The 142,234-nt window shown below is 48.0% G+C and overlaps 3 protein-coding genes, 2 long non-coding RNA genes and 1 pseudogene across 17 annotated transcripts; 4 read left to right on the forward strand and 2 right to left on the reverse strand.

Annotated features, from left to right (window-relative positions):
- Window positions 1–5,988: 5,988 nt before the first annotated feature.
- LOC309855107 (beta-defensin 103A-like) lies at window positions 5,989–7,197 on the forward strand. The gene is made up of 2 exons (XM_082715036.1): window positions 5,989–6,070; window positions 6,940–7,197. The coding sequence occupies exons 1-2, from the start codon at window positions 6,013–6,015 to the stop codon at window positions 7,083–7,085; spliced, it is 204 nt and encodes a 67-aa protein (XP_082571162.1). The 5' UTR covers window positions 5,989–6,012; the 3' UTR covers window positions 7,086–7,197.
- A 6,568-nt stretch (window positions 7,198–13,765) lies between these two features.
- LOC309855393 (testis-expressed protein 9 pseudogene) lies at window positions 13,766–15,167 on the forward strand (annotated as a pseudogene). Its single transcript has one exon. The product of its transcript is annotated as a testis-expressed protein 9 pseudogene (transcript).
- Window positions 15,168–18,534: 3,367 nt separating this feature from the next.
- LOC309855502 lies at window positions 18,535–21,641 on the forward strand. Its single transcript, XR_014306837.1, has 3 exons — window positions 18,535–18,702; window positions 19,234–19,347; window positions 21,397–21,641. It is a non-coding gene; the product is annotated as an uncharacterized lncRNA (long non-coding RNA).
- Window positions 21,642–28,598: 6,957 nt separating this feature from the next.
- On the forward strand, window positions 28,599–34,339 carry LOC309855193 (beta-defensin 33-like). The gene is made up of 3 exons (XM_082715267.1): window positions 28,599–28,679; window positions 32,168–32,315; window positions 34,123–34,339. Exons 2-3 carry the CDS (start codon window positions 32,258–32,260, stop codon window positions 34,251–34,253), a joined length of 189 nt encoding a protein of 62 aa, XP_082571393.1. The 5' UTR covers window positions 28,599–28,679; window positions 32,168–32,257; the 3' UTR covers window positions 34,254–34,339.
- A 2,902-nt stretch (window positions 34,340–37,241) lies between these two features.
- Window positions 37,242–40,391, reverse strand: LOC309855356. Its single transcript, XR_014306760.1, has 3 exons — window positions 40,170–40,391; window positions 39,608–39,695; window positions 37,242–37,389 (listed from the first exon to the last, which is right to left on the reverse strand). It is a non-coding gene; the product is annotated as an uncharacterized lncRNA (long non-coding RNA).
- A 3,787-nt stretch (window positions 40,392–44,178) lies between these two features.
- Window positions 44,179–105,700, reverse strand: LOC309855355 (uncharacterized protein). Of its 12 annotated transcripts, XR_014306752.1 has the most exons (12): window positions 105,420–105,700; window positions 100,889–101,061; window positions 92,820–92,928; window positions 92,349–92,454; window positions 89,641–91,250; window positions 89,164–89,413; window positions 87,474–88,021; window positions 84,964–85,056; window positions 82,350–82,582; window positions 52,397–52,460; window positions 45,130–45,204; window positions 44,378–44,509 (listed from the first exon to the last, which is right to left on the reverse strand). XR_014306752.1 is itself a non-coding variant. In XM_082715540.1 (3 exons), the coding sequence occupies exons 1-3, from the start codon at window positions 51,300–51,302 to the stop codon at window positions 44,370–44,372; spliced, it is 276 nt and encodes a 91-aa protein (XP_082571666.1). In that variant the 5' UTR covers window positions 51,303–51,367; the 3' UTR covers window positions 44,179–44,369. The 12 variants fall into 12 exon arrangements, 1 of the variants encoding a protein (XP_082571666.1); XR_014306751.1 differs by lacking the exon at window positions 84,964–85,056; XR_014306753.1 differs by lacking the exon at window positions 84,964–85,056 and having other exon boundaries at window positions 89,641–89,741; window positions 92,337–92,454.
- Window positions 105,701–142,234: the final 36,534 nt, after the last annotated feature.

Raw genomic sequence — 142,234 nt, forward strand, 5'->3', positions numbered from 1 at the left:
TATTCTGCATACAAGGAAACGTGCACATACGGCGGTGAAGGGTGATCTCAGTATGTCCCTACGTGAGACCACAGAAACGGTGACAAGCTCAGTTGCCCTCCCCGCTGTCTCGGAGTCAGAGTTTTGGCACAGCTGACAGGGAGATGTTGGGGTTCGGAGCTGACGACCAAGACAGAATTCTTGGTGCAAAAGCATGGGGCTTTATCAAAGCATGGGGACAGAACCCGTGGGCAGAGAGAGCTCCTGCACGTTGCACGGGGGTTGTGAGGGGTGATGGGTGACAGACTTGGGGGTCGGGGGAGGTAAAGACAAGGAAGTTCCCAGCAGAATTTTCATATGTTGAAAGATTCACAGATCCCGGAGGCCTAGCTATTATTAAGCTATGGTTGTTTTTCCCTCTTGCAAGGTTGTTGAGACAGTTGGGAGCTCCTGACGGGCGCCTGGGTGACTCCATCAGTTAAATGTCTGACTTCAGCTCAGGACATGATCTCAGCATCCTGGGATCAAGTCCCGCATCAGGCTCCTTGCTCAGCGGGGAGTCTGCTTCTCCCTCTCCCCCTCCTCCTGCTCGTGCTCTCTCTGTCTCTCTCTCAAATAAATAAATAAATCTTTAAAAAAAAAGAAAAAGACGGTTGGGGGTTCCTGAGGAATGTCATACTCTGCCAACTTCAAGGATATGTCAGTGGGCTTCAGGTTATAAGGAAGTTTAATTTTATCTCCATTCCCTTCTGCCTTGTTCCTCACATCACAGCCCCAGGCAGAGAAAACAGGCCACGCCTCTCCTGAGAACTTCTTCCTCTGGACTGTGTCTGGCTACTCGAGAATCACACTGCTCTTGATGGGTAGAGGAGCCGGGGGCCCGGTGCAGGGCCCTGCCATGAGTACTCGCCTCACAGTGGCTCGGCTCCCAGAGCCGTCGCTGGCACCACCTGCAGGAGGATGACATAAATGTCTTTAAAACACAAGGATCTGGGAAAGAGTTACCCAAGTGTATGCACAGCATTCTCAAATCTTCCCTTCAGTGTTTCTTCTTCTTCTTTTTTTTTTTTTAATTTTATATATTTATTTGTCAGGGAGAGAGAGAAAGGGAGAAAGAGAGCAGCAGACAGAGGGAGAAGCAGGCTCCTTGCTGAGCAGGGAGCCCGACACAGGACTCGATCCCAGGACTCTGGGATCATGACCTGAGCTGAAACAGACTCTTAACTGATTGAGCCACCCAGGCGTCCCCCTCCTCAGCGTTTCTGGAAGGAGCTGTCAGCGGGTGGTTATCCTGTTAGAGAATTTAAATCTTAGATCTAGTTTCTCATGAATCCATGGCCTGCCTACCAAATTAAATGCAAACCTGCCCAACATGCTCGTCCACTTGACTTTGGCCAACTAGACGACTCACTGCTCCCTAACCTGGCTCTATGCCTCACCACCTCTGTGGTGGCTCCTAGGAAGAAGAGTGGTGTCTGACTCTCTGTGGCACCCCGTTAACCCAACGGCGTCCTGTGACTCCTGGTAGGTCCCCCAGACGCAAGCCTTATCCCTTCCTTGCATACCTCCCTTGCCTTTCCATAGATATATCCCTCCTTTTTTGTACAGTGCATAGAGCATGACAGCAAATCAAGTGTTGACAATACAGGGGTATTTGCAGGAAGCTGAAGGGACAACAGCCTTTGTTCATGCTTGCAAGATACAAAACTGCCAAGAAAGCTTGCTAGCTGAGGGTGATACAGGGCATGGTTCCATGAAGACAAACAACTCAGTTGACCTGTGTGCAATGAAACCTCTGCTTCTTGTAGCCCACCTCCTGACCTTGAGAAGTAGCTGGCTGACTTGGGTTTGGAGGGAAGACAGTATCTTTTAGGGCAGGGGAAGGCCTAGCTCAGATGCTCTCAGGGGAAGGCCTAGCTCAGATGCTTTCAGGAGCTCAGCAAACATATCAAGGCACAAAGCAGGGCAGATGGGACAGCCTGCTCAGCTATGGGCCGACCTGCTCAGCTGGGCATTAAAACCTCCCTGGGGGCCTAATTCCCTGGAAAAACAAAGTATCCCCATGAATGGTTCCAGCTAGAAGCCTACAGTTTGTTACCTTTCTGGAAGAAAAGGTAATCTATGGTTACAAAGTTGGAGGAAGGTTTTCTTTTTCCTGTTTCCTTGCTTACATTATTTTGTGGAAAAGTAATTTAAAATTATTTAAATTATTATTGAATTATTAAAATTAATTAAATTATTATTTAAATTATTTAAATTTATCACTGCTAAAATAGCAGTGATTAAATCAGAAGGCTAGAAACCACCTCACATACACCTGCAGTGGAAGCAGGTAACAAGAGGCCATGTGAAGCTGGCATTGACTTTCAACCCCCAACCACTGCCTCCAAGATCCCACTTCCTGCTAAATCTCGAGATGCCGATGGGACATTCAGGAGGGCCGCGTAGAGCAAAGCATTATTCTAGCTGGTGACAATGCAGTGACATCTCAAGGAGAGGAAGGGACAGAACTACGATACTGTGATGGTTTAGAGCATGGACTTTGAAAGTCCAACCAGAGACACTGAAAGAAATTTAAGAACGTCAATGGGGAGAACTTAATCTCGACGGTTATCGAAGAGAGCTGACAAGCCAAATGTAGGGTGAGTCACCTCAGAATTGGCAGCAGCCGAAAGACAATCCTGTCCCTAAGGCCAGAGGGACCGAAGGAGGAAGGAGGTAATATTTCCGAAGCCTAAGATATGGAGCTCCTAACAGGTCATGGTGGACCTGCCTGGTGGAAGCCAGGACCATGAATGAAGTGGGTTTCTGGTAGGAATTGGAGGCCCAGAGGAGGTGCCTTCTGAGGAACAGCAGAAGAATACCTTGGCTTCTCGCCACCTCCTGCCTCCCTCCTTCTGTGAAGGCACCCCTGTGGCCCGTCTATATGACGCATGGAGAGCAGGAGCTCCTGAAAAATGTACACAATCCCCTGTAGTTCACAGTGCGGCCATTGACAGTCTGGGTGACCGAGGAGGGCAAGTCACTCAGCCTACGCCTCAGTGTCCTCCCCTGTAAGACTGGGATCAGGCCTGTGTAACTCATCTAGCAGTGGGCAGGACAAGGCCAAAACAGCCATAAAGGAGAGTGGCTGGGCCACCTTCGGATGGTGATAAGATAAAGAAAGGAACACATATCCCAGATTCCTGTGCTGGGAGCCAAGGCCATCATCTTTAAGCTTCCTGAGGATCACCATCTCCCCCTTGGTTGGGCTTCCTGAGGGCCCTACGGGTGATACTCAGATCATGTGGTAATTTACAGTTGTCAGTGTGTCTCACGGCATTCGCTCTGAAGGCCTCTCCTGTAAGCGTACTGCTGAGGGCTCAGATGCTCAGGGATCTAAGGAACTTCCTGCAGGAAACTCAAATAATAGGTGTCAGGGCTGAGAGTTCAATGGCTAACTTGGGTTCCTAACCCAGTGTCCTAGTGGTTCTGCCCTCCACATAGGGCTGTTCCGGACCCAAAACTTGTATCAATCAAATCTCTGTTCCATATTTGCAAAATGAATTTAAACAAACAAACAAACAAACAACCAAAAAACATGAGCAGAAAGTCTAACAAAAAAGTTAAATAACTGACATCTCTCCCCAACTGTCTTAGCATAGGGAAAGCGCTTTCGAGCTGAAAGAGAAATGGACGCCAGGGCATAGGGGTGTGGGGTCTGTGGCTCCAAGCTCGGTCTGCAGGTCCAGGCTCCAGGACTCAAGAGCCAGGGCTAGGGAGTGGGGCCAGGTCTTCCCAGTACATCCAATACCGTGGTGGCATCTTCATTCTCAGCTGGAGGTTGTGTGACTACTAGGACTGAAGAGGCTTGAAGTATTCCTGATATTAAAAAAAAAAAAAAAAAAAAAAAAGGTATCATAAGCCAAGAAGGCAAGCCCCAGTTACCAGGGCTTCCCCCAGGTAGAGGAAAAATGAAGAATATTATTTGAATTTTTACCACAACATCCCTAATATATATAAACCTTCTCAAAGTGTTCCTCAAAATTCATTTTGGAAGGAGGAGGGTGCCACTGACAGAGCCCAGTCCCCGAGCACCAGCTTCCAAATTAGCTGTTGAGGAAAATAGCTTTCATTCCTTCTTACAAAATAGTGGCATTGCCTTGGAAATGCCTTCCAGGCTTTGAAAGAACGAGTCACACCAAGAGGTCACCGGGGGTCTGTCTTCCATGTGGAAGATAAATCATCCCCCTAAGACCAGCCCCATACCTGGGCTGAGAGCGAGCTGTACGTTCCTGCAACGCCCACCCGCTCCTCTCTCCTAGCCTGCGTAAGACTGAGCAAGGCTGCCTGTGCGGCTAACAGCCGTCCCGGCCCACACGCACTTCCTTCCCCACTTAAAAATACCTGCTTCGGGGCATCTGGGTGGCTCACTGGTTGAGCATCCGGACTCTTGATTTCGGCTCAGGTCATGATCTCAGGGTCGTGATATCGAGCCCCTAAGCAGGATTCTTTCTCTCCCTCTCCCTCTGCCCCTCCTCACGCCTCTAAATAAATAAATAAATAAATAAATAAATAAATAAATAAAATAATACCTGCTTTGTCTTAAATCCTGAACTTCTGAGAAAATTTTGATTTAAAAAAGGGAAGTGCCTACCACTTGAAACCCTTCTTAAATCATCTAAACCTGCCTTCCGCTGTGAGTTACATTTCTTCTCCATTTCTATAGCCTTGTGCTAGAACCCGTACTGTGGCACTTGTCGAAATGCCCCCCTCGGTGGCTTTGACTGCACGCATGTCTGCCTTTACCTACACAGATGCTCTCTGAGAGAAAGAACTTGAACTGGTCACTCTGTGCCCCCCCCCTTCCATCCCTTTGACCCCGAGCATATGGCACTTGTCTCTCTATGGGAGGTGTTCAGAGATGGCTTACAGAATCTGATGGGTGCGCCAGGATCCCAAACACGCACTCCTAGAACTAATATACCTGGACCTTGGTGGATCCGTTGTAACTGCGTTCACGTAACACAACAGCCAGACAGTCATGGTGACTTCAGCTCCCAATTAAATAGCCTATCGACAAATATAAACCACCAATGGATTCCTTAACATTTAAGTCCAATATATTTTTTTAAAGCTGGTTCTTAAAACATTGAATCTATCTCCAGTGGAGATCACCTGATCTCTGGACTTCCTTGAATGCTCCCAAAACATGAGTAACCAAAAGTCTTAAATGCACCTTCCTAAGCCCCTTATTTGTATAGGGAGTGTCATCAAGAAGGAAGAGGTGCTGGCCCACCAAATACATCATCTCAGCATTCTCTTTCTCTGATGAAGGAGGGTGAGACACCTTGACTCATGAATCTGACAGTTTTCAGACAATGATGAACTGTAAACCCTGTTTCACCCAAGTTACAGCCCATATTGCACGCCAAAGAGCATAGAGTAAGGGACTCGGGAAAGTAGCCCATTTATCCTCCCTTTCTTATTATCAAGAAGCTGATCCCATTTTATCTCAATTTCAGGCATACCCGTGCAGGCTCGAGGTGTGACCCAGCCTGAACTTGCACCTAGATTCTGAATATGTCCAAAGTTGGACTGCTACGGTCCCAGGTGAGCTCCAGAATCTTCTAGGACTTTAGGAAGATAGCTTAGAAGTACCCCAGTGGGGGCACAGGCAGCTCCCAACTATATGCCCTGGGAATGCCCCCAAGAGGAGAGGGTCTTTGCCACCTATACCTGTGGCTAGCTCCTGGCCAGACCCTGAGGCGCTCCTGGAGCCTAGAGGGCATCAGAATAGCTGTGTGCTCACATCAGGCTTGCTTCACCCTTTAGGTTTGCAATTAACTCGGGGTGAGTGGGCGTGGTCTGTGGGGTAAGAGACACTGGCATGAAGCATCAGGAAACACGTCATATTGTCATCATTGTACTATTACAGGAATTGCAGCTGCTGCTTACCTGTCCCTATGGCTGCGTGGCGTGTCCTGTAATCCTTATAAAGCAGGCAAGCACACCTTCCCACCCAGTCTCAGCGCGCCGAGAAGCCGGTCGGCCATGAGGATCTATTACCTTCTTCTCCTGTTGCCCTTTCTGTTCTTGATGCCTGCTCCAGGTGAGATGGGTTGGGAGGTGAGAGGGTTGAGGGAACTGCAAGTGTGTCATTCAGAGTCGGTCCGTTCCCGTTCCTCGGGAACTTCAGACCAGGTAGATTTGTGGTATGGGAACAGACATCACCAGTTTCTTTTTTCTGCTGAGACTCATCAAGGATCTTGAAGCCATTTCCCTGACCTTTTCAGAGACTAAATAGCTCACAAAGACCAGCCCGTCATGGACAGGGACGAGCCTTACCTGCTCCAGAGACATAAAGAAAGTGATACAAAAACTTTAACCCCAGCAGGAAAGATGGATTTAAACAGACTCCTACTTACTAGCTTTAGGGGTTGTAAGTGGAGTTTTTGGGGGGGCTGTGAACCTCAGGGGGCCCCTGCAGCCCCAGCCCCCACGAGCCCAGCCGCATCCCTCCCCCACGGCCACCTTGGTCCCCGGCTGAGCTGTGACCCACAGAAGCACAGGTCAGTTGGTTGCTTAATCCTTCCTCTACTTTACTTCTCATTTTCTAAAAAGAGGAAAAGGTGATTTAAAAAGAAAGAAAACACTCTAAAATAAAAGAAAAACAAACAATTCCCTGGGATAGAGATCAGAAAAATATTTTATTTATAAAGGAAATTACAAATTGGTATCTACCAAATTCAAACCAGTATCTTTCCAATGTGTATTTTCTCGTTTCTTGATTTAAAGCAATGTCTGTATGTGTTCAACCCTATGAGGCATTCAACGGGGTCTATAACTGAATTCACTTTCCAATTCAGGAAAGGAGACCGGGAAAAAGAAAAGAAAGGCAACAGATGGGTTATTTGGGGAATTCCAAAAGACTTGTACTTGGACTAAAGCCTTCCCCTGTGTTCTACTTTGTCCTTGCAGGAAACGGAGGAATTGTAAATACCCTGCAGAGGTATTATTGCCGAATAAGGAGCGGGCGGTGTGCTGTGCTTAGCTGTCTGCCAAAGGAGGAGCAGATAGGCCGCTGTTCTTCCTCGGGCCGAAAATGCTGCCGAAGAAAGAAATAAAATCCGGAAACACTGATTGGGAACATTGTAAAGTGTGAAAATGTCTCCTGGAAGTTTACAGAAGAAAAATCAAATTTAATTTTTTTTTTTTTTTTTTCAAAAGAAAGAGAAGCTTGATTGTCCTTTTTAAATTCTGGTTATTGTGGTAGTTGTTACCAAACTGGTAAGTTAGAAAGCCTTCACAGACTCACCTTTGGAGGAATCCTCAAAAAGGAATCCTCAAAAAAGGCTAAACTTATTTTCCAAGCCTTATCAGATTTGACTCCTCTTTTGCAAATTATGCTCCCCAAAGAGATTGGCCTCCCTGTTCCTCCTAAAAAATTCCCTTAGCTTTCCTATCACCCATTTCTCTGTTCCAGCGGACCTCCCACCAGGTATACAATCACCTTCCCAGCTTCATCTCTAAACTTTAGCACATCCTCCAGGGGCCATCACAAATGCGACGACCTCCTTACAGAGAGAGCTGCTTTCCCAAAAGAATATGAGCTTTCCTCTAGCACACTGCAGGGTTCGGACTGAAAACCTCTTCTCTAATTCTGTTTGATTTCTGCATTGTACCATTTGCTTATTTCCAATCTCCATGTCTGGTTGCATCATTTTTAAGGGCAAAGACTTTGTCTTAATCATTTCTGGATGGCCTAGAAGAGTGCCTTGAGCACAAAAGCTGCTGAGAAACTGTTTCATCCCGGTGGTCTGAGGCCCTGCAGGTTAACTAGTCAGTGTCCTCTCAATGTTGATATGGAAGGATTCCAGGAGCTGCGGTGGGAGACCCATTTTCCTCACACCAGCCCTACGGAAAAGCAAGAGAACCAGCTCTCAGAAGATGGAAACAGATTCCCAAAGAGAAGAGCCTTGATCCCACTTTCCATCAAAAAAGCATGAACTGATTCCATACAAATTTTAGGATTATTTGCTCCAGCTCTTTGAAAAATACCAGTGGAATTTTGATCGGAATGGCATTAAAAGTATAGATTGCTCTAGGCAGTATAGACATTTTAACAATGTTTATTCTTCTGATCCAAGAGCATGGAATGGTCTTCCATATTTTGTGTCTTCTTCAATTTCTTTCATGAGTGTTCTGTAGTTCCTAGACTACAGATCCTTTACCTCTTTGGTTAGGTTTATTCCCAGGTATCTTATGGTTCTTGGTGCTATAGTAAATGCAATTCTCTGATTTCCCTTTCTGTATTTTCATTGTTAGTGTATAAGAAAGCCACTGATTTCTGTACATTGACTTTATATCCTGCCACATTACTTAATTGCTGTATGAGTTCTAGTAGTTTGGGGGTGGAGTCTTTTGGGTTTTCCATATAAAGAATCATGTCATCCGTGAAGAGAGAGAGTTTGACTTCTTCATTGCCAATTTGGACCCCTTTTATTTCCCTTTGTTGTCTGATTGCTGTTGCTAGGACTTCTAATACTATGTTGAACAAGAGCGGTGAGAGTGGGCATCCTTGTCGTGTTCCTGATCTCAACGGGAAGGCTGCAAGCTTTTTCCAATTGAGGATGATATTTGCTGTGGGTCTTTCATAGATAGATTTAATGAAGGTCAGGTATGTTCCCTCTATCCCTATACTTTGAAGCGTTTTAATCAGGAACGGATGCTGGATTTTGTCAAATGCTTTTTCTGCATTGATTGAGAGGACCATGTAGTTCTTCTCTCTTTTCATATTAATTTGTTGTATCACATCGATTGATTTGCTAATGTTGAGCCATCCTTGTAGCCCAGGGATGAATCCCACCTGGTCATGGTGGATAATCTTTTTAATGTGCTGTTGGATCCTGTTTGCTAGGATCTTGTTGAGAATCTTAGCATCCATATTCATCAGTGATATTGGTCTGAAATTCTCCTTTCTGGTAGGGTCTTTGCCTGGTTTGGGGATCAGAGTAATGCTGGCTTCATAGAAAGAGTCTGGAAGTTTTCCTTCTGCTTCAATTTTTTGAAACAGCTTCAGGAGAATAGGTGTTATTTCTTCTTTGAAAGTTTGATAGAATTCCCCAGGGAATCCATCAGGTCCTGGGCTCTTGTTTTTTGGGAGGTTTTTGATCATTGCTTCAATCTTGTTACTAGATATTGGTCTATTCAGGTTGTCAATTTCTTCCTGGTTCAATTTTGGGAGTTTATAGTTTTCCAGGAATGCATCCATTTCATCTAGGTTGCTTAGCTTATTGGCATATAACTGTTGATAATAACTTCTGATGATTGTTTCTACTTCCTTGGTGTTAGTTGTGATCTCTCCCTTTTCATTCATAATTTTATTAATTTGGGCTTTCTCTCTTTTGTTTTGGATTAGTATGGCCAATGGTTTATCGATCTTATTGTTTCTTTCGAAAAACCAGCTTCTAGTTTCATTGATACGTTCTACGGTATCTCTGGTTTCTACCTCATTGATCTCTGCTCTAATCTTGATGATTTCTCTTCTTATGTGTGGAGTTTGTTTGATTTGTTGTTGATTCTCCAGTTCTTTAAGGTGTAGAGACTTGCACTACTGGGTATTTACCCCAAAGATACAGATGTAGTGAAAAGAAGGGCCATCTGCACCCCAATGTTTATAGCAGCAATGGCCATGGTCGCCAAACTGTGGAAAGAACTAAGATGCCCTTCAACGGATGAATGGATAAGGAAGATGTGGTCCATATACACTATGGAGTATTATGCCTCCATCAGAAAGGATGAATACCCAACTTCTGTAGAAACATGGACAGGACTGGAAGAGATTATGCTGAGTGAAATAAGTCAAGCAGAGAGAATCAATTATCATATGGTTTCACTTATTTGTGGAGCATAACAAATAGCTTGGAGGACATGGGGAGATAGAGAGGAGAAGGGAGTTGGGGGAAATTGGAAGGGGAGTGAACCATGAGAGACTATGGACTCTGAAAAACAATCTGAGGGTTCTGAAGGGGCGGGGGGTGGGAGGTTGGGGGTACCAGGTGGTGGGTATTGGAGAGGGCACGGATTGCATGGAGCACTGGGTGTGGTGCAAAAACAATGAATGCTGTTACACTGAAAAAATTTTAAAAAATTTAAAAAAATGTTAGAAAAAGAAAACAAAAGAAATTAAATAAAATTTAAATTAAAAAAAAAAAAAAAAGCATGAACTGCTGTGGGACTTGCCCTCAGACGGGATGCGACTAGGGAAGCAGACAGAGATGGGAGACACTGCCAGACACTGCACAGCCAGCATGGGGGGCTGTGGCTGCAGGACGGGTGGGGGCGCGGCATGAGGGAGACCCCCTGTCTTGGGAAGCAGACCCCAGACCAAAGCGCAGGGGAGAACCCAGGCCGACCAGCAATCCTTCTGAGTTCAGGCCCCACAAGACCCCCGTGCTCCGCGCGGAATGCCAGAAGAGGACATCTGGATGGGGGTGGAGCTCCACGGGCAGCAGAGGGCTCCCTGGAATCTTGGTCTGGTGCTGGTCTGAGCACGCCTGGGGTGAAACTTGGCAAGCCCAGAGCAAAACAAAAACACGCCGAAGGGACTAGATGGACAATTCCAGGAACGCATACCAGGCCGGAGCATGTACCTTCCCACAGCAGCGCGGAGAGAGTCCTCAGGAAGGGATAACATGTGTTGCTGGGCTGTGGAGCTCCAGTGAACTGTTCTGGAACTACTCTGGGTGATCATGGTGCATCGTGCAGGTGCATTAGCTGTAACATAGCCGCTGGGAGGCTGTGGACCCTCTGGGAGGCTGTAGAACCTGAGGGAGGCCGTGCCTGTGTAAAGACATGTGGGAAATCTCTGCACCTTCTGCTCAGTGTGGTTGTGTACCCAAAATGGCTCTAAAAAGTCTATTTAAAAAAAGGGGGGAGGAGTTTTTTTAAAGATTTATTATTATTATTTATTTATTTGAGAGAGAGACAGTGAGAGAGAACATGAATGAGGAAAAAGTCAGAGAGAAGCAGACTCCCCGTGGAGCTGGGAGCCTGATGTGGGACTCGATCCTGGTACTCCGGGATCATGACCTGAGCCAAAGGCAGTCGTCCAACCAACTGAGCCACCCAGGCGTCCCAAGAGGGAAAATTTTTTTAAAACCACAACAACAAAAAGCTAAGAAAATTCCTTCATTCCTTCCCAGAAAACCTACACTAATTTAAAAAAAAAAAAAAAAAAAAAAGGTCCTGTCAGAAGAAAAATAATGCCAGATGGAAATCTGGCTCTGCAGGCTGGAGTAAAATGTAAGTGGAGGCCAAGAAAAACAAGGCTGTACCCACCTCGAGTCTAGCCCTGACATATAAGTACAGCCACCTTGACAAAGCAAAAGCTGGCACCTTGAACCCACTCTCCACGGGCTCCCCTCCCCTCGGTAGTATATGTGACATTCCTCAGCCACCCCTGGCTGCCCTAAAAGAAAAACAAACAGTTAACCTGCAGAGATCACAGTCCTGCTAGACAGGAGTCTCCCTCCCTCTACAAATGTCCTAGAGATTTACAACAAAGAAGCTATCTTGTCAATAGCCCAATTTCCAGAGGCGAATAACTCAGTTCCTCAAGCCCTAATGTCGCCCTCCCCTCCATAAAACTGAAGGAGGCTGAAGCGGAAGAAAATGGAAATAAAGTTAAATTTCTTCTAAATCTAAATCTCACTAACAAGGACACTTGATAGGAGAAATGTGAAACTTTATCCCTAAATCTCCAAGATAGTGTCAGCAATCATTCCCAAGCATATGACCCACTGATATACATCTAAAGGGTCTCACGAGAAGATTTTTTATTGCTAGTAATAAATAACCTTTCTCCCAACAACAGCTAGCCCCTCAAGGTCCTGGAGACCTTGCTTCCAAAATTCCTTAGAGACTTAAATCATCTCTAATCCCCTTTGTCCTCACCCACCACCGAGTCCACCCCTACTCTGCCTTTAAAAACTCTGACTGTAATCTGGTTGGGGGTCCAAGTCCCTACTCCGCTGTGTCGGGTATACTTGGGCCTAAGCTTAAGCTTGTTAAATAAACCCTCATGTGATTGCATCGGTGTTGGCTCCTTGGTGGTCCCTCATGAAAACTCGGGTACAAAATGTACAGCTAAGATTATATCTCAAAGGGAGAGATTGTCAGCTTCTTAAAAAATAAGATACACGCGGTCTATACGAAACCCACTTGGGGTATCAAATGGAAAGGCAAAGATAGATTAAAAATAAAAGACTGAAAACAGATGAGCTAAAGAAAATACGAATGGCCATGCTGGCTAATTGCCTATAAATCAGAGTATATTTTAGGAGTATTATGAGAGATAAAAAGGGATATCTTCCCCAGGTATAAAGTGGTTCATTCACCAAGAACATATGTTCATATTAAATTAGAATGCTTTTAATAACAAAGTCCCTAAAGTCTTAAAGGAAAACTGGTAGAAATGAGAAGAGAAACCGATACGTAAGTAATTACAATTAGATATTACCACACTTCACTCATAACAAAAAGCAAAAGCAGACAAGCATCAGGAATAATATGGAAGACGTGAACAATGGTGTCATCGGTGTGTGACCTAATGAAACTTATAGGACACTCTACCCAATAATCACAGAATCCATTAAAATGTTATGCAAGATAGCTCTATCGGGCTATAAAACAAGTCTCAAAAAATGAAGAAAAATTGAAATTATTCACTGTGTATCATACCCAGATATACACTGTGTCTGTCCACAATGGAATTTTCAAAGCTTTGAATTACAGAAAGATATCTGGAAAAATCCCCAAATATGTGGAAATTAATCAACATGCTTCTAATGGGTATGAGAAGAAATCACATGAGAAGTTAGCAAATATTTTAAACTTCTCAAAAATGAAAATAGCATGCCAAAATTTGTGGGAATGCAACTTAAGCAGTGCTTAGAGAGAAATATATAACATCGAATGCTTTTAAGATTGACGGGGTAAAGCTCACAAGTCAACAATGTAAATTTCTACCCTAAGGAACTAGAATAAAGGGAAGTGAACCCAAAGTAGAAAGGATAAAAGTGAATAAAAAGAAAATGGTCTTGTAGTCATCTTTGAGAGGATCATAACATTGCTAGAGCTCTAATTAGGTTCACGAGAGGGGAAAAAGAAAAAAAAAAGAAATCATAAGATACCTCAGATATACCCACACCCTTTTGGCAGTCAGGAAAATGAGAACATTTATACATCTTAGGGTGATTTAGACAAAGAGCCTCCATAAGGTGACTGTAATTCACACACTCGTCATTATCTCCTGCAAGGTCAGGCCATGCCTTCCCACTTTTTTTTCTCTTAAGTTTAAGATGTGCTACCAAAAGCAACTACACATTCAATGCAATCAGTATTAGAATTTCAACCACTCTTCATACACCTTCTTCTTTGGAGACTTTCTATTCAGGTCCTTTGTCCATTTTTAAATCAAGTTGTATATTGTTTTACTATGGAGTTGTATGTTTTCCCCACATATTTTGTATATTAGCCCCTTATCAGATACATAGTTTGTGAACATTTTCTCCCAATCTATAGGTTGCTTTTGCATTTTGTTTTTTCCTTGGCTTGGTGTGGTCAACAGACACATGAAAAGATGCTCAGCATCACTCATCATCAGGAAATGCAAGTCAAAACCTCAATGAGGTACCACCTCACACCTGCTGGGATGATTAGCATAAAAAAAAATAAAACAGATGTTGATAAGATGTTGAGAAAAGGGAACTCTGATACATTATTAAAAGGATTGTAGTACAGCGTCCGTGGTCCCGAAAGATGGCGGGGCGAAGTGTTGGTCCTCGGAGACGGAGCGTTTCAGGCGCTCCGCTCCCGCCGCGCGTTCAGCAACCTGCAGCGTCTGGACGGGACCTCCTAGCCAGGGAGGAAGAATATAAGCGCTTGAATGCAGAATTAGAGGCAAAAACAGCTGATCTGGTTCGACAAGCTGAGGAAGTAATAAGAGATCACCAAGAAGTACAATCAAGGCCGGTTTCAACACAAATTAAATCCTATGAAAAGGAAGAGAATTGCAGTTTAAGAGATCTGTTGTCTGAAGAGATAGTTCATCTGCATTCAGAAACTAAGCCAAAGACCAAAAATGTTGATGCAGTAAACAAGGTTCCAAACAAACTGTGCTCTGCAAATAAAGGAAGAAAAACAAATTCAAGTATAAAGTTGAAATACTCTGATGTACAGACTGCCAATGATGTTGCTATTCCAGAGGATATCTCAGACTTTTCTCTTGCAAAAACAATTAGCAAAATTGAAGGGCAACTCAAGGAAGAAGGTTTGCCTGATTGTATAGATGATGATATTTTTTGTGGTGTTAGTAACGACATTGGAATAGAAGCCCAGAACAGATTTCTAAAGGCCAAACTCCGTGTTATGCAGGAAGAATTGGATAATGTTGTATATGAATGCAATAAAAAGGAAAATGAAATTCAGGATTTAAAGTCTCAAATAAAAAACTTTGAAGAAGATCGTGTGAGACAGCAACGAACAATTAATTTGCAACAGTCTCAAACAGAAAAATATAAAACTCTTTTTGAAGAGCTGAATAAAAAATGTGATGGATTACAGCAACAGCTGTCTTCAGTAGAAAAGGAATTAGAGAGTAAAAGAAGACAACAAAAACAGGCTGCCAGTAACCAAAGTGCTACAGAAGTTCGGTTGAACAGAGCTCTAGAAGAGGCAGAAAAGTATAAATTGGAGTTAAGTAAATCAAGGCAAAATAATAAGATGCATATTGAAGCTGCCAAGATGTTGTCTTTCACCGAAGAGGAATTTATGAAAGCACTTGAATGGGGAAATTCATAAATTATCTACTTTATATAGACTTTGTATGTCTGTCTAACTGTATGACCCATATATATTTTATTTTAAGTTTTAATGCACTATTTTTACTCTAAGTAATGAAGACATTTGGTAATGAAATCAAAGTAATTCCAGTGAATTCCCTGTTCAGATTTAAGGGATACAAAATTGATATGTAAAATAATAGGAATTTAACTTTTGTTTCTTTCTTGTGACCCACTTGCCATTTAATATAAAGTACTTTATATTAAAGTACTGGAGATTCAGCTCTAGTTTATAAATGGTAAGTTTATGTTATAGAAATTCTGTTTTTAAGTTTTCATTGACAATAAAGCACTTTGAAATTCCTCAAAAAAAAAAAAAAAAAAAAAAAGGATTGTAAATAGATATGTCCGCTATGGAAAACAGTACGTGGATTTCTCAAAAAAAAAAAAAAAAGAAAAAGAAAGACGAGGTGATTTGGCAATCCCACTTCTGAGTATATACTCAGGGAAACGAAACCAGAATCCCAAAGAGCTGTCTGCACCCCCATGCTCACTGTAGCATTATTCACAATAGCCAAGATATGGAAACAACCTACGTTCCATCAGTGGACGGACAGATAAAGAAGTATGCTATACGCATGATGAACTATTAGTCAGCTATTAGAAGGAAGGAAATCCTGTCATTTGCAGCAACATGGACAGCACTGAGGGCATTATGCTAAGTAGAATAAGACAGACACAGAGGGAAGAATAAAGGACTACATGCTGTCACTGATATGTGGAATCTACAAGGCTTGAACATGAAAAGCAGAGAGTCGGATGCTGGTTACCAGGGGCAGGTTGCTGAGGGAAATGGGGAGACGCTGGTCAAAGGGTACAAAGTGGTAGTTAGGTGAGATGAGGAAGCCTAGCGATCTCGTGTCCAGCGTATGACTATAGTTAGGAATATGGTATCAAACCTTAGAATTTGCTAGTAGAGTAGATTTCAGATGCTCTCACCACACACACAAGGGATGGTAGTTATGTGGGGAGATATGTTAATTATCTTCACTACAGTAATCATGTCACTATGTGTACACATCAAATAATTTTGTATATCTTAAATATATACAATTTTTTTTAAAAAAATTATACTTATTTAAGAGAGCACATTAGAGAAAGAGTGAGAGTGTGCAAGCACCAGCAGGGGGGATGAGCAGAGGGAGAGGGAGAAGCAGACACCCCACTGAGCAGGGAGCCCAAAGATGCGCTAAATCCAGGAGCTCTGGGATTATGGCAGATGCTTAACCGACTGAACCACTCAGGCACAAAACCATTTCTAAGCCAAGGGGAAGGGAAGAAGCTAAGTAGCTTGCTTTTCCCCTCTGCTCAGGCTGTTGCTTAACAGCAAGCTGCTGCTAGATGACTTTTCTTTTTTAATGGAAGCAAGAAATTTGACTTTATCCAAGGACAGAGGTGCAGAATGCTACTTTCTAAATCTTGATGTGTAAAGGATGAGCCTCTGGGTCATATTTGAAATGGCTGTGTCTTTGCAGGTCCAGGGGCCTGGAGGACACCAACCCCCGACCCCTGCCAACGGCGCTGCTCTGGGTCCCTGCCGGGAGGCAGCCCATCAAAAGCAGTGTTTCTAACTGGATGCCTAACTTCTGTTATATCCTTGATGTTATGAACACAGAATTAAAGGGATGAAGGAAGGAAGGAGAGAAAATAGGAAGTTGAGCCCAGAGCAGACTGGTTACCTACAAGAAATTATTTTTTTTTTAAAGATTTTACTTATTTATTTGACAGACAGAGATCACAAGTAGGCAGAGAGGCAGGCAGAGAGAGAGGAAGGGAAGCAGGCTCCCTGCCGAGCAGAGAGCTAGATGCGGGGCTCGATCCCAGGACGCTGGGATCATGACCTGAGCCAAAGGCAGAGGCTTTAACCCACTGAGCCACCCAAGAACCCCCCTACAGGCAGCGGGGGAGGAAGGCGAGGCAAGAGAGAGCAAAGGAAGGAAAGACTCCATGAAAGACAGGGTAGAGAAAGCGTGAGACCCACACCCCACCTGAGATCACTCGGACACTAGAAACATTATCACAACAGGTTGCTTTTCTTTTTTAATTAATTAATTAATTAATTAATTGTTGATATGTTCAGCTAGCTGACCTATAGTACACCAGCTAGCTGACATATAGTACACTACATGTACACATACAGTACATATAGTACATATGTACACCGTTTAGTACATATAGTACACCATAGTTTTCGGTGTGGTGTTCAGCAATTCCTTAGAACACCCAGGGCTCATCCCACAACAGGTTTGTTAACCAAAGTCGTTTTCCATGATCAGTTACTTACCTATTAGGTTCTTGCTAAACCATTCCTATACTTTTAGCTGCATCTTTTTCTCCCATCTCAGCCTCAAACCTCATCAACTGAATTTTCTGGAAAACAAAATCATACAAATAACCACCTGCTGGCTGTTTCTGATTCTGAAACCACTGGTCCCTGGTGGAGACTGACTTAGCAGAGCTTCGGGGGAATTTTCTCTCTCTCAGAAGAGCTGACCTGCTACGAAGTCCTCACCAAACCCTGTCCCAGCTGTGGATCAGAACCTTGACTGGGTGCTTCTACAACAGGAACGACCCTTCAGCAGCACCAGTCTGAAAATTCTCTCCTAATAATTATAGAGTTAGGACTTACTGACATGAACGCAGCCTTGGAAAAAGAAACTCTTGCAGGTTTACTCAAGGGGGCACTGACACACGTTTTCTTTCTGACACAGTGTTTGAATTTCTGATGTCTTTTGCCTTTTTTAATCTTATTTTTAGGCTTCACTAAAAATACAAGGGATGCTATCATTTGATTTAAGAATAGGAGTTTATGTGTGGCTGTGCTCACGTGCTATTAAAAAAAAAATGAATCAATAGGGATGCCTGGGTGGATCAGCTGGTTAAGTGACTGCCTTCCACTCAGGTCATGATCCTGGAGTTCCGGGATTGAGGCCAGCATCGGGCTCCCAGCTCCATGGGGGGGAGTCTGCGTCTCCCTCTGACCTTCTCCTCTCTCATGCTCTCTCCCTCTCTCTTTCTCTCAAATAAATAAATAGAAGCTTAAAAAATGAAATAATAGTTTAAAATCTGGACTTGAGCATAAAATTAACCACACAAAAGATCCAAAACCGCACTGTTTAGTGGAGAAAAAAAAATGACAAAAACTCAACATTTTTCTTTATGTATCTTTTTTCCTAAAAATATGTATGGTTCATATGTCAAATATCCTTCCCTTGGTAGAGGCCCTGGGCTCACTGTTACAAAAAGGACCTGTTTCAGACTTACAGTGTGGATTTAGTTGGAAAATGTGCTGCCTTGGGCAGAGGGGGAGGGCATGCTGTCTGTGTCCTGTGATTTCACATTTCCAAGAAGATCCCCCCACCGCCAAAAAAAAACACACAACATTCCTCAGTAGAAGTGACAAGGAATAAATCTACACTACTGAAGCTTTATTCTTACAATTGGAGGTTTAATTATTAATTCATCACATACCCCCAAAGGGCTACTCTAAGAAAAACAAACTGCTGTTTCACAAAACACTGTGTTGCCTCCACACCTTCTAACCTGAGATTAGGACATGGGATCTGGGATCAGGACATGACTGATCAGACTCCAGGAATAACCTGAGGTCACAAAGGCACATTCCCAGAATCCTCATTTGCATAGAAAGTGTCATAGACTAGAAGAAGTTCACAATCCAGTTACTTTGGTCCAACAGTCTCTTTTTCTGAAGAAGAGAAATAAGATGTTACCTTAACTCAACGTCTCTATGATAGTTAGTGGTGAATTAAGAGGCTATTCACATGAAATTAACAGCATAAGAAAATTCAGGAGTCGCGGGGTCCTTTACCTGTTGAAGGTAACCTACTTTTCCTCCCTTCTCTCAGCTCTAAATGTTAACCGATTTTGTCCTGCTCAAACTCCCAAGAGTACGCGTAGAGATCCTTGGTCTGACCAAGTCCTGATTCATGGGCAGGGTTGAATATGCCCCATGTATACTGAATTGAAAACCATTCTGTCTCCTGTCCCTTGGGGAAGAGAATGGAAAATTGGGAGCCTAAAAGAACCACAGTGAGAACAGATTAAACCCAGGCTTTGTGTCCTAGGATTGCTACTAAATAGAGATAGACCCAGCCTAGCTCCACACCACCCAGATTCACTGCCAGAAAGAATCCGTTTATGGATATACTTTCTTATGGAAGTGGGACAGCAATTTCTGAGGCATATGGCCCTATGCCTTTTGCATCTGGCTCAGCGGACATGTTCTATGTTCTAAGAGCGAGACACGAGAGCCAGAAGGAAAGATGCTGCCCTTTCATCATTGTGTAATTTTGCTAGAATTGCAAACACCATTTCTGCCAATAACCATGTTCCCTTAATCTTTATAAAGATTGAAAGAAAATCACCTTGCCCTTCATCCTTGGCTGGCCCTTGAGTTTGTCAACCATGAAGATCCATTGTCTTGTCTTCATATTGCCAATTTTATTCTCATCGCCCACACCAGGTAACATAGACCCAAGAATTAAGAGGCTTGGAGAGGTTGTGGAGAAAGGGGAACCCTCTTACACTGTTGGTGGAAATGCAAGTTGGTGCAGCCATTTTGGAAAACAGTGTGGAGATTCCTCAAGAAATTAAAAATAGAGCTTCCCTATGACCCTGCCATTGCACTACTGGGTATTTACCCCAAAGATACAGATGTAGTGAAAAGAAGGGCCATCTGTACCCCAATGTTTATAGCAGCAATGGCCATGGTCACCAAACTGTGGAAAGAACCAAGATGCCCTTCAACAGATGAATGGATAAGAAGATGTGGTCCATATACTCTATGGAGTATTATGCCTCCATCAGAAAGGATGAATACCCAACTTTCGTAGCAACATGGACGGGACTGGAAGAGATTATGCTGAGTGAAATAAGTCAAGCAGAGAGAGTCAACTTCATATGGTTTCTCTTATTTGTGGAGCATAACAAATAGCATGGAGGACAAGGGAGGTGGAGAGGAGAAGGGAGTTGAGGGAAATTGGAAGGGGAAGTGAACCATGAGAGACTATGGACTCTGAAAAACAATCTGAGGGTTTTGAAGGGGGAACCAGATGGTGGGTATTAGAGAGGGCATGGATTGCATGGAGCACTGGGTGCAGTGCAAAAACAATGAATACTGTTACGCTGAAAAGAAATAAAAAATTAAAAAAAAAAAACAGAGGCTTGAAATAATTTGAGGGTAGACTGAAATTTCTTACCAATTTTTCTCCAGGCTAAATAGATTATTTGAACCAACCGTTCAAAATAAACCCTCTCCTTTTACCATGAAACGTGCAGAAGACCTTCTGGGAGTTCTCAGAGATTTATTTGGTCTCAACCCAGCCTAACAGACAAAATCACTGGGTAACGTCCCACTGCTCTTTCATAGCAAGATTGACGAGCCTGTGCTTAAAGCCCAAGGACTGTGCCTTCCTAAATAGAAAGAGAACTCATTTTATTCTAAGGATAGAAATCCAGGCTATCCTTTATATCCTTAGATATAAGAGTGTACATCTTAGGTTGGCTGTCTGGAGAAACTCATAACAGGACTAGGACTCCCGTCATCCACTTAGAAAACCTTCACCGTGTGTGTCCCCAGATACTTTCTCCCATAGGAAATCCTCTGGAATTTATTGTTCTCCATCATATCCTTTTGAGCAAAGGGGAACGTCAGCATCATTCACTTGGTTGCTCCCCTTTCCTTGACTCTGTCCTGACATTTCTAGTCATCAAAGTTTAAAAAAAAAAAAATGGGAGGGAACTGAAAAAGATAAAGAACAGGATGGAGGGAAGGGAGGGAAGAAAAGAAGGGAGAGGAAGGAGGAAGGAAGAGAGGGAGGAAGAAGAGAGAAAGAAGGAATTTGAGAAAAAGCAATAATTACACTTTCATTGCATCTCGCTTCTCAGCTAAGCCCAAAGACTCAATGAACCAGATTATTTAGGAAAAAGAAAGGCAAACAAGTGGCCCCTGGCTTGCTTTCTCTGTGTTTGGTAACTACTGAATTTCAGTGTGTGTAATTCAATGGTGTGTCTCCACCCCAAGAAAAAAATCCCCGACAAACCTCCACCTGAAAACATCCAGTGGCCCAAGTCACTGTCACAAATCAATGTCCAGCAATCTGGTTCTTCAAGAACAAGCATCCATGACCAAGCAGAGCCAGTCCCTTCATCAGGAAATTATCTACAAGAAGTCACACCCATGTCAAAAATCATTGTGGCCATAGAGCCTTGTTCTTGAGAAAGAAGCTCTTCCCCCAAGGATTTTTTTTTTAAAGATTTATTTATCTTAGAGAGAGTGCACAAGCTGGGGAAGGGGTAGAGGGAGAGGGGAAGCAGACACCTGAGTGGGGAGTCCAACAAGGGGCTTGATCTCAGCACCCCAAAATCATGACCTGAGGCAAAACCAAGAGACGCTCAACTGACTGAGCCACCCAGGTGCCCCTTCAAGGATTTATGAAGGGTTGATGACTCATGCTTGAAGTCTTCCTGAAATGGTGTGTGAACAAGTTTTAATCCTCCCCTTTCCTTTCAGGTTTCTCTGGAAGAGTGCTGCTTCCTTTTTCTTGTCTCATGAGTAGGGGCTTCTGTTTTCCACTCAGATGCCTTCATAACTGGGAAGAGATTGGCAGGTGTTTATTCCCTACACAAAAGTGCTGCAGAAGACAGAAGCAGAACTAAAGAAAACCAACTGCTAAGACCATGGTGGAGAGAGATGCTGTTGCCCTAAGATATGTTTATGAAATGTAAACCCCATTAGATCACTGGTCAGAATCAGGAAACCAGTTTCCTCTATTTCTGGTTGTATGGTGTTCCTGAGAGTTTTATGAACTTAGATTAAGATTAGACTCTAATATTTATTCCCCCACATGTATTATGGAAAAATAATTGCTCTATAATGGGTTAAAAGGGGGAAAATGTTGATTTTTAGCAATTTCACTCACTCCTGGGTAACAGGTAAATGATTGGGTTTTACTGGAGAAAATCTGTCTGTTGTTTAAGCAAACACCATAGACATTTTGGTTTCGAAAGCAAAACTTTTGGAGATGTACATAATACGGAGGTGAAGGAAAACAAGTGCGAAGTGGATCAATGTTTTGAAAGTAAGAGTTTAGTTTTTCATGAGGAGACTCAGGGACTCCACCACCAGGGACTCAGACACATGAGGGGTTTAGAGGAAGAAAGACCTTTTTCTCTTACCTTCCTAGGTTCCTGGAAATTAAACTGATAAAAGAGAGACTGACGTGAGAAAAATGGAACTTACTAACATGTTCCGTGCACATACATGCGGGGGAAATCCAGTGATGAGTAACTCTGAGGGGAGGTTAGAACTTGGGGCTTATAGAGCATCATAGCATGGAGGAGTAAATGCAGAGAAGTCACAAGACAAAGGAAAAGGAGTTGGGCCTTTAGGGGCAGCAACCTGTGGGAAGATAACTAGAAGGGGAGACTGATGGAGCAAGCATTATGTTACCAAGGTTTGTTATGGAGATTCCTCTCCTGATGTCTCGGGGCTGGTAAGCGTCTAGAGTCCTCAGTGATGAAGAGTCTAGGTTTGCTTTTGGGAAGATGGTAAGGGAGAGCAGAGAGGTGTTCTGTGTTTTGTTTTGTTTGTTTTTTGTTTTGGCTCCTATTTCTCAATTGTCTTCAGCTCAAAATAATCTGTATGTCTAAGGGGCATATTTGGGGTGGCATATGTGATGCCCTACAGGGCACAACAGGAGAAAGGATGCCAGAGGGAGAGTCTGGAGGAGTTGGTGGCAGTGGACGGCTGTCCTGTCTATTGCTAGTTCATTTTCTTTTCTGTGCAGTGACTCACACACCCTGCCCATCCTTCCATTGTTTCCAATACCCACAAAACCTTGTCTCATATAATAGCTTTTTGGGTGTGGGATCTCAGCCTAGGAGCAAGGGACTGCATCACACAGTGTGAGAAGCAGGAGGAAGCTGTGGCAGGAGCACAGAATTGGAACCCAGGGGTGGCCAGAGACGTGGGCAGCTGTGGTGTGGGTATGATGTCAGCTGAGCACAAGTGCACCTGGAGATGCTAAGAAATATCAGAAAGGGACTTACCTACCTGCACATAGGAGGGACGGAACTACAGGTGTGTGATTTGGATATAGATAGAAAGGTTGATTCCCAGGAGGTTGGTGGGTCTGCTTTTAAGCCAGTTCACAGACTTGCTGGGATGTTGTTTGGGAAAGGCTAAGCACTGTTCTGGGCATTGAGAAAGGGATCAGTGAATTGTAGCTATTGTATTATTATCACGATGACAACTTTGGTCAGATAAAGGAGTAAAACAATGAATGACCGATTTAAAACCTTTAAAGCTCTCTTTCCTCATCTTTTAAGAGGATAAAACTATAAATAGCCCATAACATTGCCATAAGTATAGAGATGAAAGGAAAAACGTACATTGGTTTTAAAGGGAAAACACACATTCGTTATAAATGAAAAACTTCAGTTTTAAAGACGGCAGCCAATTCTTTCTTATTGAGACTGCTTAGCTTCCTCCTAGAGAATTGGCCAGGGATGAAGAAAATCTTCACTGGGCTCCATGGGGAGGAATGACTTAGGCATCACCCGCCTCCCATCTGTAGAACAGAGTGTTGTTTAAGGTGGGGGGGAACAGAAGATGGAGCGTTTTCTATCCTGTTCCTGCAGGAGGCCACAGCCCACAGCCCCGGGAGGCTATGGGGAGTGGAAGGAGGGAGGGGTGAGGCTTCAGGTGTTCCAGAAGCCAGGCAGGCCTCATTCTTCAGTAGTCCTGTCATCTTTATTCCAAGTGAAACCCAGCTCCATCCAGATTCTTTCTGGGGGAGGGAAGCTGGTCTTGAATGATTTGGGAAAGTCAGTTAACCCCTTTGGGTTTCATTTAAAAAACCGAGTGGTTGTCTGGCACACGTGCCTCCAATCAGCTTCTGTGTGTGGAAGATTGTCTTTTCCAAACAAGTTCTTCCAGAGCCATGCGGGTCTCCCACCAAGAGGAGCAGTCTGTGCCCCCCCTCCCCTGGACTCCCAGCAGGCCTTTGTGATCACGACACCTGAAAGAGACATCTGAGTGATGCTGAGGGGCTCCCGAGGTCACAGAGCCACACCTGCTGTCCCTTTCCCAGGACACACACCATGGCAGCCCAGAGGCCATGTGTGAGAATGCAGAGGGCTCTGAAATTGCAGCCTGGGAGATCCCGTGGACAAACAGATGTTGCTCCAGCCTCTGCAAGGAGCCTCCCAGCCCAGGTCCAAGGGTGTGTGTGAGCCCTGGGATGGATCCAGCCCCATATGACGGCCAACCCATGAGCATCTCTGAACCCCAGACACCCAGTGGATCCCAATTTCTCTTTAGAGCCCCATGAGTGATAATAATAAAATAATGGTTTTTGAAAGAGCTAGGTTTGGGGATTTGTCAGCAAGATGGCAGAAGAATAGGAGACTAAAATATCATCAGGTTCCAGGAGTTCAGCTAGAGGAGTTCAGCTATATAGTTATCAAACCTTTTTGAACACCTACAAACTCAACAGGAGATAGAAGAGAAGAGCGGCGATTCTAGGAACAGAAAAGTGATCACTTTCTGGAAGTAGGACGTGCAGAGAAGTGAATCTGAAGATAGACCATTGGGGGAGTGGTTGGCTCCTGGCAAGTGGTGGAGCAGAGGAGCACAAAATCACAACTTTTAGAAGTCTGCTCCACTGAGGGACAAAGCTCCGGAGGCTAAGCAGGGACAGTGTGGACTGAGGACCTGTGGGGTCACAGAAAGACCTGGGGTGTCTGAGGGTGGCAGAGCTCCCAGTTATTGGAGTGGGGAAGCTGGCTGCAGAGATGGAACCAGGAATTAAAACGGTGGCCTCCCAATCTCTGGTCCTGTAGGAGCTTAGAGCTTGGAGCTCCACTCCTCAGTGCACTCTCAGAGAAAAGTAGTTAATCCCTCCCATCTCCCTGGTCTCTGGCTGCACTCTGAGCTCACCTGGCCTGGGATCAAGCATTTCTATCTCCGGCGCACAGCCCCATCTGGAGTCTCCAAACTCAGCAGATTCCTGCCACGTGCTCTAGTACCATTCCTCCCAGAGGAGGAAGGAAGTGGTGTCCCTGGGTCTGCCACTTGTGGGGTCCCTGCTCAAAGAACAGTGGTCTGACTGTGCCTTGAATCACAGTTTAAGATCAGACTGAGAGCCCCTCCAATTCTTAATGACAAAGAGAAAATCCTGAAAGCAGCTCAAGACAAGAGGTCTGTAACATATAATGGTAGAAGTATTAGATTGGCAGCAGACCTATCCACAGAGACCTGGCAGGCCAGAAAGGACTGGTTTGATATATTCAGACCACTAAATGAGAAAAGTATGCAGCCAAGAATACAATATCCAGCTAGGCTGTCACTGAAAATAAAAGGAGAGATAAAAAGCTTCCAGGAAAAACAAAAATTAAAAGAATTTTCAAACACCAAACCAGCCCTACAAAAAATATTGAAAGGGGTCCTCTAAGCAAAGAGAGAGCCTAAAAGTAACAAACCAGAAAGGAACAGAGACAATATATAGTAACTGTCAGCTTACAGGCAATGCAATGGAACTAAATTCATATCTTTCAGTAGTTACCCTGAATGTAAATGGGCTAAATGTGCCAATCAAAAGACACAGGTGGGCGCCTGGGTGGCTCAGTGGTTAAGCCACTGCCTTTGGCTCAGGTCATGATCTCAGGGTCCTGGGATCGAGTCCCGCATCGTGCTCTCTGCTCAGCAGGGAGCCTGCTTCCTCCTCTCTCTCTCTCTGCCTGCCTCTCTGCCTACTTGTGATTTCTCTCTGTCAAATAAATAAATAAAATCTTTAAAAAAAAAAAAGACACAGGTATCAGAATGGATAAAAAAACAAGACCCATCAATATGCTGTTTACAAGAAACTCAAGGATGCAGAGAAAGGGGAAGCCTCCTATACTGTTGGTGGGAATGCAAGCTGGTGTAGCCACTGTGGAAAACAGTATGGAGGTTCTTCAAAAAGTTGAGGAAGGGGCATGTGCACCCGTATGTTTATAGCAGCAATTTCCACAGTAGCCAAACTATGGAAAGAACCTAGATGTCCATCAACAGATGAATGGCTAAAGAAGATGTGGTATATATACACAATGGAATATTAGGCAGCCATCAAAAGAAATGAAATCTTGCCATTTGCAACAACATGGCTGGAACTAGAGGGTACTTTGCTGAGCAAAATAAGTCAATCAGAGAAAGACAATTATCATATGATCTCTCTGATATGAGGAGTTTGAGATACAGGGCAGGGGGTTCTGTGGGGCAGGGAAGGAAAAATATGAAACAAAATGGAATCAGGAGGGAGACAAACCATAAAAGACTCTTAATCTCATGAAACAAACTGAGGGCTGCTTGAGGGTGTGGCGGTAGGGATAGGGTGGCTGGGTTTTGGACATTGGGGATGTGCTATATGTGCTATGGCCAGTGCCATGAAATGTTTAAACCTGATGATTCACAGACCTGTACCCCTGGGACAAAATATACAGTATATTAAAAGGGGGGGGGGCTAGGTTTGAGGCTGATTTGTTCTGCAGAAATAGATAACGGGAACACCTCTTCCTTTCCCTCTGCACACCCAACTCCCAACCATGTATTGTATCAATGGTGACATTCTTCCTTCCTTGATGAGATGCCTTGATGTGGCCTCAGAATCTTTCTCAACACAGCACTCCTGAAAGATCCAGTCATTGTAGCCAAATGACCAATTTCTTTGATTTTTCCTGAACTAAAAGTCCTTTAATGGAACTTCCAGCTGTGACATGCTGAGTCTGTCACCTCTCAAGCAAAGGGAGGAATTCACAAATTAAAGGGAACTTGAACTCAACGGAGTTAATAAACACAAATAGAAAACAGCCATCATAAAGTCATTCCTTCACAAATACAAAGAGGCAACATTGGTCCAGGCATTCCCAACGGGCAGCAAGAATGGAGAAGAGATGGCTGCTTGCTAGGGGAGGTCTAATCTTGATATTAGCACTATATTGTTTTGCATCTAAGCCTGCACTGTTACCATAGATATTAGCAGGAGGCAGCTATTTATTGGATATAAATTTTAGTTATTTCAAAGTTAATAAAATTTAAAATTCACATCCTCAGTCATACGTGCTCAAGTTCTCAATGGCCCCATGTGGCCAATGGCTGCCATGTTGGGCATCAGAGATGGAGATCATTCCCGTCATTACCAAGTCCTGTGGGACAGCTCTGGTCCCACTGGTCCCACTGCGATTCTCTCTCAGTGAGACAAAGCAGTGAAGCAGAGGTACATAATGTAGAGAAAATGGAAACTCAGTGCTGTTTTGGAGAAAGGCTGGCATTGTTGCCTTCAATACTTACGCTTCCTCAGCATTTATAAATGATCATCTTTCTTTCCTTATTTGGAAAGAAGCTTCCTTGAATAAAGGGTTTGGATTATCAGTGGTAAATCTCCACTCTGTTTCTATGGCATTTTGTTATTGTTGTTAAGATATTTGGGTCTTAAACTACGAAGTCTTGTTTTTCTACTTAAAAGTTTTATGTTGTGAGCATACAAGGTCTACCACCAGAGATCCAAAACCTGGATTTATTTAATGAGCCACAGACAAAATAATGGAAGATTGCCTCTATTGTTGAAAAGATTGTACACATTTTTATATTTATTCACACAAAAGCCTGAGGTGCCTCTACCAATGTCCCCTCCCTCTGAGTGTCTGTCACCTGTCCCCCAAGACTCATGTGAAAGAGAGTAAAATCACACCCTCAGAATCCTACTCCTTGTCCCCCAGGGCCTCTTCGTCTGAGGGGCCACGTTAAGCTTTATCAAACTCTTCCTTTTCCGCATGAAAATTCCTTTGTGATAATGTGAAAGGGATCTTACAAATCATACTTCCAAACATTAACCTTTCTAAAACCCTTCAGCAGCTTTCCTTAGCCCAGGGTCTTAAAGCAAAACTTGAATGTTTTCTATGTTTCCTGACATTCAAGCTTTTCCTTGGCTTCCAAAATCTTTATTCTACTTCTTTTAGTTCAAATTTTTCATTTTTGGTCCTGGTTCTGAATTCCTATTCATTAACTAAGATCCCCAAGTTTTTCCTCCTTTTCGTCTCCTTGGTCCTGTCTGTTATCTTGATGTAATACCTCAGACAACTCATGTCTCTTTATTCTTTATTTTTAGCCTGTTTTACAATCGATTATCTTTCATCTGATTTTAAATGTGATTTGGTTCTACTGTTTACTGGACTTTTATCATCTTCTCTACTGGGATTTTAATTTTTAGGTTCTTTCTAAACATTCAAGTTTTACCCTGTAAAATCTATTTATGTTTTATGGGCATAACATTCTCCTGTGTCTTATTATGACTCTCATATGGGAGGAATACCTTTCTGATTTCAGTAGCAAGAAGAGGGTGGAGAATCTAAAACGAAACAAAACAAAACAAAACAAACTTAAAAAACTAAAAAAACCTTAAAAACCACTAAAAACACACACCCATATTCTCTTTGACACTATGTCACCAGCAGCTCTTGCTTTGCCTTTGCTTAGTTTCTCAGCAAAATCCTTTGGAAGGAGTGTCTGGACAGTCCCCACATGCTCTTCTCCTTCTCTGGGGGTTTGATACCACTCAGATCTGGCTCATCCCCCGCTTTTCACCAAAATGACTCCTGTCAGTAAAGGATCATAATGCATCCTGTGTGACGTCCCTCAGCCCTCCCTCCGCCCATTGTTGATGTGACCCCTCACGATGTGGCAATGAGCAGTTTTTCCCAGGTGCTGGAAGGAAAGGCAGCAGACAGCCTCTGAACTGTGGAGGAACCAACTGCGAGGTAGGTTTTCAGGAGAGAGCTTTTGATGGTTAAAGAAGGAATGGGAATATATGATGATATTTAGGGAATTGATACAAAGGATGGCTTTCAGTATACAAGTATAGGAGATTGGGCAAAAACTTTCGGTCTATGCTTTCTTTTTTTCTTCTATTATTATTGCAATTATTAGTATTATTATGAAAGCAATGTTCCTGGGGCCAAGGAAGTAAAACCCTCAGAGTGTCTGTGGAGAATTAAATATGACTTATTTAAACAGATTACTACAGATATTTATTCTATTTTTAGGTCAATATCGCTAAATTCAAATAGATCTCTACTTAGTGAAAAGTTCAAATGCAGATCTCGGGATTCAAAGGCAGAAGCATTTTATCACTAAGTTGTTTCTGGACAAACACAAAATGTCAGAAACAGATTTAGTTGTCTCAGATGGAAGAGAGGTGGGGCAGTGAAAGCTACTTCGATGAGGACAGGAGTTGAGGGACAAGCTCAGCTGAGATGCTCTAGGTTAAGGGAAGCTAGTGGGTCCTCACCAGAGCCCCAGGTGATGCCTGGGCCAAAATATTAAAGAAATCATTCGTTCAGACCCTGACCTTTCTCCAAAAAGAATTGGATGTGATCTTAGTGTGATGAGGGTTAGAGATGGTGAGTCAATTTGTACCACCAAGAATGGGAAGCAAGGGAGCCCTCTAAGATCTCCTCCAAGATTAATAACTGTCTGTGATAATGCTATCTATACTAGCATAGGATTATGAATGGTACCTGGTTAGAAGTGTGTTTCACCTTGGTATAAAATCAGAAGAGCTTACTAATTAAGTTGATGTTGTTAATTCCAAATGTATGGAGCGGGTGCTGTCTTTTCCAAGGCTCATCCTCCCATTGCCTTTGAGCTGAGAGAGGAAAATTGGCAAAGGCTGAGTAGCACAGATAAGCCAAGGTGGTGAACAGTTGCCATGACCTTAGAGTCCCTGTGGCCAGGTGATCAGCTCTTGGTCATTCCAGGCAGTAAGGAAAGAGCCTTGTAGGAAGACCATCAACTTCGAGGCCTTTCCCAACCTTCAGCAAAGAAACGTTTGCTTATTAAAAAAGATGTTTTCTTAGAGAGAGAGCAATACCTCAGGTGGCCAGAGAAATCCCCAGTTTATATGCCTGTTGTTCCAGCATAATTTCGTAATATGTCCCTTGCATTCTCAAAAGTGTCCCAGTTTGGATGATAAACTATTTGGTCAACTTGCTCAGGGAGCACCAGCCTGATCTGTGTCACATTTTCCTTGTTGATAGAAGAGGGTAGTTTAGAAAACTTTTAATCAGAACCCCTCGCTCATAGTCCCCCACCTCCCCTCCCCTCCTTCTCTCTTGCACACACACAAGCACACAGGCTCATGCACACTCACACTTGCGTATCTCACTGTAGCTACATTCTTTCATCTGGCAAATCCCATCATGCTTTCTTCACCAGGAAGGACCATAAAATAATTTCAAAAGGTACAAATCTAGGTTCTATCATTAGCTGCCCAACCTGCATTTGTTTTGTTCGTGTAAAGAAAATATCTATCTCACATGGCAATTTTAAGATATCATTTCTAAGATTTCCTAGCACATTTCTAAGATTCCTAACACATAATATGTATTCCAGAAAAAGTTGTCCCATTCTCTGTTACTGGAATGAAGGTCCAAAGAAGCTTAATGTTATTTTATTAAATTATGAAAACTTATTAAGCAATAGCTGTATTTAATAAGTGAAATCCAAGGGGGAATTGTGTGCATGTACTTAAAATTCCAGGTTCTTTTTTAAGATTGTCTTTCTTCCATGCCAAAAGTAGCCCAAGTTTCACCACAGACTTCTAGTTCCATGGGCTCAACAAAAGCACAATAGCTATATTGGAGTTTTTAAATTACAGCATTTCTCTGAAACATTGCAGATGTTGATGGAAGAAACTAACATCTTGTGTAATTTCTGGAACCCTAAAAAAATTCTCCTCACGCTGTACGTTGGAACCCTGGCAGTGATCCCCATTAAAACATGACTCTCAGCACAGAGAGGTATTGGTTATCCACTGGCTTAAGATCCTTTTTCTACTGTGGGGCTAGGAGAATGGTACTCTATCCAACACCAAGTGTACAGAAGGAGAAACTGAAGCTTGAGAGGTTATTTCAAGATCACTCAGCTAATGAGGGGCAGAACAAAGACTTTGAACTGACATTGTCCAACCCCAAAGCTCTTTAAATATTAGGTGAAATTCCTTTTGTCTCTATTCCCCCAAAATATCACTGCTTACTTCTGAGTTTGGATGATTTCTTTGATATCTGCTCTCAGTAGCCATCTATCTTTTGACTCGCCGATGTCTGTGACCAGTGTCAGACGAGCAGAGAAGTCTAGTTCTCTGTGTGCTCTTCTCGTCTATCTGTCCGTCCATTTTGCCTGCCTCCCTCCTCCCTGTTATTCATGCATCTATGTATTCATTTGTCCACACAAGCGTACATTCATTTAAACAAATGCTTGGCTCCCCTCTCTATGCCAGGGCGCTGATCCAGTTGCTGAGAATTGGAGGTAATACAACAAGACTTTGTTATTTTAGAAGTTCACATTATGGTGAAAAACAGACAAACAAAACAAAGAGAAGCTGGGAGGAGAGAGGGAAGAGATGGAGAGGAATTTCAATGTTTTACCTTGTATACTTCACTGTTACCTAACTCCCTTCCCACAAGGACGCTCTGAGTCAATCTCTGTATTAAGAAATATTTTTGGCCCCTAAAGTCTTACCAGGTTTGGTCTATGGCATTGTAAAAGCTTGCCTAGAATGAATCAACTCTGTCTTTTAAATGGGTAATGGAGAAAACAAATTGTTGGGAGTGAAAAAGCAGAGATGATCATTTCCATTTAAAAAGTTTATCCCTCGGGGCGCCTGGGTGGCTCAGTGGGTTAAGCCGCTGCCTTCGGCTCCGGTCATGATCTCAGGGTCCTGGGATGGAGTCCCACATCGGGCTCTCCGCTCAGCGAGGAGCCTGCTTCCCTCTCTCTCTCTCTGCCTACTTGTGATCTTTCTCTGTCAAATAAATAAATAAAATCGTTTAAAAAAAGAAAATCTTAGAGCCCACGTATTAAAAAAAGAAAAAAAAATTCATCCCTCTCCCCCTTTTTTTCCTTCTCTCTTTCAAACTTCTAAAAAGGGGACTTCTCTTGGTATTCCTAAAGGGGAAGCTGTCAGGTGTAGAGACACATCATAAAAATGAATGGATAGATATATGATTTGCTCAAATAATTCTGTGTAAAAGGCACAAAGCCTCAGAGTCATAAGTAGTAGCGAAAATCAACTAGAAAGTGCTGACTTACTGTAAAGGTCTTCCTTTGTGATGAGAGGAATTGGATCTGTAACCACGCGTCTATAGATGAGACATTCTCCAGTCACACCCAGGCCCTCATGGAATGAGTGTCTTGACTGGGAACAGAAGCTTTTCCTCTCTAGCTGAGTTTTTCCCTCTTTCCCCAGATCACCTGCCCCCATTGATGTGCACCGAGGAAAGAGCCACCATCAGGCTTCAGACGTTCCTCCTCTAAGCCCAAGAACTGACTTCCCACCATGAGGCTGCTATTCCTTCTGTTTCTTCTACTTGTGTGTCTTGTCCAGGTGTCATCAGGTAAGCGGCAGCTCCTCCTAGTAGGATGCTATGACAGATGGCCGTGGGGAGGAATAGAGCCACAGTGACTTATGACCCAGCGATGCCCAGGAGAATACAACTGAGTGATATCACAGCTGAAAGAAAGGACCAGCCTAATGGGCATAGACAGTTGGATATAGATACAGAGAGAGACATTGATATGAATATACATGAATATATGTTCATATTATATGAATGATATCAATTAGAAACATAGATGAATACAACATACATACATTCATTCACATTTATAAGTATATGTATTACATACGTAATTTATAATTACATATATATAATTATTTTTATCTTGTCTTCTTGTGAAAAATTGGGAGATTTTGTGACTTCCACAGGAAAACTATGGACCTGGCAGAAAGCAGAAAATAAGCTTAATTCCCAGCCGAGTATGCTTTCCATCACAACGTGGTGCTTTTAAAAGCCAAATCCTCTGTTGGAAACTTTTCCTTTTTTAAATTTTATTATGTTATGTTAGTCAACATACAGTACATCATTACTTTTTGATTTAGTGTTCACTGATTCATTATTTGCGTATAACACCCAGTGCTCATTACAACACGTGTCCTCCTTAATACCCATTACCGGACTGCTGCATCCCCCATCCCACCCACCCCGAAACCCTCAGATTGTTTCCTGGAGTCCTTAGTCTCTCATGGCTCGTGTCCTCCACTGATTCCACCGCCTTCATTTTCCTCTTCCTTCTACTAATGTCCTCTGTGCTATTCCTTATGTTCCACATATGAATGTTGGTGAGGATGTAGAGAAAGGGGAACCCTCTTACACTGCTGGTGGGAATACAAGGTACAGCCACTTTGGGAAACAGTGTGGAGGTTCCTCAAAAGGTTAAAAATAGAGCTACTCTATGACCTAGCAAGTGCATTCCTGGGTATTTACCCCAAAGATACAGATTCAGTGAAAAGAAGGGCCATATGCACCCCAATGTTCATAGCAGCAATGGCCACAATAGCCAAACTGTGGAAGGAGCTAGAAAGTCTTCTTATTCATAATTTCCTCTGGCTGCTTTTCATTCTTCTTCTAAGATGTTCTCTTAATTTCAGGCATCGTTCATGTTTTCACCACTCTCAAGTCACTTCCTGAAATTTCTCTAGTCAAGTGACTTAATCACATGCCATGTTCTTTCCAGCTTAACTCACAGGAGCCTGAGAAGACCAGAGCTTGCTATGGACCATGGTGGCACTGAAAATGTCACAGTGTATGAAAAAGCTGTGATGGCATGGGAGATAAGAGGGGTGGTATTCAGGAGCGAGATTGCCCACTTAGTGTCCAAAGTTTGTTTTCTAGCTTGGGCTGCATGCTTGTAAGATTTTGCCCTTTTGAAAAAGAGGAAGGTGCTTTGGGAAGCTTTTATGAAGAACATGCAGAGTATGTCCCTAATCTTGTAGCAGAATCAAGTCACTTGCTTTCTCCAATCTAAAGTTCCTTCTTCTGAAAAAGAAAGACACTACAGTGCAGAGGTCAATAAACTTTTTTTTGGTAAAGGATCAGATAATATATTAGGCTTTCTGAGCCACAAGGTCTGTCATGATCCTCATAAGAAGCAACAATAGACAATATATAAATGAATGAGGGTGACTATCTTCTTAGAAAACTATTTATAGACACTAGACTTTGAAAAAACCTTTCTAAACTGATGGGTCACACCACAATGGGTAGAAGGCCCGTTTTGTCCATACAAGATGAATTCTGGTAGCTTCAGTTGAACACGCATTATGGTTTTAATATTGTTTTGTCACCTCTCCTTCCTTTACAGGGCATGAGAAAAGGGGGAAATACCTTGAATGTGAAAAAATGGGTGGTGTCTGCAAGCACCAAAAGACCCACGGATGCTCCATCCTGCCTGCGGAATGCAGAAGTCGGAACAAACATTGCTGTCGCCTCTAGCATCAGCCCCTCCGTGACTCCTCAGGGTAGCATGGCGGCCGCATGCCTGTCGACCTCTGTGGAATAAACCCATCACCAATCACGTGCATCCTGCCTTGGGTCTTTCTGGGGGCACGGTTGAACTCGGGGAGGGGAGGGGTGTATGGGACTGGAGTTCTGAACTAGGTACCCACGGCTAATACCCTGATTGGACAAGGCCTGTCCTTTTCTATCACTGCTTCTGCACCTGTAACTATTCAAATGGTTCTGCAAGCCCCGAGAACCTGTTCATATATGTCTGTCAATGGACATATCGAGGATTAGAGCTTGAGGGGTGTGTGCGTATGTGTATGTGTGTACATGCATGCTCGTGCATGTGGGTGTGTGTTGACAATATGTGGGAAAAGTCACAGATTTTGCTCACATTATCATACTCCCTTAATGACTGTTGGCTACTAAGCAATGGCTCCTTGTTGATTACTAAAGAGCCAGGGAAATAAATTGACCAGAAGGGCCTAAAGGTGCAGAAAGCTCCAAGCTGGTACCCTTGATGCCTGACATCAAGCCATAGAATTGGATCTCAGAGATTACAGAAACAACCCACTGTTTCACAGAGAATCAAGACTTATCGAGTTAGTGATTATTTTCCTCTCTCCATAGATGCCTTTCCAAATAGCAGATTCCTTTAGAAGCATTGCCTCATAACCCAAGGGATGGTTTTCTGCAGAGGTAAGATTTGGATTGTGTGGCAGAAGCCTGCTGATTGGGAGTGGAAATGCCATCTTCAGCAGGAACTTACTCTTTTTGAAACAGTCATCTCTTCTCTTTTGGGACTTTCTTTTGGTAACAAATGAAACTCTTGGACACTGCTGCTGGAGATGAGAAGTTGTAAGGCTACTTTGGAAGCAAATTTGGTGGTTTCTTTAAAAAAAAAAAACTTTATTTATTTTTTAGAGAGAGAGGGCACAAGCAGGGGGAGCGGCAGGGAGAATGGCTAGAGGGAGAAGCAGGTCCCCACTGAGTGGTGATCCAATGTGGAGCTTGATCCCAGGACCCCGAGATCATGACCTGAGCCGAAGGCAGATGCCTGACCAACCGAGTCACCCAGGCCCTCCATTTTGTTGTTTTTTATAAAGTTGAACGTATGCTTGTCATATCAGTCATTAATTCTACTCCTGGGTATTTTCTCAGGGAAATAGAAACTTACATTCCCATTTTTAAAAATTATGCAAATGTTCATAGCAGCTTAATTTATGTTTGCAAAAACAGTTAACACAGATGTCCTGGTGTTTTACTAGTGAATTAACTGTGGCATCACATAATGGAATGTGATGCCACAATAAGAAGGAATGAAGGAGTCTAGTAACATGAATGGATCTCAAAGGTCTTCTGCTGAGTTAAAGACACCAGCTCTAAGGACTACAGGTTACTTGAACCCATCTATGCAGCATTCATGAAAAGCAAAACTATAAGGTTAGAAGCCAGCTCAGTGGTGGCCATGGGTTAGGGGTCATAAGAGGGAATGACAATAAGGAGTGGTACCATTTATTGGTCATATCTTCCCTACTTTCATTACATCACATTTTGGTTCTGGAACTACCCAGTACTGAGAGACGGGCCTGTGTGTGTGATAGTGACCTTGCTCTCTTCACACTGAAACACACACTAAAGACATAACTAACTTTGAGAAACTGTTTTTGACCTGATAACCGGAGAATACTAAAGAGGAAAAGTCCTCATACAAGGACCGGACTCTGGTTGTTAGATCTGTTGCTCACAGGGATTTGGATTAGTAATTCTAAAACTACTTGTATATATCAGAGTTGAACAAAGGAGAAAATGCACTCTAAGAGCCATTTTTTCACTGATGGAGAAGAAAAGATTATAAATAAGGAAAGAGGGAGATGAGAAGGACCACCGTGGTGCTGGATTGAAGTTGAACATGGGTTTTTAAAATACATACAGATATAGAGAGATACAGAAATATGTACAGGTGTGTATATAAATGAATTAATATCCAAACACGTTTCCTAAGTGCAGCCACTGAGAGAAACGAGAATCAGTGGAGCACATTGAGTACTCAGATCTCTGTTTGTTTGGGTTTTTTTTTTTTTTTTTACCATCCTTTTTAAGTAGCCTCCACGCTCAACGTTGCACTTGAACTCATGACCCTGAGATCTAAGGTTGCATGCTCTACCAACTAAGCCTGCCAGGTGCCCCTCAGATCTCTGTTTCCAAATACCATTTTCTGTAGATGGAAGCAAGGATCCTTGAGGAACTAACTCACTTTAAGACTGGGGCTGAGAAAATGCAAAATGAGGCTGGAGTATCTTATAGTGTCAGAAAATAAGAAAGCGCTCAGAAAAATTGAATGTTGAGAGGACCCAAGAGCTCTTGGGTTGAAAGAGCTCTCAATGGCCAACCGGAAACAACTTCATTAAAAAAATAAAGTGCTGAATTACAACCCAAACATAAAGTAAATAACCATGGGGCCATATGGGTATAAATCAATCCCCCTTCTCCACCTCCATTTAAAATTTTTTTTATGTTTCCCTAAATTTCAAAAATAAAGTAAAATTTCTTAAGCATCCTCCATTTATTGGCCATACCTTCCCTACTTTCCTTCCATTACATTCTGCTTCCAGAACTACCCCCTACCAAGAGACGAGTTGTGTGTGTGATAGTGACCTTGCTCTCTTCACACTGAAACCCACACCACCTCTCCTTTAAATACCCCTCAGTAATTCCTACACATTTTTTTTTTATGATTCTGCTCATACATGGCATTCACTGGGAAGACATCTTTGAACACCCAAGGTGGATATGATTTCCACTTCTGTGAGTTTCATTAGCAGAACATACCTTGAACCCATATCCCCAGTTCCCCGTAGAGCATTTCAGTCCCTAGCACCCAGCTGGTGCTTGAGAGATTACCAGCAAAATCAATGAATTTCTGGTATCATGAGGCTTCAGCCTTCCAATTTAATTCAGGGTAGGTACATGAATTATGACTTCTTCAGTTTACTTAATTCAGGGTAGATTCATTGAACATGAATTCTTCCATTCACTTCATCCTTATGCAGCAGAAGCTCCTTCCGGGCCATGTCCCTGGCATGCGAATCACACAGTTCCTTTTCCTCCTCAGGCACACACTTGTCTGTGAGTCACAAAAATGATACATGTCACCATTCCTATAACCTGTAGAAAGAGCAAAAACTATTTATTTTTGGAAGAAAGCCTCAAGCTCCCCATAGAGGGGAAGCAACAATTCAGTCTGGCCAGGACCCCCAACCGTCATTACTCAAGAACGTACACAGTCCTACCTTCCTCCTCCTCCCTGCCTTGTTGTTCCTGATTGCTTGTTAAGCAGGAAGACAATGCCAGTCTTTAAAGCTTGTTAAGAACAGAAATTTATGATGTTATTTGGAGGCTGAAATCAAAGACTTCAAATAATTCTCTTGGGTTGATACACCTCAGAGTGGCAAGTGTGCCTCCCAGAGACTAATTATGGGATTGTCAATGTCCTTTGGAAGTAACACATTAAAACTGGTTTTTATCTTTCTGGGACAGGATTCTGCTGAGAATAAGATGATACTGCAGCCCACAGTCTGGGCAAGGAAGATCTACATACATACTTGGTCAAATATAAAGTGTACTCACACAGTGTGCCCCAAAACAGTTAAGGAATGTCTCCAGTTCCCTGAAGTTCACCCCTAATTCCCAGGCTTAGAATCCCAGGATTCAGAGCATATCAGCTATGTCTTTAAAACAGAAAGATTAAAGATCTAAATTTAAGTCCCTAAAGAAAAGAGTCAGAATAATCATGGGTACTGGCTGAGATAAGAAAGGTTTCCAAAAGAGGGGGCGGGGGGCAATCCTACCTGAGTCAAAGCCAGGCCTTGAAGAAGGCTTCTTTTCCTGCCTCTTAGAAGGTGGGAGAAAGAAAGCCTACACTCAGCCCGGAGAAAGGAGGGCCTCTGTGCTCCCTATCACCCAGCCTGCCCACTGTGGGTCATCAGCCGAAGTCACCAACTCTGGACCAAGATGCAGACATCATGACGCCTCAGACTAGTGAGAGGGTCATACATACCCTTTGTGGAACAACTCGAGGCTGGAAGGTAAGCTCACTCCCTTACTTTACCCCATTCATGGGTCTCAGCTCTGTTTACATTTTCTTCAATCTGCCTCCTTCTACTGGGGCAAGCAGTTAGAATGGGGCTTTTAGCGGGGAGTCTTCATAAACTTCAGCTTATGGTGGGCTCTTATACCCTATCTCATACCACATGGTCAAGGCTATCATGAAAGGCCCCTGCCCATCCTGTTTTCATCATAGCAGCTGTGACCACAGCAGGCAGCTCTGACATTGAGACTGCCCATCCCTGAGAACATCAGTATCTCTGCCCTAGCTCTGTCACAAAGAGTCATGGTGTGAGCAGCCCTGTGATTCTCCCCAAACACATTCTTTCACAGCCCAACATAATCTACTCTTCACTGCTCTTCGATGAGAAATCAACCCAGTGAGGAAACTGAAGTTGGGCCATTACTCAGAGTGATGCAACAGAACAAGTCCTCATGCCCTGTGGATCCACAGTGAACAGACTCTTCTTGACCCAAAGCAGAAAGGAGGAGGATGGTGGCTCCCCGGGGACATGCTGCTCAACTCAGCTCCTGTCCCCTTGGTTTATCATCAGTCAACTCTGTGCAGTGGTATTCTAGAAGACACAGGAGCCAGAAGCAATGAGACCCAGAAATGGACTATTTGATTGGGTGAATTTATTTATATAAAGATAGAATATTAGAGGAGGAGAAAAGTAGAGGTGGAGGTATCGTGGGTGAACACCAAGCACAATATGGGGACAAGGGAGAATGGCTGACTTTCCGGAGGAAGCAAGGGTCAAACTCTCAGTCACCTGCCAGACCCTCACAGTACTCACCCATGCAAGCCAATTTTCTCCTCCCAAATCCAAGTAACTATGGTTCTCTGCAAATCCTCCAAGCTATTCATTTATACTCAGTGTTTTTGTGACATTGGGAATGACCACCAGGCAGGCAATGAGAGCCCTGTGTCCCTCTCTCCCTTTCTTCTTGCCACCCCTTGCTCAAGATGTGGAGTGGAGACACCTTCAAGTTTCTTCTAAAATGCCCTGGTTCTAAATACATGAATTGCCTCCTTCTGGGAGCCCTCTAAGGTTCCCCCTTTCCTGCTCTTACAGCCAGTCACTACACAGGGTATCTGAAGAATGAGGATGGCGAACCTTAGTTCAAACACACCTCAGCAGGTGGAAGCGTCAAGAAAGGAGGCATATTTGTAGAAATGTCACCAGATTGGACAAGGAAATAGGTGCTGGTTTAAGGAGACGCCAAGGAGGGTTTACCTGGCATTACTTGAGAGATGCAGAAGACGAAGATGAGAAGGAGAAAGAGCTTCATGGCGCTGAGTCTGTGGAGAACTCCTCGAAGTCCCTTGACAAGAGAAGACAAACAGCAGTGTAACAGGGTTGAATAAAAAGTCATTTAGAGCCTCCTCTTTTATAAGTTTGAACGAGGTGACTAAACACGGCTGAGAAGGTCCATTGTGATCAGAGCACTGACTGACATGTAGAGTGGACAATGAAGGCCGGAAAATAAACAAGGACAGCGATTAGCAATGTTTGGTACAGGGCTGGGGTCATTTCTTTTGTTAGCGTTGAACAAATCAAGGCCTAGGAAGAACAGTAATGGTAGTGACATGATAATGACTAGGATTCATGGAACATTTACTCTATGAAAAACCTGGCATGGTTGGTAGGACCTTTTTTCTCAGTTATTCTCAGAGAATGAGAATAATCTGCTCCTGCAACTTGGGGACAATTACAGTCACACCAGGACTTGTGTTTTTCCAGTCATCTCTCTAGTGCTTCGTAGAACAGAAACCACCACCTACCTCTTATGACTCACCTCCCAAGTCGCTATTCCCTGTGAAGAGGTGGTCGTTCTGATCTCCAGACGTCTGAAGTCTCTTCTGAGCTCAGCCATTTCATGTGTTCTTAATAAGGTCTGTCCCTGCCTCGTCTGACCAGGGAAATTTTCCTGTTCCAGCAATGACCCTGCTGATTCAGGTCCCTGTCCCGGCCACAGTGATGTCTCATGACTGAGACAACCTCGTGTCCTCGGCTCTTGTCCTGCCGAGCAAACACGGTTTCTGGTGTAGGTGAAAGCGGAGGGGATTTCCTTCTTAGCCAAAGCCCGAGGAAGACCCAGTTGTTCTCTTTGCAAATTAGGCCCTTGTCTTGAGGCAGGGGATTTAGTGCAACCTACCTCTCACATTTTACTTCACCTGCCATTTCACTCTTCACCTGCCAGTAATCAGGGCTTGGCTACCTGACCCTGACCTTGACCCAGAATCTCACGGAGCTCAGGAAATCCTCATCCAGAAAATTTTGCATTCCTCAAAAAACAATGATTCCCCCTGGATGAACCATTGTCTACAACAATTGTCCTCAGGAGTGGCTAACTCAAGGATTTTCATACCTTTCCCTCTTCTCCCTAGGCAATGGTCGATAGCTTGTCTTACACTCATACACGTAAGTAGAAGTAAAAGGGAAGAGTGTATTGAAGGAGATTATTTCTGCCTTCCTGCTGCCAGAAGCAAAGTAGCCTCACTTGATGCAGGTCCTAATATGAGCCTTAAATGTACACACGAGGAAAATAAGACTAGAGATATTTAGTGTAGTGATAGCGTTTGTATGTGGCGAAGTGAAAATCAGAATCAGAAGTCTGGGTCCAGATTCCGAATTCTTTCCTACTGCGATATTGTCCACTAGTCTCTTTACATAAGGATTGGCTCTTAGAATAATCCATTAAAATTTTTACATTTTAAAAGAATAAAAAATTAACTAATCGTCACTTCCCATAGACTAGTGATAATTTAGACATTAGGGCATAAAAATAAAAATTTTTATGATATTACCCCAGCCAGTGTAAAAATCCACCATACATAGCAGCAATGTCCACAGTAGCCAAACTGTGGAAGGAGATGAGACGCCCTTCAACAGAGGGATGGATAAAGAAGATGTGTCCGTATATATAGTGGAATGTCACTCAGCCCTCAGGAAAGATGAATACCCACCATTTGCATCAACATGGATGGAACTGGTGGATATTATGGTAAGTAGTCAAGCAGAGAAAGATAATTGTCATATGGTTTCACTCATATGTGGAACAGGAGGAATCGTGCGGAGGACCACAGGGGAAGGGAAGGAAAACTGAAAGTGAAGAAATCGGAGAGGGAGATGAACCATGAGAGACTCTGGACTCAAGGAAAAAAACTGAAGGTCACAGAAGGGGTGGGGGGAAGAGGGATGGGGAACCGGGTGATGGATATTGAGGAGGGCACGTGTGGTGAGGAGCATTGGGTGGTACACATAACTAATGAATCACTGAATACTTCATCAAGAACTAATGATGTAGTACTGTATGGTGGCTAACTGAACAGAATAATAAAAAATAAAAAGAAGTCCATAGCCTATGAGCAAGAAATGGTCTCTCGCCCATGAAATCTGCCAGCCCCCGGTCTTGGGCTTCCAGCCTCCAGAAAGGTGAGAAATAGGTACGTAAACTGTTATTTATAGCCCCTCCCTGGTCTATGGTACTGTGTTACAGCAGCCCAAACAAACTAAGACCCACACCATATACAAAATATTTAATATCTCTATGATGGATGGCACCGCTGAAAATCTTACCTGTATTAATGAATCTGGAACAATTTACCTCTAGCTCTGCTAGTTTTTGCTTACATATTTTGAAAGCACTTTGTAAGCACTTTTGAAAGTGCTTACAATTTTTAAAATTTTTTTGAGCGAGTGAGCGAGAGGGAGAGAGCGCGCAAGCAGGGGAGAGGGGCAGAGGGAGAGGGAGAATCAAGCTCTGATGCAAGACTTGATCCCAGAACCCCAGGGTCATGACCTGAGTTGAAGCCAGACACTCAACTGACTGAGACACCCAGGTTCCCAAGTGCTTACAAATTTAAAATGATTACATCTTTTTAGTTAATTGAAATATTTATCATTATGCAGTAACCCTCTCTTCACCCAACAGGGTGGGGTGTTTATTTTCCTACCCTTTCGTTACAATACCTCTAGTTCTCTTCCTTTTTTCTTAACCTTTCCAAGTCCTTAAACTTTGTGTCTCTTCTACATAGCATGCAGCCGGAGTGAGTTCTTTTACCCAGACTGATTTATTTCCATCTATTCATGTATTATGTTTACTGTAATTACTAATACATGGAGATTATTGCTACCATTTTGTTCTGACTACGTGTTTCCTTTTTCTATGCTGTTTGCTTCCTTTTGTGCCTTTGTTAATTGAGTTCTTGCTTTTTTTGTTTTATTTCCCCCCCTTTTTTTTTTCCCTCTACTGGCTTGGAAGTTACACACTAGGTTTCTTTTGTGTTGGAGATTGTGCTTGGAATTCTACCATGCACACTTAGAAAGGTCTCAAGTTAACACATTATCCTCATTCCCAACCAATAGAAGAACCTTAAGACGTCAGTTGTGATCACCTCCTTGTAACTCACAGAAACACAGAAAAGAAAGGTGGTCACCAGGTGCTAGGGAACAGAGGAAACAGGGAGATATCGTTTATAAGACACAGTCTCAGTAATGTAGAATGGATAAATCCTGCAGAGTTGGTACAGGGCATCATGACTAGAGCTAACAATATTGTATGTTTATTGTAAATTTGCTGAGACAGCGGTACTTGGGGGACTCAATTGGTTGGGTGATCACACTCAGATCTTCCACTCAGATCACAATCCCAGGGTTCTAGGATCAAGTCCCGCATTGGGCTCCCTGCTCAGCAGGGAGCCCGTTTCTCCCTCTCCTTCTGTCCCTTCCCCTGCTCATTCTCTCTCTCTTTCTCTCCCTCAAATAAATAGTGTTTAAAACTAACGTCACAGACCGGGAATATTCAAGTCCTGTAACCCCCGTAGGCAGACTATTTGGGAAGTCAGTGCCAATGAAGAGCAGCAGAGAGAGTAACATTGGTAACCATATCTGGATAACTTTACAAACACTGATTTACAGCTGGTAATAATGAGTCCACTGTTCATGTACAAACCTGCACTAAATTTTCTTTGGTTGTTCGTTGATGGGGACCTGGTCATAGAGATGGTCCTCTTTATTACTCGTCGTCACAATTCCTCTCACACTCCTTTCTTTTTCCTGTGACTGTTTAGGTTTTGGAAGGATGTTGGTAAAACTTATCTGTCCCCTTCGTCCTTCAGCTTCCGGGTCACCTTGGGCGACCTCCTGCATCCTCTCCCCACCAGGTCCAGATTGGCTTTGTAAATAGCAGAAAGCCACACCCATGCCTCAGTTCGCTCCCTCTGCAGAGGGAGGATAGGGACATTCTAGTGGAGAGGTGACTTCCTCGGGACACGACAGCAGATGTCATGCCCTGAACCAGAGAAGTGAACAAGGAAGACACACACAAAGTAATCACACCTATCAGCGGATGCCTTCTGACCTTCTGCCGTTGAGGTTCCTCTCTGGATGATCTTTTGGTGCACCTGCCTGTGCCCAGCATCTTTTGGTGCACCTGCCTGTGCCCAGCACCACACCCCTAACGCTGGGCTCCCTCAACAGCGCCTCCCACTGGGCACTTTATCTGCTGCACGAGCACATCCCAGGGCCAAGCCCTGTCCTCACGTCGCCTCACCCCACTCTAGGGGACCCTTTCCTATCCAGCCTTCCTGCAGTTGTTAAAGAAAACCATAACCTCCCTTCCACGTGGATAGAGTATTATCGACCAGCCAAAAGAAACGTCTTCGATCACGCTCCTTCACTGACGGTGTCATCTTGTGATTTAACTAAACGGAGTCTGGTTTCTACACCCGCCAAAGGAGGCTGATAAACCAGTCTAAGAATGACAGGTTATATGAATGAAAATGCTTTGCAAAATATAAAGCATAATATAAATTTTATTCTTACATCGTCTCCCTCTCACTGACTACCCCTCCGTGGAAGACAACTGTTCCTTTAATCGATCCTAATGACACAATAATTGAATAGTGAGACCAGCATGTCGTTTGGGTTATTAGGACAAGGGAACCAGCTCAGATCCCGGCATCAGGGCCTCTCGGCTGCTCCACGTGCCCCGTCAGCTCCTCTTTACTTTGCAGCAAACGGTGAACGCCCGGCAGGGGCCTCGGAAGGGCTCACAGTCTGGGGTCCCTTGCTTCAGGCAGATCCCACCACGGAGGTAGCAGGGTCTTTCAAAATTGAACCCCCTGGTGCTGTCTGCAAAATGAAAAGGTGTTTGAATGAAGCTGAAGGTGTGGGGAGGAATGCTGGGGACCTCATGGAGGGAAGCCCTGTACCTCCCAGTCCAACACTGACAGCCAGCAGCTTGGCTCCAAGAGTGGGACGCTCATTCTGCAGCAAGGTATCACTGTCAGTGACAAATTGTCCTTCCTGACAAGTTGTTCCCACCTGGACATTAACTGGAGGGTAAGAGGAGCCACTTCTAGGTGCTCCTCACCAAGCCCCCAGCCCCGATACCCATCACAGAACCGTCTGAAGAAAGCCTTACCCAGCGAGACTCAAGATCACCCCTGGGACATGAGCAGAAGCGCTCCCCAGGCGGGGCCCGTGTTCAGGATCATTGTCTCCAACAGGTGATTCAACTAATTGTCTCTAATCATCCAGTTCATCCACAGGGAAAGGAGGGAGCAGAAGACAACTACCTAACAAGCCTTTTCCACAGGACATTGTAAATCCCCTTCAAGGAATGTTTAACCTCGTCAAGAAGTTACTTTGGGGTGTCGAATGGCCTCTAAGCAGCCCCCGCTGCTTGACTCTTGGGCTATGGTGGGCTTGGGAAAAGGAGGGCATCGTGGCTGGTATTTACCGTGCAGTACCTGGAAGATGATAACGGCAGTGATAAGGACCACGTGGAGAAGTCTCATTGCTGCGGAGCTGAGCTTTCCCAAGGGCTGATGGTGAGAAGCAAGAGGATACAGTCAGAAGCCCAAGGGTCAAGGTCAGAGAAGGTCACAGCAGCCCAGGGACTGGGGTCGTGATGAACTCGCCCTGCCCAAGGCCCCCCTCCTCTGTCGTCAGCAGGTGAAACCACAGCAGCTCCCCGAGCCCCAGCTGCTGGCCCTGTTTTTCTCTCAGCCTGTGGGTTGAAGCACTGCAATGGTTTTCTTAACTAAGTTTTTAAAATTGTAATTCCAGTTTAGGTAACATACAATGGGGTATTAGTGTCAGATGTACAATATAGAGATTCAACACCTGGGACACCTCACAGCAGGTGCACGCCTTCATCCCTGGCACCTGTGTCGCCCATTTCTCCACCCACCTCCCCTCTGGGGACCATCAGTGCGTTCTCTAGAGTGAAGAGTCTGTTTCTTGGTTTGCCTCTCTTTCTTCTCTCTTTTACCATTTGCTTAATTGTTTTGTTTCTTAGATCCCACATATGAGTGAAATCAGATGGTATTTGTCTTTTCTCTGACTGACTTATTTCACTTAGCATAGTACTCTTTAGCTCCATCCATGTCTTTGCAAATGACAGGATTTCATTCTTTTTACGACTGAGTAATAGTCCATTATATATATGATATGTATATCATATATATTCTTTTTCCCATATGTATGCCATATCTTCTTAAAAATCCACTCAATGGATTGGCCTGCCTCCATATCTTGGCTATTGCAAATAATGCTGCTATAAACATAAGGGTGCATGTATCCCTTTGAATTAGTATTGGGCATTTTGGGGTAAATATTCAGCAATGTAATGACTGGATGGTAGGGAAGTTCTGTTTTTAGAGGCACTGCTATCTGACCTCCCCAGGTGAGGTTGGAGTCTATCCAGGCAAAGCTGAAGCTACAGCCCCTGAGGGTGAGAGGGAAGGCTGACAGCCAAGATGCTACAAAAAGGAGAATCAAGGAAGTTCCTCACAGGGAAGGAAGTTCATCAGAAAAGAATTTGAGGCAAGCCGACGGGATGGCCCAGGGCTCCTTACAGAAGATCCAGAATGGCGGTGGCTTGGCTCTAACCCTCCTGGAGGATCCATGTTGAGGGAAGAAAGAGTTCATACTGGTTAAAAATTAGGGGGAAAACAAGCCCCATTATTCCTACGATTTGAGTATTATCATTTAATTTTGTTTCAATTAATTACTTTCCTGGTTATAAAAAATAACACACATGGGAAAACTGCCAATAATAGAGAAATGTAAAAACTGGAAGGTAAAACAACCCATAGCCCTACCTTCCAACTACTTTCAATTTTAACCACTATTTACACCTCAGAGTACTTCTATTCTTTTCCCTTGTGAACTAAATCATGTAAATATTAATTTTTAACTTTAAAATATAGGATTATAATTCATAACAAGATCCACTGCAGTTTTTTCCCCCACTTCAATATTATCTTAGACACTCTTTAATGTCTATTGAAATACATTGGTTTCACATTATTTGTGTGACTAAACATATATCTTTAGAAATTCATAGAACTCTTAACATTTGTATAAATTCCTAGACACAGAACGTCAACCTACCCAAGTGTTTCAAGTTTTATGGGCATTGCCCACTGGTCCACTCAAAAAACTACTCTACCACTTTATCTGCTTACTGACAATGTGTAGAAATACCTTTTAACTGTTGATAATCCTATCAGTACTGGTCATTATCAACTGCTTCAATCTTTGCAGATCACATGAGTGAATAATAACATTGCCTGTTTGCTTTAACATATCTTTTTAACATTATTTCGGAGGTTTAGCGTTTGCTAAAAATATTCATGGGTTATTTTTTCTCTCAGTACCTGTTCATATAGTTCACCTGTTTCTCTATTTTCCCATTCATCTGTTCTTACTGACTTCTGAGAACTCTCTGCTTATTTAAAGTCATTAATCCTTTATCACATGCCTTGCAAAAACTGTTCCTGGCTTCCTGTTTGCTTTGCCCCCCCTCTTCTAGTAGCCAGAATTTGTGGCTACTCTCAATGATTATTTTTTAATTTGTTCACCTTTGGTTTTTCTTAAAGATATATTTTATCCGTGTGTTTACCTAATTATGTCTGTATTCCCAGTCAGTTTCAACCTCAGTTCTTTGGCTCAGAAATGGAAATTGTTCTGAAAAGCTGTGACAGATGTGGGTTCCCAGGAATGACATGAAGACTAGTTCATGCCCCACTTAGAAATATGAATTTTCTAAGCCCACCACGACACCCTCACACTCTAACCCTGTGCTACCTTGGAAGAAAGGCACATGTCTGAGTTTATGTCTTTGTTCTCTTAAAACACAGTCTTGCACAGAAGAGAAACAAAATCACACATGATGGGCAGGGATGGACGATAACCAGGCCTACCCTGATGTGACAATACTGCACGACACCCTGGAGAGAGCAGATGAGCCATGTTGCATATGAGTGAAAGCACCTAATCCTAACTTTGCCAGATATCAAATGCCCAGAAAGGCTCAGGCCGTGGGGTAGATTCTGCTCTTGCCCCGCTTCCATTGTCTCTTCTTGTGCCATGCTTGCATGATGTTAACTTGCATTTAGTACCATGGAATATTACTCAGACATGAAGAGAGTGAAATCTTGCCATTACAATGATGTGGATGGAGCTAAAGGGTACAATGCTAAGTGAAATAAGTCAGTCAGAAAATGACAAATACCATCTGAGTTCACTCATATGTGGAATTTAAGAAACAAAACAAATGAGCAAAGGGGAAAGGGAAAGAGAAGCAAGAAATAGACTCAACTCCAGAGAACATACTGATAATTCCCAGAGGGGAGGTGGATGGGGGACAGGGGAAACAGGTGCTAGGGATGAAGGCTGCACCTGTCATGACCAGCACCAGGTGACGTATGGAAGTGTTAAATCGCTATATTGTACACCTGAAACTAATACTACACTGTATGTTAACTGTTATTTAGATAGAATTTAACAAAAAGAAAAGGAAAATGAGTTATATGCTGATTTTCAGCTGTGCAGGGATCAAGAATCAACTGTATAATTTTCTTAATAAAATGTTTTAATGTGGCATTAAAAAAAAAGTCAAGCCTCCTCTCTAGTTCTTGCAGGGATGCACGGCCAGTCTGAATGAGTCAGTCTTACAAACTTTTCAAATACTTAAGTTAAAAACAAGTTTATTGCCTTGTTCATTGACACTGCATTGAAATGACAGGTTTTGTTTAAGAAAAGCTCATGGTGGGGCACCTGGGTGGCTCAGTGGGTTAAAGCCTCTGCCTTCAGCTCAGGTCATGATCCCAGGGTCTTGGGATCAAGCCCCGCATCGGGCTCTCTGCTCCGTGGATAAGCCTGCTTCCTCCTCTCTCTCTCTGCCTGCCTCTCTGCCTACTTGTGATATCTCTCTCTGTCAAAAAAATAAATAAATAAAATCTTTAAAAAAAAAAAAAAAAAAGAAAAGAAAAGCTGATGGTGGATGATTGAGTCTCTTCAAGAACAAGGTTCCAGCTTCCATGTTTATGCCTTTTTTTGAAGATACCCTTTTTTGTGGTCTTCCAAACATTTCTTCATCTAGATCTAGAACACTTCTTGGGACTTCATTTCTGATAGTTTACACTTTCTCTTTGTATTTGAGTTAAAAACAAAGACTCTTCTGGGTATTTTATAATTACCACTCCTTCTCCCTTGGTATTTTATAATTGGCTCCCATTTGCACAGAATGCGCTACTGATGGCATGCAATGATTTTGTCCCTTGCCTCACTGGTTGGATTTTGATTGGTCTTCTTGTGGTGCCTTCTCAATGGTTTTTCAAGTATAAAATCATAAACCTGCAATAATTATGATTCAGCCCCCTTGATTCTGAGGTATAGACTTGACACTTTTCTCCTCTCATTAACTTACATAGACTCACAATCAGTGGAGCCCTCAGATCACCTTCCCCGACCGGCTTGCTTAACCAAGATATGCTTCCTTATTGCTCAACATGGTCAAGATAATGTCACCGCCAAGCCTGCAAGAGATGCCCCTCATCTGACAGGACTCCTTCCCAGTCACTACAGTGCAAATTTTGCCTTATTTCCCCCATTTTTTTCTTTCTTGTTCTCTGATTCCTCCCTTCTTGGGTCAAAGAGCAACTTCCTTAATCCCCAAAACCAAACAAGATTTTTCAAAAATAGATTTTAAAAGTTTAAAAAAAAAAATAGATGCCCCAGGAGTTTCTTGTCACATGTGATTCCTTCCATGAAACCCTTTGATTTTTCTTCCAGGACTTAACTATTCATTTCAACTCATGCATTAAGCACAAGCTGTGGTTTCAGCCCAGATGTCCCTGGGGAATCAGAAACCAGTGAAGGGAGTGAGAGGGTTTTAGGGACAACACTGTCATTCAAGGCTTCTGCGACCCCCAGACTGAGTCCACCACTGTCTCAAGGCCCAGAGTTGACATGAGTTAGTTTATGTCAAGATTTCCATTTGACAAGTGAGATCCAGAGGAAATTCTACTTTGGGTCTAGGAATTTGGGCTATTACTGTTTATAAGCTCTGAGAGAAGTCTCTGGAGGATGTAGGGAAAGGAAGAAAAAAAATGTCAAAAAGAAGAGGAACTGATATTTTTAAGGAAAGGAAGTAGACATGAAGGGAGGGAGGAGGACAGGAAAAGAGAAGGAGAGAGAGAGACAAAAAGACCATGTGAATCTCATATAAAATTCTCCCCGAGTATTGGCGCAATAAGGCCCTTGAGTCTGCTCCTCTGGGTAGGTGACTTCCAGAAGGGCAGGCCACAGAACAGACGGCCCCGGGTCAGCACTTCTGTTCTCTGCTCTATAAAGAGAAAACAAAATACTGGCTGCTCTGTTCTCAGCCCATTCCCTGGCCTATGGAGGTCTGAGCTGACAAGCACCACCCCAAGCAGACCAGTCTCACTGAATGACCCTTCTCTGACTCTTACTAGAAAAATAGAAACCATCTCCCTAATCATGAACCTGCTGGACGTCCTATTAGCTGCTGACCCATATGTCACCCAGGAGCCCACGAGATCTTGAAAACTCATGATGGGTCTGCTACTCTTTGTTTCCCTGGTGAGGAGCTCTTCCGTACAAACCAGACAGAGAACGACTTCAGCTTTAATAGGAATAAGAAACACTTTTCATGAAGCTACAGAAACCTAGAAGTCACCTCTTTTTCCTGGGCTAACCTATCACCTGTCTGCCAATGTTCACCAGGCTCTCCTGAGCCTTCCCTTCTCTGCTCTGAGGAGCCTCTGACCTTTGCTCCTTGGGCAGGGGAATTACTGTGCATTTTTTCTAATGTCCTGCTTCCAGTGAGAATCCAAGCAGGTGGCCTTCCAAGCTCCTAATATTTTACCTTAGGTCCGTTTAAATAAACTCCATCATCTTATACCGGCAGATGGGTGGCTTTTGGTCTTCTACCACAGAGCCGTAAATCTGAGAATGAGCACCCGATGTGCCCAGTGGTGAGTAACAGGCATCTAGCCGTCACGCAAGCAAAGTGTTATGCCAGATGCTCTACGTGACCCTTGCATTTCCCCCTCGAGGCCACCCTTACAAATAGGTTCTCACAGCAACTCTGTTCTAGAGATGAGGCAACAGGGCCCCACAGTGGCCAAGCAGGAACTGAACTCAGCTTTGAGTCAAACCTATGCTCAGAGCCTTCGTGTGAATTCACTCCATGCAGACTCGACTCCTCTGCAGAAGTAGCTCAGGTGTCCCAAGAACGTCACAGGAATAAGCTGGACATTCAGATTGGGGATGGTAGGCTCTGGTTCTGGCTCTGCCTTTGCCTCTGACTTCTGAGTCCTATTGCCCCAATCCCTCATCTACGAAATCACAGACATCCCGAAACGCCATCCTCATGTCTGAGACTGGCGGTCCCAGGCACTTTTGAGAGGTATGCACAGACCCAGCGGAAGGAAGTGTGAGAGGGAAGCTCTTGCCCTGTGGATGGGACCTTCTGCCTGAGAACAAAGGAACTTGGCCTTGAACACACAGCCCTGTCCCAGGTCCTCCCCAGTCCGCTCCCTGCTGAGCACTCACTCACCTCCTCTCCCTCCTGTGGGTAGCTGGGTGCCTTCCTCAAGCTCTTCTTCATTCTCCAGGGCTTGTTCCTGGAGGTGCCCCTAATGGCCTGACTTTGTTCTGATCACACTGCTCTAGTGAACTGGAGAAACCACTGAGGGGGTCATTTCCAGAAGAGCGGCACGCTCCTGGCGGGGAGCCAAGGGCTAGCGACAGGTGCTCCTATCAGCATTAGTGAATGTGGTTTTCCCAGGGGAGGCCTTGGCTAAGCAGCAGAATTTTTAGGAGACAGAAGCCCATGAAGGTGCCAGAAGACTCAGCATGTCCCCGCTTCTCAGGAAGGCCCTGGGAGAGCTCCACACCCACACCCAGAGCTGAGCAGGTACCCTCATGTAGGAGGCACGAAGGGTTCAGGGGCCGAGTGCTGCCTCAGAGAGCACGTTGCAAGAAGGGAAACAGAGACCGAGAGAACTAGGAGACACGGAACAGATGAGAAGATGGGGAAAAGAAACTTCTGTGATGTCATGGGACTTCATTAGGGCTAAGACTGTCAACAACTGGGAAATGTAAGATCTCTGTGCAGAAGGGAGTAAATTGAAAGCAAATAGTGAAACACACCAGGAGCAAAAAGAAATAAAATCAAGCCTTGGGAGACAGATATTGAAACAAAGCATAACACTATGGCTAGACCAAAGCTACAGCCACGGAGGGAGGGGTGAAGTGGGAGGGCAATAAAGTCAGCACCCTGAGAGCTGTGGAGAGTGTTGGTCTATGTGTCAGTGCACAGTGGGTGCTCCAGAGAAGCACACTTGAAATAAATGGACAAAAGCGGTTTGGGTTGAAAACCACAGAAATCATTTGGGAGTATTATGAAAAAGTGCTCATAAGGGGTCCCTGGGTGGCTCAGTCAATCCAGTGTCTGCCTTCAGCTCAGGTTATAACCTTGGGATCCTGGGATCGAGCCCCGCATCGGGCTCCCTGCTCAGCAGGGAGTCTGCTTCTCCCTCTGCCTCTGCACCTTCTCCCCACTCGTGTTCTTGCTCACTCTTCTCTCTCTTGCTCTCTCAAATAAATAAAATAAAATCTTTTTAAAAATGCTCATTCAAGAAAATAAATCATTATGAGTCAAGTTTTGATTCACCAAGAGAAACAGCAGAGTCAGGATACCGGGGCTGTGCTGCAGGGACACCCCCGGCAGGTAGCTTCTTGGCTGTTGGCCTTAGTGTCTCATCTGGAAAATGAGAAGACAAAGTTAGAATTTCTGGGCCTATCCACAGAAGTAGCCAGCAGTCAAGTGAGAAGAATTATAGAAACAGAAGTCAGTCAGGTGGGTGCGACCAGCCCTCACCTGATTCTCCATTTCCTCGTCTCTCCTCGCCCCATTTCCAAGAACACGGTATGCTCAGCTCAGCACCACTCATCGGGAAAACCAGTCACTCTGCTCCTGCAATTTGCCAGTTACTTATCCAGAACCAGGGCACAAAATGAACAACATATGATCTCAGAATGTGAGGGGCCTTGGGCTTGATTAAATAAATTCATTCTGTAATAGTTCATGGTTATAAAGTACCATAAGCCCAAGGGATCCTACAGGAAGGAACAGTCATTGCTCTTTCTGTGTGGTGGGAGTGGGGGTCAGAGGCGGAAAAACTGGGAAATGTTTGCTGGGGAGTTAACACTTCATCTATGTCCTAAGAGATGAGTTGACATTTATGAGGCAGGCTCTGTGGTGAAGCTAGACCAGGAGAGAGGAAGACCATGGGCAAAGATCAGTGTGATTTTGGGAAATCACAAGTATGTGCTTTGGCTAAGGCACAGGAAAAAGGAAGTATTACAGGATATATAGAATCAGATCTTGGATGGTTGAATTTGTCCTGTAAGCAAAGAGAAGATGTTGAAGGATTTCAAACCAGAAGATGACATTGTCAAATGTGCAATTTAGAAATAACTTGGTGGTAGTATATAAGATGGATTCAGGAAGCCCAGGTATAGGACTGTGACCACCAGAAACTTCTTTTTAAAGTGGGAAAGTGAAATTGCAGGGTCATAGGGAAGTTCTATTTTTAATTTCTTGAGGAATCTCCACACTGTTCTCCAAAGAGGCTGCACCAACCTGCATTCCCACCAACAGTTTAAGAGGGTTCACCTTTCTTCACATCCCCTCCACCACATGTTGTTTCCTGTCTTGTTAATTTTGGCCATTCTAACTGGTGTAAGGTGATATCTCAATGTAGTTTTAATTTGAATCTCCCTCTTGGCTAGTGATGATGAACATTCTTTCATGTGTCTGATAACCATTTGTATGTCTTCATTGGAGAAGTCTCTGTTCATATCTTCTGCCCATTTTTTAATATGATTGCCTGTTTTGTGTGTGTTGAGTTTGAGGAGCTCATTATAGATTCTGGATATCAACCTTTTGTCTGTACTGTCATTTGCAAATATCTTCTACCATTCCGTGGGTTGCCTCTTTGTTTTGCTGACTGTTTCCTTTGCTGTGCAAAAGCTTTTGATTTTGATGAAGTCCCAAAAGTTTATTTTCACTTTTGTTTCCTTTGCCTTTGGAGACATATCTTGAAAGAAGTTGCTGTGGCTGATATTGAAGAGATTACGACCTATGTTCTCCTCTAGGATTCTGATGGATTCCTGTCTCACATTGAGGTCTTCTATCCATTTTGAGTTTATCTTTGTGTACGGTGTAAGAGAATGGTCGAGTTTCATTCTTCTACATATAGCTGTCCAGTTTTCCCAGCACCATTTACTGAAGAGACTGTCTTTTTTCCACTGTATATTTTTTCCTGTTTTGTCGAAGATTAATTGACCATAGAGTTGAGGGTCCATATCTGGGCTCTCTAATCTGTTCCACTGGTCTATGTGTCTGTTTTTATGCCAGTACCATGCTGTCTTGGTATTTACCCCAAAGATACAGATGTAATGAAAAGAAGAGCCATCTGTACCCCAATGTTTATAGCAGCAATGGCCACGGTCGCCAAACTATGGAAAGAACCAAGATGCCCTTCAACGGATGAATGGATAAGGAAAATGTGGTCCATATATACTAGGAGTATTATGCCTCCATCAGAAAGGATGAATACCCAACTTCTGTAGAAACATGGACAGGACTGGAAGAGATTCTGCTGAGTGAAAGAAGTCAAGCAGAGAAAGTCAATTATCATATGGTTTCACTTATTTGTGGAGCATAACAAATAGCATGGAGGACAAGGGGAGATGGAGAGGAGAAGGGAGTTGGGGGAAATTAGAAGGGGAGGTGAACCATGAGAGACTATGGACTCTGTAAAATAATCTGAGGGGTTTGAAGTGGCAGGGGGGTGGGAGGTTGGAGTACCAGGTGGTGGGTATTAGAGAGGGCACGGATTGCATGGAGCACTGGGTGTGGTGAAAAAATAATGACTACTGCTATACTGAAAAGAAATCAATTTAATTTAAAAAATAAATTAAATTTAAAAACAACTATAAAAAAAATAAAGTGGGGAGGAGGAGTCAAGATGGCGGAGAAGTAGCAGGCTGAGACTACTTCAGCTAGCCAGAGATAAGCTAGATAGCTTATCTAAAGATTGCAAACACCTGAAAATCCATCGGCAGATCGAAGAGAAGAACAGCAATTCTGGAAACAGAAAAACAACCACTTTCTGAAAGGTAGGACCTGCGGAGAAATGAATCCAAAGCCACGGGAAGATAGACCGGGGGGGGGGGGGGGGGGGGGCGGATCCTGGCAAGCGGCGGAGCAAGGGCGCACAAAATCGGGACTTTTAAAAGTCAGTTCCGCTGAGGGACATTGCTCCAGAGGCTAAACCGGGGCAAAGCCCACGCGGGGTCAGCGTGGCCTCAGGTCCCGCAGGGTCACAGAAGGATCGGGGGTGTCTGAGTATCGCAGAGCTTGCGGGTATTGGAACAGGAAAGCCGGCTATAGAGACAGAGCCGACAGTGAGCTCGAAGCTCGGGGTGACCTTGAACCGGTCACAGGCTCGGTGAGCTCGGAGCGCGGCCGGAGGTCAGGCAGATGGGAGTGACTGGGCGCTGTTCTCTGAGGGCCCACTGAGGAGTGCGGCCCTGGGCTCTCGGCTCCTCCGGGCCGGAGACCAGGAGGCCGCCATTTGTATTCCCGTCCTCCGGAACTCTACGGAAAGCGCTCAGGGAGCAAAAGCTCCTGAAAGCAAACCCGAGCGGATTACTCACCCGGCCCCTGGTAAGGGCGGTGCAATTCCGCCTGGGGCAAAGACACTTGACAATCACTACAACAGGCCCCTCCCCCAGAAGATCAATAAGAAATCCAGCCGAGACCAAGTTCACCTACCAAGGAGTGCGGTTTCAATACCAAGGAGAGCAGCAGAATTCCAGAGGAGGAGAAAGCAAAGCACGGAACTCATGGCTTTTTCCCTGTGATTTTTTTTTAGTCTTGCAGTTAATTTAATTTTTGTCTTTTTCATTTTTTGGTTTTTTTTCTCACCTTCTGGTAAATTTTTTTTTTAACTTTTACCTTTTTTTTTTTATAATGTTTTTTAACTAGTCTATCCAATATATATTTTTTTTCTTTTTTATATTTTTCTTATTTGTTTTCATTTTTTAAATTCTTTTCTTTTTTTTTTTTTTCTTTCTTCCTTTTTGAACCTCTTTTTATCCCCTTTCTCCCCCCTCACGATTTGGGATCTGTTCTAATTTGGTTAAAGCATATTTTCCTGGGGTTGTTGCCACCCTTTTAGTATTTTACTTGCTCCTTCATATACTCTTATCTGGACAAAATGACAAGACAGAAAAATTCAACACACAAAAAAAAGAACAAGAGGCAGTACCGAAGGCTAGGGACATAATCAATACAGACATTGGTAATATGTCAGATCTAGAGTTCAGAATGACAATTCTCAAGGTTCTAGCTGGGCTCAAAAAAGGCATGGAAGATATTAGAGAAACCCTCTCGAGAGATATAAAAGCCCTTTCTGGAGAAATAAAAGAACTAAAATCTAACCAAGTTGAAATTTAAAAAGCTATTAATGAGGTGCAATAAAAAATGGAGGCTCTCACTGCTAGGATAAATAAGGCCGAATAAAGAATTAGTGATATAGAAGACCAAATGACAGAGAATAAAGAAGCTGAGCAAAAGAGGGACAAACAGCTACTGGACCACGAGGGGAGAATTTGAGAGATAAGTGACACCATAAGACGAAACAACATTAGAATAATTGGGATTCCAGAAGAAGAAGAAAGAGAGAGGGGAGCAGAAGGTATACTGGAGAGAAGTATTGGGGAGATTTCCCCAATATGGCAAAGGGAACGAGCATCAAAACTCAGGAGGTTCAGAGAACGCCCCTCAAAATCAATAAGAATAGGCCCACACCCCGTCACCTAATAGTAAAATTTACAAGTCTCAGTGACAAAGAGAAAATCCTGAAAGCAGCCCGGGAAAAGAAGTCTGTAACATACAATGGTAAAAATATTAGATTGGCAGCTGACTTATCCACAGAGACCTGGCAGGCCAGAAAGAGCTGGCATGATATTTTCAGAGCACTAAACGAGAAAAACATGCAGCCAAGAATACTATATCCAGCTAGGCTATCATTGAAAATAGAAGGAGAGATTAAAAGCTTCCAGGACAAACAACAACTGAAAGAATTTGCAAACACCAAACCAGCTCTACAGGAAATATTGAAAGGGGTCCTCTAAGCAAAGAGAGAGCCTACAAGTGGTAGATCAGAAAGGAACGGAGACCATATACAGTAACAGTCACCTTACAGGCACTAAATTCATATCTCTCAATAGTTACCCTGAATGTTAATGGGCTAAATGCCCCTGTCAAAAGACACAGGCTATCAGAATGGATAAAAAAACAAAACCCATCTATATGTTGCCTCCAAGAAACTCATTTTAAGCCTGAAGACACCTCCAGATTTAAAGTGAGGGGGTGGAAAAGAATTTACCATGCTAATGGACATCAGAAGAAAGCAGGAGTGGCAATCCTTATATCAGATCAATTAGATTTTAAGCCAAAGACTATAATAAGAGATGAGGAAGGACACTATATCATACTCAAAGGGTCTGTCCAACAAGAAGATTTAACAATTTTAAATATCTATGCCCCCAACGTGGGAGCAGCCAACTATATAAACCAATTAATAACAAAATCAAAGAAACACATCAACAATAAGACAATAATAGTAGGGGACTTTAACACTCCCCTCACTGAAATGGACAGATCATCCAAGCAAAATATCAGCAAGGAAATAAAGGCCTTAAATGACACACTGGACCAGATGGACATCACAGATATATTCAGAACATTTCATCCCAAAGCAACAGAATACACATTCTTCTCTAGTGCACATGGAACATTCTCCAGAATAGATCACATCCTCAGTCCTAAATCAGGACTCGACCGGTATCAAAAGATTGGGATCATTCCCTGCATATTTTCAGACCACAATGCTCTAAAGCTAGAACTCAACCACAAAAGGAAGTTTGAAAAGAACCCAAATACATGGAGACTAAACAGCATCCTTCTAAAGAATGAATGGGTCAACCGGAAAATTAAAGAAGAATTGAAAAAAATCATGGAAACAAATGATAATGAAAATACAATGGTTCAAAATCTGTGGGACACAGCAAAGGCAGTCCTGAGAGGAAAATATATAGCGGTACAAGCCTTTCTCAGAAAACAAGAAAGGTCTCAGGTACACAACCTAACCCTACACCTAAAGGAGCTGGAGAAAGAACAAGAAAGAAACCCTAAGCCCAGCAGGAGAAGAGAAATCATAAAGATCAGAGCAGAAATCAATGAAATAGAAACCAAAAAAACAATAGAACAAATCAACGAAAGTAGGAGCTGGTTCTTTGAAAGAATTAATAAAATTGATAAACCCCTGGCCCGACTTATCAAAAAGAAAAGAGAAAGGACCCAAATAAATAAAATCATGAATGAAAGAGGAGAGATCACAACTAACACCAAAGAAATACAAACTATTATAAGAACATACTATGAGCAACTCTACGCCAATAAATTTGACAATCTGGAAGAAATGGATGCATTCCTAGAAACATATAAACTACCACAACTGAACCAGGAAGAAATAGAAAGCCTGAACAGACCCATAACCAGTAAGGAGATTAAAACAGTCATTAAAAATCTCCAAACAAACAAAAGCCCAGGGCCAGACGGCTTCCCGGGGGAATTCTACCAAACATTTAAAGAAGAACTAATTCCTATTCTCCTGAAACTGTTCCAAAAAATAGAAATGGAAGGAAAACTTCCAAACTCATTTTATGAGGCCAGCATCACCTTGATCCCAAAACCAGACAAGGATCCCATCAAAAAAGAGAGCTATAGACCAATATCCTTGATGAACACAGATGCGAAAATACTCAACAAAATACTAGCCAATAGGATTCAACAGTACATTAAAAAGATTATTCACCACGACCAAGTGGGATTTATTCCAGGGCTGCAAGGTTGGTTCAACATCTGCAAATCAGTCAATGTGATACAACACATCAATAAAAGAAAGAACAAGAACCATATGATACTCTCAATAGATGCTGAAAAAGCATTTGACAAAGTACAGCATCCCTTCCTGATCAAAACTCTTCAGAGTGTAGGGATAGAGGGCACATACCTCAATATCATCAAAGCCATCTATGAAAAACCCACCGCAAATATCATTCTCAATGGAGAAAAACTGAAAGCTTTTCCGCTAAGGTCAGGAACACGGCAGGGATGTCCATTATCACCACTGCTATTCAACATAGTACTAGAGGTCCTAGCCTCAGCAATCAGACAACAAAAGGAAATTAAAGGCATCCAAATCGGCAAAGAAGAAATCAAATTATCACTCTTCGCAGATGATATGATACTATATGTGGAAAACCCAAAAGACTCCACTCCAAAACTGCTAGAACTTATACAGGAATTCAGTAAAGTGTCAGGACATAAAATCAATGCACAGAAATCAGTTGCATTTCTCTACACCAACAGCAAGACAGAAGAAAGAGAAATTAAGGAGTCAATCCCATTTACAATTGCATCCAAAACCATAAGATACCTAGGAATAAACCTAACCAAAGAGGCACAGAGTCTATACTCAGAAAACTATAAAGTACTCATGAAAGAAATTGAGGAAGACACAAAGAAATGGAAAAATGTTCCATGCTCCTGGATTGGAAGAATAAATATTGTGAAAATGTCTATGCTACCTAAAGCAATCTACACATTTAATGCAATTCCTATCAAAGTACCATCCATCTTTTTCAAAGAAATGGAACAAATAATTCTAAAATTTATATGGAACCAGAAAAGACCTCGAATAGCCAAAGGGATATTGAAAAAGAAAGCCAACATTGGTGGCTTCACAATTCCGGACTTCAAGCTCTATTACAAAGCTGTCATCATCAAGACAGCTTTGGTACTGGCACAAAACAGACACATAGATCAATGGAACAGAATAGAGAGCCCAGAAATAGACCCTCAACTCTACAGTCAACTAATCTTCGACAAAGCAGGAAAGAATGTCCAATGGAAAAAAGACCCTCTTCAATAAAGGGTGCTGGGAAAATTGGACAGCCACATGCAGAAAAATGAAATTGGACCATTTCCTTACGCCACACACAAAAATAGACTCAAAATGGATGAAGGACCACAATGTGTGAAAGGAATCCATCAAAATCCTTGAGGAGAACACAGGCAGCAACCTCTTCGACCTCAGCCGCAGCAATATCTTCCTAGGAACAACACCAAAGGCAAGGGAAGCAAGGGAAAAAATGAACTATTTGGATTTCATCAAGATCAAAAGCTTTTGCACAGCAAAGGAAACAGTTAACAAAATCAAAAGACAACTGACAGAATGGGAGAAGATATTTGCAAACGACCTATCAGATAAAGGACTAGTATCCAGAATCTATAAAGAACTTAGCAAACTCAACACCCAAAGAACAAATAATCCAATCAAGAAATGGGCAGAGGACATGAACAGACATTTCTGCAAAGAAGACATCCAGATGGCCAACAGACACATGAAAAAGTGCTCCATATCACTCGGCATCAGGGAAATACAAATCAAAACCACAATGAGATATCACCTCACACCAGTCAGAATGGCTAAAATCAACAAGTCAGGAAATGACAGATGCTGGCGAGGATGCGGAGAAAGGGGAACCCTCCTACACTGTTGGTGGGAATGCAAGCTGGTGCAGCCACTCTGGAAAACAGCATGGAGGTTCCTCAAAATGTTGAAAATAGAACTGCCCTATGACCCAGCAATTGCACTATTGGGTATTTACCCTAAAGATACAAATGTAGTGATCCAAAGGGGCACGTGCACCCGAATGTTTATAGCAGCAATGTCCACAATAGCCAAACTATGGAAAGAACCTAGATGTCCATCAACAGATGAATGGATCAAGAAGATGTGGTATATATACACAATGGAATACTATGCAGCCATCAAAAGAAATGAAATCTTGCCATTTGCGACAACATGGATGGAACTACAGCGTATCATGCTTAGCGAAATAAGTCAAGCAGAGAAAGACAACTATGATATGATCTCCCTGTTATGAGGAAGTGATGATGCAACATGGGGGCTTAAGTGGGTAGGAGAAGAATCAATGAAACAAGGTGGGATTGGGAAGGAGACAAACCATAAGTGACTCTTAATCTCACAAAACAAACTGAGGGTTGCTGGGGGGAGGGGGTTTGGGAGAAGGGGGTGGGATTATGGACATTGGGGAGGGTATGTGCTTTGGTGAGTTCTGTGAAGTGTGTAAACCTGGTGATTCACAGACCTGTACCCCTGGGGATAAAAATATATGTTTATAAAAAATAAAAAATTAAAAAAAAATAAATAAAATAAAGTGGGAAAGTGAGGATTGGGATTCTCCCTCTCTTCTCTCTGGAACCCCCTAAAAGTGAAGAAAGAAAGAAAGAAAGAAAGAAAGAAAGAAAGAAAGAAAGAAAGAAAGAAAGAAAGAAGAAAGGAAGATGGGAAAGGTGTAAAGTTCATTATCTGTACAAATGGTAGATATCTACTACTCCAAAATAGGATAAATAAGAAGGAAGTGTCATCACAGTCATGACGTGGCCGGGTAGGAGCGAGAGAAGAAGGGCTACCTGTGTGTGAGTGTCCCAGGCAATGCTGCCAGAGCAGAGCTGTGCAAAATCATGCCTTCACCCTAAAGTACAATCAGCAGTGCCTTATCTGAAACAGTGGGATCCGGTGAGTGAGTGGGCAGCGGGAGAGTCTCTGAGCCCAGACGGCACTGCATTTTTAGGAGTTGGACAGACGGACGGAAAAAGCAATCACACAAGAGTCCGCAGGCATAGGAAGCAGTCTGGTCACAAGGCAACAGTACCGAGTCTGGTTATGAGAAGGCACATGGTATGTCACCCTGTTGATTAGCCATTAAAAGACTGTATTGATACTAGAAGCCTGGGCCATTGGGAGGATTCCTAGAAGCCTGAAACCCACTTCTATCTACTTACTCCCTACTAAAACTTCTTAAAAATAGATCGTCCAGGGATATTTCACCTGGACAAAAAGGAGTGATCACCAAACAGAAACCAAACAGAATCTCTCTGAAGGTATTACCCAGAAACATGTTTCTAAATGATGGAAGAACAGGAGAAGCAGTTGGTAGACTAGAAACCCCCCACCGAAAATATTGCCGTGAAATGGACAAAAATTCTGACCCCACGGAGTGCCTAAGTTGATGAAGATGACGAAGCAAGAGCTTGTTTTGAAACAGAGCTCGAACACCAGTCAGAGACACCTCAACTCAGAAAAGATATTTAGAGATAAGAAGAGATAAGATAGCTGAGCTTTCAGAGCCAGGTAGGAAGTGAAAGAAGGAAATACAATCACGACAGAACGGAGACACACAGCAGAGACTGAACGCACGGGTTTGGAGACAGAGCAGAGGACAGAGAGAGGGTGGAAAGAGTGGGTAAAATGTAATGGCAATACATCAGAGTTCCTGTGGGTGAGCAGAAGGAATGACAGTCACGGCAGACAAAGAGAGTCACCATTCACAGAATCGGGTCTCTAAAATGTCATCGAGAAAGCTTTAACAATAAAATTTTAAAAAGGATTTTCAGGTGTTAAGAAGACTCCAGTCTACAAATTAAAGTGGTATCCCAAGAAAATTGGGCACAGAACAATCAAGAACAAATTCTATCTTAATATCTCCATAAAACTTCTGGATCTTTAGTGTAAAGAGTCTTCAGAATGGCCAGGCAAGACAATCAAGTTGCTGACACCATCAGGAAGGTCCCGTCACGTATGAAGTAGCCTTCAACACTAGAAGACAAGGAGCAGTGCCAGCACAGCCTTCAAGAACAAGAAATGCGAGCCCATAAATTCTTCCACACCAACAACTGTCTCTTCATTATAAATGCGACGGCGTTTTTCAACACAAGGCCTGAAGGAGTATCGAAGGAGTATCGCTCCAGTGAGGAGGTCTGCTTGGGGAAGCAAGCAGGGGGACTGACTGCCGAGAATGCTTTGCAGTTGGCCGCAGGTGTTGGGAGGCCGCGTGGAGCTGGGAGCCTGGGTCTAAGGGGAGGATCCGGCGATGACGGGCCCAGAACCCAAGCAAACATCACCGAGACAAAATGTGGGATTCTACTAGCCAATGACGGCAAGAAAGGGGAGAAAATGCCACCTGATGTTCTCCCCCTCTGCTTCCATAGCTGGAAATCAGAAGAAATCATTTAAACATGAGAAATCAATGAACACATACTAAAGAAAAGAAAAGTGATATTCTCAACTAAAAGTGGATAGTAAAAGGGACCGGTTGGGGGTGGTGGGGGGTGGGGAGTGAACTTTGTTAATTAGGTCACTGCATTACAGGGAACCAGCAGAGAGAAAGGTCAACTGATTCCTTCAAAATTATAGTGGAAAAGAACATATTTAGAAGCTTAATAATGGATGTGTAAGAAATAGGTGAATAAAACTTTTAAAATGCAGCGAGGACTAAAAGATGTTAACAAATTCAAAGGGATACCACATTCACAGACTGAGAAACCCCAAATCATCTGAAGTCAAATTTTGTTAAACCTATCATCTGTCTAGCTAGCTTCCTATCTCACAAACCCAACAAAGAAAACCCAGAAGATTTTTATTCATTAGATTAATTCTGAGTAAACCCCAAATCTTCACACGCACAACTCTGACGTGGCTAGGCTCACCCTCTCAACTGCCTCATGGCTGCTCCCACCCCAGGGCCTTGGCACCGCCCTCTGCCTGGAATGCCCCTCCCCCACAGATGGGGCCCGGCTCCAGGCGGCGGACCCTGTCTTACTGTGCTGTATTGCCCTGAACAGCCTACAAACTCTCTGCATTTGTTTTCTAGAGTTGTCATAACAAAATACCACAGACCAGGTGACTTAAACAGTAGGAATTTCTTTCTCGCAGTTTGGGAAGTTAGAAATGCAAAATGACTGTGTCCTGGGACTGGGTTCTCTGGAGGCTGCTCTCTTTGTCTTGCAGATGGCTGCCTTTTCTCTGTGTCCTTCCTTCTGTGCGAGGTATAGCCTCTGCCTCCCACCTTTGCCATTAGTCGGTCAGACTGCGCCAGGCCCAGTCTCATGGCCTCATGTTAGCTGACTCGCCTCCTGAAAGGCCCAACTCCAAATGCAGCCACATTCTGAGGTCCCGGGGGTCAGGACTTTAACACATGCCTTCCGGGGACACCATTCATCCCGTAACATTAGTTTAGAATCCTGTCATCTATGTATTTATTCCTCTCTCTCTCTCTCTCTCCCCCTGCCCTGTGCTGACAGGAATTTTTGTCCTCTTTGTTCTCTGTTCTATCCCCAGCGTTTAGAACTGTGGTTGGACTATAGAAGAAACTAGAAACTCAGTACGCATTTGTGGAAGGCATAGACGATTCCTTTTTTCTTGACTCGCCCACAGAGCTACCTAATGGTTAGATTTAAGGGTAAGTTATTGCCTTCGTGTTTACTTCCCTTATAATAAAAAAAAAAAAAACCACATCCTCTAAATGTTATTTTCAAAAGCCTCAGACCCCAATCTTTGGGGCTCACAGTCACGTCATGCTTGCCACCAAACCAGCGCTCAAGCTCACTCTTGGACCGTTTCCGCTGTGTCTGGAAACCTGAGCCTTTCTCTCCACCCGCCCGCGCATCTCCAGAAATGGCAGGTCTGGCGTCATTCCCAGGGGCCAGGCTCCTGCTGCTGGATGTCCGAGAAACCAGATTCCTGCCTCCCGGGTTTCCAGAATTCCCCAAGGCAGTGAGGAGCTGGGAGGACCCCCTTGGTTTGCACAGTGCTCCTGGCGGTGGTGCCAGATACCAAATTCGGATCGTGACGCAGAGGAGGCAGGGTGCTCGCTCGGACCTCCTGCCTGGGAGCTCCAGGGCCACACGTGACCATTAGCAGCTTCTCTCCGCACCCCTGGGAAGCTGGGAGTCAAGCCCCGGGGGGGGGGGGTGAAGCAGATGTGTTGGAAATGGTTCTGTGAGCATCGTCACGGCTCAGCCAAAGCCCTCAATGCCCCCCAACACACCGCAGGGCTGGTCATGAGCCATTTTCCCCTTCAGGGTGCCACAGGTGTCCGCGTCTGTAAGGTCCTCCCATGTGGGCCATGTCCACGTTTGCATTCCCCTGTGGCCCACAGGCCTCGGGGCTCCCTTGCTGCCTTCTTCAGCCTTCCCTGGAGGGGAGCTCTGCCTCGCACCTTGCAAGCCTGGGCAACCTTTTACCTCTCTTCTGGGTCCTTCCTCTGAGGCCAGGCCTGAGTGGGAAGAGGGGAGGGTGTCCTTCCTTTCGGGACGCCGCAGAGGGCACAGCCAGCTCTCTCCAGAGCCCCCAAACTGGACTGAGTTCAGTGCATACGCCCTGGAGAAGGCCGCACTTTCCCAGAACAGAGACGTATGCTAAACACAAAACCAAACAAACCAGGTGATGCTGGCTGTTATGCCCAAGGCCAGAGTGGGGAGAGGGTGGGCCACAGGAGAAAGGACACTCTCCTGGTCTCATCGGTTACACACGAAGGGGGTTTGACTTTCCGAAGCTGGGGGACCCCTCCTGGAAAACAAGTCTTCCCACCAGATAGACTCCGCACTTTCCGGAGCAATATAATGCACTTAAATATATATATCATGTATATTCATGCATATATTTACATATATTGTATATAATAACCTATATTTTAGGGACCGACAGATAGAAACAATGTGAGCAAAACCGAGCTGGTTTAAATGATAATTTGTCAGAAACAAATACGCCCAGTGCCTGGTTTATCCGGATTTGGTAATCTTGGTGTACTACTGAGTAGTTTTATAGTCTTATCTGGGTTGTAACCATTTTTGTCCATTTTTCAGAGCACTAACATGTTCTCCTCTTTTTCTTGGCCTTTGCTCGTTTATTTCTTCCGTTCTTCATTTCTTCCAGTCTTCCCTGTGCTAGCTGTAATGACAGCAATTTTTTAAAAAAGGACACAAACCAAACATCCACACAGAAAATGCAACAGATAAATCATCACTGCTCCCCCAAACAGAAAAAGTAGCAAGACGTCCTTTTACTGAAATATAATAAATACGTACAGAAGATGGTCCAGAAGAATATTCATGAAATAGTATAAGTAATATAAGTCAATACCGATCCTCTGGGAAGGGAGGGGTACACATGATTCTCAGGATTCTCTTGTAATCTGTATTTTCAGATTTTTTCCCTATGTTAAATGTGAATTGCTTTTGTGATAAGAAAAAAAAAAAAAAAAACAGGAGCCATAAAACAGTAAACAGGAAAAATGAAAAGAAGGATCTGGGCTAGATCCAGGATACGTTTAATATTTCAAACCCAGCTTGGTCCGCTTTGCCTATTCGGGCAGTATTTGCATAGATTTTTCAATTTTAAAAATTGGTAACCAAAAAAAAAAAATTTCAAGTAGCCAATTCCTAAGACTTTTTACAAGTCAACTGGACATATAATTTATCCATCTCTGTAACATGCTTTCCTAAATCTCTTGCTGCTAGACATGAAGGCTGCTCGGGCGACAGGAGCAGCAGGAGAGCGGGCTGTAGGGAAAGTGGGTGTGGGAAGGGGCAGGGAGGAGGAGGGAGGCCTCCCAGTTCTTTGAAAGAAGCTGCACTCAGGCAAGGTTGCTCTGGGTGCCTGCTGCGCTCTTCCCAAATTGGTGACTCCCTCCAGCTCCTGCTGGCGTAAACAATTTACAGCCCCACGCAGTGCAGCCCGTGGTGAGGCTGAATGAGATCAGTCATCTAAAGTTGTCAAGGAAGGCGCGCGATGTGCTGAGCACTGGGTGTTATACGCAACTAACGGATCAGTGAACCCCACATCAAAAACTAATGATGTACTCTCTGTTGGCTAATCAAACTTAATAATAAGTAAATAAATAAAAGGAAATAAATAAATAAATAATAAAGTCGTCAGCACACTTCCTAGAACCCAGGGTTAAACAATGGCTATTGTGAATCAGGGCAAAAACTGCCCTCTAGGACTATCCATTGTGACCCAAGTGCTATTTCAACCCACTTCCTTTCCAGCACTTTGCATTCAGACACGTTAGCATCTCTTTAATTTTTTATTGTTGTTTACAATGATTCAGCTTAATTCTGGGGATGGTGGGGAGGAAGGGAGTTCAAATGATTCATGCTTTTTTAAAAAATAAAAAAGAACAGAGAATAAGGAAAAAGCGTAAGTGACGTGAAATCCCAGTTGTATGTTCAACATCCTTTCAGACACGGAATGTCCTCACACACTTCCTCAGCGGTACCCGGAATGTGTGCTGATCACTACCTGCTTTATTCATTCAAGAGCCAGGCAAGGACAATTCTCTACGACAACAGGTAAACATATGCACATGCATTTGGATACAGTACCATGTCTGTGGCTGCAAGAAATTGCACCCTCAGAATATATCATGATTTATTTAGGAAATCTCCTATAACACACATTTATATTGACTCTGACTTTCAACTGTTATGAGTACTAACATGATGAATATTTGGACATATTTGTTGTGAACTGTCCAGTTGACTCCTCTGGATGAATTTCTAGAATTGGTATTGCTAAGTCAAAAAGTATATATTTTTGAAATCTGTATATAGTCAAATGCTCCATGAGAAAATCTGTACTAACTCATAGTCCCACCAAGAGACCATTAATGTTTCCCTTTCTCCAGGTTCCCCCCCACCAAAACTAGGTCTTGCCAAATTTTTCCAACTTAGCCAATCTGAATCTACAGAGATTGAAAATTTTTCTTAAAATCAAATATTTAAATTTCTCTGTGTGTGTGTGTGTGTGTAGCCTCTTTCCATACATAGCAAAAGATCCCAGTCACAGCAGCAAATAAAACCTCAAAGCAAACTATGGTACCACATGTCACCACAACAACAAAATCCATAGAATACCTAGAAAAATCATGAAATATGTTTGTATAAGTTAGGTGGAGAAAACGATACGACTGTCTTCCGGAGAATACAGAACATCAGGTGTGCAATGGCCTCGAGGCTGAAGAGACATTAGTATAAGCTGCCTATTCTCTGTGTGAACATATACATTTAATACAGTTCAATCAAAATCCTAATGAACTTGATAAAAACAGAGTAAGTATCATTTCTTTTAGTTCACTGGGAACTATATAAACATCTGACCCAAGCTGGGAGCACAACTGAAAAGGAGGGTGATGAGATTTGCCCCGATATATTTCAAAAGAACAGCTACAGTAGAGAAGTTCAACAATGAGGAACAGTGCAGAAAGAGGCACATTAGTTCAACTAAAAGGAATAGAAATCAAACCGTGCAGGTGAAAATTTAGCATTTTAAAGGAAGGGGGTAATTTTAGACACGATAATCACTAGTTTAAGGAAACAGACAAAGAAAAACAAAACATGATCTCCAATGCATTCCTTATATCAAAATATACTCTCTCACGGAGGTTCAAATGTAAAGATGAATTCAATTAAAATACAATTGTGATTTTGATATAAGATAGAATGTTCTAAGAATATCATAAGTATCAGGAACCACAGAAACAGAGAATTTGGACAACGTGCAATTTCAAAAACTCCTTTAGAACACATTTAAGCAAATTTTAAGCCCCTAAAGCAAGTGATTTCTATAAGCATGGTATGAAGAAGGAAACAGAAAAATGTGCAGAATGGACCCAAGCACTCAGAAGGGCAAGTGCTTTCTCGTGAGCCTATTTTTATAGGGACACAGAACCCTCTGCATCAATAGAACAATAATGTATAATCACAATGAACTGCTTAACTGTGCGAGAAAAAGTTGAATTAGCATGGTGGGTGGTCTGTTTAAGAGATTGACGTGAACTGTAACCCACCCAGGAGTTTTCCATACTAAAATGTTTCCAATAACTCTTTGAAACTTAATTCTTAGGGACACTTTCATCTACCCCCAAATCCTTGACATCCTGAATGATTGGGTCCCCTAAGGTTTTTGGAAAGCCCAAACAAACACGAACAGTGAATCAACCAAGAGCAGAGACAGTAGCTCTTTTTTCTGTTCTACCATTCTCAGTGTGACCCAGAGTCTGGTATTTCAGCAAAGATGTGTCCCTGAAGTTAGGTGAATTTTTCTGGACTTCCCAAGCCCCAAGTCAATATCTAGAGCCCACGTTAGACTTCTATTAGCAAGTGTTGCTTATGGTCCTGTCATAAGGTAAAGTGACGAGTGTCATCTCCACAATGTAGGACATCTGCACCAGCCTCGCCACCTGCAGGGTCAGTGGCCAGCATGCCACCATAATACATCTCTGGTGAGCCCTGCCTTTACGTTTAGATCGAAATAAGACTCCCAGAAGTTGTACAGCCCTTCCACCCAGGAGACCGTGAGCAGGATGGTGTTGGCAAGAGGGTCAGAGCTGGAGTCGGACGACCTCAAAAGTCGCTTAAAAATGATGCCTCGCCCTCCATGGCTGCCATCCGGATGCCCCATGGCTGCCATCCGGATGCCCCGGCTGTGGTAAGAACGTCCCCGCCACTATCTCCTTTGATCCTCAAAGATCCTGCGAAGGACCCATCACTATCCCTCTTTTGAGAATTTGGAAACAGAGAAACAGGCTAAGTGGCTTGTCTGGGGTCTCAGAGTTAGTCCATGGCAGAGCCAGACTTCACACGCACAGGGCTAGGATTCTGACCGTGTCACTCACCTGCCTGCTCCCCATAATACACCTGGCAGGTCGGCCCCCTTCTCTGAGCCTCAGTAGGGTTATGGGATAACCCCTGAGGTCTTCTCAAACCCCCATGAGTAGGTTCATGCTCTGCTCCGGCGACTTCTCTCAGAGGTCTTGGGGATGGGGGGGGGCAGGAAGCCAGAAAGGGTCAGGGAGAATTTCCCCCCACTGCCCACCTACACGGAGTTTAGATGCAAATAAGACTGTTCCAATCCAAACAGGGGCAAATCCCTCTAGTTGCTGCTGTATCTTCCCTTGGACACAGAGGAGGCTACGGCGCAAAGAAGCAGGCTGGGAAAAACTGGGAAAAGTGCCTGCCTTCCGCCTTGCGGTCAGTCTGTGGACAATCCGGGCTCGGACTCCGTCTCACCCAGAAGACTAATTTTCGGAGGATTCTTGGAATTAGGGTGCTGCCCTTGGTCTACCTAGACGAGATTTGGCTGGGGCAGGAACGGTGCGGAAAGAGAGTTCCGGCAAGAGGTTAGTATGTGTTTCGCCTGGGCAGGGACAGGGAACCGGGCAGAGATGACAACCGCTGAGGACTTCTAACCGCCTGCCAAAGCTTCCCCAGACTCCACAGTGCCTTTGAGTGTGAAATTCTTAACCCCAAAGTCCACACAAGGCATTCAGGCACTGATTAAATAACATCAAACGTCCGTCTTCTGTAACACGTCTCATTCCCTGAGGAATCTTTCAAATGTTGGTGCTAAAGACTGTCCACTTCGGAATGACCTCCACCTTCCGCTCCAGCCAGCCCCGACTCAAGCACATCTTTTCTGGATGCAATCCCCAGAATCTCACCCCTCATGTCTGAACTAAAGTCGTGACCCTGCGTCCCTGCAGCCTGCCCCTCCTCTAGGGGGCGCATCTCAGAACATGGAGCCACCGCTCCCACAGTTGGGTGCAACCAGAAACATTTTTCTAATTCCTCTCATCCCACGATCACTGTCGGCAAATGCTGTTGCCTCTCGTTTCAAAATAAACTCTGAACTGGACCTCCTGTCGCTACTGTCACTTCTCACCCGGCTGTGTCATAATTACCGGGACTGCTCTCCCAGCTGAGTCTTGGGGTCACTGCTGTCCCGTTTCCCACTCAGCAGGCACAGAGACGTATGTCACTTCCTTCTCAAAACGCTGAAAAGGTTTCCCATTCCACTTAAAATGTCCAGTACTTACCATGATCTGCAGGGATTGTGGACTGGCTCATAATTACCTCTGTCTTCACCTCCCACTGCTTTGCCTCAAGGACTCTGTTCCCGCCACACCCAGGCTGCCCAGCTTTCCCGGAGGAGACTCTCGAGGGCTTCACCGTGTTCCTCCCAAATTCCTATGTTAAACTCCTAGCCCCCAGTACTTCATAATGTGGCTACTGAGCGTCTTTGAAGAGGGAATTAAGTTAAAATGAGGCCACTGGGGTGGGTGCTGATCCAATATGACTAGAGTCCTTCTAGGAGGAGATTAAGACACTGACCCTTTCTGAAGGATGAGCTTTTGAAGATTCAGGGGGAAGACAGCTGTCTACAAGCCAAGGATAGAGGCCAGAATAGATCCTTCCCTCAATGGCCTCAGAAGGAAACAACCCTGCCTATACCAAGATCCCAGACTTCCACCAGAAAATAAAGCTCTGGTTTTTAAGACCCCTCAGTCTCTGGAACTTTGTTATGTGGTTCTGCCAGCTAATCCAAAAGTCATCACTCAGGGACCCAGCACTCAGCTCAGAGCCCTGGCCCTGGCTTTGGACAAGAGCAAATTCCTCAGCAAGAGTCTGTAGTCCGACAGTGTGTGTGACGTGAAGGGGTGGTGCTGTTTAAAGGTGCCTCTTTTCCAGGTCTCATGAAGCATGTCAACACCACCTCCACAGTCTCTCCTGAAAATCCTTGCAGGGAAGGCTACCTTGTCTCCATCCCTCCTACCCCACAAATGCTTTTTGTAAGTTCTATAGTGGGAGACAAACATTATTTAAGCCTTTGATCCAGAGATAGCCCTGAGCTGTACCACAGAGCACCACGGTTCTCACAAGACCAACTTCCAGACCATGTGGAAGAGTCAGTCCCTTACAGATGGGGAGGCTGGGACAGATCCTGGAACTATGGGGAGAGAAGATGACCAGGAAGCAGCCATCGCTTGAACGTGGAGGTGAGAGAACGAACAGCATTGATGGTGACCCTGTCTAGGCAGTGGTCACGCCAGCATCTGCCTGGGGCTTCAGGGAGGCAGGTTTTGGAGGTAAGAGGCTGGTTCGGGTCTGGGCATGCTGTGAGAGCATGGACAAGGTATGGACAAGGTATAACACACTGGTAGTGTTGGAAAGAAGGGCCTGGGACTCTGCTGATGGGACAGGGCTTCGCCAGAGTTCCGGGACCACACTGGGTCCTGAAACGTACGTATGTCATGCTGCGGGATGAAGACTCCTGTCCTTGGCCACCTGTGCCCAGGGGCTTCCCCCTAGACGTTCCCTCTCCCAACCTGCCAGCTAGCTATTCATTTCGCAAGGAGTGTTCTGCGCGCTGACTTAAATTCACGGGACTCTGAGTGCCCTGTGCACACCCAGCACTCCGTGTCCTGTCGCTCTGCTTCTTTCCTCCTGGACCCTCGGCGCGCATCTGAAACAGTCCTGTTGATGCAGCTCCTTGCTTCCGGTCTTTCTTCCACAGGCTCCAAGTTCCCTGAGGGCAGGGGCTGGGGTTCTAGCTGTGCTGCTCTACCCGAGCACAGGGCCATCTGGGTGGCTCAGTCGGTTACACGTCGGCTCAGATCATGATCCCCAGGTCCTAGGATCCAACCCCCACTGCGTCGGGCTCCCTGCTGAGCAGGAAGCCTGCTTCTCCCCCTCCCTCTGACCCTACCCTGGCTCGTGCTCTGTCACCCTCCTCAAATCAGTCAATAAAATCTTAAATAAATAAATAAATAAATAAATTAAATTGCAAGCACAGAGGAGGCATTCTGTGCGAGGAGCCCCAATCCTACAGCACAGCAGGGCAGATAGCCCCTTTCTGGGCCCACAGCCCAGCTCCTCGCACGTCATTCCCCGTGCGAGCTCGAACAGATCACTTCATCTCGGCGCCTCTGTTGCAGTCCTTGTAGCGGGGCATAAAAATAGTACCTCGTTGCTATGAACAGTAGTGCCAAGTTAAGCCACGCCCGCGGGTGCCTGGCGGGGAGAGCGCTGCGTGCGTGTCTGCCACCCTCGTCCCTACCATACCATCATTGCTCCTTCCCCCGGTTGTGTGGGTCGGGCTGGAAAAGTCTCGGAGACAAGCCTCAGCCCTGGAAGGGAGCCCCCGGGGACACTCGCTCTCATACTCGTGCTGCAGAGGGATTTCCTCTGCTGGGATCTCGGCCACGGCCGCAGCCCTCACCCCGCTGCTCCCTGAGCAAGACGTTCCACAAGCCTCAGCCTTACCCTCAGCTCCAACCCTTCCGAAGCCAGAAAATTGTTAGCAAATGAATAGTCGCTTTATATCCGTGTTTTAAAAGGTAGGTTTTCTTATTATGCAGACATGGTAAGACCAACAGATCAGGAGATGACTGGCACTGTAAATACAGATTATTAGTCACAGTTCTCAAAGGGAGGGGGCCACACCGTGCCGTGAGGGGCCCCGTGGGTCAGTCAGGACGCAGAGGGACGGAGGGAAGAGCACGACAAAAGACTTCATGGCACTTTCTACAGGAAGGAACCGGGGAGGCGAGGGAAGCACGTTTCGGATTGGGGCAGCCTGGGGGCTGCTCCTCGTTGCCTGCACCTGCCCTGGGGTGAGTAGGGAAGGGGAAGGTAGCCCAGAGCCTGAGAGCCGCATAGAAGAGGCGGTCCGGGTGCGGGCTGGTGTCGGCTGGCACATGAAAGCACTGGAGTAGTTAACTATCTCCAGGAATCAGGTCCTCCAGGGCCAGCCAGGCCCCAGGTGCCAGAGCCCCAGAACGCAGGAACTGGAAAGCGTGGTTTCCACTGCCCCGAGTGTGATGGGGAAAGCACAGTCCCTCCTCGGCATAAGAGCAGGACATCACCCGCCTTCTTCGGCCGCTCGCCTGCCTCATGGGCCAGCACAGCCCCCCTCCCTTCCCAGACCCCGTCTTTCGGGTGCACAAAAACCCCTGACTTCTGCGTGCCATCCAGGCCTCGCCTCGGACCCCCGCGCCCCTCCAGAGAGGCCACACCTGATCTGAGCCCAGTAAATGATTAAGCCCTTCTTTGTTCGGTGTTGACTCTGAGCCAGTTTCAAGGAAGTTATCAAGGCCCCGCTTTGGGGCAATCACAAGGTCACTCACTTGGCACCTTCCTCCTCACCCTTGGGAGTACAAGGTTCAAGCCTCCCGGAGATCTGATGCCCATGGCGACACTGAAGGTCGTGGGGAAATACTACTTAAAAATGAGCCGTGATAGAAAGCGATGGCAGTTCCTGGCTCAGAATGATTGCTATTACAACACGCCTACAGGGATGCAAAACTTGGGGTCCTTGCCCTGCTAGGAGCTTGTCCTGACCTCATGGCCAGATCATGACCAGAGTTCTTCCACGCCCCAAACGAGCCAAGAGGATCAGAGAGGAAGCAGGGCAACTTAGGGGCTCCGCAGAGACGTCCCGAGTCTTGAGGGCGACCTGGGTTACACAGGTGACCGCATTCGTCAAAACTCATCCAGCTGAACACTCAGGATCTGTGCTTTTCGTGTTACACAAATTCGGCTTCAGTTAGAAGCTGTCAAACGCCAAGTATAAGCCTTGTCCAAATCCCATTATGTCTAGAAATTAAAAATGAGTAAGTGATTCTGGCAGGTCCGGAATCACTTGTATTTGACTCCCGGCCGAATTCTCTGGAGAACTGACTGACTTTCTGACGCGCACCGCGGAGGCCAGGGTTCTGGGTGCTTCAGTTGTGCCCGGGAGGACGGGAGGACGCGCCCTGCCCCTGCCGCAGGACTCTTCACAGCTCTCGGCACCCTTGCCTGGGACGAAGGCTGGCTCCGGCCTGGGGTCAGCGGCCGAGCCCCGGGTCTGGGGAGGCCCCCGGGGCAGCGCCCAGACCGCAGTGCGCGCTGAGAACCAGAGCAGCGGCGTCGGGCCCGCGCTCCCCGCGCAGAGACACAGCCGGCTGCGGGCGACCACCGGGAGACCTCGAGTCGGACCCCGACCCCCACGGCCCGACGGACGCGGCGGGGGGCCGAGGTCACGTGGACGACGCGGGCTGCAGTGGCCCCAGCAGGGACGCGGGTCTTAGGACACCCACGTTTCCCCTGAGCCCGAGGCGAGGCGGCTGCGCGGACGCAGGCGCGTTCTCGCCGTCCCTGCTCCTGCCCAGCGCGGCGCCGCCTCGCCCCCACCCCCGACCCCCAGCCTCCTCCGCGCAGACGGTTGGTGCGGGAGACCCGGTTGGTGCGGGAGACCCGGTTGGTGCGGGAGACCCGCACGGTAAGCAGGCACGGGCCGCCCGCTGCGCGGCGGGACGGGTCCCCGCGATCCGTGCTGTGGACACAGCGCTTCGCCGCCGGAGCCGCGCTCTCCCGTGCGCCCGGCCGCCTCCTTCTCTCCGAACCCCCGGGGGACACACAGCCCCGGCGCGCGTCTGAGGAGCCGGCGGAGCGGGTCAGTCAGGTCTCTGGGAAGGCGGCTGCCCGCGCTCTGGGGTTCCTCTCGCTCCCCGCACACTCCCCTTCTCCGAGCCCCTGCCCGCACCGAGGGCGGGAGCGCGCGGGACGCAGGCTGTGCGCTCACTGGCCCTAACCCGGTTCTCTGCCGCTCCGCGCTCCCTGACCCCTGCGCGCTCACGCGCGGTCCCCGGACCAGACGGGCCCAGCGGGGCAGGGGAGGGAGGCAGGAAGAAGCGAGAGCAACCCGGCTGGCGGCGCGGCCCCGCTGCCCGTGATACCGCCCTGAGCCAGTAAGGGGGCGCCTGGACGCTCCGTCGGTTGAGCGTCACTCTTGGTCTCAGCTCAGGTCTTGATCTCAGGGTTGTGAGTTCAAGCCCCACGCTGGGGACTGCACTGGGTGCGAAGCCTGCTTAGAACAATAAACAGGGGCGCCTGGGTGGCTCAGTCGGTTAAACGTCTGCCTTCCATTCAGGTCAGGATCTCAGGGTCCTGCGATGGAGTCCCACAAGGGGTCCTTGCTCAGCGGGGAGACTTCTCCCTCTGCCTCTGCCGTCCCCCTCCCCCGCTTGTTCTCCTTCTGTCTCAGATAAATAAATAAAATCTTTAAAAAAGCAAATAAATGAAATAAAATCATAAGAAAACCTGAAGGATTCTTCAAGGGATCTTCAGTATGGACTAAAATAGCGATGGTCAACCGGGAAGGTTTGTATGAGAGTGAGGGGAATTGTTTACATAAGCATACTCAAGGTTATAGTGTTATATATATTTGACAGATGGGGGGGGGGGCACCTTTGTTTTTGTATTACAACCTTCAAGAAGTCTGAACCAAAACCAGGCTGATGAAAATATGCAGCAAATTCAGTGATTTTCAAGTCATTGGGTGGAAGAAGGAAGGATATAAGAGTGGGGTTTTCCTGTTTATCAAAAGCTTTTATGGCTGCAAGAGAGAGAGAGGAAGGCCATCCCCTGGCCCAAGGGGTTTGGTGGGGGGAGTGTAGGCGCGTCTTCCACCACCAGAGGGCGACAGCACGCCCCATGGCCAGACTCCTCTGCTGGGATAATTTACCTATGGAAATGGTTCCTTCTGTGCCCCATGCGGGGGGATGCCAGGTGGTTTACCACTGTGCCCACTAAACTGAAAGCAATTTCAGAGAAAACAAAAGAATCCAAAACCCGGAGGGAACTTCTGCTGGAGAAGAAATGCTACCATACCTCCTGGCAACACCCAGACCATCCTGCTTGCCAACAGAACTGGGTCCTGCCTACCACCTCCCCTCTTGGCAACCACATCCTTCAGAGCAATGCTTCCCAGATGTTCCTTAATGAAAAATCCTTCTTTTGAGTGTTTGTGCCAATGCATCAATTAAAAAAAAATACAAATTAGTCTTATTTTTATTACTAGAGTCAACAAACATAAAATTAAGTGTGTCTTTACATGTGCTGTAAGACATGCAATAAATTATTACATGCATTACTATTATTATTACAATAAATATAATTTCAATAATCAGAACGAACATAACAGAAAAAAAAAAAGGAAAAGCATCTCTACACACACACATTGTTTGTTGGAAGTGTGTTTCTAGGCATTGAACATAGACGACCATTGTTCTGTTTGTAATGTTCTGCACTTTCTCAGTTGGAAGTAAACAGAATTTGTGAGTGACACAGTGATTACCCACAGTAAAGGCCTATAAATGCTGGAACACAGTCTTCCTCTGGGGTTAAAGTCTCCTTTTTGTTTGTTAATGTTTGCATTAATCTGACAATAGTTCTCCTGTCAGGAAATACTTCGATCTAAACTATTTCTATGCTTTGTCTCAGTACGCTGATTTTTAAAAAGTCTCACAAAGGTATCTACAGGAATGGAAGCAGAAGTGTCAAAAATGAGCAAACCCTTCAACAAACAATTTTCATTTTTAATGTTTGTGAGAAATGAAGATAGTTACTCTGTATTTTAAGATGTCTTCAACCCTTTCTCAGTTCCAGTAAGTAATGGTTTAATTTGAATTATCTTTCCAAGAAATATATAGATTCTGAACCTGTATTTCCTATGCACATGTCTTATTTAACATTGGAATGTTCCACCTACACCACAGGCTGTTTGGGGAAAACTTCCTATCACTGGGATGTTACTTTATGACAAACATTGTAAGCACCTGTAGAAGCTCATTCTTCCAGGTGTTTAATTTTTGTCCTTTATTCTCATTGCTTGAAAGTATGTTTTTAAGATTTATTTATCTGAAAGAGAGAGAGAGAGCATGAGCAGGGAGAGGGACAGAGGGAGAGGGAGAGGCAGACTCTCTGCTAAGCAGGGGATCCCGGGACCCCAAGATTATGACCTGAGCCTCATTGTCTGGAATTATTAAGATCATTAAAAAACACTGCCTTCACTGTGCAGAAGCTTTTTATTTTGGTGTAGGCCCAATTGTTTATTTTTGCTTTTGCTTTCCTTGCCTCAGGAGGCATATCCAGAAACATACTGCTATGGCTGATGTCAGAAAAATCACTGCCCAGCTCTGGTCTTGGATTTTTATGGCTGCAGGTCTCACATTCAGGTCTTTAATTCATTTTTTAAAAAATATTTTATTTATTTATTTGACAGACAGAGATCACACATAGGCAGAGAGGCAGGCAGAGAGAGAGGAGGGGAAGCAGGCTCCCTGCTGAGCAGAGATTCGGGGAGCTCGATCCCAGGACCCTGAGATCATGACCTGAGCCGAGGGCAGAGGCTTTAACCCTCTGAGCCACCCAGGTGCCCCAGGTCTTTAATTCATTTTGAGCTTATTTTTGTGCGTGGCGAAAGAAAGTGGCCCAGTTTCATTCTTTTGCATGTAGCTCTCCAGTTTTTGCAACACCCTTTGTTGGAGAGACTGTCTTTTTCCCACTGGATGTTCTCTTCTGCTTTTTCAAAGATTAAGGAAATTAGGAAAGGATTAAGGAAACAATCAACAAAACTAAAAGGTAACCTACTGAACAGGAGAAGATATTTGCAAATGACAACAAGGGTTAGTATCCAAATTTATAAAGAGCTTATACAACTCACACCCCAATAACAAATAACCCAATTAAAAAATAGGAAAAAGACACGAACAGACATTTCTTCAAGGAAGACATCCAGACGGCCAACAGACACATGAAAACATGCTCAGCATCACTAATTATCAGGGAGATGCAAATCAAAACCACAGTGAGATATCACCTCACACCTATCAGAATGACTAAAACCAAAACACAGAAACAACAGGTGGTGGCAAGGATGCAGAGAAAGAAGAACCCTCTTGCACTGTTGGGAATGCAAACTGGTGCAGCCACTCTGGAAGATAGTATGCATGGTCTTCAAAAAGTTAAAAATAGAACTACCCTGGTGTGCCTGGGTGGCTCAGTCGGTTAAGAATCTGCCTTCAGCTCAGATCATGATCCAAGGGTCCTGGGATCGATCCCTGAGTCAGGCTCCCTGCTCAGTGGGGAGTCTGCTTCTCCCTCTCCCTTTGCCTACTGCTCTACTTGTGCTCTCTCTTTCCGTCAAATAAATAGATAAAATCTTTAAAAAATGGAACTACCGGGATGCCTGGGTGGCTCAGTTGGTTGAGCAGCTGCCTTCGGCTCAGGTCATGATCCCAGCGTCCTGGGATCGAGTCCCACATCGGGCTCCTTGCTCAGCAGGGAGCCTGCTTCTCCCTCTGCCTCTGCCTGCCATTCTGTCTGCCTGTGCTCGCTCTCTCCCCCTCTCTCTCTCTGATAAATAAAATCTTTAAAAAAAAAAATGGAACTACCCTATAATCCAGTAATTGAATTACTATTTGCCAAAAAAATGCAAAATATAAATTCAAAGGGATATATGCACTCTTATGGTTATAGCAGCATTACTTACAACACCAAAATTATGGAAGGCACCCAAGTGTCCCTCGATAGACGAATACATAAAGAAGATGTGGCATATATGCAGTGGAATATTACTCAGCCCTAAAAAAGGAATGAAATCTTGCTATTTGCTACAAGACGGATGGAGCTAGAGAGTATAATGCCAAGACAAATAAGCCTGTCAGAGAAGGACAAATACTGTATGATTTCACTCATATGTGGAATTTAAGAAACAAATGAGCAAAGGGAAAGAAGAGAGAGAGAGAGAGAGACTAAGAAACAGACTCTTAACTAAACTATGGAGAAGAAACTGATGCTTACCAGAGGGGAGAGGGCTGGGAGGGTGAGGATGAAGAAGGACACATGTCCTGATGAGCACCAGGTGTTGTACGGAATTGCTGAGTCACTACATTGTACACCTGAAACTCACACTACACTGTATGTTAACTATGTTTGAATCAAAACAACAACAACAGTGCCTATATCATGCAAATAAACCATTCTGACTGATCAGTCAGCAGTTTAAAAATAACGTGACTACATTTCTTTATTAACTTACAGAAAATTTAGGTGTTCCCTTGGTTCAATGTTTTTGACAGAGATTTTCCTCCTGAAAACTGCAATTTGTGTGCCGTCATTTGAGATTCTCATATTCTAAAGACAATAATCTCAAATTTACCACACAAGCCTTTACACGACTGCATCTCTAGTGAAATAATGTAAATTATCCTGAAGGGGGTGGGGTATTATATCTCTTGTCAGCTTGGAAGAGCTGGAGATTTCTGCCGCTTCAGAGAGGACATGTTGCATCTCAGAAATCTGAAAGGGAGACTATGGCACTCTACTAATAAGAGGGAAAAAAGATAGTTTGATGGAATTCAGGAAAAATTACATTATTAACTCTGGAAAGTGATGTCAAGTTGACCTTCTTCTCTGATTGGTCTAATATGAGGACCATATACATAAAAATAATATATATGAGTCCAACGCCCAAGGCAGCTTTATTCATTAAATAACATTTCTTAGAAGCTTCCAGGTCCTTTGTTTTGTTTTGCTTTGTTTTTCCCTTCTGTAACAAGAACATTTTGAAGCATGATTATTATTATGCCTTTCCATCACGTGGTATGAAATCCATCAGACACAGTTTAGCTTGTTTTTGTTTTATTACGTCTCTGTTTTTATTAGAGGGCTAATAAGCAAGGAGATTTATTTTTTTGAGGATCCAGAAGAGTCAGAACAAGGTCTGTGTTCTGAAGATGTGCCTGAGATGTGTTTTAATCAGATGTGATGAGACTCGTGGACAGGATATGATTGTCATAAAGGAGTGAGCTCCTTCTCGAAGCTCCCAGGGACAGGAGTCACAGGGTGCCATGTGGAGCCATCTGGGGAGGCACGAGATTGGTAAGGAGGGAAGGGGAAGAGCATGGCCCAGAACCTCTGTTGGTGTTCTTGTGGGAGAAAAGAAGGGGTGCAGGACAGGTAACCTGAGTGAGCCTGAGTTTGGATGGTTGAATGGTTTGGGCATGTTCTAGGCATTAGCGCTGACCCCTGGCTGTCCCAGACCTGGCCTCCACTCCTTGAGAGCAGAGTGAGTACGTGATAAGAGATGGTTAGGTATGTGGGCTCCGGAGGGGTTGGCTTGTATGTGGACGGTATACTCACAGGGCCTTGTTTGCTCCCTCTAAGAATTAGCTAGCCCTGGGAGGCAGTGTCTCCAGAAACAAGGCTTCACATGTTGGACCACTGAGAATACAGAAAGTGGGGGTGCCTGGGTGGCTCAGTGGCTAAGCATCTGCCTTCGGTTGAGGTCATGATGCTGGAGTTCTGGGATCGAGTCCTGCATCGGGTTCCCCGCTCAACATGGAGTCTGCTTCTCCCTCTCTTTTTGTACACTCTTTCTCTCAAATGAATAAAATCTTTCACAACAACAACAAGAGTATACAGAAAGTAAGCAAATGTAGTCAATGGCTTCTCAGTGGTAACACGTCCTCAGTTCAAATGCTTCCCGCGGGCGCTGCTGAGGAAGCTTTATTACCTTTCCATCCTGTGTCATTCTGTTAAATCTGGGGCACAGAAAAGGTGACACCAGGTCTCACTGACGGATTCATATTTCTTCTCCAACAATCCCCAGTGTTTGCTGAGCCCCTGTCATGCACAAGCCCAACTCGGGCTTCTGAGGAAGAGAAGCCAACCCCTGCCTCCTGAGAGCTTTCTAGAGCTTTCTTGGAGTGGCCAACAGGAACCTCTGCAGCTCCCAAATTGCCTGGCGAGGGCTTACAGGGAGGATGGGCTAGTTGACCTACAAGGGACACTGAGGGGAATTCTGAAGGACGTGGAGAGAGGTTGGGGGTGTGCTTTGCTGTTGGTGGGGATGGAAGGCGGGTTCTGTGAATTCAGCTCTCAGGGTTCCCAAAGTCAGGAATACGCTCCCTGCCCGGAGGGAGTAAAAGGGATGTCTCATCAGGGACTGGGGTGCTGAGCTGAAACCCTTACTTTCTTGTTTTCTCTACTGCAATCAAAACCACTCTTTTCTTCTCGTGGACAAAAGAAGAGAAATGTACCAGGGCCTGTCCTGTACCAGGACTGCCTTTGCCAGCAACGCTACACCGATGAGCAGGAAGTCCAAGCTCCCTACCCTGCAGGAGCTCACATTTCAGTGGAAAAGAGAAATAATCAGTGAAGCAAGAAACATCTGCCCCGGGGGACACACATTCAGGGGAGAAGTGACCAGTTCGAAGTTTGACAAGGAAAAGTCTAATAGAAACAAACATAAAACTGAATGTAAGGTACAGACGCAAGTTGCTAAAAACAACAAAGCAGGTCAAAGGAACAGAGAGGAGGATGAGTGATCCTTGGAGTTCAGAGTGTGAGGAGCCCAGACAGGCAGGGCTGTAGGCCCTGGGGCGAAGTACCAGTTCCCGGTGGTCAGGAAAGCTGTGCACCCATCTCAGTGCCTAGGGGCCAATGCCCAGAGAGCTGCAGGCTGGCCAGGACCATGGGTGCCAAGTGTGTGCAGAGGGGGAGAGCCTCAGCCTCCCACAGGAAGAAAGGGCAGGCGAGGAGACAGATCCTAAATGAAGGGCAGGGCCTGAGCATGTCCCATCTTGAAGGCCATAAACTGTTTTTCTAGGCACCAGGAAAAGTCATAGTTGAGTCATAAACAGGGAAATTGCATGATCTGATTTACATCCTGGCAAAATCACTTTGGTTGCTGGTTGGAAATGGGGTTGAGGAGAGAAAGGAGGAAAGGAGGGTGACCAGTTAGAAGACTGCTAAAGACCAGGAGAACAATGACACCCACACTGGACCCTTCCCCAGAGAAAGGAAGCCAGAGTCTACTGTGCAGGGAAATCACAGCCTCGATGCCACACACCAGCAAGCAGCAGGGCCTAGTTCAGAGATTCCTTTCTAGAATGTTCTGTTTACACCATCACTTCCAAAACTTCCTCTCTCTGGCCTTTACCATAGGGTGAGTAGGTGAAAGTCAGCAGTCCATACCTGGTGGTGGCCCATGTTCAGCAGCCCATGTGGGATAGTCCATGTTCAGTGTCGCATGTTCAGGGCCCCACGTTTGGTGGTCTTTGTTCAGCAGTCTATGGCTGGCAATCCACGTCTGGTGATCCACACTCAGTAACGGATGTTCACTGGTCTGCTTCAGTGGTCCACGTTCAGTGGCTCACATGTCACTCTTAGAAGTGAGCTGAGAGTCAGAGGCGTCGCCAGGATGTACTCTGATAGAAGGACAGATGCAAGGTTAGAGTTGGACAGGGCTAACTAGAGTTCATCTTATCAAAAATTTTGAGGTCATTCCGAAGTCAGAGTGTGTAGAGCTCTGGTCAAGCAGTATGACAAGCAAGAATGAAACATCAAGTTCACGGGTTCTGTTTTTAATCAATTAGTTTTATTAAGGGGTTGGTTGAAAAATCAGTTTTTCTAAAGATTTTATTTATTTATTTGAGAGAGAGGGAGAGTGAGAGAGAGAGAAAGCATGGGGTGGGGGGTCAGAGGGAGAAGCAGACTCCCTGCTGAGCAGGGAGCCTGATGTGGGACTCAATCCTGGGATTCCAGGATCATGACCAGAGAAGAAGGCAGTCACTTAACCAACTGAGCCACCCAAGCACCCCGAGAAAGTTTTTAAAACTATGTTCCCAGAAGTCTTTCTGGTGGAGAGAGATAAAATCAAAATTTTTGTTTTGTTTTGTTTTATTTTTAAGATCTTATTTATTTGAGAGAGAGAAAGAGAGAGAGAGAGAGAGAGTACACAAGCAAGGGGAGGGAAAGAGGGAGAAGCAGGCTCCCTGCTGAGCAGAGAACCCAATGCCAGGCTCAATCCCAGGACTCTGGAATCATGACCTGAGGTGAAGGCAGATGTTTAACTGACTGTGCCACCCAGGCGTCCCTAAAGTTAAAGTTTTTAACAGAGGTTATATTTAAACATAGGTTTCTACACAATTCTTCCTCTATTTTTAAAAAGTTAACCCACAGTTCAAAAATAATAGTAAAATGTGTACATATCACAGTATTGTAATACCACCAATAGATTATGGGCATCATAATGATATTTTTCTTCAAGTTGGTTGCTCCTCTGATTACCATTAAGTTTTTAGTAAAATATTTTTTGGTCATTCAGCTGTCAAAGTTTGTAAGCATCTTGAAAAATCTTGATCATTTGCAATGACGTGGATGGACTAGAGGGTGTTACGCTAAGTGAAACAAGTCAGCCGGAGAAAGACAACTGCCATATGATTTCCCTCATATGTGGAATTTAAGAAGCAAAACAGATGAACATGGGGAAGGGAAGGAAAAATACAATGAGGTGAAAATTGAGAAGGCGGCAAACCATAAGCGATACTGAACTCTAGGAAACAAATAGGGTTGCTGGAGGGGAGGTGGCTGGGGATGGGTTAAGTGGGTGACGGATGTTAAGGAGAGCGCATGACCTAATGAGCACTGGGTGTTATATGCAACTGACGAATCACCCAACTCTGTCCCTGAAATTAACTAACTAAACAAATAAATGAAATTTTCTTGACCTAACCAGATATTCCTCCAGAAGCAGAAGCAGGAACTCAAGAGTATAGCTTGTTTTCCTGTTAGCTGCATGTCTGTCCATTCCCCCCGATGATTTTACTGATCTATGAGTCTGCACAGTGCCTTCGGAGGACCGGTACCTAGGAGTTTTTAGTAAACAGTCATGGATCAATTGATCTGACCAAAGTGGTAAGATGTGTTTGCAGCAGAATTACAGCACCAGGACTGGAGACTCTCAGTTCCACACCTCGTGACCTTGACATAGCCTTTCAGGCATTGAGGAAGGGCTGGCAAGCCCTTTCCGCGCTGAAGGTGGAAGAAGCAAGAGCTGTTTCTGAAAAGATCTGCTACTCCTTGGATCACTGGTACTCTGCAAATAACTCTCAGGTATGCCAGGGGAATGTAGAAAATATTATTTCAAATTCTACCAGAATTATTTAAATGATAGCAGTCTTGACAATTTTATTTCTACCTCTCATGAAATGATACGTTTGGAATTGATTTTTACTTGGTGCTGTTCGGACCATGTGTTCTGAAACTAAATGCGAAAATATATTCACAGCAACCAGAACACAAGAGGTCGCTGATACCCTTCTTCTCTTCCCCATGGCTCCCCTTCACAGTAACTTCACTCTCTCCACTACTCCCTTAGGAGAGCCTATCATCGAGCCCAGAACCTTTGAGATTTGGCCATTGGCAAATTCTGGAAAGATGTGCAGGAGGTACGCCAGGTGTAGGTAATGGAGGTCTGCGAAGAAGGGAGTGTTGGGAGGCCCCTGGACCCACAGGGGATGGATGACTGGGGTGAGCATGGGCCATGGAGGGAGTGGGGTCCAGCTCTATAGCTGACTCCGTCCAGCTGTGGATCAGGAACCCTGTTTGTTTGACAACAAAGCCACATACTTAACCTTCAGCCGTGAACATTCAGTCCGACTTTACGGGGCGCCGATCATGTAAAAAACGCCCGAAGGGTACAAACTCTCAGTTACAAAGTGAGTAAGTTCTGGAGATGTAATGCTGCCTGACGACTGAGCTGAGATTTGCTGAGAGGGTAGGTCTTAAATGTTGTCACCACACCTACAAAAGGTAACTCCATGAGGTGAAGGAGATGTGTTAATGAACTTGATCGTGGTGATCACCATGTCTCTGCATCTTAAATCACTACCTTGTATACCTTAAAGATAAAAAAGAGGAAAGGAAATAAGATGTGGTCCCTGCCTTCCAGGTGCCCCCACAAGCATCCCCTAGTGTCTGTCTGGAAAGCTTTCTATCAAGGGGTCTCGCCTACTTTTTCCACCAGAAGAGAGGCTCCCTGGCTGAGTCCATACTCCCTGCAAGAGGGAGACATGAAATGCACACACCCCATTACCATCGCCCTGGGTTCAGGCCAGGGAGCCGATTGCCCCAAATTGGCATTTAGTAAAGCATTTTCCCATCTCTTTTGCCATCTGCTTTCAGGCAGAGCAGGTGCTGTTTTACAGTAAAGGACAACCAGAGGGTGCAGGTAAGTCTCATACACTCCAGCCACACATTCAGTAATGAGTGATTCTGGCACTGGCTCTCATTGTCCCCAGCACCGAAGCCCAGGGTTCTGGCTATGCAGCACCTCAAGCCTGTCCAAAGGGACGGAGATGGCCAGCAATGCCACAACCAACAGTCTGCCCGGACACTCGCTGTCCCTCACACGGGTCGAGCAGAAGCCTGGGGGACAAGCTCCCAGACAGCACCGGTTCCAGCGCCCCCACGCCCTCCATGCGTCCCCGAGAGCTCTACCCTCCTACCAACACTGGGAACACGGAATGGACAGACTTCAAACTCCTTTTCTTCCATTTCTAGGAATGTCGGTCAGTGCGGAGCGAAAGCCAGGAATGCTCAGAGGGCTGACAGCCGGGGAGTTAGCCCTGTGCACACTGCTGCACCTTGGACACCCAACCCATGGGTCCCGGAGCACAGACACAGGCTGGGGGCAGCAGGGGATGAAATGAGGGGGGTCCTAGGTCAGAAGAACACGGGGCTCCATCCAGTCATCCTCCGTCTCTCTCATGACCTCCACTTCCCCCGTGAATCTGCCCAAGCCCGAGTCTCATCTCAGGATGGATTCCCCCCACTAGCCTGTAGCAACTGGCCCAGACCCCGTCTCCTCCTGCCTTCTAGTTCCAAAGCCAGGCTTTGTGCTCGGCCCCCCGTGGGTGGAGGACAGGGGTCCGGGGGTGGGCTGAGCGGAGGGTGGTGCAAAGCTGGGGGAGAGGGAATGCCTGCCAGCTGACCTGCTGCACGCTCCTGCAGACGTGTGAGGGTGCAGGTGTGCATGCCTGTGTGTGTGCACACGCATGCACAGGTGTGTGCCTGGGTCTGATGCTGTTGACTCGTCATGGAGCAAGCCTTCTGCCAGGCCCTCGAAGAGCTCTCTCCAGGTTTCTGCTAAAACGCTTCCTCCTTGGGGACACTGTCCCTGGCCCATCCTCTACACTAACTCCTCCTTCATCTTCTCATGCTGCTTAATTTTTATCACACACTGATATCCTTGCTTGCACATCACACACATATGCACGTAGGCATGTGTGCACACAGACACACCCGTGTGTGTGTGTGTGTGTGTGTGTAGTTTGTGTTTGTTGAACGAGGTTAATCTCATCCACTAAAATAAAACTTCTAAGAGACAAGGGACCCAGGTTGTCCTTGAATCCACCTGCGCTGAATCAGAAAGACAGCAGGGGATTGGCTCGCGATTATACACAGGGAGGAGAGGGCAGACGGGCCTCACAGGCTGCAGCCCGGGACCCCTCAGCGCAGCAGCCTGAGCTGTGGAGGGCACGAAGGCCACATTCACCCTCAGGGGAGCCGAAGAAACCTGCGGTCTCCCTCCGTGTCACAAATGCCCCCCAAAGCTCACAGGAGTTCCCCACAGTGGCAAAGCCAGACTCAGGCCGTTGGGGAAGGGCCCCCGCCCCGAAAGCCCAGCCCCTGCAGCTCATCCCTGATGCCCCAGCCATCTGGGTATCCATGGGCCCCACCCCAGCGGGTGGCCCATGGATACCTTTGAATGAATGAGCTCATGAGGAACCAGTGACATGCGGACTGGTTACAATGCGCCACCGGGGGGCGCCTGGGTGGCTCAGTGGGTTAAGCCTCTGCCTTCAGCTCGGGTCAAGATCTCAGGGTCCTGGGATCAAGCCCTGCATCTGCATCCGGCTCTCTGCTCGGCAGGGAGCCTGCTTCCCTTCCTCTCTTCCTGCTGCTCTGCCTACTTGTGATCTCTCTCTATATATATTAAATAAATAGATTTTTAAAAAATTAAAAAAAAATTAAAATGCACCACCAGGGGTGGGGGGGCACCCGGTTGCTCCACCCATTAAGTGTCAGCCTCAGGTCACAATCTCAGGGTCCCCTGCTCAGCAGGAAGCCTGCTTGTCCTTCTGCCCTGCCCCCCACTTGTGTGTGCGTGCGCGCTCTCTCTCCTCAAATAAATAAAATCTTTTTAAAAATAAAATGCACCGGGGAATTAAAAGAACATGATTTCCAATAACTAAACATTGTGTTTGGCCACTTAGCAGGAAAGCACGGCGTGTTTGGTTAAGGGGAAAAGCTCACCGTTCACAGAGTCCGCACCCTTTTCCAGTAGCACCCGGCATTTCGGGGCAGGTAACTCCTCCTCAGGGTTATTTGTGAAGCCGCGTTGTGTGGCTCCTAAGTCGGGAACGAGAGCAAGGACGTGCCCTTCACCTCCGGGAGCCCTTGCCTCACTGTGTGGTGAGCAGACCTTGTTTCCCGGCCCTGGCCACCTGCAGGTGGGGCTGCTTGGGGGCTGACGGGCACGTCTAGGACACGGGCACATCTAGGACACAGGCACGTCTGAGACACCGCCTGGCACAGCCAGCCCGAGGCAGGGGCTCGGCGACTGCTCAGTGAGTAAAAGGACAGAAATCTGTGTGCGGCCTCCTCCTTTGCTAGTCCTCCTTGATAAGATCAAGCCCACAACATGCCCAGCTGTTTCCACTGATGGCGCAATGCATCCGCGCGCCTGGAACCAGGGCAGGCCTCAGCGCAGACGGCAGGCGAAGTGGTCACGGCACACAGCGGGGTCAGGATGATGACTTCACTCTTCTGGGCAGAAGTTCTCAGCCAGAGTGATCCGGGCCCTGGAAGACATCTGACAATTCTGGGGACATTCTTGACTGCCACAACAGAGAGTGCCCCAGGCACCTAGCAGGGATGTTGCCCAGCATCCTATAAGGCACAGGACAGCCCCTCCCCCTACAACAGAGAATTATCCCGTCGAAATCCCCTTAGCTGGAAGCACCCCCGTAGGCGTGGTCTGGCCATGGAGCCCAGGCCAGGCCCTGTTGGAGGGGAGGAGGCCAGGGGTAGGAGATCCCTGCGGGAAGTGGGGTTCAGCCAGTCTGTCCAGCTTCTTCTGGAACCATAAACTCTGAGGATAACAAGGAAACTTGTCACTGGAGAAAAGTCCCAGCAGACTCTGTCCACCTTCATCTGGAAGAAAGAAGCCTACACTCCTCCCGCAGCCGCCCGTCCCTCCTGCCTGCCCACGGCCCTTCGGCAGCACAGGTACAAAAATGGACTTGAAAGCCCTCTGAACGTGGCCATGGGCTATAGAAGGCACAGCGACCGCCAGACTTTCTGATGGCTCCCAAACCCTCCCAGAGCCAGCCTCTCTCCAGGGACCCCTGCCCCTGCTCTGCCCTTGGGTGCAGGGGCTGAGGTAGTTCAGGGCAGAGACTGGGGAGCTCACAATGCCCTTTCCTCGGAGGTCAGAAGGGGAACTTGAGGGCTCATGCAAAATGTAGATCCGAATCGTTGAATGACCAGAAACTCTCCATGATCCGTGTCCAGTGACAAAGGCAACTCACAGAATAAGGTGTAGCACGAGCACGTTAGCGGGAGGAAAAGAGTGATAAGAAATGTGTGTGTACACACCGCATAGGTAAATACAGAGAAAAAAGTCCAGAGCCTAAAAAGCAAGTCACCCAATGTGAGCAGCATTTACCTCTGGGAAAGAGAAGGGGTCTTAGAGGGGCAGGTCGTGAAATAAAGCTTAACTGTATGCATTACCTGTACTTCCATTCTGTCTGAGTATTCTATAAGCAGAGCATCATTCTAAAGTTTTTAAGGTTTAAAAAAACAGCTTTACAGGTGGGGCTCAGCTCTGTTTAACTACAAACTCCCATATGCAAATACCACAATCCCATGCAAATGAAACGACCCACACATGGTATTTGTATTTGATATAGAAGCATATTTGTTGTCCCCGGAGAATAAATACCTGTTATCTGAAGCCAAGAATGGTGTCAGACAACTTCCTGAAAACCACCCCAGCTCCGGGGCTCCGACCCTCTGAGTCCCCAGTGCCGTTAGCGCCAGAATGGGGGCTCTCGGTGGCCTGGAAGAGAACGAATTCAACCAACCGCAACTCAGGACAGCCCGGTGGGGACCACATCCTGCACAGGTAACAGGAGTCCAAACTCCGTTCGGATGAGGTCACCACCTTCCCGGAAGGTGAGGAGGTCAGATACCTACACAAGGAATAGAACCAGTAAGACCCACCAGCATTGACTGAGGGTAGGCACTGTTCTAATTCTATCACGACATTTATTTCTTACAACGCTCTGAGGCCGTAGGTACCGTCACGATCACCATTTTACAAATGGGGAAACTGAGGCATTGAGCATCCCTCACCCGAGGCCACCCAGTTCCTTTGGGAAGCTGGTAGGAGTTTGACCTCCTGAGTCTGCAGGCTCACCACGCTGGGCTGTGCTGGTCGGTCCGGGAAGATAGGCAGGAGCAAAGGTAACCGTGAGGCATAAAGTCTCCAGGAAGGAGGTGATTGTTCCAGAACACAGACTCAAAACAGAGAGGAGGTAAAAGACCTTAGCAATCAAATAGCCCAAACTCACCGCTCTATAAGCAAGACACCAAGGCCCAGGAGGGGACCCGCTGTCATTCTGGTGGGACCCAGGTTGGGGAATCCAGCTTGGTTTTCTGGAAATTGGCAGTTTCCACCCTCTTCTTCTGCTAAGACAGCAGCTGCTCCGTTACCATTCTGAAACACGTCGCTCTCCGCACGAGTCAAACGTATGACTTGCTTTGGTTCTGACACTTGGCAAGGAGGTTGGATTTTGGAGTCCACAGAGGGAGGTGGAGAGGACGTGCAGAGACAGAGAGTGTAAGACGGCCGGCCTCCCGGCGGCCTGGGTGCCCAGCTCAAGGGCTTGCCCTCCCGCTTGCCCGCCTCCACCGGGTGAGTCCTGAGAACGGGGACCCGACGCTGCCTCCACGCCGCCCACGTGGTGGGAACTCCAGAAGCCACGTATCCTGAACAAAGATCATTCCTTCTTGGGGCGCCTGGGTGACTCAGTGGGTTAGGCCTCTGCCTTCAGCTCAGGTCATGATCTCAGGGTCCTGGGGTCGAGCCCCACATCAGGCTCTGCTCAGCAGGGAACCTGCTTCTCCCTCTCTCTGTCTCTCTCTCTCTGTCAAATAAATAAAATCTTAAGAAATATATAGATCATTCCTTCTCCTCCTCGGATTCCTCTTTCTAGCCTCATTATTTCTGGGCGCCTCTTCACCACTTGCCATGTCCTGGTCTGTATATGTCTTGGTCATTTCTTCTTATCCTTTGGAATCACTGGACCGGAAACCAGAAGACTCAGCAGTCCTCCAACCAAAACTATGATGTCCCAGGTACATCAGCTTAACGTGGTTGAACCTGTTTCCTCATCTGGAAAACGGGGACCTGGGGATAATGGACCTAGCTTTCTCCTCTCACGGGGCTGAGGTGACAAGTGTGGGTCTGGGCTGCACATTAGAAGCTCTCCAAACCGTGCCAACGTAGCGGGCCAGGACAACCGCTGCCTGATAGGGGCCTCCAGAAGAAACAGGTGGCCACGTAACGGGGTGCTGTTCCCAAGCTCGAGTCAGGGAAACACCTTATTCTCTGGGTAGGGTGTAGGTAACCCTACACCCAGCATGAGACTCACGCAGACTCCAAAGATCAGGGACCCGGTGGAGGCCGGTGCGGGCAAACCAAACCCAGGTGAGGACGGAGGGTTTTCCAGCCAACAAGCCCCCCGAGCTTCTGCCATGCGCCAGCTCTGGCCATGCTTAGTTTGCATGAAACTCAAAGGCCAAGTGTTCCAACAGGAAGGGGGTAAACAGACAACTTGAATTCAAGGCCGAGAAAGAGTAGCATCCCGAGAGGCATAGGAGATACAACAAAGATCGTAAGGAGGGAGACTTTACAGCTGTTGGGAGGTCAAGAAAGTTTCAGGAGCCTTGAAGGATCCCCAGGATGTCAGCCTGCGTCGTGAGGAAAGCGTGTCTCTGGCCCAGGAAATAATGCAAAGGTGTGACCTGCAGGAGAAGCAGTGTGTGGAGGGAGTCGCGAGGCACGGCAGAGACACAGGGGGTGAGGGGTGGGGAGCGCGGCGAGAAATGGAAGATAACCCAGGCAAGGTGCTGAGATCCAAAGAATGGGTGTCTCCCATATCCACTAAGGATTTGGGGTTTTCTCGAAATTTCGGATTTCAGATACAGGAGAGCATCTGTGGCTCTTTTCAGGCCTTGACCTGCTCAAAGGACTCCCTTTGCAGGGGGAGCAGGCAGTGACGATTTAAATTTATGATTCCTCACTGCTGCCTGGTACAAACGCACTCCCTCCCACTTGAGGAGGTCATCATCCTCCGAAACCTACGCATTAGCATCTGCTCCATGGGATTAACAGTACCCGGACCATATCATTGTTTGGAGAATAAATGGGACAATAGTCGTGTGGTCCTTGGCTTGCAGATGCGTCTTTTGGTCCTAAGGATCATCACAACCTTTTCTGGTAGGGACTTCCTTGCAAAAACAAACACACCTCCAATGAGGAAATGCATTCCAGAATTATCTCGCTGAGGAAAACTCCCTCTGACAGATTAGGAACTCCAGAGGTGGGAAGCACTGGCTTGCCAAGATCGCACGCCAGTCTCCCACAGACCTGAGACCAGAGCCCCGGCTCCTCCCTCTTGCCACTGGCTCCAGAAACCAAACCCCAGAAGGCGACAGAAGGTACCTGAGCTATTTCTCTGCAGCAGATGCTGACCCTGCATGTTCATCCCCGTCCCCCATCCCCTCAAGTCAAGAGCACAGGTGTTGAGGATGTGCATCAGCTCCCCAAGATTCCCATTGTTGTTGGCTTGCCGGGAGAGCAGGGAGTCAGGATCAAGGTCAAGGAAGTCCCCTTGCTGGCAGGACTTTGCCTCAGATCCAGAGGCACTGTAGTGCTTCACCCTACCATGCCTGACGCGCAGCTAACTGACCAAGGACACCAAGCTGGTAACCCCCCATTATCTCCGTTTTTCCATTCCCCACTTGCCTGGTGTGCGTCCCACACTCCATATCCATTGCCGTCACGTAACTAGTTACTCCCTGTTTGCGGGACACTATTTCACTCTTCACCTTACTAAATACCTTCTTCCTGAAAGCCCTTCTTCCCTTGGCTTTCATGACACCATACTCCTCGGGTCTGTCCCCTCTGAATGTTCTTCCTCGTTATTTCAGGTTGGCTGATCCAACTCTATGAGACCAAAAACATGGAAGTCGCTCAGGGATCTTTTCTTGGACCTCCCTGCTTTCTCACTGCACCCTTGCTCTGGGGCATGACTTACACCCCTTTGGCCTCCATGATCACCGCAGGGCTGATGGCTGTCCCTTCGGAGCCTCCAGCTTACACCCGAGCTCCAGACTGAGAGATCCCTGCTTGGATGGCCCCATACTTCTCAAACCATCAGGGCTCAACTCTTCAGCTGCATCTTGTAATTGCAAATGGCGGCCCATCCACCTGGGGTAACCCTTGCCTGACTCTCTCTCCCCGGTTCCCCATGTCCAGACAAACGTTTTGACTCCTCCTCGCAAGTAGCTCTTGAACCTTCCATTTCTTACCATTCTCACCACCGTCTATTCCTCTTGGGCTGGATTCATGCAACCTTCCCCAAACCCGGAGACCTGCTCCCTGCTTCCAGATCGGCTTCCGGAGAGCAACCGGGTGGACCTTTGCAAAACATATATGGAACCACGTTACTTTCTGTATGAAACCTTTCAGCAGGTGTCCAGCCACAGATGACTAGAGAAATAAAATGTGGAGTATACCTACAATGGAATATAATTTGGCCTTACAAAGGAAAGACATTCTGACACATGCTGCGGTGTGTGTGAACCTTGACAACGTTATACGAAGTGAAGTAAGCCGGTCACATCAGGACAAACAGTGCCTGATGCCTGCCTGTCAGACTCACAGAAAAGGAGGTAGAATGGAGCTTGCCAGGGCCTGGGGGGGGAGGAGGATGGGTGTTACGTTTCATTTCAGTTTGGGTAGATGAAATGTTCTGGAAATGGATAGCAGTTGGATGACAGTTGTACAACAACGTGCCTGTACTTAATGCCACACTGTACACTTGAAAATGGTTAAAAGGGTTAAATTTATATTGTGTATATTTTACCACAATGTATATTTATAAAAATTTTTGGGGGGAGCCTGGGTGGCTCAGGTGGTTAAGCATCCACCTTCGGCTCAGGTCCTGATCCCAGGGCCCCTGTGGGGATTTCTGCTCAGCCGGGGAGTCTGCTTCTCCCTCTCACTCTGACCCTCCCCCGAATGTGCTCCCTCTCTCATGAACAAATAGATAAAATTTAAAAAAAAATTTTTTTTCAACAGTTTCCTATTGTCCCTGGAGGAAGAGCCACAATTCCTACCAGTGCTCCGAGGTGCGAGGCGCGGAGACACAGCCTCCTGCCCTGCCTGCTCACCCCCTCCCCCACCGCCTCTTTGTCTGTCAGCTCCAGCCGTGGTTCTCTCCTGTGGGCTCCTCCGGTGCAGGACCTAGAAGGGATCTGTCTCCTCGGCCTCGAACACCCTTAACCCACCTCTCCCCGCACGCTCCCTTTTGCCTGGACTTCTGCTCATCTTTTAAGTCTCAGCCTCAGATCCCCAGCTAGGAGGGGACTAACTTCACACCGGATGAGGTCAGGGGACCTTGTCTTTATGAGTGCTACTGCCCGTGTTCCTCTTTTAGAAGACTGAACCCTTGTGGAATCATTTAATATTTGTCTGCTGCGCTCCGATCCAGAGCTCCTATCTGTCTGGTCCGTCTTTGTGTGCGGCGAGCACAGCACTAACGACAAAGCTTTCCGTGCGTGTTCGTGGGATAAATGAAGTAGTGCTGTGTGGATGAGATCCAGAGTCGAACCCTTCCCTCTGCAGGCGATGCCTCTGGTAAACAGAGCAATGGGGGAAGGAGGAGGGGGTCCACTGCCAACCTCCAGTCAGAGCTAAGCCCTCTGTTCCTGCAGCTCCAGGAGGGCTTCTGGGACCATGATCATCCAGCCACAGCCATAACCATGTCCGCATGAGCCTGTGAGGACAGGAACCAGGTTCTCACTCATCTTTGCACCCCCAGACTTAGCCTGGCAGCCCTCCTGGGGAAGATGCTATTAATATTGGTTGAATAAATAAATAAATCAAAGAATAAATCAAAGTCTAACCCACTTGAGCCTGCTTTTTCTGTGAAAAGGGAATTATTCATCCCTTCAGGTCTAGTTCGTAAGGTTGCCATAAAAATGAAAATGAAATTAGGTATTTCCTTAGTTTTAAAATACCACTAGATGTAAGACTCATCTTTTTTTTTTTTTTAAGATTTTGAAATCTTTACATTTTATATATTTATTTACGGGAGAGAGAGAGAGAGCACACAAGTAAGGAGAGGGGCAGAAGGAGAAGGAGAAGCAGGCCCGCTACCAAGCAGGAAGCTGACTCAGGACTCGATCCCAGGACCCTGAGATCAGGAGCTGAGCCAAAGGCAGATGCTTAACTGACTGAGCCACCCAGATGCCCCAGATTCACATTTCTTTACCTACTTTTCAGTGGAAAGGAGAGACCACATTAATTACTATCATTACTATTAAGTATACTTTATAATTTTATAGAATTTTTATATTAAAATTATTAATATAAATTAATAATTTATATTATATAATTCATATTATAATAATATGATATAATATATTATTATAGTATTATAACTATTATAATACTATAATATTAATATTAATTATAAGATTCATCCCAATTTCAAAATGCTAAAATGAAAGAGTTTGCACGTGCAAACTGAGGAAATGCAGTTAGGCATGTGAGAGCATATGGCAAATGGCGTTGTGTGATTTGTGTTTATCGGGGGATCATATGAAAAAGATAGATGCTAGAAGGTTACTGTTGGCAACGGCAGTTCAGGGCCTGTTTTGTAAAGATGGTCCAGGTGATTCCAATAGGCTGTCCAGTTTGGAAACTGGTCTCTAAAAAACCCATAAAATGCACCCTGCTCTTCTCTAGGGAGGGAAGGAAGAACAGTAGCGAGCCTGTCATCTGTCAAGGTCCCACACAGCCAGCTGCGCGCAGGCTCCGACTCAGGCCGGGCCTCCCAGCGCTTTCCCCAGAGGCCTGCACCTGACCATGTCGTCTCCTTCTGGCTCCGGCTCAGGCTTTCCCAGATCCTGATGACCCCGACAGTTCCCGACTCCTGACATCATCATCTATTTTCGAGAAGGAAAGTCATTGTGCAAATTACCCACGGGAAGAGCTGGTTACAGCAGGAAGTGGTCTAGGGGATTTCTGTTGGGGAATGATAATCCCACACACAAAACTGGTTTTACTTCCGTTAGGGTCGAACAACCCTTTTGCTCACATACCAAAATGCACTCCCCTTGGGTTTCTGATATGCTTTCAATGGCCTCTGGTTCCAGCGATGTAAACGCTGTCATTCCCAGCGGGTCAGTGCGGTTGGCTTTAGTGTGAAGCAAAGCACAAGTCCCTGAGAGCCCCGGGTGTGCTCGGATTCCGAGCTCCCGGAAAGGAAGGCCACGTGCAAGGATGAAGAGCCTGGCCGGAACGTCTGGGCAGCATTGCCCCCCTAGCCAGGCCGGGGGGTGCCAGAGCCTGGTGTCAGGACTGACACAGACACGCCAGAGGCACTTCGAATGGTTCCCATTTCCCTGAAGTGTCAGGGCTCTGAAGACCGACCTTCAGTCCACGTTTATTTTCTGTGACCGTGAGACATCGATTGTGCCGAGCTGGATTCCTTTGGTCCCTCCGTCGCTAAGTCCCAGAAACCCCTTGCAGACAAAAGCTGCTTCAGCAGGCCTGACACAGAGAGTGGAAGTTTCTGGGCTGTTCTGGCAGAAAGCAGGGCAAGGTCTGGAGCGTGGGTCTCGCTGGGACTCGGTAGGACCCCCGGCCTCCATGGAGCATAGGAACTCTGCGGAGAAAACACTCAAGTGCTCGGACGTCACGGGGCTACGATTCTAACTGGCAGTACTTGGCGGTTCTGGGCATAACTGGAAAGCTGGCGTCCATGCTGGGCTCTGCCCTTGGTCCCACACCTGAGCTGGGACTTGAGCATAAATGTTACCTTTGTCCAGTGTGTTTGCATTCCAGGGAGGGACCCTGCCCAACCTTCAGTTCTGGTGCAGAAACCGGAATATCAGCCTCTCCAGGAGGATGCCTGGCAGCCGGGGTGCAGGCTGAGCCCCCCCTGGAGGTTTGCCCCCTCTAAGGACAGGGAGACAGAGTGCGAGTGGAGAGGAGAGAGGCAGGTCCTGACTCCGAGGCTGTCCTAAACTGTAGACTTACCACTGATCGTGTACTTCTTCCAAGTGTCCCGAAACTCTACTTGGCCTTAAAAAGAAGGGAAATTGGACACTGGCTGGCACATGAATGAAACTCGGGGACTCACAAATACGTATGATGACACTTCTGTGTAGTTCCGACTGGTCCCATTCACAGAGACAGAAAGCAGAGCGGACGTATGCAGGGGTTGGGGCAGGGAGAAGGGGCGGTTGGTGTCTATCGGGCACAGAGCTTTCCTTCAGAGAGACGGCTGGTTCTGGCGATGGATGGCAGTGCTGGTGGCCTAACGGTGTGCACACTCTTAACACCCCCAAACCGTACATTCAAAAATGGCTACCTTGGTCATTATTATGTTTTGTGGGTCTTGCGGCAATTTTCAAAAATAATTATTTTTTCAAAAGTATTCTGCCATAGGGACACCTGGGTGGCTTGGTTGGTAAAGCGTCTGACTCTTGATTTCGACTCAAGTCATGCTCTCAAGGTTAGGAGATCGAGCCCCTCATCAGGCTCCACGCTGAGCCGGGAATCTGCTTGAGATTCTCTGTCCCTCTCCCCTCCCCCTCCACACATGGGCCCTCTCTCTCTCTCTCTCTGCTTCTCTAATACATAAATAAATCTTGAAAAATAAAAAAGTATTCCACCATAGATGGAACCCAGATAAGCTGTAAATGCATTACAAAAATGATCCAATGAGGGGTGCCAGGGTGGCTCAGGGGGTTAGAGCCTCTGCCTTCGGCTCAGGTCATGATCCTGGGGTCCTGGGACCCAGCCCCACATCAGGCTCTCTGCTTGGCAGGGAGCCTGCTTCCCCCTCTCTCTCTGCCTGCCTCTGCCTACTTGTGATCTCTGTCTGTCAAATAAATAAATAAAATCTTAGAAAAAAAAATCGTTTAAAAAAAAAATGATCCGGCGCCTGGGTGGCTCATTGGGTTAAGCCGCTGCCTTTGGCTCAGGTCATGATCTCAGGGTCGTGGGATCAAGTCCCGCATTGGGATCTCTGCTCAGCAGGGAGCCTGCTTCCCTCTCTCTCTGCCTGCCTCTCCGTCTACTTGTGATTTCTGTCTGTCAAGTAAATAAATAAAATCTTTGAAAAAAAAAAAGAGATCCAATGATGTTAGAAAATGGAAAATGGAAATTGGAAAGGGAGCAAGTTTCACTGCAGTGTCACAGCGTGCTGCCTTTAAAACCACACGTATGCATGACCCCAGACGCGTAGATACCCCTACACGGTGCAGAGGAGAACGTCACAGACTGAGAGAAACCGCATCGCCAGCAATCCCCACATCCGAGGGAGGTCGCATTCAAGGCAACTTCATGATCTCGTTGACACTCGTCCGTACGGTCTTAGCTTTTCACAGAATGTGCATAGTTTGTGTAAAGAGGCCGATGGCGGGGGGAGGGGGGCGGCTGAGCCCAGCACCTTCCACACGGTCTGCTGCCCCCGGGTTCAGTACCGGAACCGTCCCACATGGGCTGTTCTTATGTAGGGAACCCTCAGGTAGGGAACCCGCGATCCCAGGGTGCTCCTAACCCGAAGGAGAGAGGCAGGAGCCGTAAGAAATGGCACCGATGGAACCCTCCCGCCCGACTGTCTCATCCTCCGCACAGGAAATCCCCACGAGCCTCTGGGGAAGGGAGGGGTGACTGCTGCCTCTTCCAGCAGAGGAGCAGCTAAACGCCATGTCCAAGGTGACCCTGCCTCTGGGTGGAGGCTCAGAGTTAGCATCCAGTCTAACTCTGGGGTCTAACTCAGCCCAACCCCCTCCGTGGCCTCGCGCGGCTCTGCAGACTAGACCCATGCGCCGGTGTGGACGTCCCCACCTGGACCTGGCCTCGGTCAGGCTTTGCCCTGCGTTTTCCTCCATCCCTGTACCGAGGAGCAGCTCACACACCCCGTGGAGACCAGGCTTCTGAGCAGCGCGGCGTGGGGCCAGCATCTGTTCAACCCCACGCTGAAAGGCTGCATCTCATCTGGTCCTGGAAGGTGGGGGCCCCAAGGCAGGTGCTACCTTCCTTCCCCCCACCTGCCCGCCCTCACCTCTGCACACAAGTCTCATGCGCCCAGAGTGTGACCAGCAGCTGACACAAACAGCTCCTGCCTCAGGGCAGTGGCAAGCAATGTGGCCTCTGAGACGTGTCCTAGAGACCAGATGGCCAAGGACGTGACCCCAGCAGACCACGGTCAAGGTCTGGTGCACATGAAAGCACAAGGGAAACGGCTGGAAACCGTACCTGCTGCTCCTAGGACGCCGAAGCTGCAAAACAGAACGCAGCCTCCCTTAAGTGAATGATCACACAGAATAAATATAAATAAATAAAATAATAATAATAAATAAATAAAATAATATGCCTGCCCCTTCGAGCCCCCTTCCCTGTCACCACGCAGGTGCCAGAAATGAAGGAGCAGCTCCGCCGGAGGTGGAGGAGAAAGGATTCAGCGGGAGGCGGCCAGAAACCAGGGGCGACCTGGAGCCCCCGGACCAGAGGCCAGGATCTCCGTGTCCACTCAGGCGGGGCCGATGTCCTTGCTCTCACGACCTCACCAGCTGGCAAACCCAGCAGACACTGGAATGCTCTGTTCCCCTACAAAGTTCTCCGCATTGGGTCGCCCCCCAATGCTCCCTCCCCGGCTCCCACCCCCATTCTCCTGGTTTTCTTTCGTGCTCCCTTAAATGTCCGTCTTCTCTGGGATTTGTTAAAAACCTTCCTTCCCTACAGATTTCATTCCCTACCAGGACCCCTTTACCATTTCTCTGCAAATCCCCTGCCTTCCGAGAGCCGACACCCTCCTCTCTGCCACCAGGCAGCACAGCCCAGCAACCTTCCCAAACGCCTCCTGCTCGGAGCTGCTCCTGGCGAGGGAGGGTGTGGGGTAGGAACACCCCTGTGTCCACATCCCCTGGCCTGGGGAACTCCGGCCCTTGCCTTCCCAAGGGCCCCCCGCAATTCAGCTCTGCGTGTCCCCTGTGGCCTTAATGTCACATGTCTTATCAGCCGTCCTGCCCCACCCCCCATGACTTCTCTCCTCACTTACTAGTAATCCTTACACCTCCTGGTCGCTCAGTTCACTTACCCTCTAGGGAAACCTAAAGCTCCTTCTGCTCAAACATTCATGTAGCCATCATTCCCCCCATCAGCAGGTGCTGAGGATGTAAGGGTCTTGCTTTCCCAGACTCCCTTGCAGCTGGTCCTGTGACTGAGGCTCTGCTAACCAGGCCCAGGGCCGGTGGGACAGTGGGACAGTGGGACCAGTGGTGGGGCTCAGGGTCGGAGGGGCAGGGAAAGGGGACTCCTGATGCCAACCCCCCCACCCACCTCTCTCTCAATCTCTCAGTCTATGGGTGCCTCTGTCCCTCTGTCCTTCTCTCTGGCAGGCCCGCCGTGGAAGTATCCAGAAGGAGCTGCTTTGGTACAGATGGGGTTCTGCCGGTGGTGGAGAAGGCCAGCGCCTGGCGTCTCCCGCACAGCGGCCACAGCCCACGGGCTGCCTCAGACCAGATCCGCGGCATAGGTCGGACACTCCTCCCGGAAGCTGAGCTCCAAGCAGTTTCTCCAGGCCCCTCATGGATCCTGAGAGCTACCCACTGCCCTCTCGGGAAACTCCTCTCTTGCTTAGTCAGCCAGAGCTGCTTCTGTTGCTCACAAATAAGAACACTGACCAAGACATTAGGAGAGCTGTTTGTAGAACTATAAAAATTAATAATAAAGAGAACATTTAAAACATCTTTAGAATTGATGAGAACTTGAGAGATCCTCAGGTAGCAGCTAACACAACGCCCCAGTCTGACCATGGAGGGCTGGAGACTCCAATCCTCGCAGCCTGAATCCCTGAATCCCTGAGTCAGGAAGACTCAGCCCCGTCTGGAAACCAGGCCTGCGGACTCCCGGAGGCCATGCCAGGGGCTCGCGTCCTGGGAAGCCGCAGTGGACAACTTCCTAGGAACAGGCCTCTAGTTGGAAAAGAGAAAGGCCGGAGACGAAAAGATGCTCCGCATCACAGGTCATCAGGGAAACGCAAATTAGAACAGGAGCTGGTCCTGCCCCCCCGTGAGAGTGGCCCGGATCTGGAAGCACCAACCACAGCAAATGCTGACCAGGGCATGGAGCAACGGGAGCTCAGCACTGGGGAAACACCAAGTGGCGCAGGTTCCTTGGAAGACGGCTCGGCAGGTTCCATATGATCTACCAATAGCACTTCTTGACATTCACACACACACAAGCGGAAAACTGACATCCACACAAAAACCTGACGCAGGTGTTTATGCAACTGCACTCGTCATTACCAAAGCCTGGCAGCAAGCAGGACGTCCTCAGTCAGTGGACGGAGACGTACCCTGTGGTTCACTCAGACACTGGAATGCTGTGAGGCACTAAGGAGAGATGAGCTATCAAGGCGTGAGAAGACATGGAGGGACCTTCCATGCACATCCCCAAGTGAGAGAAGCCCATCTGGAAAGGCTGCATTGGGTCTCATTCCATCCATAGGACGTTCCAGAAGAGGCAAAGCTATGGAGACAGGAGAGAGAGTGGTTGAGGGGGTCAGGGGGAGGGAGGAATGAAGAGGTGGAGCCCCGAGGATTTTTAGGGCACAGATACTACTCTGCGTGACACTGTGATGGTGAATGTGTGTCATCATACCTTTGTCCACACCCCTAGAATGCACAACACCAAGCGTGAACCTTAATGCAAACTGTGGACTCCAGCTGCTACGGATGTGTCGACGTCAGTTCGTCAGTGGTAACAAGTATGCACCCTGTGGAGGAGGTCAGGGAGGGGCGGGGGTCAGGGAGTAGATAGGGAATCTCTGAACCTGCTCCTAAATCTTGCAGTGTACCAGCAACTGCTCTAAAAAAATAAAGTCTGGATGAAAAAAAACATTAAGTGATAGAGGAGGCTGGTAGATTTAAGAAGATTTAGGAGACACACACATTAGAATGAAGGCGGGAGGAAGGGACGGAGGAAAGCTGGCATTGGTTAGTCAAGGAGAGCATGCACCCCAGGAGCAGAGTTTTGAGAAAGAAAATTCCACCCTGAAGGTTAAGTGAAAAGCAAGCAGCTTGACTTTTGTTAGGGACGAGGGTGTCCCCTGGGGCCATGGCACGGAGAACGCAGCTCCGAGACAGAGACTCACACGGCTGGGCTGGGGGCTGGGCAGCCCCTTGCGCAGTGTCCCCCTGAGGCCACCTCCTCCAGCTTTCTAAGCTGCCCCACCACGGGCCTGCTAGCCTGGGCTGCCTCCTTCAGGAAGCCCACTTGCATTGCCCAGCCTCAAAAACCAAACCGAACCGGTCCGAGGAGCCAACTGGGGGTGTTCCGGGCTGAGAGCTGAATCCAGCCACAGCTGGACAGAGAAAAGTGTGTGCACGTGACTCCCGGACTACTCAGGGCAAACGGCGTGAGGGGTGGTTTATTAGAATTTCACTCCGGATTGCGACACCGCCCTTCAGATCACCTCTGCTATTGTGCAAGTGCCGCCCTATAAATACGGAGACACTCCCGGCTTTGGAAGCCTCTGTCAGCTCGGCCTCTGTCAGCTCGGCCTCCAAGGAGCCTCTCTGCCTTCCCGGGCATCCCGGCCCGGCCTGCCAGCCGCCATGAGGGCTCTCTCCTTCCTGCTGCTGATTCTGTGCCTCGCCTCCTCCCACCTGGCCCCAGGTAAGCTGTGAGACCCTGCTCTAGCCCCTCGGCCCCGGGGCCAGGAATTGGGGGGCTGAGTTTAAGGACACCTGCGTCTTGGGGCCTGGGGGTGGGGCAGCAGAAAAGCACCCCCAGGGCTGAGTGGCTGGCTTGGGGACCCTACAACGGGCAGGCCTGCTGAGCCTGGGCCTGGGGCTATACCCCGACCCCCTGGGACAAGCGTGCTGGGAGCACCCCAGGCTGACTCTCCCCGGCCCGCTGGGCAGCCCAGCCGCAGGAGAGGCAGGCCCAGGCCTCCCTCCCTGACTGTCCTGGGGGCTCCGTGCCCTCGGTGCTAGGCCGGCATGAGGGCTGGTCTCAGGAAGCTCCAGCATCCCCCGTCTCCATCTTTGTCTCGGACTTCTAGAAATCATCCTCCGTGGAAGGGGGACCACGGACTCCCCCTGCAGCGTGCCTCCTCGCATCGAAAGGCCGGCTTCCTATCCAGGGGCGAGAGGTGTAGGCTGCCAGCCGGGGCTCACCCTGGTCCCTGGGTGGGGCCTCGCAGGTGGCCTGCTGTAAGCAGGTGCCTCCTGCCCCTCCCACAAAGCCAGCTCACGCTGCACCTTTGACTCACTTCATGTGCGGGCAGTCTGGAGTGCACGGGTGGTCTTCGATCCTCCCTGGGAAATCCTCGCGTGTTCTGTGGAGTGGGAAATCTGCCCAGGGCATAGGAGGGAGCTCTCCGTCGGGCCGGAAGACACCAGCTCCCCGGCTCAGAACAGACGTGTGTTCTGTCATGGCCTCTGGCAAATCCTACATCCGGGGCCTCAGCTGTCTCATCTGCAGAACGAGGGGGCTGTGGTGGGTTGGGGGGGCACTTAGAGCATGAATTCTGCTCCCAAGTTCCCTAAAAGATCCGACGGTGCTTTTCTGCATCATATAGATCTGCTGGATCTTCTCCAAGTACAACTCAGCCCCCCCATCTGGAAGCTGGGTGCGAAAGCATTCTAAGGCAGAGTTTTAAGTTTCTAGCGGGGACCCATTCGAGGGGTGGAAAAATCGGTTTAGAGAGTCACCACCATGTTTTTCTCAAAGAACCGAAAGTAGGAGTGCAAGCGGCACAGTAAGCGTCCGTGTTCTTACCATGCTCTGATTCCAGCCACACGGGCAGGTACGCATTTGGGGCCAGAGGCTCTGTGAAATTTCTGGCTGCAGTTCAGCTCAAGCTCAGAAAAGCCTGAGAGCCACTATTGAACTTGAAGAGTTCGGCTGATCCCCTCAACACGGGACTGTGAGCATCTCATTCAAAGCAGAGAATGTGGAAGTGTTTCTGAGGATACACGGGAGTGACCAAACTTACTGGTCTTTCCATACAGAAATATTAGCTACAACGTGATTGAATCTGAGTATACCCAGGATTCACTCAGAAACTCCCAGGAGAAGCTGTCCTACTCTGTCCTCTGACAACACTCAAGTCCTGTCTGCGCAACGCTGATTCCCAGTCCGGGGGTGGAACCAAGTTTATTGCAAAAAGGGAGCTGAGGGCTACTTCTAGAAGGCGCTGCTCGGGTCCCAGCCTCACACTGTGACTCACCCTGAGCCCTCACAGGGGATCAGTTCACTCCCTTTTCTGGGAAAGCCATTAGGGCTCAGCTGCTTACCCCGGGGGGGGAACCAGGCCCACACGCCCCAAGGTGAATGACGGTTGTGTGGTCCGCAGGAAACCATGACTGGGCACTCTCTTTTAGCAGTTTTTATCTCTATAAAGAAAAGGGGGGCATTGCCCCTTTTATCTTATACAAATCTTATTTCCGTGAACACGGAATGATGTCCAAACGGCAAGGCAGCTCGAGTCCCCCGCATCAGCTGCATGAGAGCCCAGCCGAGGGGTTTTGAAGTCAGGGTCGGTTGGGGCTGCTCACTCACTGACTCCACAGACATTTAGTTGATAGCTAGTGTGTGCAGGCCATGCCCTGGAAAAGGGGACGAGCCAAGAAACCACAGCCCCGGAAAGTATGACCTGACGTTCTAGAAGCAGAGCATGGCAAGAAACCCAATTTTATAATTAATTATCTAATTACCATTGTGTTGTGAAATGCATTAAGTACAGGGTGCTAAGGGATAGTGTGACAAGGGGACTGACCGGGTCTGCAGGGGCCAGGAAGGCTCTCTTAAGGGACGGAGAAGTCAAGGAAAATTGGAAGTCATTTTGGTGTCCACGGTATTTAAAAAAATTTTTTTTTACTTCCTTCTTGACATTAGAAACTCAGGATGTGTCACATAAAATTCAGATTTGCATCTTAAGAACACAAAAAATGAAGCCGTACTCTAGGCCCAGAGGCAGTGAGCTGTCATGGCTGCCCCCCCGTAGGCACTGCAGACCCCACCGCTCCCTATTGCTCCGCTCAGCCTACTTCACGGACTTTTCCTATCTGCCTGCTGCTGTGGGGAGGTATAGCTATGCAGCGTGGAGGCTGATCAGGGGAGAGCAAAGTGGCCCTGGGAACGCGGGGAGAACGTTCCCTGGTGGTTAGCACTTCCCTGTAGCAAAACCAACCAAACCCACCGAGAGAGGCACCGGCCACTCCTCCGTACTGTCCTTCCTTTCCTTCTGGGACACTGTGGGCACTCCTGGGTGCCTGGGCCTGAGTCTCCCCACCTTTAAAATGAAGGTTTGGCCAAAATGACGCCTGCTCACACATCCTGTGACCCTCAGAGTCTGCCCTGCCTTGTCCACACCTGAGTGTCTCACTCTGGGATCCCCACCCCGACCTGCTGGCCTGAATTCCTTCCTCCAGTCTGACCTCTGGCAACAGCCACCAGGAATGTGTCTGCTATGGCCTCTGGGTCCCATCGAGAAAAACATGTTTCCCCTTGCCTCAGACACAAGGGCCCCTCGGCCGCCAAACCAGGCCTCACAGAGGCACGTGGTCAGCCTCACACGGGAAACTGAGCTGTGCCCACAAAATACCGCACGTGGAGCGTGCCAGCCGAGAGAGGCATGTCTATGAAAACCACCTCACGACATGTGGGATTTTGTCCCCAGATAGCTTCAGAAGACTCAGGGAGGGGCGCCCGGGTCGGCTAAGGGCCTGACTCTTGATTTCAGCTCAGGTCATGGCCCAGAGTCGCAAAATCAAGCCCCGCATCGGGCTTGCACTCAGCAGGCAGTCTGCTTCTCTCTCCCCCTCCCTCTAAATTAAATAAATAAAATCTTAAAAAAAGAACAAAGAAGCAGAAGATACCTGGAGATGAGGTCAGAGATGAGGTCGGGTCCTCTCTAGCCTGCACGGATGGCTCAAGCGCCAGCAGCCTTCGAAGTGGACAAGCAGCCTCTGTCTCGACGCCCCACAGCCTCTGGGGCAGCCCTTCCCCGGCATGACACCAACCACAACCCTCTCCCGAGCGGAAAAGAGCCTCGGTTGACTTGCTGAGGCCCAGAGGGCTCTGATGAGCTGTGTCCGCCCGTAAGACCAGGCTCCCCGGCTTCCCAGCACCGGGTCCCTGGACGCCTCTCAGAGGGCGTGCGGCTGGGCGGCCAGCTCTGTGGAAACGCAGACCGCGTTCTCCTCCGGCTCCGTGTGTCTGTGTTTGCGCCTGAGAAATTTATAATTTTAGTCAACAGCTCTCCAGTTTTATCTTCCAACTCCCTCACTAGGAGCTTTGATGGTGTGACACAAAGGGAACCTCGGTGCCCACACTTTGAGCAGAATGGCCGAGAGCGAGGTCCGCTAGCAACCGGCTCACCGCACTTCCAGTCCCCCGTCCCCACTTCTCTGAAAGACTCGCTAAGAAACTCTCTCTCCGTGGCTCCTCTATGCGAAGTCTAAGATCTCCCTCTGTGTTGACCTTTACGCCGTGCCTCCTCCTCTTCCCTGGCCACCAGCATCTGCCCGGGCAGGTCATATTGCAAGGCAGTAACACGGAACGGTGTGGTCCCTGCTTTCTGCAGATTTATTTTCTGATGACCCTAAAAGTTCAGCGCCTCCTGTGCTCACTGCCCAGAACCAGTCCTTCCCCCACCTCCTGTTCGCTTCCGTGACTGAACCCCTGGCACCCATTTCCTACTGAGTTTCCCACTACTGAAGCCAACCGTCTTTCATTCAACCGACACCTGTTACGGTTCTTCCCCACCGACAGCTGGTTTGCAGCTGCACTGAGGTGGGGTTTTGGACAATCCAGCGGTGTATGGCTCAATAAATGTACATTGGAAAGAGTCCCTATTTTCTCCGCAAGCACTGAAACGGGCACAGACCTGCTTTCCCATTAGGGAAAGCAGTTCCTACCTTGAACCGGGTCTCCTCTGCCACGTTCCTCTGGCGTGTGTGTGCTCCAGCGGCCCCACGGGAAGTCCAGGATCGCTGGTCTCAGGCCAGCTTCGTGAGCACCGGCGGGAATAAGCACCAAGTCCAAGGACATGTAGTCGCCCTTGGGAAAGTGGGGGAGAAGAGAGGTGTGGGTTACCCACGGAGCTGTCAGGCAGCGAGCGCACAGAAGCAGACCCAAGAGGGGACAGGACCCATCCAGTGCCGGGTGGTCACAGCTCTGGGAATAGGCAGATGACCTTTTCAGAAGTAACTCTTATTTTCTCGTTCTTTAACTGCAAAGTATTACACGCATCCTGAAAAGTGCATAAACCAGGAATGTGCAGCTTAATGAATTATAAAACAAGTAGCCTGTGACCAGGGTTTAGGTCAAGAAGCAGGACTTGGCCGGCACCTAAGAAATAATCTCTCCAGGCTTCTCAGTCACCCACTCCTGGGCTTGACTCTTGTGGTAAAAACTTCCCATATTTCTTAGACTTTTACCATGTTAATATGCATGCTGAATAATACAGCTTGGTTTGTGTGTGCCTTTCAGTCAGCTAGTTACCAGGAAGAAGGGGATGTTGTGAGCCCTAGCATATGCTCGTGTTTGATTATGATAGGTAGGCAGATAGATAATAGCGCAAGAAATTTGTAATCTTGATAGAAGATGCCACACCATTCCCCAGTGGATGAGAGTCTCACGGCTCTGTACCCACGCCAATACTTGTCATTGTCAATCATTTTAAATTTTAGCTGTCTGGTGAGTGTAGTGGTATCTCGCTAGAATTTTTCCAGCATTTTCCTGAGAAACACTAAGTTGAGCACTTTTGTAGACAGCTGCTAGCCATTTGGATAGCTTTTATGATATGTGAAACTATGTGTCTCTATTTTCTATCAGATTATCTGTTTTTTTCTCAATGATTTGTAGTAGATCTTTGTGTATTCTTCAAGTAAGCCCTTTGTCAACTATAATGTTGCAAATCTCTTCTCCTCCCTTGTGCTATGATTTTTCTCTCCTGATGGAAACTCCTTACACAGAAGTTGGCATGATGATTATAATGTGGCTAAATGTGTCCTCTCTTTCCCTTTATAAGCAATCCCTTTTGTATTTTAAGAAACCTTTTTTACGCCCCAAACATGAAGAAAGTCTACAACTTTGTCTTCTGAGCATTCATTATTTTTCCTTTTTCATTTAGACTTATAATCCATTTTGCAATTGTTTTTAATGTGTGAGTTAAGGGTAAAGTTTTTTTTTGTTTGTTTGTTTGTTTTTTTTTTTTCCCAACATGAATCTCCAATCGTCCCAGAACCAGCATTCCCCTTCCTCCCCCACACTGCTCTCCTAAGGAGCTGGATTCTTCACACAGGCATAGGTCCATTTCTGCACTCTTTATCCTTCCTGTTCCATTTGTACGTTTGTCCTTTTGTCTTTACCAAACAGTCTAATTACAGTGGATCTATAATTAGCCTCGAAATCCAGTAAAGCAAGTCCTTCGACCTTCTTCTCCAAGAGTGTCTTGGCTATTCTTGGTCCTTTGAATTCCCACATAAATTGTAGAATAAGCTTGTCAAGAATCTCTTGATATTTTCATGTTATGGAATTAAATCTGCAGGTTAATTTGGGGGGAAATTAACATTTGAAAAATAATTAATCTTCCAGTGCTTACACATAGCATTTCCATTTATTTTGTTCTTCTAGAACTCATCAAAGAATATTGTATTTCTTATATACAGGAGTGTCGTATTTTCTTAGATTTATAACTAAGCATTTGATATTTCAATATGGTGATATATTTTAATTTCATTTTATCTGTTGGTTGCTAATGCACAGAAGTAAAATTGAGTTTTATATTGATCTTACATACAACAAAATAGTTAATATTTTTTATTAATTCCTTCTGGACTGTCTGCATATAATCATAATGCCTACAAATAGTGACAATATTATTTCCTCCTTTTCAACCTATATGTATATATATATATATATATATATTTTTTTTTTTTTTTCTCTTTCTGTTTTCCTTCTCTTCCTCCCCTGGCTGGTACCCTCAAGTAGAACATTCAGTGCAATTGCTGCCAGTCATTATGCTGGTCTTATTGGCCATCTCAGATGAAAAGTTTTCAGTGTTTGAGTGTTAAGTGTGCTGCTGGTAAGAGGTATCTGTAGATTTTTCTTTATGTAATCAAGGAAGTTCTCTCCAGTTTCTTGTTTGTTAAAAGCTTTTTATCATTAATCAGAGTTGAAGTTTTCCAATGTTTTTCTGCACCTGTTGGGATGATCATATGATTTATCTCCTTGAACTGTTAATAGGCATTGACTGATCTTCAAATGTTGAATGAAAGCTTAACTTTGTGAAATACACTGAACTTGGTTTTATTCTGTTTGCTGATATTTTGTATAGGATCTTAGCCTCTTCAAAGATCAGGGAGGTTGAGCTATAGGTTTCCTTTACTTTCCTTGCATTGCTGATCTTTTTAGATGGTGCAATTAAGACCAAGTCGGCACCTCACCATAAACTAGGGAATGTTCTCTCTCTTGTTATTCTGAAAACCAGTGTGCTCTGTAGACACTATTTCTTATATGTTGCTTGGCAGGATTTGCTAATGAAGTCATCTTGGCCCAGAGTCTCACTTATGGCCCAGTTCTTAGATCATTATAAGACTATTTATATTTTCTGTTTCTTATTTGTATATTTTAGTGAATTGTATTTCTCTAAGAGATTTTTTTTATCTCAACTAAATTTTTACATTTGTTCAAGTAACTGTTCTATTTTTTTCTATATGAATATAAGAATAGAAAAATATTTCCAGTTTTTCTATTTCCACGAACTATTCAACTTTTTAAATTCCTAATAATTTTCATGTTTTAAACTGGTAGAAGGCGTTGTCCGTGCTGTCCTTCCTGTCTGCTCCCAGCCTCGAGAAGGGCATTCCTTAATTCTGACTAAAATTTGAAAACTAGTGGTCCAGCAATTCTCGATTCTTTACTGAACATTAGACACTTCTATGGGGTGTTATTTAAATGCCAGTAGCTCACCGCCACCGCAGAGCAATTCAGTCTATATTTTTAAGAGTATCCTGGGTGGTTAAATGTGTATGCAGCATCGAGAACCACTGATTTACATCACAGTTTCTCAGCCTTGGTGCTATTGACATTTGGGGCCAGATAACTCTCTGTTCTGCGCATCACTGGTCTTCCGCAGCACCTCTGGCCTCCACCCACTAGATGCCGGTAATGTCCACCCCACATACCCCAGAGCTGTGATAACCCACAGTGTCCCCAGACATTGCCAAATATCCAGTCATCAGACACCCACAGTCCTAGGTCAGGTGAGGCAGCTGTGACAGGGATATGGATTAAATAAGAGACAAATCCAGTGGTATGAGAACCATCTCTCCAATAGGCAGAGACACATGGCATCAGAATGGACTGTTTCCCAGACTGGGGATGGCCTGCTGTGTCGGTCAGCTGGAGCAGCCATAGCAAAAGGGCACGGGGTGGTCTCCCCCGACAACAGAAATTAATCCTTTCCCAGTTCTGAAGGCTGGAAGTCCAAGGTCAATATGTCAGCAGGTTAGGGTTCTCCCAAGGCCTCTCTCCTTGGCTCACAGATAGCTGCCTACTCTCCTGTCCTCATATGGCCTTTCTTCTGTGTGTACACATCCCTTTATACGTCCCAATGTCCTCTTCTTATAAGGATCTATGTCCTAGTGGATTAGAGATGACATTTATAACCTCATCTAACCTTAATCACGTATTGAAAGGCCCTACCTCAAAACACAGTCACACTGTGAGGCGCTGGCTGGTGAAGACATCAGCTTACATTCTGGGGAAGGGGACACCATTCGGGCCATAAGACCTATCAATAGAGGCAAGCAAAACAGTAGCTTGATCCCCACTGACTGGGAATATTGTAGGGCAGCTACTGCATAGAGTAGAAGACTAGTCCAGAAACCTTCTGATTATGAGATTCTGGGATATCAGGAAGAAGGCAGAATAAATTCCAAGTGGACAAACCGTGAAAGCATTATAGGGTAGCCATACTTTCAACCTGACCCCAAAGGAAAACAGATTTCAGGGAAGATGGCGGCAAGAGAGATGGGGGAGCAGGGATCCTGGTCCGAGGGGTTGGCATCCCGAGGCAGCACGGGAGTGCAGGGTGTTGAGGAGAGCTCCCAGGGTCAGGAAGGTACTCCAGCCTTGTTCGGCCAACAGTACTATGTGATAAAATACTTATCTGGGGACTAACTTGAAATCCTTGCACACCTTCAAGCTCTCTGGGCAGAGGAAACCACATTCATAAGCCCATCGTCGGCTTCCGTTGGGCCACGGCTGGCACAGACCTCAGACTCTGCCCGGGTCTTGAAAGAGAAAATGCTTCGCAGTGCGTTCAAAGAGTCACTTTACCCAATGTTCTACAATCACCATGTCCACAAGCCACGAGTCTAAAGCGTTTCCTTTCCCGTCTTACAGGTGCTGGCTTTCTCAGCGGTCTCGGCCAGAGGTCTGACCACTACATGTGTGCCAGGAAAGGAGGCACCTGTAACTTCTCCCCCTGCCCGCTCTTCACCAGGTTGGAAGGCACCTGTTACGGTGGGAAGGCCAAGTGCTGCATGCGTTGACTCTGAGCTGGGTGTGACGGAGAGAGGATGGGGAAGTCCAACGAAGCATTTGTAACCACTGTTTTAATAAAAGAAGACTTTTTTTTAAGCATACCTCTTTCAGACCAGAATGAATCTTGTCTCCTTTTGGAAGAGGTTGAGAGGGGATGGGGGTCGGGAGCAGAGATGGGCCAGGCCGCAGGGCCCACCCTGCACAGGGCTGGGGGTGCTGACCAGAGCTGAGCCGTGTCTGGTCATTGCCAGGCCAAGGTGTGGGCAATGTGGAGGGCGCCCGTGAGACCAAGGACACACGAGGAGAGGATGAGGCAGGCAAAGCCTTCCCTCGTCCACGCGGCAGCTCGCCCCACACTGGGCGGTCTTAGCAGCCAGTTCCATGAAAACAGCCCATCTGCAGGGCCCATGTGCAGGGCCTCTCCCTTCCCCTGAAAGCAAGTGTTCACCTCTCCCCAGGAGTGTTCTATTTTGAAAAGAAACCTCAGGCATGCTGTCAGCTTCCCTGTTCAAGATATGGGCAGTCCTCCCTGGGGGCATTCCTCTGGATGTTTGATCAAAGACGGATTCCCAGATAAGCCCTCATACTTCGGACAGCCGAGGTTTGGGTTTCCCAAGATCCAGTTCCTCCGGCAGGGGAAAAAAAAAAGCCCACATTCTGTGTTTATCCCACATTCTGTGGTTTCCAAGATTGTGGTGATCTTCCCTGCCCTGCCAGGAGCTCTTCACCGAACCCAAAGCGACCGCTCATGGATTCCCAGCCACAGAGAAGCCAGGGATGGTCACAGGAAAGGGGGGAGGGGTAGGTCTCTGCCAGCACCAGCACTGGAAACAGCAGCCCCAGAACCAGAAAGATGAGCATGATCTTTGCAGCCCCTCCGCCTCGACATTTGGCCCCGGAGCCCCCAGGTCACGGGGGTGGCACTCTTGACCGCCCCTTATAAGGGAAAGCAGCTGGGCACGTTCTCATTTGCTCTTGCCAACACCCCCCACCCCCTCCAGTGTCATGCCTCTGAGCTCCTCTGAGCTTTTCCATCCATTTCCAAACTCCTCCGAGCCTTTCCACCCCCCACCCTGCCTGCCTAGGGCATCTGCAGTCTTGCCCCTTTTGGACCCGCCGGTACCACCGAAACCCCATCCTCCCACGATGAGGCCCTTGCCGCTGCTCCCTCCTGCACCTGAACAGCACGAGCCAAGCTAGCCCACTTCTCCTTTTCCGCGGGATGCACGTGCGTCACCCTCTCCCACGGTTTCAGCCCTCACTTGGCTCGCATGAGAATGTGGATGATACCACCCGAGCCACCGTGGAGGGACGATGGCCCAAGAGTCAGGGGCGTGCTCCCCACTGTCTGCAATCCACCTGACTTCAGAACGGTTGCGAGAGCCAACATCTGGCTCCTCGGACAGCATCTGCTTAGCTGAAAAGCAAGTGCTGATTTGAGTGAGCGCCACACACTGTCCCGGGTCCAGTTTAATTGCCGTGGCTGTCCCTAAGGAAGGAGGGAGCTGGTCACAAAGCTGAGCGCCCTGACTGAGGCATGTCCCCTGAAGCAGATCGGTTTTGCACGGTTCCCCTTCTGAGGACTAGCTCCCGCCTTCTAATGCCTGGTGCCCGTGAGGGTGCTGTGGCTGATGGGGACTGGCCCGTCTTTGGTGCGTCTGCCTAGAAGCCTCTTATGACAATACCGTGGGCGCTGGGCTCGGGCATGACTTGCACGTCAGCAAGAAATAACTGGCGAGGACCTTCACCATCTCTGCAGCGTGTGGGTGAAGCCGGACACGGCAATCCACATCCCCGGGAGAGGGTACTACGTATCGCCGCTCAGGCTTGCTGTCAGCCCGCCCCGCACGGGAGCTGCCTCATCCACCTGCCCGTGCCCACCCCAGTCACAAACATACCTCGGAGGAAGGGGGGAGGTCATACACTGCACAAAATACACCTGAGGGGCGCCCGGGTGTCTCCTGATTTCAGCTCAGGTCGTGATCTCAGGGTCCTGGGATCGAGTCCCACATCAGACTCTGCACTCGGCACGGAGTCTGCTTGTCCTTCTTCCTCTGCTCTTCTCCTGCTCTCTTTCCTTCTCTCTCCCTCTCAAATAAATAAATAAAATCTTAAAAAAAAAAAATACACTCTAGCATTGCTTCTGCTTTTAATAGTAAAATCACACAGCTTCCTATGGAGACAGTGCGCCGTCCTAACTCTGGGGCTCATGGGCCCCCGGGGCACGTCCCCCATTCTGGTCGACAGATCGGTAATGAAATGGCAGGGAGCCGAAGAAGCATTCTTGTTCTGATGGGTGCTAAGACGTGGTAGCCATTCATGATTTTGTCAAAGGTTTCCCTGACGGGTCCTGTAATACTCTACTCCAGGCTTTCCTCCAAAAAGAAAAAAAAAAAAAAAAAAAGAGGAACGACCAGGAGGGAACTGAAGCTCCTCATGAGTGTGGTAGTCTTCAGAGTTAAGGCTTCTGTATCAGTCAGTGGTCTCCCAACGGGATGTGCATGTGTATACATCAGGCAAGACTTAAGGAATTGGCTCACACAATTACAGAGACTTGGAGGGTCCAAAAGCTAGTGGAGGTGAGCCGACAGGCTGGAGATAGAGGAAAGAGTTGCCGTTCATGTCCAGAGGCTGTCTGCTAGGAGAAGTTATTGTTGGAGAGGTGATTGTGTCCTAAGAAGGCCTTCAATTGGGCACCTGGGTGGCTCAGCGGGTTGGGCCATCGTCTTCAGCTCAGGTCATGATCTCGGGGTCCTGGGATGGAGTCCCAAGTCGGGCTATCTGCTCGGTGGGGAGCCTGCTTCCCCCTCTCTCTCTGTCTGCCTCTCTGCCTACTTGTGATCTGTTAAATAAATAAATAAAATCTTTAAAATTAAAAAAAAAAAGGCCTTCAACTGATTGGATGAGGCCCACCCACATTATGGAAGGCAATCTGCTATACTCAAAGTCCACTGATTTAAATGTCGTATTGTATATATGTTATTTTCTGCTTATTATGTTTTGATATCTTAAAAAAAAGAAAAACAAAACAAGCAAACAAACAGAAAACCTTCCTTGCTGATTCTTAGAGTAAAGCCCCTGCAAGGAGCACGCTTTCCATGTGTAAGATAAGTCATGCAGAGTCGAGTCACACTCTTCCGTCTCGCCCATGCACCCCAGGAGACCACATTTGTCTGCCTTAGTCACCCCAGGGCAAGGTACCAGCCAACGAGCCTCAAGCCTTCCAAAATTATTCGAACAAGCCGGTCCCCAAACTGGGAATTTTGCCCTGCTTTGCCTTTCCTCAGAAACTCTAATAAAAGCAGTGCTCTCCCCGCCCTCCGGCATCGTGCCTCCTGGCCACTGTGTTGTCTCCATGTGCCCCTGCGTGGTGTGCTGGGCCTCCTGTCTCGAGGTACATGTACATGGTACATTCTGTTGCCTTGAGCCTCTCCCCCATCTCCAGGTGGCTGCACCTGACTGACCGTCTCAGGGAAGAAGACAGAACACTTGGCGTCAAGAACAGCATGTCTAGTCACAGCCCAGAGGGGACTTAGGAGATGCCCCTCGCTGGCCTGTGGGCTGATCCGCTGTCCCAGTTGGGCTCTGCCTTCTGGGAAGTTTCGGTGGCTGTTGGCGTTCTGTGCGCTGCTCTGCTTTGAGTTGCCTCTTTCGGGTGCTGCCAAGGCTTCGGACCAGAAATCGGCGATGTCCTCCTCCTAGAACTCGGGTTCCCCTGGCAGCCAGCCCCGGGCTCAGCAGAGCGGGAGAGGCCCTCCAGCCTTCCCCCCACAGGGCTGGCATCGCAGGCTCCCATGTTCACAGAGCCGCCACTGGACGGAGGGTGGAGACCTGCGCCCCCCGCAGCCGGCTCCCCAGAGGTCAGGTGCCCCGCAGGCAGATGAGGGCTGGGTGACCGTGGAAGTGTGCAGGGACATGAGCAGCACGGGGATGCGGGTGTCCTCATCCGCGCCGATCTTCCTCGGGTCCTCCCAAACCAGCAAGGGGTCCTCCTTCAAGAGAGGCCCAGCACGTGCCCCAGAAAGGTCGATGTCCCGGGCGACCCCTTCCCTTCTCCAAGGCTCCTTGCTGTTGCTCTCGGTTCCCTGACCCCACGGGGTGTCATGGGTCCTGGAGACTGTGGCGTAGCATTTAACAAAAAAGGGACACGGGGAGGAATGATTCATTCTGTGCCCCCCAAAATACCCGAGGAGTTTTCCTAGCTGAATAAATGTACCCCCAGGGTTGACAGGAGCATTTGGGGAGATGACTTAAGTCTCGCGCTGACTCAGCGGCCCTCCACCACGTCGTCTGCCTGGCTCACTAACAAGCTGGTTTTTCTGCCTCTGTGGGTTGAAGACTCCATCCGTGACAGGCAGGGTCTGACTCAGCGCTGAAATCAGAATATGTGTGCAGGAAGAGAGATGTCACCTGTCGTCGGAGGCTCAGAAGAGCACAGAGCTAGAACCATCACAGCTGAACGCAAACAAGACCTTGCAAGCCGTTTGCGGTGGGGAATAGAAGGAGAGCCGGTCTCAGCCCCTCTCCTCCACCTCCTGGACCCTGATTTTCCTCCCTTAAAATCATGCCAAGGATGCTAAGTGAGCTGGGAAATATCACTGGTTTGAATCGACTCATCAGGTCACAAACCAAAACCACTCATGGTGTCTCGGTCCAACCACGTAACTTTTTGGAAACTTTGAGTTATTGAAGAACCTCCTTTGGTTATGAAGATGTAGTTTGTCTTTTCTTAAACTTCAGTCTCACGTCCTATGGGACGCTCCTGTCCCCGTGCTTGGGCTGCCCTGACCTGGGGGTGGGGGTGAGGGCTGGGCAGGGGATCCCACCGCAGCCTCTTTCTTCCTCTTACTCAGTCGTTTGGATGGGGGTGCACAATGTTTTCTCTCTTCCAGAAGAACACACTTTGCTAGATTAGCAAGATTTCTGCTCCATTGGGCTGCTGATCGATGCTTCCCTACATTTCGTGGGCTGTATTTGCTGGTTCTCTGGAGGGCCCTGTGGAGCTTTCCTCCACCACCCCTGGCCTGGGACATTGGGTTCAGGCTCAGACTCTCCCCACCAGCTCCCACTGGAGGCAACAGCCCTCAGGCGCTATCTTCTGATATCTTATCACCTAGTAGGTGGCCAGTGGCGACAGACAATGAGGTGACCTAAGTCCAGCCATTCCCAGGGTCCCTGCCGGAACCAACCAGATCCTTGAAGGAAATCAGTAGGTATCTGGAGTACCCGGCCAGCACAGCCGCAAGCTCTCCTGTCTTTCCCCTGTGCCTGCTCTGTGCCCCAGGGGAATGTGTGCCTTCTCTAGTCACAACTCCATGATGGCCGAGCCTGCAAAGGTCACCCGCTGCCTCAGAAGCAGGGAGCAGGACATCCGGGAAGTGTGCACTCCCCACCAGGAGAGGAGAGGGTGACATAGTGCAGGTCTGCTGAGGGTTGACCCCCCGGGGACGCTACAAAGATAGCAAGATGCTGAATTTCCCAAAAACACAGTAGTGTGTGGCAACAAGGGAAAAGGAGAATCTGACGGGAAAGAGTGATTGTGTATGAAACAGTGTAGACTGATAAGATATTAAAACCTAGATGGGCTTCATGAAGGTGCTGTAACACGTGGGCTGTGTCCATAGTTCGGCTGTTGTAGATAAAGCTGCTGTAAACATTGGGGAGCATGTATTCCTTTGAGTTAGTGTTTTCATGTTCTTTGGGTAAATGCCCACTGGTGCAATTGCTAGATCGTGGAGAAGGTCTATTTTTAGTCTTTTACGGGACCTCCAAAACTTTTTCCAAAGGGGATGCCCCAGTTTGCATTCCCACCAATCGTGCACGAGAGCTCCCCTTTCTCCACATTCTCGCCAACACCTGTTGTTTCTTATGTTGTCGATTTTAGCCGTTCTGACAGGTGTGAGGTGATAGTTCATTCCAGTTTTATGATTTGCATTTTCCTGATGGTAAGTGATGTTGAGCATCTTTTCATGTATCTGTTGGTTCTCCAGATGACTTCTTTGGAGCAAAGGCTGTTCCTGTCTTTTGCCCATTTTTTACATGGATTCTTCACCTTTTTGACCGACGAATGGATAAAGAAGATATGGTATATATATACACAATGGAATATTATTCAGACATAAAAAAAGGATGAAACTTTGCCGTTTCTGATAACATGGATGGAGCTGGAGATTATAATACAAAGCAAAATCAGTCTGCCAGAGAAAGACAAACACCATATGATCTCACGCAGATGGGGAATTTAGGGAACAAAACAATGAGCAAAGGAGAAAAAAAGAGAGAAACAAACTGATGGTCCCCAGAGGGGAGGTGGGTGGGGAGTTTGGGGACACAGGTGATGGGGATGATGGCCTGCACCTGTGATGAGCGCCGGCAACGTATAGAAGTGTTGAATCACTACATTATACACCTGACACTAATATTGCACTGTATGTTAACTAACTGGAATTTAAATGAAAACTTATTAAAGAAGAAAAAAATGTTCTAACACATGAGGAAAAGATAATCAAGTCATTTTGAGGGAAAAAAAGAAAAAACAAAAGGACAGAGGAAGGAAGAGAGGACAGACACGAATTTTAGACCAAAATCTTATCATTTCCACAATGATGATGATGATGATTTTTTTAAATAAACAACATCACTGGGCATTTGCCACAACAAAGAAAACAACTGAGAAGACCTTAAAGTCTCTTAATCTACAGGGTCATAAACATCCTTAAAATCCTGACACAGCTCTGAGCCATGAATCCTTCTAGAGCTCCAGAGGGCCCAGGCTTTGCCTCCAGGTCTGGGAGGGGTCACAGCTCATGCGAGCAGGAAGGTCATGTCTACCCCCAGCAGTATTAACTTTTTCTGCTTTCATTCCACATGACAACTTGTAATGTTAAAACACCCTAATTCAAACCTATTGCACAAATTGTTCCTGTGTTGCTTTGATACGAATCTCTTAAAATCTTTTCCTTTTCTCTCTACTCGCCAACGAATAGCCCTCCTGCCAGCTAAGCGCGGGGGTGGGGGTGGGATGTCCCTGCCCTGCCTCCTCACCCTCAGTCTTTGGTAGCTCCCCCACCGCACCCCCATCAGGACCTTCCCGTGTGACTCTCCATAGTAAACTGCATTTACAATTCGTTTTTTACATCACGTTTTGAAAGGAGGAAGCCCTGGGTTTAAAAACTCCGCCTATTAACTCATTGCGCAGTTCTGAGCCAGCACCTGCACCTCCCTCCTTCACCCATAAAAGGGCAGGTTCAGGTCCTTCCACCCAGGATCCTAGAGCCGTGATGAGAACCTTACCCTCTTGGGCACCATCTAGTGGCAAACAAGCGTAACACGCGCTCCCCCCGCAACAGCATGGTCCTGGCGGGCGGATTTTCTCAGGACCTCACAGCCAAAGCTCTGAATAACCACTTCGCCATCATCTACTTTTCCAAAACCAATTGGCTGAGAAAACTTTTCTTAATTAGGTGCTATTGCACGGCTCTAAATTGTCTCAAACAATTCAACGGAGCCCTTTCTCCAGGAGATGTCAAAGAGAGCAAGAGTGGGACTAAGGGGATGGGGTGAGAGGTCAGGCACAGGATGGGGGATGGGGTGAAAGGTCAGGCACTAGGATGGGGGATGGGGTGACAGGTCAGGCACCAGGATGGGGGATGGGGTGACAGGTCAGGCACTAGGATGGGGGATGGGGTGACAGGTCAGGCACTAGGATGAGGGATGGGGTGAGAGGTCAGGGATGGGGTGAGAGGTCAGGCACTAGGATGGGGGATGGGGTGAGAGGTCAGGCACCAGGATGGGGGATGGGGTGACAGGTCAGGCACTAGGATGGGGGATGGGGTGACAGGTCAGGCACTAGGATGGGGGATGGGGTGACAGGTCAGGAACCAGGATGGGGGATGGGGTGAGAGGTCAGACACTAGGATGGGGGATGGGGTGACAGGTCAGGCACTAGGATGGGGGATGGGGTGACAGGTCAGGCACTAGGATGGGGGATGGGGTGACAGGTCAGGCACCAGGATGGGGGATGGGGTGACAGGTCAGGCACTAGGATGGGGGATGGGGTGACAGGTCAGGCACTAGGATGAGGGATGGGGTGAGAGGTCAGGGATGGGGTGAGAGGTCAGGCACTAGGATGGGGGATGGGGTGAGAGGTCAGGCACCAGGATGGGGGATGGGGTGACAGGTCAGGCACTAGGATGGGGGATGGGGTGACAGGTCAGGAACCAGGATGGGGGATGGGGTGAGAGGTCAGACACTAGGATGGGGGATGGGGTGACAGGTCAGGCACTAGGATGGGGGATGGGGTGAGAGGTCAGGCACCAGGATGGGGGATGGGGTGACAGGTCAGGCACTAGGATGGGGGACAGGGTGACAGATCAGGCTCTAGGACTGGGGGACGGGGTATGAGGACAGACACTAGTGCAAGAACAGAAGTGGAAGCCGGTGCAGAGCTGACGCAGGCATGACCTGCAACACCAGGGGGCAGGACCTTCCGTAAGGGCAGCGTCACATGCTGACAGGTGACCCGGGGCAGGTGAGGGCACCTGAATGAGAGATGAAGCAGAGACTGGGGGAAACTGTAGTAAAACACTAATATGGTGAAGCTGAGTTACAACTGAAAGTTTCACAGGTGAAACAGCAACTGGGAAAAGCCCGGTTCAGGGTGACAGAGAAAGAGGAACCCAGGCAGGATGTCTCCGGAAGAGATGGGGCATCCCGAGGGATGGGGACCAGTCAGCTCTCGGAGATTCCCGGCCGTCCACAAGGCCGAGTGTCTGTACTGACCACCGTTTGCTGCTACAACCTCTCCAAACACGGCTTTCTCCCCCAGAGCCCTGTGTGCGGCTGGCCGCGGGCTGGTCCCACACGGGCTGGTCCCTCGCGCCGCTCCTCTGGGACACACGCGGCCCGGGCCGTGGCTGCTCTGGGGGCCGAGTGCTGTGGGGCTGAGCTGGGACTGGACGCAGCCGTGTCCTTCCTGTCGGCGCTGTGGCGACTGGTCGGGCCCTCGGGTCAGCAGGCGGGGGTTAAGCTTCATCCCTTGAAAGGAACCGAGAAGCACGGCTGAGAGAAGGCGCCCCAGAGCAGCGTGCTGGCCGCGATTTTCACCTCGGAGGCTTCGATGCTGGGGCCTCACTCACCCTGAGGGACTCCCCTCCAGGGCTAGTCAGCTCCTAGGCACAGCAAACAGTGCTCCTGGAGCTTTTCACATGCAAACGAACCTGACCCGAGTGCACAGCCCCCCACGGCCTCTGTGGGGCTCTCCCAGTCCAGCCTCTCTCCCCCTGCCCGGAGTCCCCCAGGGCAGGTCCCAGGCAACTGCTGACATCACTCTGAGCAGCTAATCCTAAACCCATTCCCCTGCCTCCCCGACTCCTTGCCATGGAAACCGCCGCCACGAAGGCCCTTGCCCACAGCTCCCTCCGCCTCCTGACCGGCCCGGGCCGCCTCCCCAGAGGGCCCCTCCTCTTGGGATTGGTGAGAAACAAACTGTCTTTTCAGTAGCAGTTGGTTCCTGGTCTGTTGGCTTCATTGCATCTCTAATGTTCTACCAAGTCTCTGTATTTGGGAGCAAGCAGTGACCTACCTCACGACCGTGTCCTTTGAATCAGGGCGACCTGCGGGCGCAGGCTGTGGGTGCAGACAGCGTTCAACGCCCCTGGGTGATACAAGGGGAAGCAAGCGCCTCCAAAAGGGGTTTTTGGCAAACACCAGGCCTGGAGAAGCCAAGCAAAACCCCGGCTCTTTTCCCCCCGTTGTTAATAACGCGAGCCTGTTCCTAACACGTTCAACAGAAACCGCAGCGAGGAACCCCACCAGCTTCTTTATGAGCTCGTACGAAGTAGGAGACAGCACTGCCTTGTTCAGGCCCCTGAAACAGAAACCAGTATGGAACTGCCCATTTAGGGACTCTTCGGGGGCAGGGAGTGAGCCCTGCACACTTCCCTCCCCGCTCCCAAGGTCCTGTAAAGCTTGCTACATTGCGTACAAGAATACACCTGCTTCCCCTGGTGACCGCAGCCTGGGCCATGAGGAGGGAGGGTGGGGGACGGCCGTGGCCTCCAACATACCCTTGGCCGGGCAGCTCCATGAGGTGGGTGTTTCCAAATTCATCTGCAGCAAAGCACGCCTGTGAGTTTGGGCCTGGCCTCCCTGACCTCTCGCTCCTCTGTGGCAGATAATATGCTCCTTTGGCAACACACGCCCTTCATGCTGGCAGCACCCCCCCCCCCCCCCCCGCTATGATCTCCTGCTCCAGCTCACTTCAGGTGAGGGTCAGTAGAAAGGGATGGGTTGTCTGAGCAAGTCTTTAAAAGGGAGACACACAGCTGGAGAGCACCAAGGTCTGAAATCAGGGCACAGGGCACAATCGCCCCGGGCTGCGGTTCCCCTTCCTTTTGTTTGAACGGATGCCCCCTGAGGCAACCAGGATAGCAGGTGCGCCGAGATCCATCGAGTCATTCTTCTCTGTTCCTAGCGGCATCCGAGGTTACAAATTACCCCAAATACGAGAAGACAGGATCGCAGAAGAGAAAGCCCCTCCCCAGCCCGCCTCCTCCTTCCTTTAGGACAAAGGTGGCTTTCCTCCAGGCTCACCTCGGTCCACCCATCACATGCAGCCCTCTTATGGGATGCCGGTTGCTCTAGGTGCAGAAGAGACCGTAGGCAGACTGGGGTGATGTGAAAAAAGATGTAAACTATGCAAATTTCTCAGGATTTACTCCCTCCCGTAGGTCTGAGGTGTTTCGTGGTCTCTTCCAGTATGATCATACAATGAGAGTTTCAAAGAATCTGCAGTCCAGACTCTCCTGTCCATGCATCCTAGGAAGAGATCCCTTAGGAGCAAAGGAGAGGGGATTACTTTCCTGTAAGTATTTATCAAGTTCAGCCACATCCAACCTAGGAGCAGTCTTGGTGCCCCTCCAGTCTGACCACAGAGTCTATAGAACCCACACAAGTATCTTGACAAAGAGAATTTAATGCGGGGAACTGGTCACATGAGGTGGGAGAAAGCAAAAAAGGAACAGCAGCTCCCACCCGACGCCTCGGAGAACAGAACGAGGACTCTGGGCTTCTCAGAGCCTATGGGGACCCCCCCAGCTGAGACTGCCTGCTTTGGGGGCTCCTCTGGCGCCATGTGCTGATTCTGGAGGGGCAGGAGGCTGCAGGCGGGGACCACCCAGCTCCTGGGTGGAGCAGGAGTGGGTGGCGAGCAGAACAGTGGCTCTTTCCTTCTTGCCCAAGGTCTTTCCATGGGTCCTGCCAGCAGAAGCTAAGGAAGGTGACTGGTTGGCAAGGAGAAGCGTGCTTTGCAGAGTCTTGATTCTGGCCTCCAACTCGGGTTTGGAAGATTCTGGAGCTCAGAGACAAGAGCTCCTTTTCCCAGTGGTTTCGTCAATGGAATCAAGGCTTCCCCTTGAAACCAGGCAGCCCCATCACGCCCCAGCAGAAGTGCGTCTGTCTCCACGGCCACATCACCCACCACGCCAGCGGGGGCTCCTAGCAATGATTTTATTCGCTCCTCGTTCTGTGGCCCTGAGGTTTGGGTTGAGCTCTCCGGGGACAGGCCATACCCCTCGGATGGCCCTGGGTCTGCACTGTGCGGTCTCAGATGGCCTTGCTCATGTCCGGGGGGCGGGCTTGTTCTCCTAGAGATCTCCAGAGTTAGGCTCCTGCTCTTCCACAGAGACAGGGACATGGGGGTGTTATCTCCCTCCATGGTTATCCTTGGGAAAGTCCTGGATTGTAAAACTGGCAAAGCCTATTTTTAATACTTTATTTATTTGAGAGAGAGCGCGAGCGCTAGTACAAGCAAAGGGAGCAGCAGGCAGAGGGAGAAGCAAGTTCTGCTGAGCAGGGAGTCTGATGCGGGGCTCGATCCCAGACCCTAAGATCGTGACCTGAGCTGAAGGCAGACCCTTAGCCAACTGAGCCACCGAGGCGCCCCAAAACTGGCAAAGGCTTTTTAAGAAAGATTTACATACATTCTGGCTGGCTCAGAGAGTCAAGTGTCAGACTCGATTTCAGCTCAGGTCACTGTCTCCAGATCCTGGGATGGAGCACTGTTGGGGGAGGCACCCCCGCTCAGCAGGGAGTCTTCTTGTCTCCCGGCTCTCTGTCCCTCCCACACTTGTGCTTTCTCTCTCTCCAAGATAAATAAATCTTAAAAAAAAAAAAAGAAAAGAAAAAAGTTTATATACATCTCAAAGAGACAGAGAAAAAAATTACAGTGACAAAGTTTCTCAAGGAATAGAGGGCAAGTCTGTCTTGGTCACAGACTGGCCCAGGCTTCCTCACAGGGCGGGCTCAGGGTGCACAGAGACAGAACAAGACAGAGACACAGACACAGGGACAGACAGAGAAGGAGCTTCAGAACCTCTGGGGCCTACACTTGGAACCCCTACAACCTAACCTCTCCCACATTCTTTCCGTCAAAGCAAATCACAGGCCAGCCAGAGGAGGTGACCGTCCACCTGCCTGCACCCCACCACGCAGTATTTCTCCAGGCCCCTTGAGAGGTTGGGGAACAGCAGAGGAAACTTCTGCCCACATCAAGAGGCCTGATCTGATTTGTACTTGCTCACCTAAGGACCAGAAGACTCAGGGCTACCCTGCTTCCGCGCCGGCTAGTCCCGTGGGGTAAACCAGCAGGGGACTCCGCGCCCCCACTGCTCCTGAAGTGGGTTCCTGGGCCACAGCCTCCGCGACACCCAGCAGCAGGCAGGGGAAGGGGCGGCGGCGCGGACGACACACGCGGGAGCCCGGGGCTGTCCGCTGCTGGTGGCGGTGGAGCAGAGCACGCACGAGTGCCCCGCGGCCCCAGGCTGAGCCTCAGCTCAGCTCACGCCTCCGACCCCCGTCCCCCGCCCCATCGCCCTGGCCACCCCTGCCAAGGCGGGCCACCTGCCCCAGCCTGCGCTCAGCTCTGCGCACACTGCAGTGCGCACATCGTAGCATCCGGCCTGCCCTGCCGGTGCCTGGGCCGGCAACCAGACGAGCAGGCCTCAGCACAGGACCCCATGTCAGTACCCATCCCACGTGCTCCAGGAAACTTTGTCCCCACTTTCCCTCTCACCGGGGAACCAACTTGGGCCCGGGCATTGCTTGGATTCCTCCAAAGACTTTTTGACTGGAGACCCTGGTTTAGCTTGGCCGGTAGAAGCAGGAAGCCCAGGGTGGTTAGAACTCCGAACAGAGCCGGCCATTCCCTGGTCCCTTGATCCAGACCTGCAGGGTTTCTATGTGGACCCCAGGCAATGCTGTATTCCCACTACAACTGGCAGCTTTATGTGCCCATAAATCCATTTTAAACTTTAATAGTGGGAAACCCAAGCAATGATCCTATAAAATGATTCCAGCACCTACCTGTGTTGGATGGACGCAAGCACCCCTCCCCCCATGGCCACTGATTGCCAGTGCGGATCCTCACGGAGATTTGTCTCTTTCCTCTGTGTTACCCTACCCTAGCATCCGCAAAAATTAAAAAACAAATCCCAAGAGAGGATTAGCACTGTTTCAATGCACGTACCAGTGTCAAGTATTTTTCACACGTGCTGTCCTATGCAATCCAACAGCCCCTCTCTGTGACCACAGTGTCTGATGTCTGGGGTCCCCAGAAAGCCCTGGCACCTTCGTCCCTCCGCAGGCCTGTCTAGAATGGCAGCTGGCTATGCCTGTGTCTGGGCCGGGTCCAACAGGGAGCCTGCCCGTGCTGGGGATGCGGTGTTGGCAGGTCACTAACTCTCCCCCGCCGCCCTCGGTGCACCTGCTTGTCTGTCCTCTCCCATCCTGCAGGCCTCGGCTCCTCCGTGTACTGCTTCACCAGAGGACAGCGCCTCTGGGGGTCGCTGGCCCTTTCTGTGCTCCTGCCTAGCTTCCTGGTCCAGGGCCTGAGCTATCTGTGGTTCCAGGCAGACGGGCACCAAGGTCATTGCTTGTTGCTCATGCTACACCACCTCCCCGCAGCTGGGCGGGTGGAACAAGCAGCCTCCTTTCACCTCTGGAGGGTGAGTTCATCCATGCAGGAGGATCCCATGTATTCTGTCCTTGGGGCATAGAAGTTCAAGGTTGGAAAAAAGCTCACAGCCACCACTTTGAACCCCTGCTCTGACAGGGGCCCCCTCTTCCAGCCTGTACTTCCCTGAGCACATCTATCATCAGGAAGCTTCTTCCAGAGGCAGCTGTGACCCTTCCAAAACTTTCATTTTGTTTTGTTTTTATCTTCAGCCGAATTCTGTCTTGTTCTTGTTTTAATTTGTTGGTCATGGCTTTGGAGCCATAGAAAGTGCCTCACTGAAGACCATTGCATTTAAACCCCTATGACCTTCGTGGCAGAAGGTGATGTAGATTTAGTCACAGATGAGGCCACGGAGCTGGCCTGGTGACATTTGCATCAAGGCTTTATTTCAGCTATCTGAGAGCCAAGCCCAGTTTCTTTCCATAAACAAAGCAGCCTGGGCAGGCCTGGTGCCCAGAAGCTTTACCTGGGATTCACCTCTGCAGGTCAGCTGCAGTTCTCCTCTGCAGGGAGCAGCTGGAAGCAGGGAGAGTCAGGACTCACCTATCCGTGAGTTTATGGAAGTGGCCGAGCTCAGCTCTTAGCCACCTCATCATGCCATCGTTGCCAGGAATTTTAAAAAAGGGGTGGTGGGTTTGGGAAGTTTGGGAATCGTATCAGCGAACCCTGCAGCTCAGGTGTTTGCTAAGCCCTAGATGTGAGGATCAGAAGGGTGTTCAGAAGGTGCAAGTTTGAGATCTCGGGCGTACTGCTGGCTGTGCTTAGTGGTTTATGCCTTCAGCCCATCCCCAAGGCCTTGTCTGGAGCAGCTGACGTAAGTTTTCTGGTTTCTTAGCTGAATCTGAAGAAGGAATGATTCCTCATGCAGAATCAGTTTCAGAAAGAAAGGAGTGCTTTCCACCCAGGGTAGAACTCAAACAGGAAATAGGGTGCTTCTAATAAAGACATCAAGTAACCTCCCCCAAATTCACGGGGCCCCACAGAGCTGGAGCCCCCTCCATCTCTGAAGTCACCCAGAGCACATTTGCAACCTCAACAATTGTGCTTAAAGCTGGGCCTTTGTGTTCAGGGAGTGTGGTTCCTCTGAGAAGATGGAACTTGTACTTGTGGGAAGAGAGCAAAGATGGTTTTTTGCTCAGACTCAACCAAGGATTCACAGCCTTCCTGGGCAACATCTACTATCGTAGGGATCAGCCCCTTCCCTCAGCCCAACCCAGTAGGACACTTATTAAGGGCTGGGAGGCCTGTATATGACCTTGAGGACTGATAACCAAACATCTGGTAACCCAAAAGGTGAGTTCAGTGAATGCCAGTCACTTGAGAGAAGCTTCCAGAATAACTGCCTGATAAGTCTGCCTTCTGGGGTTGTGTGCAGGGATGGGGCTGTGTCAGGCTCAAGTCATGTCTGTATTCACGCTGCTCGTGTCCGCCTGTGACTCCATGTTCTCTGCTTCTCCATGCTCCCTCGAAGTTTCATAAACGGAGCTCTGAGTTTCTGGTATGTAACAACCCGGAGGTGAATGAGGGAAGAGAGTCATGAAAACTAGGCCTCAGGAAGAACAACTCGTCAGCTGTATCTCTTTTTATTTTAAAAGTAAGGGGAATTTATGAAAAACATGTAATTTAAAAGGAAAAAAAGATACGAGAAAGGTCAGGAAGAGGAACGATAGGTCAGAAAACAGGATAAAGTGAAAATGTACAGTTGTTCACTAGGAGCCACAAATTTGGCTCTAAGGGTTTTTTAAAATTCAATTAATTCTCATATAGTGTATTATTAGGTTCAGAGGTAGAATTAGTGATTCGTCAGTTGTATTTCACACCCAGGGGCTCATCCCACCATGTGCCCTCCTAATGCCCATCACCCAGTTACCCCACCCCCAAAGCACAGCAAAAGAAACAGTTACCAACATCAAAAGACAACCTACAGAATGGGAGATGTTTGCAAATGTCTAATCAGATAAAGGACCAGTATCCAAGGTCTATAAAGAACTTATCCAACTCAACACCCAAAGAACAAATAATACAGTCAAAAAATGGGCAGAGGACATGAACGGACATTTCTCCAAAGACGACATCCAAATGGCCAACAGACACATGAAAAAAATGCTCCACATCACTCATCAACAGGAAAGTACATATCAAAACCACAATGAGAAATGGCCTCACACCAGTCAGAATGGCTAAAATCAACAACACGAGAAACAACAGATGCTGGCAAGGATGTGGAGGAAGGGGAACCCTCCTGTGCTGTGTTTGGGAATGCAAGCTGGTGCAGCCAATCTGGAAAACAGCATGGAGTTTCCTCCAAAAGTTGAAAATAGAGCTACTCTACGACCCAGCAATTGCACTACTGGATATTTACCTCAAAGATACAAATGTAGTGATCTGAAGGGGCATGTTTATAGCACCAATGTCTATAATAGCCAAACTATGGAAAGAGCCTAGATGTCCATCAACAGATGAATGGATAAAGAAGATGTGGTATATATATACAATGGAATACTATGCAGCCATCAAAAGAAATGAAATCTTGGGGTGCCTGGGTGACTCAGTGGGTTAAAGCCTCTGCCTTCGGCTCAGGTCATGATCTCAGGGTTCTGGGATCAAGTCCCGCATCGGGCTCTCTGCTCAGCAGGGAGCCTGCTCCCCCCCCCCCTCTCTGCCTGCCTCTCTGCCTACTTGTGATCTCTGTCTGTCAAATAAATAAATAAATAAATCTTAAAAAAAAAAAGAAAGAAATGAAATCTTGCCATTTGCAACGACGTGGATGGAACTAGACAGTATTATGCTGAGCAAAATAACTCAGTCAGAGAAAGACAATTATCATATGACCTCTCTGATATGAGGAATTTGAGAAACAAGGCAGAGGGCCATAGGGAAAGGGAGGGGAAAATAAAATATGGCTCTAAGTTTTATAAAGAGCCCAGCAGGCATAAGAAACTAGGTGGTCTGCAGTGTTTCTGAAATTTTTGAAGTAAAGCAAACACACAAACAGAAATCTACTTCCTTAGAAGAAAGCTTTGAACGTTGAAATAGAAAGGAGCCGATCTGATCCTCCGCCCAGAACGGGCCAGTAGGGTTCCCACAGAGAAGACTGGGTGATGAGCTGCCCTTAAGCCAGTCCACCCCGAACTCAGCAAGACGGTCGGGTCTCTCATGGCATCTGCAACGAAGTTTCAGAGAAGTGCAGTTTTGCGATAGCACCTGTAGGAGGAGCCAAAACAATTGCATTTTGCACAGTCCTGCCTAACGCTTAGGAACGGAGAGTTTTAAGTGACTTTGTAACCCAATGCAGAAGCATCTGCTAATAACGGAGAAACTGACAATACATGAGCCTCTTGAGGCAAAGCAGCTTACGAGAATACAAGCACTTATAATATAAATGTATGTTTTATTTCAAATGCCTCTAGTTGTTGATGTGAAGTCTGACTCTATTCGGGTAACCCTGACATAGTGATCACTCGTTTAAACAGTCAGCCACTTTTCTCCATTCGGTTGTTGTATTTCCACTATAATGCTACATGTTGCCCACACCCTTTTAAAAAAAAAGTCAGAGCCTCTAAATTCATTCGGAGCCTCAGCATGGAGTGTTGGAGAAATGGCTGCCTCATCCCAACTTAGGACCCGTCCTGGTTTAGAATTTTTTTTCTTTGGTGGAAACTTAAAGTCCTTAACAAGAGCGTCGAGGTGAACTTTCAGGCTATGTAAGGAAGGCAGGCTCCGCATAGACGAGTAAAAATTTAATATTTCAAAGTATGTAAAGCACTTTTGCCGTGCTCAACGTCACTCAGCATCAAGGAAATGCAAATCAAAACCACAGTGAGGTACCACCTCGCACCTGTCAGAACGGCTAAAATCAACAACACAAGAATCCTGCTGTCGAGGATGTGGAGAAAGGGGAGCGCTTCTGCTCTGTTGGTGGGAATGCAAGCTGGGGCAGCCACTCTGGAAGCAGCATGGAGGTTCCTCCAACACTTAGAACTACTGCATGATCCAGCAATTTTCCCGTCTGCGTATGTACCTGAGGAATCGAGAGCAAGGTCTGGAAAAGCCATGTGTACCCCGGTGCCCGCGGCAGCTACATGTGCAGCAGAGCAAATCGACAGGTGATGAGCGGAGGAACTGTGGTCTCTACCCACAACGGGATGTTATTTAGTCTTTAAGGAGAAGGAAATTCTACAGCACGGGTGAATCTTGAGGACTTGAGGCTAAGTAAAATCAGCCAGTCCCACAAGGGCAAATATTGTATAATTCACTTACACCGGGTTCTTAGAGCAGTCAGCCTCCCAGAGACAGAAAGTGGAACGATGATGGGGAGCGTGGTGGGGAGAAGGGGGAGCTAATGTTTCATGGGAGCGGAGTGTCAGTTTTACAATATAAGAAGAGTTCTGGAGCTGGATGGTGGGGTCGAGGCACACCATTGTGACTTACTACAAATGATTAATAATCTATTGAATTGTAGGGTTAGTTTAAATTATGTTCATTGAATAAATCATCAATACCACTGAACTGCACACTTAAAATGGTTAAGATGGCCGGTTTTAGGTTATTTGTATTTTACTGCAATTAAGAAAAATAAAAAAGATTTAAAAAAGGAACAGCCATAGCCAAAAACCTTGAGCTATTCACAATCTCAGGTTCAACATCGCCAAAAAGTGTGAAGATGGAGGACGGCCGGCGGCGTCTTCAAGCTGCGGCCCGTGATGGCTGTTCTCGATGAAGCGGGCGCGTACGGCTTTTTACTCAAGCTGTTAGTGGGGACAGATCAGAGCTGGCCGAGAAACTTCAGTCCGAAGTTAGGTTAATAACGGTGTTTCCAAGGCTCCGCTCAGAGTATTTGTTCCTGAACCAGCTAGAAAGCTTACACCCGCGTCCACGCAGCAGGATGCGCTGGGTGTGCCTTTGCTCACGCGTGCAGATGCGTGTGGCGGGAAGGCCTGGACACACGTGATGGAGATGTGGGCTCTGAGGCCTGACCGGGGACGCAGCTGCAAGCAGGCAGCTCAGGAGAACAGAGAGAAGGTGCCGGCTGCGCTGGGGGACAGCCTGGGGCGCTGGGGGACCAGCCACCGGGCATCACCCCCGGGAACTTCTTAAAAATGCAAGGCCTCGAGATGGACCCGGACCCATGCAGCATCACAGCAGCCGTCCCGTAATTCTCCAAACGCATCTATTTAACCAGAAATTCTGGGCCTAGGGCCTAGCAAGTGGACTGAAACAGACACTCAGGACGGGAGTTCCAAAGCTCACGTCGGGGAATGCTGGCACTGGCGCGGGAGCCCTAAGGTCCGGGCTGGGGAGGTGGCAGGCCCAACCCGGCGGGGCAGGGGCACCCGGCAAACAGCCGCCCCCCTGCAGAGGCTGAAGGCCTCACAGAGGTGTTCTGCTCGGAGAGCAGTGCGCTCAGGCCGAGAATTTTCTAGATGGGAGCAGTGCGGCCAGAGACAGATGAGGCTGGGTGACCCAGGGACTTGTGTGCAACAGGCAGAGGAGTTTGGCTTTTACCCTCCAGGCACTGGAGACCGAGTGGGAAGGTTTCTGTGTTTTGTTTTTGTTTTCTGTTCAGTTAGCCACCAACATAGAGTACATGGTTAGTTTGTGTGTCGTGTTCAGTGATGCATTAGCTGCATGTAACACCCGTGCCCTCCCGAAAACCTGTCCCCCGGCGACCCCATCTGCCCACCCCCTCCCTCTGAAGCCCTCGGTTTGTTTCCTGGAGGCCAGAGTCTCTCATGGTTTGTCTCGCTCTCTGATTCCCCCCTTGAGGTCCCCCTCCCTTCCCTGTGGTCTTCCGTGCTATTTCTTACGAGGATTAAGCAAAGAAATACACAGTCAAATGAGGCCTTTAGGGAGATGGTGGTGGGGACCGTAGAGGCGATGGGACACGGTGGGGAGAGACGGGAGGGGGGGGACAAGGCAAGCAGCCAGAAGTCCAGGTGGGAGCCAAGGAGGACCCAGAATGAGGCATTGACCCCAGGGACAGAGTCTGACAGGAGTTCCTGACCAGTCCTCTCCCGCCTCCGTCTTGCCTCAGCTGTGACCCCGGAGCCCCCAACTGTTTCCAGTGATGTCCCTGGCTGAGTTCCTCCCTCTGGCATGAGACCCAGACCCCCCGTTCACAAAACCAGGTGGATCGCTTTCCCCCTGGCTCTTTATTTCTTAGAAATGAGACCCAAGGCCCCAGCTAGACCAGAAGGGGCTCAGCTCTCCAACCCCTACCTCACTGTCCCCAGCAGGACCCACCACTTCCGTGGCCTCTTCCTGCCCCACTGCCCTCCACGTGCTCCCTTCGGCCTTGCCCCCGTCTGCCCGTCCGAGGCGCGGGTGCCCCTTCTTGCGGGGAGCCCTCCCTGACCACACTGTCGTCGGGCCCAGGCTCCTTCCACCACGATCCACAGCTCAATTTGACACGATTTTCTTCCTGCTTCAACTTTTCGTGGGCATATGGCACAGAAGCCCTAGGCTTCTGGAGAACATCTTGCCTTCTGTCTCCAGCAGGTGCTAAAAACCCAGTGAAATTGCTCATTGGACTAGTGAAGGCTTCAGGGAGGGAGGAAGAGGGACCCTCACGTCAGGAGAGCAGACGATTCGGGACTGAGAGGAACGCTACACCCCCGGCTGCTCACAGTCCTGACCTTCTCTGTTGTGGTTGTCGGGTTTTTTCTGAACATTATCTTTGTGTCAGAGAGCACAGCTTCAAAGACTCAGTAAGAAACCGGTTCATGCCAGGATTCCAAGTCATGAAAAAGGAACACGTTTCCTTCAGCATCGTTCCTGGGCCCCTGGGAACCATGAATAAACCCGTTTCAGAGAGGACCCCCTCCTGCTCTGGCCACAGACCTGCTGGCCAGGGATCAGAGCCAGGCGTGTCATCAGCATCGGCACAGGCATAGCCAGAGTCCTGGGGAGGCCCTCAGGGAGGGAGCTTCTCAGGTGACTTTAAAGGTACATCTTGCTCTGAATCAGCAGCCGATCAATTAAGGTGAACCCCCTCTTTTTCTTAACTTGGACAAGACAGACGTTCACAGTACCAGGTGGCCTTGGTACAGTACCTTGTCCTCCCTGGTGGCCCGGTTCCCACGTGTGTTTGCTTCTGAACTCTGGCTTGTTTCTGCCAGGCCCGAGCACCGCGTGTGTCCCTCATGTAGGCTGCAAGCCCAGCTCCCCTTCCCAGCCCCAGGTCCCGCCGGCCCCAGATTTGCTGCGTCTGCTCCTTCCTTACCACCCCTCTGTCCCTTTGTCACACGGGCCTGCACCCTCACTGCCTGCAGTGGTACGTGCGCTTTCTTCCGCTCTTCCTTCCCCCAGCACATGGGCACACGTGCACACGCAACACATGCACACGTACATATGTGGGCGTGCACACGAACACACTCACACACGCACACACACAGCTAACAAACCCAACAGGCTTCCAACAGACATTTATTTTCTCAGGATCTGGAGGCTGGGAGTCCAAGTCCAAGGTGCCGGCAGGTTTGGCTCTCGGTGAGGGCCAGCGTCCTGGCCTGCCGACCATCAGCTTGCCGTGTGCCCACGTGGCCTTTCCCTGCACGTGAGCAGAGGACCGAAGAGTGAAAGGGAGTTCTGGCCACTCTTCCTCTTCTCATGAGGACACTGATTGACCAGGGGCCACCTATGACTTCTTCTGATCCTAATTACCTCCCAGAGGCCCCACCTCCTAAAACCATCACACTGGGGACTAGAGCTTTGACACAGGAATGTTGGAAGGACGCACTCCATCTGTCACATGTACGCACATGCGCAGCCGTCCTGTACCCCAAACACACCATGCGGAGCTCGGCCCAACTCATTCTCCCAGGGCGAACTCCAGGCCCTCTGATCTGAAACTCAGGGCCTGAACCACCTCGCAGGCCCACCTCCGCCTCACCTCCCCGTCACCCTCCAGCCCCCACTCGTGTCCTCAGGGAGCGCCCCCTTCCTTTCCGTGTTCAGCCCCAGTTTCAGAGACGCACACAGTTCCACGTTCTGTGGCCATAAGGGCGAGAGCTGCCTCTTCTCCCCTTGCTCTAAAGCAAGGACAGCTCGATGCTTGGCAGGACACATTTGTTGAGCCAATGAATTCCCGTTCCAAGAAGTTCTGGGGTGTCCGAGGCAGATCAGCGTTGGCTCCAGACCTCACAGGGCCCAGAGCTCTTCCCGTCTCGGACGTGGGGGGTTGTAGTGCCTGAAGCAGCCACTAAAAACACAGGGAACGGGAGGTTCACAACCATCTCCTTCGACACCTCCTGAACTCGCATTGCCAAGAGCAAGGGAGAGAAAAGGCAGCTGGCACTTTGGGGCACGGGTTTTGGGATTAGGAGCTTGCTTTGAGACTGTGGCTCGCTCTTCCCTGTTACCAACCCCCTTGGCTAAGGACTGACACACTCCGCACCTGTTTTCTTGCCGCACATTGAGAACGGGGCCTCCCAGTGCTGCTGACGTGCTTATAAGATTCACTCACTTCGCGGGGTCGCCTGGGAGGGTTAAAGAAGTAACATGGCACATGAGAACTGACACCCCAGGGCCATTAATGGTGATGACAGGGGAAGGACTTTCAGGGGAGCAGACCCTGCAGGACAGAGCCGTGAGCAGAGGGAAGGGGCAGGAGGGGCAGCTTCTGTCCGGCAGTCGGCGGGTAGCCCCCTCCTGCCTGTAGAAGAGTCCTGGTCGGCTGATCAGCCCTGCAGGCCTTGGGGCCCACAGACAACGCAGATACATGGTGCTGGACATGACATAGACCCTCTCCAGGCCTCAGTTTCCCCATCTGAGAACAAGAGTAACGGTGCCCATCTCGCCATGCAGGAGGACGAGGAACACGCGGGCCCGGCCCCCCGGAGACGGTGCGGCAGCTGCGAGCCCGGCCCCCCGGAGACGGTGCGGCAGCTGCGAGCCCGGCCCCCCGGAGACGGTGCGGCAGCTGCGAGCCCGGCCCCCCGGAGACGGTGCGGCAGCTGCGAGCCCGGCCCCCCGGAGACGGTGCGGCAGCTGCGAGCCCGGCCCCCCGGAGACGGTGCGGCAGCTGCGAGCCCGGCCCCCCGGAGACGGTGCGGCAGCTGCGAGCCCGGCCCCCCGGAGACGGTGCGGCAGCTGCGAGCCCGGCCCCCCGGAGACGGTGCGGCAGCTGCGAGCCCGGCCCCCCGGAGACGGTGCGGCAGCTGCGAGCCCGGCCCCCCGGAGACGGTGCGGCAGCTGCGAGCCCGGCCCCCCGGAGACGGTGCGGCAGCTGCGAGCCCGGCCCCCCGGAGACGGTGCGGCAGCTGCGAGCCCGGCCCCCCGGAGACGGTGCGGCAGCTGCGAGCCCGCTCTGCACGCGCGAACAAAGGGGAGGGGTCGTTTGCAGAGCACAGTGTCCCCCTGCCAGTGTGCTGACGAGCTGGAGGGACAAACAGGAAGGGTCTCCATTTGCCGTCTGTCACTGTCCTCTCTCCCCAGAAGTCCAGGAGGGTCTGCGGGGAGGAAGGAAAACGAGAACTTTGTCCTTCCCAGCGGCTGGCTCGGTCATGAGACCCCCAAGGTCAGAGCAGGTAAGCGGGAAGGGGAGAAAGCGGACCCTGGCGGAGAGCAGGGGTGCCGAGCGGCCCTCCCCTAGGTGACTCACAGATGCCTTCAGGCTGGCTCAGCTGGCTCTTGGAGCCCCGGAATCCACTCACAGAGGGGACCTGCATATCCAGAGTCACCAGCCGGGGGCGCTGTTCATCACCCCCAGCAATGTTGCCTGGACCAGGCCCTGATCCCTGCCTGGCTGGCTGGTCCAAGCCTCCTGCCAACACCCCGTAAATGTCAGGCCTGTCCCTCTGTCCTATTCATGGACCTCCACCCTCCCCGACGGACACCTTCCCTAGAAGACACACGAGCCTTGACCCCGAACGAAAGTGACTCCTTTGGGGTACATTACATTGTGCTGGCAAAGAGAGAGTTGCTGTTGTTCCAAAAGCCAGAAGGCCACAGAATACCTGGAAATCCACTTTCTAAGAAGGATGGGCCTGGGGGCTTAGAGTAGCTCTGGTTTTTAATGGTTACTGGTTTTGCTTAAAAAGCAGAAAGTGTGGCCCCAAGGTCAAAGCAGGAACTTCCGGATTTCCTCTTTCATTGATTCACTTAACAGAAGTATGAAGCATTTGTGTTTTTGTAGGTTCTGTGCTAGGACTTGTTCCTACCCTCCTATGACCTCTTGTTCTTGTCTTCAGGTCCTGGGAGTACTAACCGAATTAGGAGTGAGAGCGGACATTTTGGTCAGGGTCATCCTGCACCAGACACTGTTCTAAGCTCATGAACTGTCCTATTTCTCACAGCACTCCATGGAACGAAACCCATTTCACAGATGCAGAAACTGAGGCACAACAAGGCAGGCATCTGGTGAGACAGAGGCAGCGTTCAGATCCGGCTGGTCTGATGCTATGAGTCCAGCCATAACCAACAAGCCACACGGCCCGGGGGTGGGTCTGAGAGCCTTTGAGCTGGGAGGGCCTGGGGGCTTCGAGGCCCCCACTACTCCGCCTGCCTGGCTGTTGGAGGCACTCGGGGAGCTTTTGAAAGTTGATTCCCAGGTGCCTTGCCAGGGATTCGGGCCCACAGGTCTGAGGGGGGTCAGGTGGTGCTGACGGCCAGCCTGACTGAGAACGCCTTGCCTCACCTTCCCTTCCAGAGGAGGCAGCCGGCCTCTGGATGAATGTCAAATGCCCCGGGAGCCAGGTTGGACCTCTTCCGCTTGTTACCGGCTCGCCCACTTAAGCGTGCACACACCGCGTCCTCCGTGTGCTGAAAACAGACTCAGACGCCGGAGTGTGGGCAGGTTGAACCTCAGTGGCCTCAAAGACCCCAACCCATGAATGCGAGCTCTGTATGGATAAAACCCCGCAGGGACACAAGAGGCAGAGAGAGGGGCGTCAGAGAAGGCTTTACACAAGGTGGCATTCGAGCGGGTCTCGGGGGGAGGAGCCCGGCAGGAAGAAAGTGGGGTGAGAAGGTGGGGGTGCAGAAGCAAAACGGAGCCTCAGGCCGCCCGCAGGAAAGGAGCGTGGGCGGCCTGAGAGGAGCAGTGGAAGGTGATGAAAGAGAAATTACTCAGTCCGTCGCGACAGTCAAGAGCTGACCAAAATCTCATTTGTGCCAAGTGTTTACAGGCCGGGCTTGAGTCCGAGTCAGGAAGAGGGCTTCGAGATGCCTGTCTGCGTCAGGTTTGGTCAAGGAGAGAGGCTTTTTTGGCGGTGGTGGTGTGTCGGTCAAGGTTCTCCGGGGAAACAGAGCCACTAAGACCTACAGAGATGCGTGAGAGGAGATTTATTATGGGAACAGCTGCACGCAATGTCGGAGGCTGGGGTAGGCCAGGGTGTGCCTTCTGCAAGCTGGAGAATGAGGAAAATGTGGTGTAATTCAGTCGGCGTCCCAAAGACTGAAAACTAGGAGCTCGGATGTCCAAGGGCAGGAGAAGATGGGCGTCTCAGCTCGAGAACAGGGAGAATTTGCCCTTTCTCCATGTTTTTGTTCTATTCGTACCCTCCATAGATTGGACGAGGCCCACCTACCCTGGTGAGGGGGGAAGGGTCGTGATCTTTACTCAGTCTATTGATTCAACTGCTAACCTCTTCTGGAAACCCTCACAGACACAGCTCAAAATGACGTTTTACTGGCACCCGGGCGTCCCTCAGCCCAGGCAGTTTGGCCCATCCTGTTAGCCAGTCACCGTGGGAGCAGCAGGTTGGAAGATGACTCTGGAAAGGAAGACTGGGGACGCCTTGTAAACAGGTTTGCCCGCGTTGTCAAGAAGTGGGGTCTTGGTGCCCCTCGGGTGAGAGGGGGTTACTCCCCAGGTGTGTTAGGGAGGGATGACAGGGTCTGATCTGCAGGTCACCAGGTGGTGGGAAGGACAGACTGTGGACAGGGAATGCGGACAGAGGAAACCATAGGACCCAGACAGGAAGCAGTAAGATCAGAACTGCTAGGAAAATGACAATAAGGACAGAAAAAAAGGCAATGGATTTGAGACAAACTGAAGAACTTGACTCAGCAGAACCAGCGGGCTGATGAGATGCGGTTAATTTAAGGAGAGAAAAGACCTCTAAGTTCCTTGGACTGGGCCCGCTTTGTGACCCCCCCACGCCTTGTCCCCTGAAAATAGTCGGAGAGGATCTGACGGGTCACTCGTCAGGCGGCCCCAGCCCCCGCACGCTGTCGGCTGCCAGCCCCTCGGGTGCGCCCTCCCGCGCCTACTGCAGGTTTCTTGCTGTTTATAACGAGTGCCTTGAAGCCAGGCACTTGATCTAGTACAACAGGAAACTGGAAATAACGTGGGAGGTCACTGGAATGCTCTGTTAAAGAAATTATTGCCGTAGTCAACACTTCTGATCAAAATAAATTAAACTGACAACAATGTGATTAAGATGTTTATGCACAAAGGAAGTGTTGTTGCTGCTCATGGAAATTCCTTGATACGGGGTTTTTGATGGATATGTTTAACCTTTACTTCGGTCTTGTTTTTGAGGTGATTCCTTGCCTCCCCCCACCCCCAGTTTTGGAGCCCATCGGCTTGCGTGTGGATGGCTCTGTTCTGAGCATTTGATCCAGTCATTTGAAAGCAAAATCAGCATTTCTGCAGGACACATGCAAACACACGCAAACACATGCAAACACGCGCACACCCAGAGAGCTCAGTTAGAGCTGCGGGAGAGAAAGGAGTCATAGTATCAGTAGGATTAAACTTTGTTACTACGTTTTTCAGGTTAAAACCATTTGCAACTGCTGGGGCCCCCTTAACTCGGGGCAAATATCAAGCTCTGGTACTCCAGCGACAGCCCCTTTCGGGATCCAGTTATATTCCTGTACTCAGGACTCTGGAGTCTGGAGTTCTCAGGCCCCGGGGGGCGGGGCGGGAGGGAGGAGAGGTGGTTGCAGAACTTCGGAGAACATAATAACCTCATGCTCTTCCTTTTCTTTTGTCTCAGGCCGCATCTCACTGGTCATTTACTACAGCCTACAGCCCCCCCGCCCCAGCTCCACAGACAGGTGGCAGGGCTGGTGTGTCAGGGCCACGTCTGTCTGGGAGTCGTGTGCCATCCCAAGGGGAGGTAATGCAGGCACGGAAGCCCCTCCCGGGGCCTCGGCTCCAGCTGGGGAGAAGCTGGGAGCCTAGGCACTCGCCAGGGAAAATGTCATGAGTTCACCCGCCAGGGAAAGGTCCTCAGCCCACTGTGGGGACCCCCCAGCGCTGGGCTAGAAAGCCAGACTGCTCTGGAGGATCCTTTCCTCAGTCACCATCACTGGCTGTTGGTGTGACTTGCCCTCAAGACACAGGAAATGTGTCTAAGATCGACACAGCCTTTGGAGAAGACAGTCCTGGCCACTTTCATCTCCTGGCTTTGGGGGTGAACCAGCCCTAACCGCAGTAAAGGACACCCCTGTTTTCCCAGCCAGAGCTCCCACTGTTACCCCAGGACCCCTGTCTTCAGAGAAAGGCTCTGAGGTTCAGGGTGTCCTGACCTCAGAAGCGGACCTGTTGGAAACCTCCAGTTTCGTCCCCTTTGCCAGCGACAGTCGGGACCCAGCTCCTGCCCAGAAGCAGTCCACAGGACAGAGGGAGCACAGCCTGGAGGAAGGGGCCGGGGCTCTTTCTCCAGGGAGGGGCAGGGGTGCGGGTGGGCGGAGAGGAGGAGAAGGACCAGAGGGCTGCACACTGGACTTCAGTGCCACGGTGGAGGGGGGCCGGGCAGGCAGGCAATTCCGCCGATATCCCACTCCCCTTGGCTGGCCACGCGGCCCTTCCCAGCTGCCATGGCTAACATCCTAGGCCTGGGACCTTCCAGAAGCTTCCACCCCATCGTAGGCTGCCTTGGCAGAGCCCTCAGCAGCTCAGAGCATGGGGAGCAGCAGGAGCCCACGTGGGACTGGAACCTTCCCGCCCCTGCTGGGACACGGATCTCATGGCCAAAGGTGAGCCTGCGGCCTGCAGACGATCCTTGCCTCACGTCCGCTCCCAAGTGTGAGGCTGCCCACCAGGACCGCTGACTTTCTCCATCTGACTACAGGCCGGTCACTGGATTTGGGGACAGGAGAATCCCATTTCCGACACCTGTACCCCCAGTGCACCCCCCGCCCCGTCTGGGCCTGGGTTGGCACAACCGAAGCCTGGGGGAACTGGAGTGGACTATTTCTAAGCGTCCCTGCAAACACCGCATGCGCGTAGGGCACACTTCCCATCACGGTGTGGGGGGAGGGGAGGGGCTTCCAGTAAAATCGTCTGCTTCCTTTTATGAACAATATGATCCTTCTTTTATTTTACTTTATTTTTGTGACCCTGGCTTCTAGGAGATGCGAAGGTCAAGCGCAGAGTTCTGTTTTATCCTGTGTTCCTGGTACCATTCGCTTCTGCTGACACTGAGGGGTTATTAATCTTCGGAAAATGCGTTTTTCCTGCATCATTTTATGGTACCTTGTGGGAAGATCCTAAACACACAGCCCTCCTTCCCCAGGCCCGGCGGCCGGCAGGGGTGAGTCAGGTGGCTCCTCTCCACCCCAACCTCACACGGCATCGCTGCGCTCCCTCCTCCACTCCGTCTGAGATGCTACCTGTGGTCTCAGCTTTCCCCTGAAGTGGGTTCTTTGTGGACAGGTGTTCCCATCACTTCCTTCAGAGCTGGTTGGAAAAGTGTGGTCAGAAGCCACGGCAGCAGAAGGCAGTGCCCACCCGTAGGGCTGGGCACTGTTTGTGGCTGGTCCTTTCTACCTGTGCCAGACACCTCTGGGTTCAGGGACAATGGTCAAGTCCCAGAGAGGAAGTGCAGTGTGATTTTGCAGGGAGCTGTCAGCTGTCATTGTCCCTGTTGCTGGCCACAGACGGCAAGGGCAGAGAGCAGACCGAGGCTCCAAACTTCTGGCACCAAAAGTAGGAGCGCCCAGACCGCTGGCTGGTGGAAGGAGTGCCTGCGATGAACCAGAGCTGGACATCGGGAAAGCAGGAAAAACTGCAGGACCACTGCTGTAGCGGTTAAGAGACAGGTCTACACCTGGATGCCATTCTGGATAGAGCATGGACGAGTGGGGACAGATGGGGAAGGGTCAGTGGACTGAGAGGAGGTGTGGGGAGCAAGGGAAAGACCCCAGCTAAACCAACCTAACAGCCTTCCTGCGGAAGGCGGGCTGGGGGGTCCGACCCCACCTGGGGCCAGTGGGGCTGGGGATCTTGACCAGATACAGAAGGTGATGAGATCTTGAACGTGGAGGTTTCCACTAATACTGACTCAACAGGATTCTTGCTAGAACTGGACAAAGCAGAGAGAACCTTGCAAGTTCAGACCTAGTTGAAAAGTTTAGGGGAGCCTGAGCAGGGTTTGGTCAAGGGGACACTCTCAGGTTGGAAGGTGTGGGTTGTGGCATTGGTGACTCAGCCCTGGATAGTAGAAGGTGCTTCTCTGGGCTGGGACGTCTGGCCTTTCCCCTCCCCTGCCAAAGGCTCACCAGGGACCAAACACCCTTGAGCTCTTGAAGAAAGTTACTGGACAGAGGGTTCCACTTCCCTGCATGACCTGTCTTCATGTTTGTGCTCCGGATGTGGTGGGACACGAGTAAGACATTTTTAGAGGGAAAACCCTTCAGGTCAAGAACACCAGGGGCCACCTGGACTTGAACCAGCTGGGCTCATGACCCCTCGCAGCCAGGGGGCTGTACCCCATGGAGGTGGCTCAGTGAGAGGTGGGAGAAAGGGCTCAGGGTGGGCACCAGACCAGCTCCCAGACATCAGAAACTACTCCTTTCCTCCCTAGACTACTAGGAGGAGCCGAACAGCTGCTTGCTAAGCTCAGCATGCTCTACTGATCTATCCAGCGGCCACCACCACCCCCGTAAGTGGCCGTCCCCCAGAGCCTCAAAACACACGTGTTGCTCCCATGGTCTTGGCTCCATACCTGCCCACATGGCTCTCTTCATTTCTTTAAGGCTACTTCACTCCCTTCTTATCCCATGAAGCCACAGAGGACACAAGAAAGGGACTACCAGTACCCTTAAACACTACCGACCAGACAAACACGACCTTCACTGCCGTTTCTAAAAAGCAGGGAACCCGGGTCTCTCCAGAACCCGAGGGAAATTAGGGCCAGCTCCCCTGTTTCTACAGCGAGCGTCCGCTGCTAGCGGCCGCTTGTCTCCTTCAGCCCTTTGCCCCTTGGAGTAAGTAAACCGAGGGGCAGCTCATGGCCAGCTGTCAGTCAGCACGTGGAAAGTGGAGCTGAACTGTTAGCTTTTTCCTGGATGACCAAGGATTGCATTTCCATAAGCAATGCTTCTGAATAGCCATTTTGGTTTTGTTTTTTATTATTTTACTTTTTAAAGTAATCACACAGCCAATGGGAGGCTCCAACCCACGACCCCGAGATCAAGGGTGGCGCGCTCCACCGACTGAGCCCGGCCGGCCCCACTGAACAAGCCGCTTTGGAGATGGGTGTTTGTGAGACCATTACAGACCCCCTGCCTTTTTGGCAGAGGACTTTGATCTTGTAAGAACAAGACCGATGCTCTTCCGCTTCCATGGGGTAATCGGAAGTCTGACCAACGGGCTGTTGACAAGGTTGTGGGATGCGGGGGATGGAGTTCCAGAAACGATGGCAGGGCACCCCCACTGCCAAGGAGGAGGCCATCCAGCACTTGCCTCCCTACCCACTGGCCCCCAGGCTGGCCGTTGCAAAGAGGCTTCCGCTTTTCCCTGTCTTCTGCACCCCTCCCTTGAGCAAGAGGAGGGTAAAGCAATTGGTTTCTATTGACTGAGTTACTTAGATTCTGGGCTGACAGTGAAACGCGTTCTGTGACCTTCGCTGCCCCAAAGACATAATTCATTGCTGGTACTTCTATTAAGAAGCAGAAAAGCAACTTTTAACTAGGGGGTGACAGATGCGACCCTTCTGTAATGTGCAGAAACAGCGAATCAGTGCGAGGGACACCTGCAACTAGTGCATGTCAGTTTTACCTCGATGTTGAAAGAGCAGAAACGTGAGAACGGAAGTCGTGAGGTCTCCTGCACGCCCATGACAGCAGCAGGGAGCCTGGCACAAAGAGGACGCCCGGACCCCTTGTCACAGCTGCTGTCGGACAGGTGCGGAGCAGCACGACAGAATCCGATCGGATGAAACAAGGTCA

The sequence above is a fragment of the Mustela nivalis genome (assembly GCF_964662115.1).
Source record: "Mustela nivalis genome assembly, chromosome: 20".
Classification (NCBI taxonomy): domain Eukaryota; kingdom Metazoa; phylum Chordata; class Mammalia; order Carnivora; family Mustelidae; genus Mustela; species Mustela nivalis.

What these genes read in the sequence shown, in the direction of transcription:
- LOC309855107 (XM_082715036.1), top strand. Translation starts at nt 6,013, where the DNA reads ATGAGGATCTATTACCTTCTTCTCCTGTTGCCCTTTCTGTTCTTGATG. An exon ending in GTTCTTGATGCCTGCTCCAG is followed by an intron (nt 6,071 to 6,939) that starts GTGAGATGGGTT and finishes TTGTCCTTGCAG; the next exon opens with GAAACGGAGGAATTGTAAAT.
- LOC309855193 (XM_082715267.1), top strand. Translation starts at nt 32,258, where the DNA reads ATGAGGCTGCTATTCCTTCTGTTTCTTCTACTTGTGTGTCTTGTCCAG. An exon ending in TCTTGTCCAGGTGTCATCAG is followed by an intron (nt 32,316 to 34,122) that starts GTAAGCGGCAGC and finishes CTTCCTTTACAG; the next exon opens with GGCATGAGAAAAGGGGGAAA.
- LOC309855355 (XM_082715540.1), bottom strand. Translation starts at nt 51,302, where the DNA reads ATGAAGAAGAGCTTGAGGAAGGCACCCAGCTACCCACAGGAGGGAGAG. An exon ending in ACCCACAGGAGGGAGAGGAG is followed by an intron (nt 45,205 to 51,251) that starts GTGAGTGAGTGC and finishes TCTCACCATCAG; the next exon opens with CCCTTGGGAAAGCTCAGCTC. An exon ending in CATCTTCCAGGTACTGCACG is followed by an intron (nt 44,510 to 45,119) that starts GTAAATACCAGC and finishes TTCATTTTGCAG; the next exon opens with ACAGCACCAGGGGGTTCAAT.